General features: G+C 26.7%; 2 protein-coding genes across 4 annotated transcripts; both read right to left on the bottom strand.

Annotated features, from left to right (window-relative positions):
• Positions 1-14,332: 14,332 nt before the first annotated feature.
• On the bottom strand, positions 14,333-100,144 carry LOC145835368 (uncharacterized). Of its 3 annotated transcripts, XM_082942929.1 has the most exons (13): positions 100,091-100,144; positions 98,530-98,656; positions 80,390-80,531; positions 74,449-74,567; positions 70,380-70,476; positions 59,475-59,567; positions 50,403-50,537; positions 50,116-50,201; positions 49,463-49,551; positions 44,561-44,683; positions 34,204-34,452; positions 27,179-27,317; positions 14,333-14,681 (listed from the first exon to the last, which is right to left on the bottom strand). In XM_082942929.1, the coding sequence occupies exons 1-13, from the start codon at positions 100,104-100,106 to the stop codon at positions 14,546-14,548; spliced, it is 1,551 nt and encodes a 516-aa protein (XP_082799055.1). In that variant the 5' UTR covers positions 100,107-100,144; the 3' UTR covers positions 14,333-14,545. The 3 variants fall into 3 exon arrangements, with proteins under 3 accessions (XP_082799055.1, XP_082799056.1, XP_082799057.1); XM_082942930.1 differs by lacking the exon at positions 59,475-59,567; XM_082942931.1 differs by lacking the exons at positions 70,380-70,476; positions 74,449-74,567.
• An 8-nt stretch (positions 100,145-100,152) lies between these two features.
• On the bottom strand, positions 100,153-102,264 carry LOC145835367 (RWD domain-containing protein 1-like). The gene has a single exon (XM_082942928.1). It carries the CDS (start codon positions 102,139-102,141, stop codon positions 101,452-101,454), a length of 690 nt encoding a protein of 229 aa, XP_082799054.1. The 5' UTR covers positions 102,142-102,264; the 3' UTR covers positions 100,153-101,451.
• Between the last annotated feature and the right edge of the window lie 14,511 nt (positions 102,265-116,775).

The following is a 116,775-nucleotide window of genomic DNA, read 5'->3' as shown; positions in this document are numbered from 1 at the left end:
GTTAATTTTAAATCTACTCTAAAGTTAATGACTTTTTTGTTCCTGTTTATTGCACAAAACTTTCTGAAAACGTGGCATTTTGTTGCTGATGGCAATTCGCATGTCTGCCTGTGTATTCAAACTGTTTCTTGATTTAGTTTTTATTGGTAAAAGAGCTCAATCCAGACTCACACAAGTAAGTCGTTGCGAATAGAATGAGAGTACTTAGTGCTTTTTCACCAAGTTTTAGAAACATATTCATTGAACAACACCAATATTGTTCAATAGTTTTGCTTTCAAACTGCATTTTGAGAAAACGTTTCATGATCTATAAAATTAGTTTCACAGTAGCTAAAAACAAGTTTTCTTAAATGGTATAACATACAGTAATTGCTGTGAACTTTACAACTTACTGATGTTAAATCTTTAAGCATCACTTTCTGCACAACTAAGCTTAATAAAAAATTACATTATAAATGTAATAGATTTAACAGAACCCGTTCTTAACAGCTAATAAAAAACCTGCTGAAGATACTAATTTTTATCTAAGTATTTCTATCAAAATAGAAGCTAGTTAATAAACTGTTTTAAATAATTGATGGCCAGTTAAGAAAATAAAAAATTTAAAGAATAGATGATTAAAATTCGCAGGTGTAAAACTCTAAGAAAGCTTTACTCAAATTTTAATTCTAAACTAACAGCTATTAAATGAAATTAGTAAAACGAATTTACTTCTAGAAAAGCGCTCTTGCACTATGACGTATTAAAAAATTAATATATTAAGAAAATTAGCACCAACTTCTTTTTATAACAAAATTTACTTTTTACTTTATAAACTTTATCAAAGTGTGAAAATCTCCTTTTTTATCATACAAAAATAAAAAGCCTTCTCGCACCCCCAAGGGGTGCGAGCACCCCTGGTTGGGAACCCCTGCTATAGTAAAACTTAAATTTAATCATGTAGTTTTAAATAACTTTTTGTTTATTAAATACAAACAAAAAGTTTAAAAAAACTTAGAAAAATTTCAACAAAGGATCTGGGAACGGAAAGATCTCTCAGTCATCGAGACGCATAGTACTATCTGCATTAAGTTAATACTATAATGAGCCAAAAAACAAAAGCCTAAATAAAACGAAAAACTTAATGTAAAGACTTTTAAGTTAAACATCAAAAACTAAATGCAAAAACTAATTTATTTATAAACTACAGAAGTAAAACATTTCTAACTAAAAACAAATCAAAAACACAAAAGTCAGTCACATCAACTTTTAATGTGTTTTGCAAAAAGAGCTAAAGTATAAATTAAACAGTTGAAAACTGTACGCTCAGGAAAAAAATTTTGGAAATATATAAATATAAATTCTAATTATTTTTTGTTTTTAATTTGAGTAAGCATTAGACTTTTAAAAAACTTATCAAAACTAGCATGAGTCAGCTTGAATTTTTTAAGTTGTAATTAGCCTGATTTATTCAAAAAAGTTTTAACTAGTCTGATTTTTTTTACTAACCTGAGTCCTGACCAGAGTTTTTAAAAGCTTTGTCAGAGGCAATTTTCTTATAATTTTTTTAGGAGAAAAGTGAGCTACAAGCTTTTGATTAAAATAAAACAAACTAAATAAAGTCAGCAGCTACAACTAGTGAATTTATTTTTCTGACAAGCATGGTCCTGACCCTGAATTAGAATTAGTATGTGAAAAACTTAAAGATGATTAAACTTATCGGTAGAATAATGTGTAACACTGGTAATGAAAATAACACCAAAAGAAAAAGAAAAAAAATCTCAAACTTCAGACCAACATTTGTTTATCAGTAGAGAGAAAAATCGGTAACCGATTTTTAGAAATTTTAGCCAAAACTTTAGCTTAACGCACCTCTGCCATAAAATTTTTAACAGATAACTATTAAAATTTTGTATTAGTGTATGCCAAATATGAAGAGCTAGATAATATCTCATGAGTCATGATCGCAAAAAGATAGAGAATAAGGCAGATGAGCAAAAGCAATGCAATTGCAGAGATAAATTTATGGTGATTGGGAATTCTTTACTTACAATTTTCATCTATAGAGCGACGGTAATAAAATCGGAGAAAAGTAAACAGTATGACGGGTCATCAGGTTTATCGTTTAAAAGTAGGTAAACACTTCCTTTAACAGGAGTAAATACAGACTAAAAACTACGCTTTTAACATATATCTGGGACTTGAAAGATAGAAATGAAGATTTTAGCATTAACTGGGAAATTTTAGCACGAACAAAAAACAAATTCAATTTAAAACATGGCTGCACTCTCTGCAATATGGAAAAACACGAGATCTTTTATTTTAAATAATTTTGAATAATAATGTAAGTTTAGTTCCTTTTTTTTTTTAATGGTTCATTAAGTGACGTAGAAATCCTTTTAGTTTTTTGCTTAATTTCATGTAATCTTGACTTATTTTTTAAGATACTAATGTAATAAACTAGCCGAAGAGCTTTTCTGTCTAACAGACAGTCCTAGACAAGACGTTAACTGTACCCGTGGGGTATGACTCGATAACTGAAAGGTTTTTTCGTACACCAGGTTTAAGATCAAAATTTTGAGCGATTTTTTATCGTTAAAGAAAAAAATGTATTAGTAAAACATAGTGTTTATCTATAAAAAAACATGTGTATATATTATTTATTAAACGACAAAAAAGCGCTTAAAATAATTGTTCCTAGGACCTGTTTAACATAAAAAAAAAATTAATTTATCAAGTCGTAAACAACTTGGATACATTTTAACGTCTTTTCAAGGACAGAAAAGGATTTAAGATTAGAAAAGTAATTGAAATAGACAAGGTTAAGCAGTAAAGAAAGAACTCTATTAAACCTAAAAGCTATTTTTTATTTTTTATTATCATTATATTGCTTATTGTGCAACGTTGGACTCAGGACAATGAAAAAAAAAAAAATACATTTATACATAACAAAAAGTAAATATAAACAAAGTTAAACAAAGTTAAAACTATAAAAAACTCCTTAACAAATTTAAACTGATACAAAACAAAACACGTATAAAAGGCGATAACTTGGTGCATACAAAAACATTTGTACAAGATTAATAAAAGTAAATTAATAGTTTGGTAGGGGGGAGGTGTTGGAAAATAAAATTAATTAATACTACGTAAAGAAAAATCAAGAAAACACTAGTTTATCTAGATGGGATAGATATACTTAAAGTTTTATTTATTTATTTTTTTGTATTGTTTTGTGGAAAGTTACTGAATTTAAATGATATTTATGGTATTTAATTTAAATATTTTTAGTTTTAAGCATTTTAATAAGTTTAAATGTTCCACCCTCTCACACGATACCACATCCTGTGGTAACTTGCTCCACATAGTCTTTGCTCTGTGAAAAAATTAACCTTCCATTGACTCTTGTTAAAATTTTGTTTAAATTTTATCTATTTGATATTTCCTCTTAAATGATAATTATTATGGAAAAAAACTAAAAAAAAACTTTTGCAATTGGCATTAATAATGGTATAAAGCGTAAATAAATCAAATTTCAATCTTTTTTATTCCAGTGGTTTCAGTCCAAATCTAGTTTGCAAAATTAACTTTTTAGGATTTAAGATGTGCATTAAATAATAGAATAATTAAGAATAATAGTAACTTAATCTTTTTGGTAGGAAGAAAACTATTTTATAAAAAAATATCTGATGGTTTTACTATATTATTACTCTAAAATTTTGATAGAATTAAATAGTTAAAAAGTAGATTTTAGTCTGTTATTAAAAGCTTTATTTAAATAATAAGAAATTTACTTGAAGATAAATATTCAGATAAAAACAACTAACTTTTAATGACTCTACAAAGAATAAAATTTTTTAATATTTAATGTATTAAGTATTTTTTAAAGTATTTTTAAAATGACCTTTCAATTAAGCAATCTGAAAAAAATTGATTGATCACAAAAATAAACTGAAATTATTTGGTTTGATAGAAAAGTTATAAGTATAAATAGGTATAATTTATTTTATTTTTAACTTTTTCACGATTTACAATTAAAAAAGATATTAGAGAAAGTAAAAAAACATTAATATTTTACCCTAAAATTGCTTAGCTGTTACTCTATCTTACAATCTACATATGCAGCAGACCATTTCTATCCTCTAATTTAACTAACAAAATATACGCAAAGTATACTTGAAAATCAGTCTGAGCTGAAAAACAGCTGAGTCAGCATTTTTTTAAGTTTAATATTTATTTCTTTATTTATAAAACCTTTATCTCTAACCTACTTTACCCAAACATATTAAAAGTTGATTGAAAATTAAAGTTTTAATAATTAAAATTAAAAATTAAATGAAAAAGAGTTTTATCTGCTGACTCATCTAATTTTAAGCTCAGACTGACCTTTAAGTATACTAGCCGAAATTTACATACATTTAGTACTAAACTATTTTTTTTTAATACTTAATTTTACCTTCAATGCTTACATGAATGTTAAATATGTTTCGAAAACATAAATCAACATTATATAAGTATATAGTCTTTGAAAAAAGTGTTTTTGTTATAATTATACCTTATAGCAGTGCTTCTGAAACTTTTTCTAGTAGCGGAACCCTTTTCCAAAGTTCAACTTTTCCGCGGAACTCCTAATTTTAATTTTACATAAATGTTTAATTAAATAAATGTTCTTTTTTTAAATTTCGAAACCCCATTTCAGAAGCACTGCCTTATAGCTATATACCTAAGCATAGAGTAACTTAATATTGGAAAAAGGTAGAAAAATAATAAATAACTTAAAGTAAAGGAAATCTAAAAAGAATCTTACGTATTTTAATTGATTTCTAAGTTTTTGGGGATATTTCGCTATAACAGTTTATAATTTAGTTAATAATTTTTTTAATTTTTAACAATCTCATTAGTCTGCAGTTGAATTAGTATAGTAGCAATAATGTATAAATCTCATTAACGGTAACTATTGTTAATGAGCAATTAATAAATTAATAATTTAGTGTTGTAATTAATAGAAACTATAACAACTTTTTATAATTTTTAATATTTTAATTTTATTTAACTTTTCAGAAAACTTCAAAATATTAATATAAAACAACAAATACATTAAATAACTATTTAACTATAATTTTTTTATATCTATTGTGTAACTAATTAAGACTACAACTATAATTCATTAATAAATGTATAATTTTAAAGTTTATGTCTCAGAAATCTCATCAGTTTTTGAAACAAATGGTGATTTTTGTGTCAAAACAGTCTTTATTTTCACCATTTCGTTTTATCAAACCATTACAAACAAAGTAAGGTGGAAGAATTTGACAGAAAATTAGAAAAAGAAGCATATGTATAACATTTTATTAATAACTAGTTTGGTAATATTAATTAAGTAGTAAGAACCAGGGGCATCGCGTGGGGTTGATCGCTGGAGCTCCACCTAAAAAATTGAAATTTATGCTAATTTATTTTTTGTTTTTAGAGTTTAAGCCTTTAAACACGCTGCTTTAAATGGGCTCCTGATTTAGCTGTACAACCCCAAACTACGTCAAAGTAACTTTATTATAAAGCTAAAAAATTGAGCTTTAAAATGATGTAATTTTTTTTATATCAGCTAAAAAATTTAAGAAAGTTTTGTTGTAATGAAGTTGTACAAAAAATACAGCCAAATGTGGATATGAACGTCGTTAATTTCCCTGCTAGATTATTTTTAAAAAGTTTTTATGTTTAATGTTCAAAATGTTCGTAAAGTTGGAGCTGCAAGCTCAACCTGTGTCAGCTGCATTTTAAACGTGTACAAGTTTTCAATACAAAAAAAATGTTGAAAAGCTGAATTCTGGAGCTGCATGAATTTTTAGCACCATGTGAATTAGTTCATGACCGTTGTTGAAAATTTACTACAACGGGAGAACAATAAGACATGTTGAACTCGAGCAGGAAAAACACGAGCAGGAGCAAATCGAGCAGGGAAAACTTAAGCAAGGGTAACTCGAGCAGGAGCATCTTGAATAGGGACAACTTGAGAAGGAATAAACTCGAGCAGGTAAATCTCGAGCATGGAAAACTCGAGTAGGAGCAATTTAATTAGGGAAAACTCGAGCAATGGCAACTCGAGCAGGGAAAACTCGAGCAGGAAAAACTTGAGCAGGGAAATCTTGAGCAGGAGCAACTCCAGTAGAAAAAACTCGAGCAAGAAAAAATCGAGCAGGGGCAACTCGAGCAGGAACAACTCGAGCAGAAAAAACTCGAGTAGGGAAAACTCGACAGAGGCAACTAGAGCAGGAACAACTCGAGCAGGGGCAAGTCGAGCAGGAACAACTTGAGCAGTAAAAACTCGAGGAGGGAATATTAAGCAGAGGCAACTCGAGCAGGAAAAACTTGAGTAAGAGTAAGTCGAGCAGGAGCAATTCGAGTAGGGAAAACTTGAGCGAGCCAATTCAATCAGGGAAAACTCGAGCAGGGGCCATCTTGTTTTTTTAAGTTACTTGCATGTGTTTTTTTTGTTATTTTGCTTTGATTGTTTATTTTAAATTTGTTCAGTATAGTTTGCTTACATTTACAAAGTTTAACTACTTCAATCAAGTTTTAAGTAAAATATGTTTGAAATCCAATCTAAACTTGTCTAGTGAAAAAACGATTATTAAGCTAAAAATTTTTTCAATGAAAATACGACTAGTGTGGGTAAGCAAACAATAAAGATATAAAAAAAAATGTTTAGTTATAAAGTCTGAATTAGTATGCAACACTTTTTCTTTATGTGAAAAATATATCGTATAGTATATACTTTTAGATTGAGTATAAATGTTGCATAACTTTAATTTATAATTTAAATTTAATAAATTAATTTATTTGATCTAAATTAAATAAATTATATTTAATATAGATCAAATAAATGTAATATAACTTAATCCTCTTCTTACTTCTCAAGAAAATAAGTTTAAAATTTTAGGAAATTTTACTTGCATTATAACATTAAAATAAAATGTAATTTTATTGTTTTGTAATGTTTTGTAATTTTGTAAAAATTACAAAACATTTAAAAAATAAACATTTTATAACCAAATAGTAAAAAAGAATCGTATGGCTTTTTTTAACGAATTTACTCAATTTTTTTTAAGCCTAGAACAGGGCTTTTTATTGATAAATCAATTTTAGACTGAGAGTGTTTAAGAATGATTGCTTGAAAACTTTATGAGGACAAATATTATCAATGAAATTGTCTACTTTAGTTATTTTAGTTTGTGACACTGACTTTCATATGAACTGAATGAACTCTCTGATTTTGTTCCCTTAAATGTTAAATACTGATTTAAGCACAAAGTAACTGTAAAAACTAACTTCTAGCCAAATTGAAACCCTTGAATTTAAACTATTTGTTAAAAAAATATTATACTCCTCTTTGGCGTTAATTATTGTAAAAAGTAGCCTCTAACTACCTTAACTATTTTTTTCTTTGAAACTTGTTTAAGATTTAACTATACCTTTGTAAAATTTGATCTGCTTATTTTGTTTGATTATTCTCAATTATAAAATATAAGTTAAAATAAAAGTAAGTTTTTTTAAATACAACAGTCTTACAGTGTAAATACTTAAATAAATGCTTATGTTTGTTTTTTCATTTGATGGCACAAAATCTAAACACCGCTCCAAAACGAACAATTCTATGTAAGAACATTTAAAATTTTTGGGACATGTTGTTATACTTACGGTCAAGATTTCATTTGTTTTTTATTGCTCTTAATAATGTATAAGAATTTTACGACTTTCTGAGTTTAAATAAAAATATTACACATATTTGCTTTTACAAAGTGTAGGTCTTTGAATAGTTTGGTTTTGGTACTAGCTTCAACTAAAAAGTTTAAACATAAGTCACTCATTTAAAAAAATTAAAAAAGGTTTAAATTAATTTCGTTTAGCTTTTCATCAGAATAAACTTGCTAAAAATTTATACAAATATAGGGGTAGGTCTTTTTATGGGTAGTATTTTATGGGCCTTATTTTATTGGTAGAGTTACTTCAATCAAATCTGTCCTTAATTTTAGTTGATGTCATCAAAATTATGGGTAGTATTTGCTGCAATTAAGTGAAATAATTTTTTTTAAGTTTCATTTGTACACAAACAAAAACTGTCTAGGCCTCTGAAATGTTGAACTTAAATTTATATTTATGCAAGGTAAACAATACTTACTATAACAAAACATTGAAAATCTTACTTTAGTATTTTAAGTGTTAAACATTTGCTTATAGTTAAGTTTATGAATGTTTGTTTTTTTTTAAATAGACAAAAAATTGAAAAATTAGTGTTTCTTTTTTAATTTAGTAAAAAAAATTGATTAATATTTTTTTCTGTTTTTGTTTTTGATATTGGCAATTTTTATTTCTAACTATAAAAGTAAAAAATAATATGTTACAAAACATATTTTCTTCAAGAAAATATAATTTTCGCATTTTATATATTTTGTAATGTATGAAATATTTTGTATTTTTTTATAAGTTATAAAATTTTAAAAGAAGTAAAAGTGTCAGCAGCAAAATAGGAGACTATATAACAAAATTTGTCTTAACTTATTTTTGTAAAATATAGAAAATAAACATATATGAAGTAAAACAGTTGTTAAGTTGGTCTTTTTAGGTTAAAGTTTTTGTAATAATGCTCATTAAATGTTTTTTTATGTAATAGCAATATTATTTTCAGGGTCGCCACTTTACCTGGAAACATTGAAAAATCTGCAGTTTTTGAATATTAAATAAAAAAGATATCCATAATCTTTTAATAAGTCTAGCTTAGCCACTACTTCTGTTAGTTTACTATTTATTTAAATACTACCTATAATTTAAATAAATGTAAAAATAAATCAAATGATTGGTTTATGTGTATTGAAGTTGTTTTTTATTTGTTTTTTTTTATAAATTTTAAACTACAAAACTATTCATAATATTTATATAAGGCCTAGACAGTGTTTTTTTCATTTAATTGCAGCAACTTAATTACAGCAACATTTAAATACTACCCATTATTTAAATGAAATCACATCTAATTATGGGCATAATAGATTCAAGCAATTCTACACATAAAATAATGCCCATAAAATAGTACAAACAAGACCAAACAACTACTTTTACAAGTTTACTAAGTATAAATTACATATATACAACTATAAGTCAAACAATTGGGTTATGTATGTTCAATTTTAATTTTGTTTATGAAATCTTAAATAAAAAAATATCCATAATCTTTTAATAAGTCTAGCCACTACTTCTGTCATTACAATATATTATTTAAATAAATGTAAAAATAAATCAGACTATTTGTTTGTGTGTGTTCAAGTTATTTTTTATTTGTTTGTTTATAAATTTAAAACTACAAAACTGTTCATAATATTTGTATAAGGCCTAGACAGTGTTTTATTTTTCATTTAATTGCAGCAACTTAATTGCAGCAACATCTAAATACTACTCATAATTTTTATGACATCACATCCAATTATGGGCAGATATGATTGCAGCAATTCTACCCATAAAATAGTGCACATAAAATAGTACCCATAAAAAGACCTACCCCTAATATCGTGCAAATTTATTATAAACAGTAATTTTGAAATTCATAGCTGAAAATTGTTACGTCATAAAGCAAAAAAGTAATGTTTAAAATGTTTAAATTATAGTTAAATTATACTTAGCTGACTTGAAGTTGTTCGCAAAACAAAAATGTTAAAACAAAAACATTTAAGATAGTAGAAATTTTACCTGAAATAAAATTAAATAAAAAGTACATTACAAATATATGACAATAAACGACAACAATAATACTAAAACACGCTATTTATAAAGTTTTAAATAGTAAAAATCTCTTTGTTTGCAAATTTTCGGCTCACGAGTTCTAATAAACAATGATTCTAGAACTGAGAGATGGTAAGTTTTTATCGCTCTAGATAGAATTTTGAACCTACTTTCCAGGTAGTCCTCAGCACTATTTTACTATTTAGTGTTTTAGTATTATTGTTGTCGTTTAAAAAGTTAAGAATTAGTAGTTTTTCGATTATAGAAACTGGTATGTTTTATTAAACTTTAAAAATTTGTACCTTCAAAAAATGTTAAATATTTTAATTTTTATTAATAAGTTTTAAAAATATAGTTAAAAGCATATATATTTTAATGCTGTAATATACATGTTTTTCATTTATACGATAAGCAAAAACACATTGCAAAAGTTGGCAAAAAAAAGTAATTTTTAAAGCCTACTATTAATAGTTTTTGTTGGTTATTCTAAAAACTTAAGTTTTTAAACGTTGAACTGTTTATAAATTTTGCAGTTAAAACATTTTTTTTTGCTATCTCTGTGTCTCAAAGCTTCATTAACTTTTAAAAGTATAGTTTATTAAACTTTTTAACTTAATTTTTATACTTAAAAAGCGTCTTGCAGTTCAAAATAAAAATTTTAATCGTATTTTTATCGTATGTTTCTTAAAGTTATACTTCTTAATTAAGCTTACCAACAATTTTAATTATTTTTTTTAGACTGCTGAATAAGTTTAATTTTTATGATTTGGAATTATACTATATAACAGTTTGCTTTAAATAGAAATTTCTACATGTCTATTTGTGTTGTAGTCTACAAAATTTATTAAAAAATAAAATAGTTATAATTTGTATACATGTTTCACAAATAATTTAATCAAGTTAAAAAAAAGTTAATATATAATGAATTTTATATACTTTAAATTTATAGTTGTCAAGTAAATTTAAATAAATAAGTTAATTTATTAGATCACTGCTTAACAAGTCATTATTTGTTTATAAACACTTTTTGTCATCAAAAACTTGCAGTTTACAGGTAGCAAAAACTTCTATTGTATCAAGTTTTGTTGAGGCTAGCTTTATGTTACTACTTTCTCATTACTCAATTTACTCCAGTTACTGCTTTCTTCAAAGATGACGAGCTAATAGTACTTAAATTCTGGCAACATTGCTCGAAAGTACTTAAAAAAATAACAATGAAATGTGTTCTGTTTAAATTTTTGAATAAATGATAAGTATATAGCATTTCATAGTACTTTTATTTTTCCTAAATTCATTAGTCAATTAATTTATTGATTTAATCCCTTACTTAAAGTTTAAGACATTACATATCATCTCTACAGTAATTATGCTTACCTTTAGAAAATACAATTACTCACCTACTTTATCTTCTAATCTTGCAGTATTTATGTTTTACAGAACTCCGTTGAAGTGTGTAAACTTGTTTAATACACATAAATATATGTCAGTTTAATAAAAAAGAAATGTACTGCTCAAACTTTTTATATTAACGTCTTTTTAGCTGACGTAGCGTGTTAATTTTTGAACGAAAATCATTAAATATAGATGTTTTATGCGTATTATATTGAGAAGATTTATATATAAATGCAAAATAAGTCCAGGACACAGTCTATTTTTTGTTTGTGATTTTTCCACGGCACAAATAATTGGAGAAAATCAAATGATAGTTTTGAAAAACCTACAAATTTTTAGTGCATATGACAAAAGTTTAACACGTTTTCAGATTTACAATCCGTCATCAATAAACTTTAAATAAACTTACAGAACTAGAAAATAATAAACTAAAAAATAAAAAAAAAATCTGATCAATCTCACAACTTTCTGTCTTGAAAATATTGTAGTTAAAAACGGCGATTCCTTCTATAGACAATCTAAAGGAATTATAGTTAGTGACAACAACCCAGTGTCAATTGCAAATGTTTCACTGCACCACGTTATAATGCCGATTGCAACTACAATAAAAACAACAAAACTCTGTTAATGATACATTTATGATATTTTCTTTTGATCTGAAACATTAGAAGTTTCAGGGTTGACAAAGATCAAGCTCTTTAAAACTTAAGTTATTCTACCAAAAATTACAAATAAGTAATTTAAACCATGTCATATACCTCTCTTATAACTAATTTTTCAAGTATATAAAGAGGAGTATACACATAAACTTGCAACACAAAATACTAAAGTTAGTGCTCAAGTATAAAGAACTTAACTACTTGTTGACAAAAAACACTTTGATTCTAAAATTATCCAAGATAAACCTTTTTGTATTTATCAGAGTTTCACTATGGATTTGTCCTTGCCACAAACCATCAATACTGAAAAGTATACCAAAATTGCTTGTTAAAGTAGGGTAGTTGTTCAATATGTTAATAGAAAAGCTTTGCAGTTTTAAAAGGGACATTCTATTAATTTTTACCAGATGAAGGCATTGGAAATTAAGTAATTTTGTAAATTTGAACTGACAAATTCAGACGTTTTTTCAAATTTTATCAAACTTCCTGACTTTTTTACAAAAATACCGTTTTTTCCAGACTTTTGTAATCTTTTTAGCTTTTCTTGACCTTGTGGTAGCCCTAAACATTAAAAGACGATTGAAATGTGCGTTAGAATAAATCAGCTAAAAACTAGTTTTTAGAGAAATGTCAACAAAAAATTATGGCGACGATTTGGAACTTTTAGATGTCAAGTACATCATTGACATAACAGAAAAGGGTTTTTTTTTTGTGAAAAACTACATAAAACCAACAGCAGAAAATCGTGTACTATTTGTAAATGGTGTAACATCCACACTCAATTTACAAACCAATTGTATTTGGAGTGTCAATAAGACTAAGGAGATTATGCAAACGTGACTCTGATTATCTAGAAAAGCAATTCTCAACCTGGGGTAAATTCCCTTGTTTTGAGGGGTAAATTTTCTTTGTTACAAGTTATGTTAATTAATTTATATTGTTTGTCTTTTTAATTTATTATTAAACTGAATATTTTCAAGTTAGATATACTGTATAAATTTTACGAGTTTTTATACTTACAAGCTTATAGTTTAAGAAATCTGTTTTCTATCTTCAAAATTAAACACTATTTTGTAGATAGGGTAATTACTTTCCAAAAAGAAATAAAACATAAAAAAAAGCTTAAGAACCTCTGATATAGAAGCAATAAAGATTTGAAAGAAAATTTTGCTTCTGCAAAGCTTTGGTAGACGATATGGTTAAAATCACGGCAGAATGGAAGAATTGGTTTGAACCTTTAATAATGAAGGCCAGAGAACTGAAGACGAGAATGTAAGTGTTTGGCTGACAAACTTTTAAAGAAAAAGAATCAAACTCGAATGTTTTAGTGGCATAAAAACAGTTGCTACACTATTAACCAACTATAAAATCCAAGCCCATGAAGATAGTGTTGGATCCCACCCTTGTGGAAAATGTTTTTTATGCCGAGAGGAAAGAAGGCGGAATGGTAAAAATTCTAATTAATAAAATATATGATAAAATAAAATTGCAAACATTTTTGGAATTTATGCGGCAAAGTGCAGCCTGTGATGCATTAATTTTCTATTAAGATAGTTTTATTAAACACTGTCTTTGTTTCAGAAAATATTCTAATCGTTCGTTTATTTGATAAAAGTATTATTTTAAAAGCAATAGTTTAGGAAAAAAAGTTTGTTGTTAAGATATTTAATTTTTTTACTCAAGGTTTGTAAAAAAAAAGTTGTTTTTATTCATCGATAGTAATATTTCTTTAAGATGAGAAGTTTGTAAGTAACAGTTTGTTATTAAGATAGGTTTTTATACTTAATTAAAGTTTTGTTTTAAAAAAGTTTTTATCTTTACTTACCGATAACCTTATTATTTATTAACAATTATTTACATCAAAAAGTTCCTTACTAAAATAGTTTTTAATTTATGTTTTATTTGATAGAAAACTTTTTTTTTTTCATTTAAATTTATATAAAAAATATCATTAAAATGTACTAAAAATCTTCTATCCTCTACAAATTAATTAATACACAGTTTTGAACTATTACGTCATTATACATTTTTTCATTATTTTTTTACTTATGTGTGTTGAATAAATGTGTTAGTTCTATAATTTTTTGAGGACGGATTATAAACCTGTATACGTTTATAACTTATGTAATGTGCAATATAAATTTGTAGATTTATTAAAACTATTATTAAATTTTATAGAGAAGAAAATAAAACTATTTCTAAGCTATAGAGTTGTACATGTTTTAATACTTTCAGTTTGTAAGGTTACTATCTTAAAATTTAATTAGACCTGCATCTAAAATATTTTTACTATTATTTATAAAAGAGTACAATGTTCTAAAGTTGCTGCAATGTTATTACCTATACCGGGTCAAAAAAAATAAAAAACTATTAGGATGACTTTATATTAATTATAATGCTACATAAACGATTGAGACAATAGATAACTCAACCCAAAAGAATTAAAAAGTATTAATACCAAGTATATTATAAACTATTTCATACAATTCAGTGTTTAGTAAGCTACAAATATTGTACAGAATTCAACATAATCACCAAGTAAAAAATATTTATTTCCAGACAATAGAATTTCCAGAAAAGAATCGGATGATTAAATTATTTCTACTTCATAGCTAAAGTTAACACTGAACGAAAATATTTAATAATATAAATATAATAATAAAAACCTTTGAGATAGAAATATTAAGTTAATAATAAAAAGCAAATACTTTTTAAGAAGTATAAACAACTGTTTTGTACCAAAATTTAAATCATTTGGTAATTCCAAGCTTGATGAGGTGCTGCTGTATAATTTTTTCAGTCATTTCCAGTGTAGTGTAGTTCTTAGTAGTTTTAATTTGTCTCAGTGCATATTCGTATAGATCGTTTGAACGCATTATAAAGTCTCTAAAAAAATAGTTTATATGCATTAAGTAACATATAATAAATGTACTTTATAAATTCACTGAGTATTTTCTAGAAATAATAGCTTAATAAAACTTAAGTAGTTTAGCGATGTTCAACTTAAGATTTAACCTCTTTTTAGTTATGCTATTTTTATTAAAATGTACAAGTATCAGTTATGAGGTCATATCAAGTCTCATCTTTTTTTTTTAAATTCGGAAAGTATATAGACCAGGGTTTCCAAAACTTTTTATAAAAAGGCATCTTTTAAAGAAATTAAAAAGCTATGGCCCCCTCCTACAATATTTCTAAAAACTACTATTAAAACTTCCTAAGACCTTTTATTTGCTTTCTATGTTCAACTCCAGAAAATCTAGTGTAAATTTCAAATAATGGCATCGTGGTTCCCTATTTTTTAGCTAGTTGCCACCTAAATTTTACATTGTATCTAGTATAAGTTTTAAAACTACCATTGAAGACGCATAAGACCTTTTTATGCTTTTCGTTATTAACTCCAGAATATCTAGTGTAAGTTTCAATTTATGACCTCATGGCCCCCTAAGTTTTTGTAATGGCCCCAAGGGTGCCACTTGGCCCAGTTTGGCAAACCCTAATATAAACTAATAGTTTATTTTAGAATGCTAAGAAGCATTTAAATTACTTTTGTTAAGTAGTGAGTTTTTTATTTTATAGTAGTATGATTGCATTAGAAACTACTTTTTGATACTAATTTAGAGACATATTTTATTTTCTATCCAATTTCCATATACTTTTTCATTTTTAATATTAAGAATTAGAAAATTTTTTGTACTTGTTTAAGCTTGCAAAATAAAAGTAAAAACTAATAGAGCTTCACTTAATAAACAGTTGTTTTAATCAAACTTTTTATGTACTTGTAAAATATTTTCAAATTTAGATGAGATTTATATATAATTCTCAAATCGGTCCAGGACACAGTCAATTGTTTTTAATGTGATTTTTTTTCTGCATGAATAGTTACAAAAAATCAAACAATGGTTTAAAAACCTACAAGTTAATTGCATACTTTAGTTCAAACCGATTTCGGACAACAGTCCTTCTTCAGTGAATTTTAAACTAACAGAACATAAACACATTCATGCAACTAAGTAAATAAAAGTGAAAAAATATATTATGACGTAGTATTTTAAAACTGTGTATAAAACCAAATTTTTAGAGCTAGAAGATTTTTTACATTATAATGACATTTTTGTATGTAATAGTAAATCCAAATGAAATGATTATAAAAACAAACACTTTCCCGATATAAACTTTAAATAAAAAACTATATTTGTAAGGAATTGTATGATGTAAGTTACTAAACTACATCATACAGCTATCGGTGAACACAGCTATACTTAATAAACAATTACAGCTATCGGTGAAAAAAAAAAACTTTTCCCAAACAATAATTAAAGAAATTACAAAAACCTATATTAATAAGAAACTGTACCTAACAAACTTTTTATCATAAAGAAATAGTATAATTAATGAATAAAAATAACTATTTTGAGAAAAAACTTAAGTAAAACAATAATACAAAAATTAAATAAAGAATTAAACTAAATTGTTTTAACGGCAAATTATTTTTCCTAATATATTGTTTTTAAAGTAAACATTTTATAAAATAAACAAACGATTAAAAACTATTCTGAAACAAAAATTATTCTTAGTAAAACTATCCTATTAAAAATCGGTTGTTGTAAAACTATTGGTTTTATAAGTTTGCTATTATCTATAAAAATGCAGTAATGTTTTTTTATGTTTATACTTGCTTGTAATAAATTAACTCATTTACTATCTAAATCGGGGTCGGCAAACTGCGGCCCTCAAAGACAAAATATGTTGCCCGCGATGTACATTTCAAGCAAAAACATATTTTTTTAAAACCATAGAAAAAAAGTTTTTGTGATGAAAACTTGCAACTATGGTTTAATTGAAGTAATTACGTATTACTAGTGTTCTTTTTTAGCTTGTTTTGTCTTTTTTGGGTTTAAAATCGTGTTTTTGTATTAATTATCATAATAATATTCTAAAAACTGCGGCCCGCGAAGACTTTTTCCTGCACAGTGCGGCCCGCGAGCAAATTTTTGTAAAAAAAAATGAACCTCTACTTGTATAAGGCTGCCGACCCCTGCTCTAAATAATCTAAGTTCGTATGATTGCTTGATGAGTCTGTAAAAGTGATTGAATATGCTTCTTCATAGGTTTTGCTCGATGTTGGATGCTTGTGCGCATAGTGAAGTTTGAGTGCAGCTCGATCATTTGTCTCGCTGGTGATCATGTTCCTCCAATTATGTCTGTGAGAGCATCATCTTTGTGAAAATTACGTAATTGTCTTTCCCACATAGTGCTCATCACAGACATTGCACTTTGCTGCATAAATCCCAAATTGTTGCAATTCAAAATCTTTTTTAATTTAATTATTTTACCACATGTTGATTCTAAAGAGTTAGTTTTTTTACCGCCTACTCCCCCTCGGTTGCATAATAAGCATTATCCACAAGGGTGAGATCCATTAACTGCTACACTATTTTCATGGGCTTGGATCTTATAGCTTGTCGTCCAAACACTTATATTCTCGTTATTTTCTCTTGCCTTCTTCATTGGAGGTGCAAACCGATAATTCCATTCTGCTGTGATATAAATCATATTGTCAACAGAAGCAAGACTTTTAAACATTTATCTTTTAAAGACTTTATTGCTTCTAAATAATCACTTTCATGTTCGCACAATCTTCTTAGTCTTATTGACTTTTCGAATACAATTGATTTGTAAATGGAGTGTGGATGGTGTGACTTTCCATTTACAAATACGCGATTTTCTGCTGTTGGTTTTATGTAGTTTTTTACATAAAACACGCCTATTTCTGTCTTGTCCATGACGTGGTTAACATCTAAAAGCTCCAGTTCGTCTCCATAATTTTTTGTTGATATTTCTCTAAAAACTAGCTTAGATGCTGTTTTTCTAACGCACATTTCAATCGTCTTTTAACATTATCTGTTACATCTAATGTCTCAGATAAAAAGACAACATCATCAATGTAGCGTTTGAAGAGTTTTAGTTGTAGTTGCAATTGGCATTATAAATAACGTGGTGCAGTTCAATATTTGCAATTGACAGTGAATTGTTGTCACCTGTTATATTTCCGTTGGATTGTTTGTAGAAGGAATTGCTGTTTTTAACTACAATATTTTCAAGGCAGTATATGTGAAGTCTAGCAGAATTTTTCTGATTTCTTTGGTGTGATTTGTGAATTTTTGGAGAGCATTTGAAATACTTGCTTTAATTAATTGCAATTTTGTTCTCGTGCAATTTAGTAACCTCGTGAAATTTTGTTTTCGTACAATTTTGACCCGTTCCCAGGTAGTTTATATGCAAATTTGTTATTATTATAAGTATTTGATAATCACAATAATTTAAGTATATTGTGCGGCTTAAATAAGTTACTTAGAATTAACTACTAAATGTCCGAAATTCGTTATATCAGAGACTATTATAATGTCAGGTTTCAGTTAAGATTTCAGATGGGTAACAAACGGTCCAGATCCAGTAAAATTTCGGCCCGCTAAGTAACTTGAAAACTACTTGTGCAAAACAAATAAAATTTAGTTTTTTGATACTTAATATTTTGAAATACGCTTTCAATTTGGTTTTCAGTTCACGATAGCATTTCCTAGATCTCAATAATACTAGATAATTTATTACAATTTTGCTCGGGTTTTAAGGTTTCTTATATTTTAGTTTTTTAAATAACGCATCCCGCAATTACATTTTTTAGCAAGTCGACACGATAAATGATTTTTTAGTAAATATGACCTGCTGAAAAAAAAGTTGTCTTCCACTAACCTAAAGGGTTCTTAGTTTCAAAACAATTAATATTTGGACAGAGTTGATTACAGAAGGCATTTTAATAATTAAGTAATTTAAAACAATTTACCAGGCTTATAATAAAATAACACCAAATTATTTTCCCAAGTCCTGTAAACTACTTTCAACACAGCCCAAAAGTGCGTGCCTAAGAACTAGCAGTCTAAACTAAATTCAAACAAAAATTTTTTGGTTCAAAAGTGCGTACTCAAGAAGAAAACTACTGTACAAAATCACGGGGGGAAGGGGCGATTTTTTTCTAAATCTTCGAAAAGGGGGCGATTTAGTAAATGAGTTTGGGAAACCCTGGTTTAAAGTTTTATATTGGTCTTTGAATAGTTATTTTTTAGCGAAACGGAGTTACATAAATATAGTTTAACACAAGTAAATGTAAAGTTTTATTTAATTACCTAATTGTTTAGAGTAACAAACTGAAAAGTAAAACTATTAACAATTTATTAGTCAACATATCTTTACTTAATTTTTAACTGCTAAACTCTAAAAAAAATTGTATTTACTTAAAATTATTCATGTGTTATAATCTATACTCATATTTAAACTGTTTTACCAACTATCTTTTATTCAAGTTCATTTATCATTTACCACTTGAGAATAAAACTAGTATAGTTTTAAAAACGTTCGTGTAAAAAAAATGAAAAATAAAATGAGTTACCTCTACATACTTAGCTGCAAATGTTATATAAATACGTTCAAAAACATTATTATAATAGTAAATATTTACCGTCCTTTTTAAAGTCAAATATTTCCAATATACTATATAAAAGGTCTTCAGGTGGGCTCAGTGGAAGATTATTTAGTTTGTCTAATCATATTATTTTCTATATTTTGATTTTTATTGATATATACATATATAATTTTTAAAAGACATTTTTTATACGTCGAAAAGAAAATATGAATTTGCTCCTCTTGTTTAGCAACCATCTTTTTTCAACGCATAAATAACGGCAGTATATTCTTCTAAGCACAGCCTACAGATGGGGTTATTACCATCTACGACATTTGTCTTTTAGATTCCAAATATATTTGTTAGTTCTGATGTATGTCTTTTATTTATATTGTTAAATGAAGACTTATGGTTTTAAAGAATCATAATTCTCCATTTAACAATGTAAGTAAAAGATATACAACAGAACTGGCAAGCTATATAAAAAGAAAATAATACATATTTTATATATTTTGTTTAACAGTTTAATATCAACAAAACAGTGTTTCACAAATCATCAAAGAACAGTTTCTATTTGAATAAGATTTATTTGTAACAACTGAAGATCTCTTATACAATAGTATAAGAGTGAACATTGTTTTGTTGATAGTTAACTGTAAAATAAAACATAACTAATCTCTCTAAAACTACCTAAGCTGAGAACTATCTATTGTTTGATTTAGAGCAAACTACAATTATACAGATTTTAAGATAAAATGGGAAATACTTAAAAGAATAAAATCAAAACTACATAATAAACTTGGTTTCAGACTACGTGTAACCTAGAAAAAATTCAAACATATAAAGCAGATAAGATTAAGTCACTAAACAAGAAAAGCGAAAGGCAAAATATATGTAAACATTATTGAAAATTATTTTTCACCAAAATTTAACCCAAATAAATTAAAATAAAAGTAAAGTTCAGCCGCGCAAGAGACAAATTAAAAATATTTTTTTAATATCACTTATCTTTTACGTAATTCACTTATTCTTTTATAGCAATTAATAAAGTATTTTCAAAATACACAAGCTCTTAAATTAATAACAAAAGGAAAAGCAGCGTATATTCAAACTTAACATACTGAAAAAAATTATTCAATATCATTACTACGTCACAATGTTTATAACATTTGTAAATTTTAAAATTCTGTAAAACATGTAAAATAAACTAAAGGTTTTCTGATGATTATATGAGATAGAAATATCTTATATATGAAACTATTGTAAAATATTCTGCTCCAATTTTAAATGTAGAGCACTATTGATCGAAACTTTATAATAAAAAAAAAATTATACGTATAACAATAACAAATTATACAGTATCCTTCTTTCATTACACTTACATATGTTTCTGTGTGTTAAACGAGTCAACACACTTCAACTGAGCTCTATAAATAAACAGATACTGTAAGGAAAGAATAGACGCTAAAGTATATATACATGTGTCCATTAAAAATAAAAATAACTGCTATAGGTTTTATAGGTTACTAATCAGGTTGCCACTCGTTTTCCTTTTTTTTTCCAGGTTTTTCTAATTTCTTCCAGGCTTTTGAAAATACACATTTTGGGTCTATTTTTAGTTTAAAGTTAAGTTTAAGGTAAAAAACTGTGTTAGATAGTATAAAACTATTGAAAAGATATTGTAAAGCTACTTTAAACATGTTTTTTAATGAAAAAATTTTTGATGATGACAAATTTTTTGAATCAAATCGAAATTTTACTATTGAACATGTAAAAATTTTTAAAATTCCAGGTTTTTCCAGGTTGTTATTAAAATTTCCTAAATTCCAGGTTTTTTTGCCTAAACAGTCAAACTCTAGGTTTCTCCAGGATTCCAGGTAAAGTGGCAACCCTGACTTATAGATAAAAAATTTAACGTTAAATCAGGCTGTTATAAAACAGTATAATATTTGTAATTATTAAGTCTAACTGTTTAAATATAGTTTAAATCGTTTGCTAACAAAAGATCCTAGTGAAGTAACTTCACTGGAATATAAATAAAAACAAATTGTTCAGTATTCTTCCTTTATTGTACTAACATATGTTTCTGTGTGTTAACGAATCAACACACTTCAACTGGGTTCTGTAAAAAGAAAAATTGAATAATAATTAAAAATTAAAAGTAACCCAGTTGAAGTGTGTTGAATCGTTAACACACAGAAACACATGTTGGTACAATAAAGAAAAATTACTGTATAATTTGTTTTTATTAATTATAAAGTCTTAAATAAATTCAAGTAAAAATACAAAATAAGATAACAAACCATAATATAAACTGTTTTAAATATTTACTGGTTACAAATCATTGAAAAAATATCTAAAATTACGTCACGATATATATGAACATTAGTACATCCTTCAATTCCATGTAAGTAGTTTATATTATGATTTGTTATCTTATTTTGTATTTTTATTTTACTTTAATTTACTTAATTTAAACTTAATAATTACAAATATTATATAGTTTAATAACAGTCGGATTTAACATCAAGTATTTTATCTATTAGTAACATATAAAACCTATGGCAATAATTTTTATTTTTAATGGACACATGTATATGCCTACTTTAGCTTCTATTCTTTACTTACAGTATTTATTTTTTGACAGAGCTCAGTTAAAGTGTGTTGACTCGTTTAACACACAGAAACATATGTCAGTGTAATAAAAGAAGGATACTGTATAATTTGTTATTATTATATATTCCAGCGAACTTGTTTCGCTAGGGTCTTTAGTTAACAAACGCTTAAATTTATATTTGAATAGTTATATATACGTATATTAATACAACACTACATTTTAATAATATAAATGTTTCAATGTTCTGTTAGACAGAACAGCTCTTCACTTAGTTTAGTACAATAGTGTCTTAAAAAATAAATCGAAATGTACATGGAATAAAGCAAAAAACTAAATGGATTGTAACGTCATTAAACAGATCATTAAAATATATGAGACACACTAAGCTTGCATAAACGTTCAAAATTAGTTGGAACAAAAGCTAGAAAATTGTTAACAAAAGTTATACTAAAAATACTAAAAAGTTAGTTTCGTTTATTTAAAGCTCATCTTAAGTTTAATTTTAAGATCTCGTGTTTTTTCAAATTATATATATATAATATTCAAAATTAAAAGCTAATCGTTTGCTAAAAAAGATCCTATCGAATCTAGTTCACTGGAATAATTAATAACAAGTTTTCACAGTATTCTTTCTTTTTAAACTAACATATGTTTTATTGTGTAAACAAGTAAACACACTTCAACGGAGCTCTTATTCAAATAGAATCAATTACTTCAAATATAAATTCTATTTGAATAAGAGCTCCTTTGAAGTATGTTAAATTGTTAACACGCAAAAACATATGTTAGTTTAATAAAGAAAGAGTACTTAGAAAGTATTTTATTATATACAGGGTTGCCACTCGTTTTTTTAAATTTTTTTCGAGGTTTTCGAAGTTTTTTCAGGTTTTGAAAAGTACACATTTTTAGGTCTATTTTTGGTTTTAAGTCAACTTCTAATTAAAAAACTGTGTTAAATAGTATAAACATATTAAAAAGATACTGTAAAGTTACTTTAAATGTGTTTTTTAATAAAAACAATTTATGATGATGACAAAAAATATTAATTATATGATAGATTTTTTGTGTCAAATTAAAATTTTACAACTGAAAATGTTAAAATTATTAAAATTCCAGGTTTTTCCAGGTAAAGTGGTAAACCTGTATATATAAACATATTTTCTTTCGTATACAAAAAAGTTAATAGTTTCTATACATTAAGCGTTTCATCAGAACAGTAAAGTTAACATAATCTTTTTTTAAAGAATTACAAAAATACACATTATGACGTGTCAAAAAAACTTGAATAACTTTATCTAGCTCATGTTAAAAACAAATTCTGTATAAGTTAACTTAAGTTTTTTTTTGTCTTGTTTGTTCTTATTTATAATTTTCTTTTGTTGCTATTTTTGTTGTTGATTAATATTTTTTTGTTCTTTTAAAATAAATACTTTGGTTGTGAAGACAGGGTTGCTGTCTTTCTTTTTTTTTCAACTTAATACTTTTCTAGACTACATAAACTACATGTTTTGTTGTTTTTTGGTTTTGTTTTACTATTTGCAGAGTATATCCTATTTTAAATTATACTCTTTGTTTGCGGCTTTTAGTTCCCATATGCAGTTTGATAACTCAGTATCATTTTTTTTATAATTTATTATTAAAGCTTGACTTATGATTACTGTATCTATTTTTGAATGTTGTGCTTGAAACATAAAATTTTGTTATATTGTTTGTTCTTATAGTAGCTCAGTAAATTATACCGTTTGCAAGGCAGTTGTTGTCTAAAGAGCATGTTTCTTTCCTGCAGTTGCAGGTTTTTCTTGCTGTTTGGGGTTTAGGTTGTTTAATATTTGTCATCGTGTTTAAGAATTTTTGTTTTGAAATGATTTCTATGCAGAAATAAAAATTTTAAATGCATCCCTTTTAAAATTTTTGTGATATGTGTGATTTGCGTCAAAGTGTTTTTTTCCTAACTTTAAGAATTCCTTGCCTACAATTAGGGAAAAAGGTGGGTTGAAATAAACAATTTTTCTTTTTCTTTGTTTTTGTTTTATTTGCTTTTTAGTATGTTAAATTGAATTTGTGGTTGGCGGATTCGAGGGCTGATAGGTAATTATGTTTCATACGGTTAAATGATTCTTGGTTACTTGATAAATTGTTTAGTCTTTCGTTAATAGTTATAGGTAATTGTTTTAATATTTAATTAGAGTGTTTTGATTCGTTACTCACATATAGGATATCCGAATTCTGTATTCTTAATCAAATGTATGTTTTGTTGGTTAGGTTTATCTCTATGTCTAGATAATTTGTTTGGATTAGGCCCGAGTCTATCGTTATTTTGAAACCCCATTTATTAAAAACCTTATGTAGCTCTTTAGCTGTATTTTCTGCGCTTTTCGGCGATTTTGATTAAAAGTTTCAATTAAATGTTTTCAACTATTAGTCTTTCAGTTAAAATAAACACGAAAAACCGTTTAAACACCCTTAGTAGAACTCTTTTGTACATAATTAATATTAGTAATTGGTCGAGGCATTGCTTTATAAGCAATTTAAATGTACTTTTAAGGTTTAATAGACATAAAAACAAAGTTAAAGCATCCAAAACTTTAAAATATTGTTTTTGTACATAAATTAGACAGACAGTTTTAATAGTAAGTTAACAGTTTTAATAAAAAAATGAATAAATATACATTTTAGTAACAAAAAACATAAAAGCGCTTATAAAATCTCTAGTGTAAAGATTTATAGCACAAAAATTACATAAAATAGTAAAAATGTAGTTTAAGCAGGTATAGTATGTAAACTTACAATAAATAAACTTTTTTACAGAAACAAAAACACAATTAAAACGTCTTTAAAGTTATTTTAAACAGAGTTTTATGAAAAGAAATCAACCGCTGTATTTAATAAAGAAAACAATTTTTCATAAAAGTTTCTATCTACAATACTTATTGACAACATGTATAACAACTCAGATAGTTCCATAATCCGTTCGGCAGTTAAACTTCGTAACAGTTTGTATATGTAATATAATTTCCTATGACAATAAACAACTTAAAATTGTTTGGTAATCAGTTATAAATAAGATAATCAAAAAACTTTTAAAACATCTTAAGTAGAGGTTAAATCACATAAATTAGAAAAATAGTTGAAAAGTTTACAATAAACAAACTATTAGGCTTAAACAACCACAAAGGAACATTTAAAACGACTTTAAAGTTGTTGTAAACAAATTATATTAAAAATGTATAAGCCTGTATTTTATGTTTGTTTTATGAGTTAACTTTTTATTTTTTGTGATACTAGCAAAATAGATATATAGTTAATTGTTTTATGATATATTTCTTGAACTTACATTTAAGAATATAATTGCAAAGCAGAAATTTGTGAAAAGTTTCTAAACTTATAAAGTTTATAAAAGCTGAAATGAAAATCAGGGCAAGGCCCAATGGCTGAGCTGTTGAGGCGCCATGCATATAACCAATATAAGCTCACTGGTTTGGGTTCAAAACCCATCACGACTACGTTACGTGCCATTAATTGGTGATATTCTGGACCAACTTATATGATCCGACCCAATCCGGATCTTTTTTTAAGATCCAGCCGGAATTTTATGTTTCATGTAATTTAATAGAGAAGCAAAAATTAATAATAAATAATTATAGTAATTATTTTATATAAATGATATTATATAGTATATACTCTAAACTTTCAAAGAAGAGTTAATGTTATATTTTCTAAAAAATAAAATTCAAACTCCTTATAGCCTTAAAAATTAATAGTTTGGTAATAAGCTTGTTACTTTTTTTTCAAACTGTTGAAATAGGATTTTACTACTAATGCATGAATCAAAGTTCATGTTCATATAAAACTATTTAACTAATTACTATCAATAACTAAAGTTTACTATAATAAAAAAAACTTTTATGGTATACACCTTAAGCTTTTAAAATAAAATATATATTTATTAAATATCTTTTATAAATAATGTGAACTTCAACTAAACAAATGGACTTAAAATACTATAATATTCACATTATTATCACATTCTTAGATTAGGCTTACATCAAATTTAATTATCTATGTGCTGTTAACTGTGTCACCATTACTACTGTTTATAACTTCAAATTTTATAACATTTTATTGTTTCACTTAAAAATTTTATGTTGTGTTTTACTGTTTAGTTGCTAGCATCAATTTATACGGTTTAATGATTTTACCTCATTGTAAAAAGCTATCTTTCGTGCTCAGTAGAGCGAAGGATTTGGTGGCTAAACGCGAAGCCACCCAAATACATTCATTACATCTAATAATTACGTCACAATATAAGTGAGGTTATTTTAAGAAATAATTTGTATTGCAAAGTTATTTAAATAAGTTTTTATTTTTGTAATCTATTTTGAACAAAAATAAACCATTAACCATTAGTTAGTGTATCAATAAAATTTAATAAAACTTAACAACGGTAAAGAAAATAAAAGTCACAGAAACTCGATGTAACATGTATATTATATATTAAATGTTTGTAATGATTGAATCAAAGTTATATACAATTAGGAAGCAGATTTAGTTCAAACGTAAAGATCAAAAATGAAAAAAATTAAAATTTAAGAAAACAAAACACAAAAAACCAAACTCGTTATTGAGCTTACAAAGTACTGACCGATAATTAAGTTGCACCGACATACATAAAATCATAATGACTTAAATTGCATATATATCGTATTTAATAATTAGTAAAATAATTGATTGATAAAATAGCAGTCGGGTGTTTAAATTAAATATCCCATACATATATTTTAAATATTTAATAAGTAAATTGTGTTATATATGAAAGTTAAAATGTAAAACAACAAGGTGGTCATATGCTAAGTATAAACCTGCGTTATTCTTTCCATTAACGTGAGTTGTTTGTTTAAATTATGATTTGTTGTTTTGTTGTGTATTTTAGTTTACTTTACTTATTTCAGACTTAATAATCATAAATATTATATAGTTTTATAACAGTCGGATTTAATTTTTATTATTTTACCTATTATTAACTATTATCTGTAAAAGTATTTTATTACAATGAAAACATGACACCCACTTTATTCTATGCTTCTATTCTTTCATTACAGTAATTATTTTTTACAGAGCCCATATGAAGTGTGTTGATTCGTTAACACACAGAAACATATGTTGTTATAATAAAGGAAGATTACTGTACAACTTGTTTTTATTTATACTCCAGTGAAGTTACTTCACTAGGATCTTTTGTTAGCAAACGATTTAACCTATATTTTTGAACAGTTATTTCTATTATAGTTATTTAAAAACAAACAAAAAAACCTAGTCAAGAGCAACTGTTGTTTGAGGACATCATGAAGCGCTATTGCAGCAGGTGAATATGAAGTTATAGCTGTAAGATGTCTGTCTGGTATAACAGTAGGTGAAGGTGAGTTGAATTGTAATGATTCAGAAAGTTTCCCTGAAAACCATAAAAATTTATAACCAAACTAACTGTTTTTTTCAGTTGGAATTTATTTGGAAATTATAGTTGTAATCTTTTTTACTTTTATTGTATTTATAAAACAGTATTAATAAACTTAAATGCACTTTATCAAACTAAAAAAACGAATTATGTTTAGATTTTTTTATATTATTATATAATAATACTTGTTATACAAATCATATTTATTTTAAAACTACATACGGAACAACTGTTTTACTTTATGCTTTGGTACTTTTTACGTGATTTTAATTTATGTTTTGTAGTTTATTAAAATTTTACTTTAAATCTTTTTAAACATTAGAATATTAAATTACTCCAACTTCAGGGTTGCCACAGATCAAGCTGAGAAAAATTTCCTGACTTTTTACTAAAATTTTCCTGACTTTTCTAAATCAAACTCTTAATATAAACTTATTCAAAAATACATAATCTAACACTTGAAACTACATAAAGCTTTTAATCTAACTTTTATATAGGTTAATTTTTTTTTGTTGCATTAAATCATTTAATTTACATTACATCATTTGAACCATCTTTGTATGATTGATGTATTTGCAATAAACAGCTCTATCAGCAAAATAATTGTATTATTACCTTATAAACACAGCTTGTCTGAAAAAAGACACAATTTTATAGCATTTCCTAACATTAATGTATCTAAATAAACGAAACGACAAAAAAGGAAATTTTACAGTTAAAACCTTAAATTAATAACGAACTTACACAACTAAAACCTTAAAACAATAACGAACTTTTACAATAAAAACCTTAAAAAAATAAAGAACTTAATTAAACACTGTTTTTTTAATTATATGTACTATAACTTATTTTCTCTGTTTCTTTATTAGCACTTCAACCTCTTCATCTAGTGAAGATATGGTTTTCTTCACCTGGTCTGCATCCCGCTTCATTTTCTTGGCAGTTAAAACCAATTGCCTCATTTTATTTAAATCGTTCTCATCTGCTGCCCCTACACTTGTCAAAAAGAATATTTTCTCTAAATCTAGCCACAATTACATTTTACAATTTGTGAGAGTCAATTCTTTTCTTTTTGCACTAATTTATTTTTACCTCCAATTCTGCTGCCTCATTTATTTACTTAAACAAAAAACACTTTGATTCAAAAACTATGCTAGATAAAATTTTGAGTATGTATCACAGTTTCACTATAAAAGTGTCCTTGCTACAGATCATTAATACTAAAAAGTTTACAAAAACTTCTTGTTCAAATAGGGTAAGTGTTCAATATGTTAATCGAAAAATTTTGAAGTTTTATAAAGGGTATTATATTAATTTATACCAGATGAAGGCATTGGAAATTTTATAATTTTTAAATTTTCTAGGAACATTTTGCAATTCTAGTCTGATTCTAAAGGATTTTTTATTAATTTTTTTACCATTTGAAGGCATTGAAAAATAAGGAAATTTCTAAAGTTAAACTGACAAAATCTGACTTTTTTTATATTTTTGTCAAATTTCCTGACTTTTTTGAAAAACCCCTATCTTTTCCTGACTTTTGTCATTTTCTTTAGTTTTTCCTGACCTTGTGGCAACCCAGCAGCTTTGAATATTATATCCATTTACTTTGCGTTGTACTAAATAATAAACATGTAGTTTTTAGAAGCAATAGAGTTTAGATTAATTAAGTTGTATTAAATAGTCAACGTATAACTTGTCATAGTACTATAGTTAAAATTTATTAATTAATGCTAATTGGATGCACTCCTTTTACAATGTGAGTTATAAACATATATTGTAACTACAGCATCGTTTTAGCGGTAGATAACTTAGCAGCTCAACTCTTTTTTTACTCGTTCTGTTTTCTAAACAGTTTTTTATGTTTATTACCATGTGAATAGTAAAAATTGAAGCTTTTTATTTATAGCTTTAAGCCGTGCTTTTGAGTTTGGCTGCATTTCACAGTTGAAATTTATAGCAGTGGGCTTGTTCGATCGATGTTTAGTGAGCAATGCCGTGCATATTTTTTGACCGTGGGCATTTTTAGAATTTGTTGTGATTTGTTCTCTTAAATCAGCTTGATTTAATCATATTTTATGCATTAAGATTTTATCGTTACTTTCTTTCCGCGGTTCTTACTTGTAAAATAGACTTTTATTATCACAGACTCGAATTAAGTTTAAGCAGTAACATAAGCTATGTATTAAAACACTTGGCAAATAACTAGTAAACCTGCTAGATCAAATAACGAACGTAGCTTAGGAAGTTACTTTGGATTGTCTATTATATAAGATAAAGTGCACGTTGTGTTAGTAAACCAAGCCAATATACTAATACATATTTATAAATAACCACATTCCCTCCTTAGTTAGACTACTATAAGTTATTCATCTACAACATTTATGACTTATATTTAGCAAACACACATAGTGATCTACTTTATCTTCTTTTTAGTTTTGCAGTTCCTTTTTTACAGAATTCCTTGGAACTGATTAATTACTTAGCACAGCGAGAAGTACTGTGCAAGTTGTTGTCACTATCTTAAAACTATTGCATACTTAAAATTAGTATGATTAAACGGCAAACCTCTTATGGTCAAGAAAAAATAATTTAAGCAATAGTAAGGGTTGCTAACTGTTTTTGGAAAACTTTCTTCAGGTATTCAAAATTTCCCACAGGTTTCAAAAGTACACATTTTTGGGTCTATTTTTAGTTTAAAGTTAAGTTTAAAGTAAGAAACTGTGTTGAATAGTGTAAAGACATTGAAAAGATACTCTAAAGCTACTTTAAATGTGTTTTTAATAAAAAAATTTTTGATGATGACAACTTTTTTTTTCATCTATATGATAGATATTTTGAGTCAAATCGAAATTTTATCACTTAACATATAAAAATTGCTAAATATTCTATGGATTTTAGTGATTTTTATTCAAAATTCCAGTTTTTTTAAACTTCTCAAACTACAGGCTTTTCCAGGTTTTTTGGTAAGCGTGAATAGTTTATAAAATAATTAAAATATATATTTTTCCGATAACTTACAATTGAAAATCACAGTTTAAAAAACTAAGTTTATACAAAGGTTTATACGCTGACGAGCAAATAAAAGATACTTTTTAGAAAAGTTAAATATCATGGTGAGAAAATTACCCAAAAATGACAACCTTCTCATTTTGGGTGATTTTAATGCAAGGGTTGGATCTGATCAAGACTCTTCGGCTCCCTGTCTAGGACATTTTGGTTTTAGAAAAATGAATTCAAACGGTCAACGTCTTCTAGAGTTTTGTTATAAACAGAATATTTTGTGACCAATTTATTTTTAAAACTAAATTGCAGCATAAAATATCTTGGAGACACCCCTGTTCTAAAAACTGGCACCAACTAGACCTTATACTAGTGAGACGCAATCGTTTTAACGATATTCTTCTAAATAGATCGTATCAAAGCGCAGACTGCAACAGCGATCATTCTTTGGTTTGCTGTAAAATGCATTTAACAAAAAAGTTCATGCACAAATCAAATAATTTAGGTCGTAAATTTCGACTAAAAATTGAAAAAATGATGATAAAGAAAATATTAAAAGCTTCTCAGATATGATACCATCAGTCTCTTTGTCGGACACATCTGCTTCTGAGTCTCGGTCTAGGATCAAAAAAAATGTATACCAGAATGCCTTGAAATCTTTTGAAAAGAACAAACATACCAACAAAGACTGGATTGAAAATAATCAATGTGTTACTTCCTCCATTAAAGATAAACCGACAGGCTCATGTTGATAATCAACATGACCCAAGTTGTACGAGTCGAAAGAGACTTTCGTGAAGCCAGAAAAAACTTTCGAAGAACAGCTAGGAAATGCGCTACTGAGTTTTAGTCAAAAGCTAGTGCTTGTATTTAAGATGCTGCTGACAAGGGAGTTGCTAAATCAGTCTATGAAGGAATAAGAAAAGCAGTTGGACAAACAAAAAAAGTTAACATTACCTTTGCTATCAAAAACTGGAGAAATTTTACACATTAGGAATGAACAATTGGGTAAATGGGTTAAACTTTTTTACCTTCTGTATTCTACACAGAATATTATTACTGATGATGCACTTAAGAGCATGAATAGTCTACCAATGACGGATGGCCTGGATTGCGAACCAACTTCTGAAGAACTCAGTTAAGCCATTGGTATGATGGCTCTATGAAAAGCACCAGGCAGTGACAGCATACCAGCGAACTTGTTCCGCCATTGTAAGTCATGTGTATTACCTCATCTACATGACATTTTAGTCAAGTGTTGGAGGGAAGGTATGGTGCCACAAGACATGCGTGATGCTAAGAATATAACCTTATATAAGAAAAAAGGTTCAAAGGACTGCGATAATTACAGAGGAATTTCTCTTCTTGCTATTGCTGGTAAAGCTTTGACAAGACTAATTCTTCTTCGACTCCAAAAACTGGCTATAAGAGTAAACCCTGAGTGTCAATGTGGATTAAGATCTAAACGATCTACCTCTGACATGAAATTCTTTGTACGCTAGTTTCAAGAGATATGTAATGAACAGAACATGCACGTTTTTATTGACCTTACTAGAGCCTTTGACATAGTGAGTAGAGAAGGACTATTTTCTATACTGCTGAAGATTGGATGTCCTCCAAACTTTTGTTGTGAAGTCTTTCAACACAAACACAAGGGCAACCATCCAACATGATGATAGTGTTTCTGATTCATTTGAAATCAAAAGTGGGGTAAATCAAGGCTGCGTACTTGATCCAACTCTGTTTGGAATTTTCTACTAAAATATGCTTTTGGTTCCTCCACAACTGGTATTAAGCTCCATACAAGAACTGATGGACGACTTTTCAATCTTGCAAGTATAAGAGCAAAGCAAAATCTGAAGAGTGTCACAATACGTGATCTTCTCTTTGCTGATGATGTTGCACTCGTGGCTCACTCTGTTTAAGACCTGCAGACACTACTGAGTCAGTTTTCATCGGCATGCTCGGATTTCGGCCTTACTATAAGTATTAAGTTCACTGGAATATAAATAAAAGCAAATTATACAGAAATCTTCCTTTATTGTACCAACATATGTTTCTGTGTGTTAACGAATAAACACACTTCAACTGGGTTTTGTAAAAAAATAGTTAATGTAATGTAAGAACAGAAGCATTGAATAAAGTAGGTGTATATAAACGACCTACTTAGTTTTGTTAGCAAACGATTAAATCTATATTTTTGAACAAGTAAAAATAAAAGCTAAGTTTTAGGTTAAGGAAATTAATTTTTTTAAGGTAGAAAAACATCAGACTTACTAACCTTCTGCAACGATATACGTTATCTTGAGTGTGTTAAACTTATATAAGTTAAAAAAAAATATTTACAGTTTTGCACCTCATCTTAAACAAAAAGTGTTTGAATTAACAAGTTTTGTAATATTACTGTTGTACATTCATCATCTAAAAATCTTAGAATTTAATTACCTATATAAAAACTTAGAAAGTTTAAATTAAAAACTATAGGTTATGTTTCAAATAAAACTGTTTTAAAAATTTCTAAACTGACTAACTTTACATGCAAAGGTTTTTGATAACTAAACTAGTTTTGAACATAGAAATAATGTAATTTTTAGTAGTATTATTACGTCATAATAATGAACAAAATTGTAGAATTTATAAAATCATCTAAAATTTTCTTACAGCATGAAAGCTTAAATACTTGTATCATACAAATATGTTAATATTTAATATTGAATTTTTTTTGATTTTTCTTCTGTTCGAAATTGTCTGGATAAGTGAATAAGCACTGTACTCTGCTATAAGGTAGTGAAACACGAAAGTTGTTTAGTGTGCAAGAGAGAAAAATGAATACTTTTCACCTACGATACCTTAGTCGCATCCTTAGAATTGCATGGCAACAAAAAATAACTAATGAGGACGTGTTAAGACGTACTAGTCTTACCACCATGTACTTTACCCTCAGTTAGCGCAGGCTTCGCGGGCTCGGTCATATTCTGAGGATGGGTGCTGAGAGAATCCCAAAGTCTCTGTTGTATGGCGAGTTGGTCGTTGGCAAACGCAATTGAGGTCGTCCAAGATTACATATTAAGGACCTAAAAAGCTTGAATATAAGAACTGATAAGTTATGAATATAAAAACTAATGAGTTACTTGCAAATGACCGCGCCAAATGGAGATCTACTGTACACAAAAGACTAAAAGAAAGGGAAAAAGAATACTTTAAGAAACCGAAGAAGATGAAGAAATGAGAAGTAGAATGAATTTTATTTATTTTTATTAATTAACTGTTTGTTTTATTTATTGCATCACTGTGTTTTTTAAATTTGTTGTAATCAATTGATTTTATTCTCTATGCACAATTACACGGCCTTTTATAAAAAAGTTTATTATACGAAATAAAATCAACAATGCTTTTGTTTTTTACTCATTATTATTGCTTGAAGTTCTTTTAAATGCTTCATCAGCAAGCAAGTAGAAAATAACTCTATTATTACTACTATTATTTATACTACTAATTATTATTAACATTGTTATTATTAGTATAATAATTAGTAAAAGTTAGGTTACTGTATATTACTAGGTTATTATTCTACTTGCTTTCTGACGACGTATTTGAAAGTACATACTTCAAAACAATAACAACGAGTATAAAAATAAACTTTGTTGATTTTTTTGAAGTATAATAAATTTACATATATTCCAAAATCACAAATAACGATTGACATACAAAGAGAATAATTTGAGACACTTTATTATTATAACTTTACTACTGTAATAAAATTTAAAAAAGATAGTAAAAAAAAAACATACATAACTTTTCTTTTTTAAATAATTCAAGCCACTTTGACTTAATATCTAGCTTTTTAAATTGTAATTTGTATCTGCAATACTTTAAAACTTACAAGGGTAGTGTTTAGAAACTTTTATTGCATCTGTTTGTGTTTGGACTTCTCTTAAAACTTTATGCTTCAATTTTTCAAATAGTTTTCTGTTTTCTTTGTCATTTCTTATCTTTAAGTCTTTGTGTGAATCACTTAAGCCTTTAGTACTTGTAGCTGATTCAAAATCTCCAGAGTATGAATCATTAGATGTCACAGTGGTCGTTTGGGACATGAAACTAGAAAAAGAACTAGTTCTGCTTCTAGAGTGTTCTGTTATTTACAGTGTATTGAAAAAATATATGAATTATTCATAAAAACTACGAAGTATATATAAAACGACTTTTTAGTTCTAACTTATTTTGAATTTTTTATCTACAGTAACCTCTCGCGAATCTACGCACATTGGGTCCACAGCAAAAGTGCGTAATTGAACAAGAGAACGTAACTTAACGAGAGGTAACAAAGACTTTATTATAAATAATCAAAAACTAAGATGATTTTATTTTCAAAATGTTTAGAGTTTTATATAAAAAAATAAATGTATCTCTAATTTAATACATACAATAAATTCAACTTGTTCAACATTTAAATATTTTTAAAAATAATTTGTTCTTCTATTTTCTAAGAATTATAAAATGCGTAACTAAACGAGAATGAGAAAACAAACGAGTTCGTTGATTTAAGAGAAGTTACTGTAACTATGTCTATGAACTAAATTAAACAAAAAAACATTATAGTTTTTACTGTTCTAAATATTCTGAATTTTTAGAAATATTTATTAAAGTAAAAAAACATTGGTTAGGGTAAAATTTAACTACAACTTCTTGTTTCTGAATAGTATTCAATTTGGACACTAGTCTGAAAAACATCAATCAGTTTTAACTTAGAAAATAAATTTTATATCTTAAGAACACTTTTTCGGAACTAATTTAATCTAATTTAAATACATTTAAAAAAAGCTGATATAATAACCTGAATGAGTTTGCAACTAGTCTAGATAGCGAACTCGTATTCTTTAAGTCTAGGTTTCTAACATAGAATTTTGTAATTTTAGATTGTCATGCTTCATTTTAGATTGACATTTTCTTTAATCTTTGTTGGTCGGCACCCAGTTTAGCATATAACCAGATTACCCGACTTACAACAATAAATTATTTATAACTGCGTAACCTACTAATATCACCGTGCAAAACTGAACCGTCTCGCATAAATATATTTATCTCTTTGCAAATAATACTTGAATGTGTATATTGAAAAGTACAGTATTAGTAAGAATCTATTGAAAAATAAACTATCCTTAATTTGTTTTAAACTTCTAAATTTTCAAGCATTTGTACTTAAAAACCTTGACATTTTTCCTTAACTTCAGTAAAATTAAGGTTACCAAAAACCAAATGCTTATTTAAATCGAAACTAAAAATTTCATAACATAATAAAAAAAAACTAATTTTTAAATTATTGATAGAATTTTTTTAAATATTTGAATTAAAGAAAAACTGAAATTCGGCCAACTTCTCAAAAAACTAATTTAGCTTGACGTATATAAACCCTATTAGTCTTATTCTAAATAGGTAAATTTCAAAAATGCACGAAGTTCTTTTTGCGCGAAGTCAATGTAGCACGGCGTCACTTTGATTTTTATTAATAATGACCTAATTCAGGGTTGCATAAATTTCTTCCAGGTTTTAAAAGTACACGTTTTTGGGTCTATTCTAAGTTTAAAGCTATGTTTAAGGTTAAAAGCTGTGCTAAGTAGTATAAAAAATTGAAAAGATACTGTAAAGCGACTTTAAATGTGTTTTTTAATCAAAAATATTTTTGATGACGACAACTTTTTTTTAATCTATATGATAGATTTTTCATGTCAAACCAAAATTTTACTACTTAACATTGTTCAAAATTTCAGTTTTTTTAGTGATTTTTGTTCAAAATTCCTGTTTTTCTTTCACAATTTCTCAAATTCCAGTTCTTTTTTAGCCTAAATTGTCAAAGTCCAGGTTTTTCCAGGCAACCCGGCTAATTTTAAATTAGGTTTAACTAAGTTATATTACTATTTTCTAAATTAAAATTTAAAATGTAAAATGTAAAGTTAAATCCGTGAAAGTGAAGCGGCCCCATTCTTAGTGATCAGCCTTGTTTTAGGGATTGAAATATAAATAGGGTATAAACTTATAAGTTACCTTATTATTAAAGCTAATATATTTTTAATTATTTAGATCAAGTAACTCACAATATGTTGAAACTTATTTTAAAAAATATATTTTTAAGAATGAAACACTGATTTTAATTGTGATCTACCAGATCCAAGATCCAGAACCGCCGGGAACCAGCCATATTTTGCTTGGAACCCGGTCAAATTTCATATAGGATCCTCCCGGTTCCGGATCTTTTTATTTAAATAGGATCCGGTCGGATCCTATATGAAATTTGGCCGGGAAGACTTTGTTTTCTGCGATCAGCTTCTTTCAGTTTTATTTACTTAGATAATTGTGCTTTTAATATTTAATATATATAAAATTAGTCAAGCGAAACAGAATAATTTAATTTAAGTTTACCCATCATTTGTTGTAAATATTCAGGTACATACATCCATTTAAATAAACATAGTAAAGTGTTAATTAAAAGTTTTTTGCAGATTGGATTGTTCTACGAACTCTACAATTTCGTTCTATTAATTTATACATTATTGTTATTCATTTTTAATATATAACATATTTTTAAATTCTAATGTATTTCAATTTTTTAAAAGTCTTGATAACTTTTATTTAACTTTTTCATCTCATTTAAATATTTTAATATATTAAATGTAAAAACTTTATAAATACAGCTCATTTAACATTAATTTATTATAATTTTAAGAGGCAGCAATTGTTAAACAACATTTTTTATTTTATAATATTACAAACGTCTTGCACTGTTTTGTTTAATTACCAGATTTGGTGAGCGTGAGCTGACCTTGTCAAGTAACAACAAAACATTAACTACCAAACAAAAAAAAAACTTTAGAAAATAAACTACTTTTTAGCCATGATTTAGATGAAAATTAGTATATAGTAGTATAAAATATTTCTATGAAAAAATCAAAGTTTTGTTGAACAACTCCTGCCTCTTAAAGTTAAAGTAACATAAAATTTTTAATACTTTATTCTATATATACACATTATTCATGTATAGTATTTTCTTGAGGATAATTTTTATATTAAATTTAGAATGGCAGCCACAAACTCAGTATAGTAAGTACACTCAGGATAACTCTGGATGTTTTTTAAGTTTGTTAAATATTTTAGATAAGTCAAGACACTAATGCCTAGTTAAAAAAATTTTAAAACTAATGCTAACTGAATTTTTTTTAAAAACTCTGGGTAATTTTAAGATTTTTTAAACATTACAACTGTTTTTTTTAGATATTAAATGCAGGGTTAAAAAAAAAACTAGAATTTTAGAAATTTGAGATATTAAAAAAAAAACCTGGAATTTTCAACAAAATTTTTTTTAACCTTGAATTTTAAACAATTTCTAAATATTAAGTGGTAAAATTTTAGTCTGACACGAAAAATCTACCATATAGATAAACATTTTTAGCAGGGTTGCCACAGATCAAGCTGATAAAAATTTCCTGACTTTCTAAATCAAACTCTTAATTTAAACTTAATCTAATTTCTAATTCATTTGGGTGCTTTAAGAGTTCACTTCTATATATGGTCATTGGTGTCTCGCTCTACATATTCAGAAATCAAAACAAATGTAGCAATAAGTAAAATGCAGAAGATTCATTACAAGTCAATAACATAACCTGCTTTTACTTATTTTTCAAATTTGAACAATTTTGAAAAAATTATATAGCGGTAAAGTATACACATAAATTTGTTACATAAAATAGTAAACTTAGTGCTCAATTATAAAGAACTTAATTATTTACTTGAACAAAAATCACTTTGATTCAAAATTCTGGAACATGAATGTTTGTGTAAATATCGCAGTTTCACTATGTAAGTGTCCTTGCCACAGATCATTAATACTAAACAAGTATACAAAAACTGCTTGTTCAAGTAGGGTAGTAGTTCAATAAATTAAAAGAACAATTTTGCAGTTTAATGATATTTTATTAATTTATACCAGATGAAAGCATTAGAAATTTAATTATTTTGTAAATTTCTAGGAAAATTGGTAAGGATGACCCTTGTTATACAATTTTCAGTCTTTGCAATAAACCCATTATAAGAGGTAATGCTAACTCGTACATCATTTCTGCTTTACTAAAGCATTTGAATTCAAAACATCAAAGAGAAATTTTAGAGCAGGGGTCGGCAGGCAGTTGGTAGTCGCGGGCCAAATTTCAAGTTTCCAAAGTCTTCGCGGGCCGCAGGTTTAGTTTTAGTGACATTTGATAATATTTTGGTTTTAGTTTTAGTCACACTAAAGAAAGGTTTTACTTTTATTCACCTTATTATTTTAAATGACTTTAGCTATACAAAGAATGCCTATTTAATATTTATTAGAATAGAATTTACATTGACTAACTAATATACTTAAGTGTTAATAAACTATGTACTTTTATAAGCACTTAATAAGTTAAACTTAATACTTTTGTAAATTTACTTACAACCTAACTATCTATAAAAACCTAACTTGAAAGACAATTTATGGGTTACTTTTATACATTTGTCATATTATCAACCCTTTTTTTATAGTTCTAAGAATTTTTACTTCAAAAAATTTTTTGCGTGTTTTTAAACTCATTAGAAAACTTATTAATTAGTTACCTTAAAAAAATTAGTACCTGTTTGTATTCCAGAAAGCTAAAACTAATTCTTTAACATAATTTATTCTCGAAAATTTTAATAAAATATCTTATTAGTAATTAGTATTTTACATGGTTGCCACTTACTAAGCAAAAATGTCTGAGTAGTATCAAACTAGCCTAAATTTATTATAAGCTAAAAAAGCTAATAAATAGTTGTTAATCAAGCTTAAGTACCTAGTTAAAATATCATCATTATCAAAATGTACACAAATGTAAGAAAACAAGAAAAAATTACAATTAGTAAACTACACTAAAGTCATATAAACTATTCTGAGAATTAAAAAATTTCTTTGAAGTGTTTGAAATAAAAGTTTCACACACACCTGAGTGTTCAAGCTTTTAAAATAGCCTGTTTGTGTAGCAACCCAGTTAAAATAAAGTTCACAACATAAAGAAATAACGAAGATTATTAACAGTAAATAAATTACATGTCAAAAAGTATAAGTCAGTTGGAATCAGGGGTGTCGCGTGGGGTGTTGCACTGCCGCAATTGCACCACCTTAAAATTTTGTAAGAAAAAATTAAGTATCTATAACGTTTTCGTTATTTTTTAGACCAAAATCTCTTATTTAACTCCAATTTAGAAAACTACCATTTTGCTCACTTCACTGCCGCAAACTCTTTGCTGACTGCCGCAAATGAACTAAAAACAGCAAAATTTCTTCAAGAATTACCGCAAAATCAATATCTTGCGGTAAGTAAGCTAAGTTGAAAATTCCCTGAAGCAGTAGAGGTTTAGGTATCATTCCACAAGTTATTGTAAACAAAAAATGAAAACAAATCTAAGCAGAGCACAGGCGATTCAAGCAGAGGCAACTCGAGAAGAAGCAACTCGAGAAGAGGCAACTCGAGAAGAAGCAACTCGAGAAGAAGCAACTCGAGAAGAAGCAACTCGAGAAGAAGCAACTCGAGAAGAAGCAACTCGAGAAGAGGCAACTCGAGAAGAGGCAACTAGAGATGAAGCAACTCGAGAATAGGCAACTCGAGAAGAAGCAACTCGGGCAGAAGCAGCTCAAGAAGAGGCAACTCGAGCAGAAGCAACTCGAGCAGAAGCAACTCGAGAAGAGGCAACTCGAGCAGAAGCAGCTCAAGAAGAGGCAACTCGAGCAGAAGCAACTCGAGAAGAGGCAACTCAAGCAGAAGCAACTCGAGAAGAAACAACTCAAGTAGGGGCAAATCGATCACCTTCAACTCTGATTTTTTTTCTGCACCACCAAAGAAAAATACCACGCGACGCCACTGGTTGGAATGGACAATTAAGATTCTTAAACAAACTTAGTATAACATTCTATTGAGTCATTAGCGAAGTAGAAAAACTTATTTTTTATTAAGCATTTTAACAATTCTTTATCTGAAATAAGAATATTGCATTTAAAAATAATAATTGTAAAATATAAGACGAGCTACAAGAATAAAAAACGTTAGTTAGGAGTTATTGCGAGAAACGATAAAAAACAAATCACCAAAGTCAATTCTCCAACAAAGCACATGATTATCTTCAGTAACTACAGAATGATCAGAAAAAATGTTAAGGCAAGTTAAAAAGTAGCAAAATTTATTACTTAAAATGAAATACCGTTTATAATTGAAAACTTTTCTAAAGAATTTATGTTGGCGGTAATGAAAAGCTTTTGTTTATTTCTTCAATGACAACTAGAAGTCGTGTTTAGGAAATACAATAAGGTTACAGTCGCATAAATCAAACTAGGACTTCTGTTAACACGAGAGCACTGATTAAAAAAAACTGTTACTCATCTAAGAGTTTTTATTAGAGATGTTTTTACTAACTTTGACATTTTAGTAGAATTTCTTGGTTTAGTTTCAAAGCGTAGCACAACAACCGGTGAAATTTTACAAGTAAAGGTGCAATGCACCAAAAAAAAGTTTTTGAAAGTACAACTCCTTCCTTTATTTTTAGTATAAAGTTTAATAAAATATCTTAACAAATATATCAATAGTAAAAAATACTGTTAAACTACTTTAATATATTTTCTAACAGAAAAATTCATATTTGGTAAGTTTTTCTGTCAAATCGAAATTTTATTACTTTACATGTAAAAATTGTTTGAAATTCCAGATTTTTTCAATAATTCTCAAATTCAAGTTTTTTTCCAGAATTTTTAAGCATAAATCTTCAAGTTCAAAGCTTTTCCTGGATTTAAGTTTTTTGGCAACACTAATAGTTCACACTTAAATGTACACAATAATATAAATAACATTTTGAATTGTATTAGCTGCAAAACTTAAAATTTAACATATATTATAGCTCAAACTAACACTGTTGATTGAGGAAAACATACATCATAAGTTTAATTTGCCACTTTTTCAAGCAAAAAAGCCAGCCTGAATCAACAAAAACATTCCTGATATTTGTGTATACAAAAAGCAATTCTAGCCAAAAACTTTAAAAATGACTTAGTTGGCCTGATATTTAAAGTCTTCAAATAGTGATAGTCTGAGTGTGTGGTAATGTTTAGTTGTTTATTTGCTTGAATTTGAACTATTTTGATTAACAATGTACAAACTTAATAAACTTACTATCCCTAAATCTAGTTTATATTAAATAGGTAGCTCCAAATAATTGGTGTATTTTGTGTTAAGCAATTGTGTGTATTGTTATGCAAGGCATAAAAATTAAATAAGTTTGACAAAAAAAATGTTTGAAAAATGAAAATGTATACCTAACAAAACCTATATCAATTTATGTCATATATATTGTTTAAAATGTGTGTGTACAATTTAGATATTACATTTTTTTATTAGATTTTTCAGATAATTACTTGCTGTTGTAAAAAAGAAGTTATTATAAAACTGAGAAAAATATCCTGTTAGAATGCTAATCTGTCTTTTTCACAGTGTTAAACTAAAGCAGTAATTTCTTTTTAAATATTATACAGAGACTTAAAACCAAACTAATCAAATTAAATCGAATTACCGAAAAAATTTAACTTGAAATATATTTTTGCTTGGCGGGCCACATTTACATACTCGCGGGCCACAAAATTTTCTTTCGCGGGCCGCATTCCATTCAAAAAAATAACGTGCTCGCGGGCCGCAGATTTACCCTTCGCGGGCCGCAATTGGCCCGCGGGCCGCAGTTTGCCGACCCCTGTTTTAGAGACTAAGAAATCATTATCACCATCCAATAAAACAGTCAGCGATAGTTCGTCCCCAACTCCAAAACAAAGGAAGCTAACAGCAATGAACCAAGCTAGTATATTGAGAGTTATCGCCCTGTTAAACAGTGGAAAACAAATGATCCAAAAACAATCGAAATTCATAAAATCATCATTGCTACGAACAACCAACCATTTTCAATTACTAGCGATCAAGGTTTCATAGACCTATTGACTGTGTTACCTGCTGTATCTGTCCTGGTATCCATTTCTTCTTATTCGAACGAGTCGTGATTTGTTGTAATGACAATGTTTTAAATTTATTCTTATCCTTGTTATGAATTTTAGGCATAGATAGTTTTAATTAAAGTAAGGTTAAGCTAAAATATATTTCTTTTTTAGTTGTGAAATCTATTTACAAAACTATAAGAGAAATAAGTGCATGCAAAAACTACAACACGTGATTGAAAAGTACATACAATAGACTAACAGTTTTCTCGAATTTATACTAACTATCGCCCAACAATTGTAGTGAATTTCCGAACTCTTAGTTACTTAAGCGTCGATAGCAACTAATGATTTAATATCTTGAGTGATTGATTCTCCACGACGTTAATTCCCACAGTCTATAACAATGATCAGCGACGGATGGTTTTTAGAACTGCCTTTTTCTAAGAAAACGCGCTGATTTTATACTAATTCAAACGAAGTTTTACTTCTAATATAAAAATATGTTTGTTTTTTTAATACTGGAAGCACGTCACGAAATCTGCGTAAAACATTTACAACATCTGATTTTAAATAAATTTATCGAGTGTTCACCACGACAACTGCTTTAGAGCCAGGTTACTTAAAATCCGAGCACTAAGTACTTCACTGATACAATGCTTCCTCATTTTTTTGAAAGTTTGAAGATAAAAATACAAAATGAGTTATCAGAAGCTTCGCTTTTGTCATTTAAAAGTGACATATAGACAATTTCGAAGACAAAGACAAATATATCTTACTTTAAAAGCGAATCGGTCAAATGAAAGCTTTGAGTACAAAAACCGAGCTTTGCTATGTAAGGAATTAGAAAGTTCTCACTCTGGCTTTAATATTTGTAAAAATATAAAGTAGATCCTTGAAAAATGGGGTATTAATATGAATCGCATTCACGTTTTTCTGCGCGACAATGCATTTAACATGAAGGCTGGTATGTTGGGGTTAGAATCCTCTTCAGTACCCTGTTTCATTCACACCCTTCAACTGATAATTTAAGGATCACTGATTTCAGAAAGTAACATAAGTGTAGCCAATGCCTGTCAAACTGTTGGCCACTTTAATCATTCTTCTACAGCGTGCGAGAAACTAAAAAAAATCCCGGTTACTTTAGGCTCATCAGTGTCAATTTAAAAACCCTTGTTACTTGTGCAAGATGTTGAAAGTAGGTAAAACTCTACACACCTAATGCTTAAAAGACTAGAAAAGCTATAAAAAAAACAAGTGTTTAGAACTACGTGACTAACTACAAACTTAAACCCGAAATATTCTTACAGCTGATGAATGGAAACTTGTTAGCCTCCTTAATGAACTCCTCGAACCTTTTTACATAGTAACGCAGCAGTAAGAACAACGCATTGCTGTCAAGTGTAATCCCGCATGCAGCAGTACTAAAAGAGTCTTTTAATCATAAAGCTAATAGTCTTCTATGTCCAGATCAAAGTAGTTCTACAACCTTGGCAGAAAATATAGAAGAGGCCTTTGAAAGAAGGTTTTATGTTACTGATAACAGCAAAAGAATAAACCATTATGATAACGACTTGTTTTTACTCACAACAGCTGTTGATCCACGGTATCGACTTGACTTTTTCCCTGTTAATCTCAAACAGAAGGTTATAAGGTTATTGAAATCACAAGTAAAAAAACCATAGTTGTCGTGAGACTGGTCAAAGTAGTCAAGTTCCTCTAGTACCGCCTAAAAAGCCTAAAGCTAAAATACCTACCAATGATGTTCCCAAAACTTTTGTCGTTCTTTTCTATATAGTTGTCGTGCGGTGAAGTTCATTGTTTATTATTATTATACATTTAAATCGGAAAGAAATGCATTATTTTTAGCTTTTGGTGAAGTTTAAAGTAGGAAACTGTGTTAAATGATATAAAAACATTGAAAAAATAGTCTAAAGCTACTTTAATGTGTTTTTTAATAAAAAAAATTTTGAAGATAAAAAAAAATTTCATCTATATGATAGATTTTGAGTCGAATCGAAATTTTGATACTTAAAATGTTAAAATTGTTCAAAATTCCAGGTTTTTTGGCAACCCTGTGAATAACAAACTGTATACATTTGAAAAAATCTCTTAAAAAACATATACTAAAAAAACTACTTAAAAATATATTAAAATATCAAATATTTTTAATGTACTAGTAATTTTATGTATTTCATATTACTGTTTATCTTATAAAAAATCATACTACTTTCGGAAATTTCAGTGAAGATAGTGTCAGTATATTTCAATGTGTCACTTTTTGAAACATCTGTTTTAGAGTTAATGACATCACTATACGTTGATATAACCGATGCTGAGTTGCTTGTAGTTTCTAAAAAAAAATTACGTTTTTAGTTTTTTTTATTAATCAAATTAATATAAAACCGTACAATTTTGCTGACTGTGTGACATAAGTAAGCCGGCAACTGGAAAAAAGTATGTAAACATTTAAAATTTTTGTTGAAAAATGGTTGTCAGGAAGCATTAAATGATTTAAATGGACTAAGAGCTCATAACTAAATTAAAAATATAGTCTAGAACTAAAGTTATGCTATGCCGGTTTGCGTGAGGATATTTATAGTGTTTTTGCGAACCAAATTTAGAAAAATTAATAATCAAATGAGATAAAATAACCATTGAAAAATTAGTGTAACATAAAACATTCGATTTGCTTTTAATGGTTTTGAATTTTTTTTTAAAGTTTTGTTCTTTTAGTTAAATTGTAAACAATTGATTTGTTTTCAGTTCTATTTTGCAATATTAAATAAATGTTTTCATTTTTTAAAACCTAATAAACTTTAAATATGGTGAGAAAAAAAAAATAGCTCAGAAAAGCCATATAAATAATTATTTCAAAAAAACCTTACATTTTGTAGAGACGGGTCAGGTTTGCACAAAGACACATTTGTACGAAGGGTCAATTTTGCGCGAAAAACAATATTTCACAAAAAAAAAAGATTTAATAAAAAGATCAATGACAAGGGGGGAAATTTATAGTAAAAATAAAAAATTTAAAACATCTTTAGAAAAAATAAAACTTATCGACCAAGAGTAAGGGGTAACAATGATATTTTTTTTTCAAAACAAAAAAAAAAAAAAACCAAACAAAAAAAAATTAAACCCGTGCAAAAGTGTCTTTGTGCAAAAGCAGGGTTACCACTGGTTTTTGAGAAATTTCCTCCAGGTTTTTAAAAGTACACGTTTTTGCGTCTATTTTTAGTTAAAATTAATTTCAAGGTTAAAATTATGTTATATAGTATAACACCATTTAAAAGATACTGTAAAGCTATTTAAATGTGTTTTTAAATTTTTTTTTTTTGAGGATTACAAATTTTCTTTATCTATATGATAGAATTTTTGTGTCAAATCGAAATTTCATTACATGTAAAAATTGTTCAAAATTCAAGGTTTTTTTTTCAAAATTTCTCAAATTCCAGCTTTTTTAGCCTAAATTGTCAAATTCCAGGTTTTGTGGCAATCCTGAAAAGTGACCCTCGAGCAAAAGTTTCTTCGTACATCTTTGTCACCTACCTATACTTTGTATATCCTAAAAAACTAATTAAATATGGTGAACGTGTAACGTTGAGTCATTGAATACAGTAATTGTCGAAAACAGCCTATAAAACTTTAACTACAGTGATATATTTTTGATACGGGTTATGTTTATGTCTTAAATACGTGATCTTTAATTACTTATAAACTGACTGCTTTACTTACGAGTAGCTTACAGTACTAAAGATACAAGACTTATTCCTAATTTATGAATAAAACACACTTTGAATTAACGTTTATAACAAAATAGTTGTTATCAAAACTAAAGAAAGAAACTGTAATAGTTAATAAGCAAATATTATATTATATCACAACTCAAGTAAAATACCTACAACCTTGACAAAGTAGATTTATTCTTCACTAGACAACAAAAACTTTCTTCAATGTAGATTATACTTCATAGGCTCGAACTTAACTTGATATTGCGTTGATTATGCGAACTTCATCGTGACTAAAGACGGCATGCGCCTTGCAGCAGATATAACAACTAACGCGTATTTGTAAGACAAACGCCGATATATATGCATTTGAAAGAAATTAACTCCTTTAAATAAACAATGTTATCGTAGGAAACAGGGAAAATTGTTTTGAAAAAGCTTACCAAAAGTTTTTATTGTTACAAAAATTCTATATTTATTCACACTCTTTACAATTATAAAATGAAATGCTGATTTCATTACAAAACTTGATTTTTTTATTTCTATTTAATAAGTAAATAGAACGCGTTCATTGTAATTATAAAAACTTAACATTCCACATCTACATAAAACACAAAAACTATTAAAGTAACATTTAATTTTTTTTTTCTAAGGAGAAATCACATACGCAAAAAACTTTAGAAAGCTACTACACCAAGTCTGAAAATTTTTGTTCTAATATTTTTTATCTTACCTTAGTTTGTCAAATAATTTGCTATACTAAAACTTTAATTTTGAAAAGATTTGTAAATATTGACTTTATACATAATTTAATTTCTTATTTCTAGTTCATTGGGATTTTGGATTATTGCGTTTGGGCCAAAATCTTTTGAGATAGTTCATCAGGGTTCGTACGAAAAAAATCAAATCTCAGCATAACATTGCTCAGTTTAGAACGATTTAGACCTTTGATGGTTGGCTCCTAGTTCAGCTTATAAACATTTTAAACGAAATAATTTATTAGTGTGTTAGTAACTGTTTAGCCTACTAATTATAGAACTTCCAGTGTACTTTCCCTTAGTATTTAACAACTTAAAGTGACCCTTAAAAAATGAAATAAAAAATTTAGATTTAGAACATTAAATGTAAAATAATTGCCACATACAAATTTAACATATTATTTTCAAAGTGCTTGCTCTTTTGTTTTAAATTTTTTTAAACTTTAACTACATCAACACTAATACAATCATTTTATGGTACTTCCTTCTGAATATATACTCCTTGCAAATAATTCTTGAACGAGTGAATTGAAAATACAACACTGGTAAGAAAACTAATAGTATCTCCTCAAAACAAGACAATCTCAAATTAAGAAACTTTTAAGCATTTACACTTGACATGGTTACATGACAATTTAAATTCGGACATTTCGAATTCCGACAATTCAAACTCTTAAAAAATATTTGAAAGACTATATCTCAAAAAGTAGTATAATTTTTCAAAAAATAAAAAATACATACGCAGGTCCTATAAATATCTACAAACAATTTTTTCTTTTTCGAATTTTATAAAATATTACTGAGAAACTTAAATATTACTAAAAATAACTATGTTTTTTACTTTATTTAAGCCATATCTCATTAAATATTTAATGTTTTGTAAAAATAAAAAATGGCTTGTAGACATAGGACCGACATATTTATTTTTACTTTTGACAAATATACATTACTTTTTTAGTTGTGGCTCTATTTTTTTTTAAGAATTTGAACTGTCGGAATTTTAATTGTCCGAATTTGTTGAGTTGTGCACCCACTTGACATACTGCCTACAAAAAACAAATGCTTAAAAATAAATTTACAATTTACTGGTCTACTCAAAAAAAAAGCATATTTTCAAATTGTTTTTAGAAGTTTTAAAAAAAAGTTCAAACATTTGAACAAACAAAAACTGACATTTTGCAAAATTTTTCATAAAAAAACTGATTTTGCCTGACGTATATGAACCCTATAAATATGCATTTGAAACTTGTTTTCAGTACTCATATATATTATGAAAAAATATCTGTAAAAATATAAAGTTATTTAAATAGGGCTAAAACATAGCTAATATCTAATTATTCAATAAGATACAAATATACAACTGTTCTCAACAATTCATACGCTTTTTTAGTTTACTAGTTTAACAATTAAGCAATTTTGCAAAACTACAAAGGTGTCTCGGATACTGTTGTTCGTGTAGTGAAGTTCATTATTTATTATTGAAGGCGCGAAATATCTGAACTTTGTTGTTGACGGCCAAAATAAATACTGATTAATACTGAAGAACGAGCGTAGATCATAATATCACAATAAGCTGACGGTATCTTAGTCGTTGTGAACAATTTAGATGCGTTATTTTTTTCCAACTTTACACTTGAACAGTCGCTTCTATACTTAGCCTTACTTCTTAGCTTACTTAGCTACTAAATACTTCTATATTTAGCCCGCTTAAGTAGGTCTCAAAATCGGTTTCTCGTGATTGCTGATATTTTTTGTCGTGTGGTTAAATATATTATTGAAGGCGAAAACATCTTTTAACTTTGTTGATGATTGCCGAAATAAACACACATAACATAAAATTAAAGTAGATCAAACAACTTTCAAATAAAAACATTATCTTTAACTGAACTAGTTCAAAAGTTTTTTTTTTGTACAAAAACTCTTCAACACTTAGGTGATATGACGTTTTTGTATAACTAAAACTGTACTGGCATGTCGTTTTTTAAATGTTCAGACTTTAGAGCAGGCAGGGTGGTCACTGGTTTTCAGCAAATTTTCTCCTAGATTTTAAAAAATTTATACAGATTTTTTAAAGTACTTGTTTTTATTTCTATCTTAGTTTAAAATTAAAGTAAAAAATTGTGTTAAATAGTACAGTAACATTGGAAAAATACTGGATAGCTATTTTAAATCAGTTTTAAATAATAATAAAACTTTGATGATGACAATTTTTTTTATCTATGTAATATATTTATTGTGTCATATCGAAGTTTCACTACTTAACTTATAAAAACTGTATAAAATTTTAGTTTTTCCAGGCTTTTCAGTGATATTTTCTTAAAATTACAGATTTTTTAGCCTAGATTGTCAAATTCAGGTTTTTCCAGGATTCTAGGTTTAGTGGCCACCCTGCTGCAAAGTTTCTCAAACTCAGTACTATAATTGACTACTTGACAGAAACTTAAAAAAATATTTTTTCTTTAATAGCTATCTCCCCTTTACTAGTTAATTATTCATTGAACTTTTGCCTGTTTAAATAAGCCCTGCTTTAGTTTAATCGTTATAACAAAATCATTTTATTTGTTTCATGTTATGGTACAGTAGTCATAAATATTAATAAATACATAACTATTATAAATATTTCCGATATACTGTGTAATTAACCTAAAGTAGAAGAATCTCTAAAAGAAGTTGAAGTTTTACTGTTGTTGTTTTTAACTACTACCTTTTTTTCATCCATACTTACTTTTGTGCTGTAAAAACAGTTGTTTTAACTATTTTTATCATAGTTTCTAATTTAAGCAAGTTCTTAAAACTAAATTGTATTTAAAAGCTTACTTAGATTTGTTACACTTTTCTTGATCACTATCACAAAGAAAACTATTTAAAAAAACATTTAAAGTTTTTTTAATACTTTTATTTTAAAGTAACAGGGTTGCCACTCGTTTTTTCAAAAATTTTTCCAGGTTTCAAAAGTACACATTTTTGGACCTATTTTTAGTTTAAAGTTAAGTCTACATTAAAAATTGTGTTGTATAGTATAAAATATTGAAAGGATACTGTAAAGCTATTTTAAATGTGTTTTGAATAAAAAATTTTTGATGATGTCCAAAAAATTATCTAAATGATAAATTTTTTGTGTCATATCGAAAATTTTCTCCGTAAATGTAAAAATTAGTTAAAATTATAGGTCTTTCCAGGTTTTTAGTGAATTTTGTACAAAATTCCAGGTTTCTTTTGCCTAAATTGCCAAATTCCAGGGTTCCAAGTAAAGTGGCAACCCTGTAGTCATTAAAATCAATTTAATCAAAAATAACCTTGTAGAAAGTTTTTTCTTATCTGAAAAATTTAGTATTCTGCCATTAACATTGTTTTTTGTTGAAAACATCTTTGAAGTAGAATCCTGTAGAAATATATGCAAACAAAAAACATAAAATTAGTTTCATTTTATAGTTTTTCAATATTATATTATTCCTAATTTTAATAAGTTAGATAAAAACTATATTAGTTTAAAAATAAAACTATAGATTACAAGCACAAAACTTTGATAAGAATTTAGGGCACAGTTACATAAAAAAAAATTACAACTAATCAATTTACGTACTTTACAATCTTCTAAAGTTTGATCTATTTCTTCAGTAATAGATAAGGACTGTTTAGACGATACAGAATCTGACATAAAGCTGTCTAACGAGATATCTTCGTTCTTGTTGTTAAAATGCGAATCCAAATCAAATGACTAAAAAAGTTGAATAAGAACTCTAATATAAAATATAGTTCATCCTAAATGTTATAAAAAAATGTCTAGTTGTACCCATGGGCACAAAATTATTCTAAAAAACGAATTCTTTTTTAATCGATGCTTCACGCTACAAAAGATGATTAATAAAATAAACATATCTATTTAACTTTTGAGGTAAATTTTTATAGTCGGCGAACCAAAGTCTATTGCAATAAAAATTTGATGAACTTTCAAAACTTCACCATCTTTTAAACTAAATATATTCATTGATTTTTGTGTAACAGAAACATTTGATACACATCATTTAGTTTAGAAGTTTGTCTTAAGTAAATAATACGGTCACTTATTTTTAAACTGCAAAATTCTTGTTAAACCTCGTGGAAAAAAAAAACATTTTGTTTTATTTTTGTTTCGTAAAAATGTTTTACAAAACCAATTTATTTTTTACTAAATATTTTATTTTTATACCTAGAAAATCAATCAACTTTAAGTAATAACTTTGCATTTTTTAAATTAAAATACATTATCAAAATTTATCAATTTTCTTATCCTTTTTTTTTTTTGGAAACTTACTTTTTTTAAAATCTTTAAATATATATTATTTAAATCAAGATAAAATTATTCATTTAAATTTTTAAAACATGGTCTCAGCTGGAAATATCATAACAAACCTGACTTTGCTAAAAACTTAATATTTTATCAACTATCCGTTAGAAAAAAATTTTAAAACGCTGCTAGCCGTCTGTATAAAACATTAAAACTATTAATTATATCGTCCATTCGTTTTAGACCTAAATAATGTAAACTATTGTTCCATAATGTTTTAACAACAGCTTTCATTTTTATTTTTTACTTGCTCTCTTATCGAAGATATTGTGTTCACTTTCTTTACATTTAAGTCATTATTTAACAACTTTTGGTAAGATTTTACATGTATAAAGGTTAAAATTTTATATATCTAGCTAGTGCAGTGTTTTTTCAACCTTATCAAAAGCTGTGCATAATAAAAAACTGATAATTAAATAATGTGCACACTAGACCAGTGGTTTTCACGATGTGCACCTGTGCACACTAGTGTGTTTGGAAAATATTTATATAATTAAGCACGGTAAAATAAAATTCAATCACAGAACTTTTTATTTTTTTCAATTAGAAAAACAAATTCATTTAATAAGAAAATTTATTAGTTTTTAACACTCTATTTACAAATACTTGTCGTAACGAAAAAATATTGCTAAATTTACTGAAATGTATAGAGCATATTTAAGGGTATAGGTAAGTAAAACATTTTTTTTACAAAAATCAAGATAAGACCAAAATGAAAGCTCCAACTGTATACTTATAAGTTACTTTTAGAGTAAAATCTACTAACTTTTAAAATATTGTCAGTTGCGTAAAAATTTTCTGATATGATACAAACTTGTGGATGGAAAATTTTTCATTGCCGATTTTCTCTCAATTTTGAAAAAATTCACTAAAAATATATGTTCTCCTTCATTTTTGGTCAATTAACCTCAACTTTTTAGGAAATGTTCCTTGCATTGATAGAAAAAATCCTGATTTTAAGAACTAAACAAAATTGAATTTAAGAATTTAATAACAAAATAAAAAGTAATGAATTTTTTTTAAACATTTTTACTCAAAAAAAAAAAAACGTACAATAAAAATCGCTATCATTTAGTTAAGATTAGACTGAGAAAGTTTCAAAAAGATTGCTTAAAAACTGTAGGAGAAGATAGATTTTTAAAAAAATAGTTATTTTTAGTCTTTTTACTTTGGTCATTCCATAAGGAACTTATTGATCTTTTCGACATTGAACCCTCATATCCCAAAAACTAATTTGAATTTTACAAAACGGAAAAAGCAACTGTTAGCTCATTAAAAGATCTTCAAAATACGGTCAACATGTATAAAAAGTGCCTTACCCCCTATGCCCTTATATAAGACTTTATTTATAAATTTCGAAACTCAAACATAATAAAAGCGTTTTTTATTTATAGTTCAAAAATTTTATAGTCTAGTGTGCACAGTTTATAAAAATGCTGAATACCCTGCATTAAACTATAAAAAATATAATTTATTTGAATTTTTTTATACAGTTTTAAGTGCCCTTTTAGTTTATTAATAACGTGTTTAGAATTGCAAATAATTTTCGTTATAAATAGCTGCTTTTAATAAAAGAACAAACGTCATTTTATTTTTTTCACATTACTGACTTTCTGTGCATAGTAAAATAATTTCTATACCCACTACTGTGTACACTGTGAATACCACTACCGTGCAACTAGATTTTAAAATTAACTGTGTTTGTTATGGACTGGACACTGTTTACTGTTTAATCTGAACTTATTAGCAGAACTTTTGTAAATCAATAAATAAATATCTAACGTAATGTTCAAAAAATTGATTCCCGGGCCAATTTTACATGTTCACGAGCCGCAGGTTTTAATTTCCAAGGGCCAAATCCCATTTAAAATAAAAATTTGTTAGCGGATTGCATTTTTACGCTTAATATTAAAGTTGTTAATCACGTTAGGTTTGACTGATACAACTTTCATTTTGAAAATCTCTACCTAATGATGTCTAAGAGGACGAAACAAAGTCGCAGAATGGCATATTGACTGTTGTTGGTTATCGTGCCGTGTTGTTGGTCTAGTGCTTATTACAAGCTAATATATCATAGGTTTACAAATTATATTATTGTACTATTATAAAGCTATACCTAATGAAAAGCAATAAATAATCACTGTCAGTGTACTTAACTTTTTCACTTGGTTTATGATGCCATTAGTTTTTTGAAAAAAAAATCAAGGTTTTCTTAGTTTCTTTCAGGTTTTTGTAGGTATTTTTTTCGTCCAGTATAAAACTATATTTAAAGTAAAAACTGACTTATTAAAAAAAAAATTTAATTTTAGAACAGGGTTATTTGAAAAATAATTCTACGTTTTTGAAAGTTTTTTTGTCCTCTTTTAGTATAAATTTAAGTTTTAGGTAATGAACTGTCTCAATAAGTATAATAATGTTGACAAGATATTAAATGCTACTTTAAATATGTTTCTTAATAAATAAAACTGCTAATGATACAATATAATAAATTGTACCTTGTTATTTTAGATTTTGATTTCTACCACACTTATTTGTAATTTGGCGCTAAAGAGTATTTATGTTTGAATGTTGATTTAAAAAATATAACAAAACACATTTCATTTTTCTTAAATTTATTTGAGTACTTTCGTGGTAATGCTCATCAGAAATTGTATCTTACTAAGTTAAACTGAATTGAAATTAAATTTATACTGTAGAATAAAATTTTAAAATATAAAACTAAGTAATAATTGAATGTTAAAAATAACTAAAAACTTATACTAAAGAATTTTGCTGTACTAATATAAGCTTTTAGTTAGTTTTAACATTCGATTATTAAGTTATTTTATATTTTAAAATTTTATTCTACAGTATAATTTTATTTCAATTTCAATTCAGTTTAACTTAGTAAGATAAAATTTCTGATGAGCCTTACTACGAAAGTACAAAAATAAATTTAAGATAAATGAAATGTGTTTTATTATATTTTTTAAATAAGTTATGCACCGGAAAAAAGCTGTTGAAACATTATTGATTTGTGTCATCAGTAGTTTAAAAACTTAATTAGTGTATGTTGTATTGCTTTTGTTTAATAAAACACTTGATCACAGATATTGTTAGAACTTGTTACATAATTTTGGCAGTAAATAACTAACAATAATTTGTGATAATAGTTATAGTATGAGTGACTCAGATAGGTAAATTCAGAGCTAAACGCTCAAAACGTGTGGCTAAGAAAAGAAGCAAAGCTATTACCTATAAAGGTAACAACCCTAATCAGGCTGGGTCTGTTACAAATGGTGACCCGGATTCTAAAAGGGACATGGGACCTCCTGATACTACAGATGTAGGAAGACCAAACTCTTTAAGGTTAAGAAATGACACTAGTGCCATGATGGCAGGAAACTAACTTCTATATCAAGAAGTCTAACAAAAACTTTAAAGGATGAAGTAAAAGAGTTAAGGTTAGTGAACGAAGAACTGGAAAAACAAAAGGCAGCTAGAGCATTAGAAGATGAATTACAACACAGGGTTCGTGCGCAAAATATTTTTTCATTTAGCCTGACTGGGACCAATTTAGCCTGACATTTTTTCAAAGTAAGAAAAATCCCCTTTAGAAGTCATTTTAGATATTGAGGGGTCTTAATTAGTACTATTGTAGTCTCCGACTTCAACTAGCTTTATCTCAAAAACATTTTGAGCTTTAAAAATCTGCAAAAAGCAACTCATAGCTTAGTTACAACTTAATAAAATAAGAAAATTGTGAAAAAGGTGATTGACCCCCCCTATGCCCTTAACATAACAAATTCAGTGATAAGTTTTAAGACAAGTGTTATATCTAATACTAGTGTAAAAATTTAATATATATTACTAAACACAATTGTTCAATTTAATTAAACACTAAGTAAAAACATTATAAACAGAAGATTTTTAACAAAACGACGTGTGCATTGTCGTGTTTTATAAAAATCAAAAATGAAATGCTTGCACGAGTATTGAAATTCAAACAAACAGCTAAGTTGTTGAACTAAACTCTAACGTTTAAACTGTATTTTTTTATGAATTTTCATAATTATGACGTATATAATCTACTCAAAACAAAATAACGAAGATAGAGATTCAACAAAAGGTTTTAAGCATTTATTTTTACAAATACTGACTGATTTGGTCTCTAATAACTTAATCATTATTTAGAAATAAATTCACATCTAAATTTGATCTTAAAAAGATTTCTCAACTCTTTTTAATCAAAAATTTTGAAGCATTTGAACTGAGAAAAACTGAGATTCTCAAATTTTTAAATAAAAAAACTGATTTAGTCTGACGTTTTTCAACTTTTTTCACAAAAACTGATTTAGCCTGACGCGCACGAACCCTGTACAACAGCTGCGGCGCAGAAACCAATAACTAACCAGGTAGATGACTAAAGTTGACCAGAGTGGAGAAATAGATGAAAAAATAAAAACAAGTCATGAACAAAACAGTGTTGGCATCGGACAAATTCTTCCACAACTGTAGGAGAACCCTTGTACTACCGTAGATCGCCAAATTAGTAAGCCAGAGATACTAGCACAAATCATTCTGCTAGAGATACTAGACAAAATCTCCCTACAACTGTAAAAGAATCATTGCACTTTAGGGAAAAACCAAACTACAAAGAGGAATATGAAAGTGTGCAAAGCATGAACCATGACTCAATTAGACAGGGAGATCACAGACTCAAGTGGCTGAAGACCTTCAAATTTGACATTGAAGATGCAAAGGATCAGTTCTCGTAGTTCGAGGAGAGAATGGCCAACCATGGCATTACTGATAACGCAGAATAGTAATAGGTGATTCGCGAATTTTGGCCTAATAATGACATGTCAGCCTATTTACGATGCACAAAACCGAATAATAGGAACTTAAGCAGTTTACGTAGATATCTCATGGAAAAAGATGGAGTAGCACCAAGGGTCTTACTGCCAAAAAAAACAACATCACTCTATCAGTGGATGTGACCAGAACAACGAAGTCAGTAAGTGGTTGATGGCGTTAGAAGATAAGGAAGTTTTACACAAGTTCATTTTCTTAAATTTAATGCTTAGTCACTTAAAAAACAGAGTATCAAGTACGCTTTAACTTGGGTTGGTTGATTTTAAAAGATGCGTAATGGACATATGTGATGCTGATTTGAGAAAAACTAGGGATGCAGTTAATTATTTATGGAAGTTAATTATTTAACAAACCTTAACAGAAACAGCAATTTAAGTTTCAGAAGAGAAACGAACCACGAACTAGACAGGTCAACTATGGGTACGGACGTCCAAGAAACTCGTTTGGCAGCGCTCACTATCAAAACGACACTAACAGACGATATAGAAATCAGGTAAAATATGAGCCTTGTTATAGACACCGAACACAAGGATACAATGCTACTCGGTGCGATAGCCCTAACACATGACCAATGAGGGATATTATTGCGCCATTAACATAAAAAAAACGGCAACCCGTCCTCCTCACAGTTAGAGGATCAGAGGATGGGGGTAAGTGTCCTCTCTCAAAGACTGTTATGACTAGCAGAACCAACAAGCTAAAGTCAGTCATCGAAATTTCAACATCGTTGTCGTCTATGAAAGGCTGAATCAATAATTTATTTGATGAAGATAGTAATCAAAATATAGGATCAAGAGCTGTGAACAAAACCGGTCAAACTGCTACACCCTACTTACATCAAACTATATTATTAATGAGCACTGTACTGCAAACAAAAGGAAAACAAAGTCAACATATAGTTGTTGAAAATAAGAATGAACTAGATTTCAGAGATATTCAGGGTTGCCACTAGTTTTTTTTTTAATTTTTCCAGGTTTTTAAAAGTACAATTTTTTGGGTTTATATTTAGTTTAAAGATAAGTTTAAGGTAAGAAACTAAATAAGTTTTTTAATAATTTTTTTTGTCTATATTATAGCATTTAAGAGTCAAGTAGAAATTTTACGACTTAACATGTTAAAATTGCCAGGTATTTTAGCGATTTTTGTTCAAACTTCTAGTTTTTCCAGGTTTTTTTTTTTAATTTTTCAAATTCCAGGTTTTTCAAGGTAAAGTGGCAACCCTTGATATTGTGTCAGACAACATTGTACATGCCACAGAAGAAAAACAAAGCCAAAAAAAGGTTAGTTGAGAATCATAATAGAGAGAATTCTGACTTTGAAAATTCTAAGCGGCATGCAGAAAAATTTCTTCCAGTTACTTTATCAATGATAGAATACTAAAGCCAGTGCCTAATACAAAGAAGAGTTAAGAGGGCTCCAGCAATCGACCCAAAAGACCAACCACAAAATCTACAATTTGTAGTAGATACCAACAGCAATTTCATTCCCAAAATGGCAAAGATAACAGCACCATTGAACAAGATCTCAGGGGGCCCCAAAAAGAACATTGGACTCGGTTATGCGTGGAGTGTCAAGCTGTCAAAATAACCCGTCACAATAAACCTAAAACTGTTTTTTTTTCCGCAGCGAACTGAACGTTTCCAGTTTGTGCACATTGACACTGTAGGTCTAATGGATGTAGCCTCAAAGAACAATAAACATATTCTCACAATGAAAGATCGAGGCACATGTTTTTTAGTCACTGTTCCAATGCCAAACAAAAGGGCAGAAACAATACGAAACGCATTCATCCAACATTGGTGTGGGTACTTTTAAATTCTACAAGTTATCATTAGCAACAACGGAGATGAATTTAAGAACACCCTTTTTTGGTTTTTGATCTTATTTTATATAGTTGTTACTAAGCTAGAAGATGCTTTTTACAGATTAAAAAAATTCAAAATAATTTTTGAGATATAGCCGGTCAAAGTCGGAGGTAACAATAGGATCCTTATGGGAGGCGCAAACTAAAACGGCAAATAACTAGAAATTACTAAAATCTATCTCCTTCTAGGTTTTTTAAGATAACTACCTCAAATTTTCAGGAAATGTTCCTTGCAGTATTTAGAAAATTCTGTCGGAACAGAATTTAAAAAAAATTAAAAAATAAGAATTTTATAACAAAAAACAAACAAAAAAACTGTTTTTTTTTTATATAAAATTTTAATTTTTTTTTTTTTTTTAATTCCTTCCGACAGAATTTTCTAAATATATCAAGGAACATTTCCTGAAAGTTTGAAGTATTTATCTCAAAAAACGTAAGAGAAGATAGATTTTTAGTGAAATAGTCTATTTTTGCGGTTTTAGTTTGCGCCTCCAATAAGGAACCTATTGTTGGCTCCGACTTTGACCAGCTATATCTCAAAAACTATTTGGAAATTTTTAAATCTGTAAAAAGCATTTTTTAGCTTAGTAAAAACTATATAAAATAAGATCAAAAACCAAAAAAGGTTTTTAACCGCCCCCCTATGCCCTTATAAAGATACTGTAATGCTACTTTAAATGGCAATAAAACTAATAAATAAAGTTCTCAATGATAAAAAAACAAATTATTGTATACGAAGATTTTTCGTAGATAATTAAAATTTCATTATTTAATTGTAAAATTTGTTTAAAACTTCGGATTTTTCCTTTTTTTTTGTTATAAATTCCGGTTTTTTCAAGTTTTATGACAACCCTACATAATTTCATAGACAACGTATTAGAAAAATAGGGAACTGAAAAGGTCTAAACCTAAAGTTAAAGTGTAGATATATACTCAATGTACATTGCTAAATTATATATATATTCATATAATTACAAACTATCATAAAATAAACTGTTAATAAAATATCTTAAACTATTAATACTTATTGAAGATCGCTTTTTTAAGTATAGTAAGTAATTTTTAAGTAATAACTGTGTTTTTTTAAGATACGTTCAAAACACTAAAAAAACTAAAATTTCCAACTTTTTTATTAGTTTAGCCCTTAATCAACAGTTAAAAAAAAATTAATATATTATAACTTAGGAAAAATGACTAAATTAAATTGTACTGTATAAAATGTTTCTGTAGAAAAAAAAAAGGAAATACAAGTATTAGATAAAACAGATACGTGTTTTGCGGACTTAATGCTGTATGCACAGAGTATTCCTCAGAGTAATACGTGTAAGTAAGTGTCGGTTTTAACTAAAATATTATTTACTCAACTTGGTTTTTAGAATACAGAACACTACAAACTAACTTTAAAATAAAACAAAATATTTTCAATTAAGAAACACATATTTTTTTTAAGATCGTGAAGTTTATAAAAATCTGTCTAGTTTTTACTGCAATAAAATTATAGTCGTATATATATATTTTTAATTTTAATTAAGCTAATTGAACAATTTAAAGATTTAAAATGTATTTTCTTCAAAATAAAAATAAAACTGTATAATCTTTGAAAAACTTACTACAGACTTTTTAGACTCATTAGGTCTTCTCTTCATAACACTTGTTATCTTAGGCTTATTTTTCGACTTCATTGGTAGTGGAATCTTTTTTTTCTAAATATATAATAGTTTTTTAAGTTGAGAAAATTTAAACATTAATTTAAAACTTAATCAGCTAATAAAATCACTTTGTTACTAGATCTTAGTTGTAAACTCTACTCTTACATCTTTTTTTTCATTTAAGGCCATAAAACGTAGGTTTTGTTTTAATCTAAAAATTAGCTAGCAGTTGCTTTTTACCGTTTTGTAATGTTTTTAGATATAAGCTTACAAATAGAGCTCAATAGGTTGGTTATTGAAGGACCAAACTAAAAAGTCAAAAAATATATCGTTTCTTCAGTTTTAAAACTTTCTCAGTTTAATGTTAACATTATGGCAAAAAATTCTTTCTTATTTTTTTGAGTATTTTTTTTTATTGATATTATTTTTTATTGTCATAAAATTTATCAGGTTTTTTTAAAATCGTTGCCATAGAATTTTTCTAATGATGCAAGAACTATTATCTAAAAACTTGAGGCTAACTGAATTAAAACTGAAGGAGAAAGTAAATTTAAATAAATATTGCGAAATTCCGAAAGAGTCAACTAATTATTATTATGTTTTATTCTGTGAAAAGTAATTTATAATATACAATTTTAGCTTTCACATTAGGCCTAATGTTCATTTTAGTAAAAATTTTTGGACAACCCTATGGTCTTAATCTAAACAGCAGTTTATTAGCTGTATTCCTATCTCATATATTTTGTTTACTAGAAAGAAAAAAAATAAATTTCTGTTTGAATTTTTTTTGTATATAAGTTTGGAAAATCTGGCATACTTAGAATTAGTGATCTACCGAATTCAAGATCCGGTCATTTTTGCTCGGATCCGGCCGGATACTAGCTGAGATCCAGTTTATTTTGAAAGAGTTTGTTTTTCGTGATCAGCTTCTTTCGATTTTATATACTTAGATTATTGAGTTTTGAATATTAAATATATATATCTATATAGATTAGTCAAGCGGAAAAGTCTTACTAAAGTTTAGTTAATTCAATCATTTGTTGTAAACATACAAGAACATACATCCATTAGAGTAAAAATAGTGAATTTTTAATTTAATTTTTTTTGCAAATTAGATTTTTCTACTGACTCTATAATTAAGTTCTACTTATAAATTAAAAAAATTTTATTTTCTAATATAAAACTCATATTAAAATTTTAATGTGTTAAAAGCCTTTACAATTTTAATATTAATATTTTATTCTTATTAAAATATATTAAATAATGTAAAAACTCTACATATACAGTTCATTTAATACTTGGTTACTATTACTTTAAGAGGCAGCAATCGTTCAACAAAATTATCTGCGCGATTTTTCGTTATTTTTCAAAGTTGTTTTTCCTAGTGTTAAATAACATTATTAAGACAATAACATTGTACTTTTCAAAACAAAATATTTGTATTAAAATATTTTTACTAATTAATAGTTTTATAATATTTGAAATTTTAAAGTTTGTTCTCTAATGAAACTACATAAAACTTACAATATTTAGGATCCGGATCCGTCCGGATCATAAATAAAAAATAGATCCGGATCCGACCGGATCTTAATTTGAAAATAAGATTCGGATCCTGATGGATCCTAAATAGTGGATCCAGTAGATCACTACTTAAAATACAAAATAAAATAGATTTAATATCGATGTTTTCGTAAATCAATTGTTAGGTAAAAAAAATAGGTTTATTGAACCCTTTTAAGTAAATATTTCAAAAAAATATTTATGGGACACGACTATTTTTTTGTAAAATATAATCAGTTCTAAGTAATTTAAAAAGTATTTATTTTATGTTCTTTGTTTGAGCAAAAACTTGTCCATTGTCTTAAACTTATTATTTTGTAAGGAAAAGTATTCTTTTTAATAAGTATTATTAATTTATATAAACATAAAATGGAAACGTGTCTAATATGCACGAAGACATTTTTACAAAAAGAGTCAAATATGCACGAAAGGACACTTTTGCACGAAGGGTCATTTTAGCACGAGATTAAAAAAGTTTAATTAAATAAAATGAAAAAATTTGTAAAAAAAAAAACAAGGAAAAAAAGTAAAAATTTTAACTGGTCAAAAAAATTACCGACCAAGCGTAAGGGGTAACAATGATAGGTAGCTGTCTAAACTGCACGAGCGTACAAAATTGCACGAAGATACTTTTGCACGGAGACAATTTTGCACGGGTTAAATACTCTTTTATTCATTTTTTAATTTTTTTTCAAATTAATTTACCTTATTATTATATTTATTAACCCCTAACCCTTACCCTCGGTCGGTAGTTTTTTTTAAATTGATGTTTGTTTTTTTATATTTTCATTAGTTTTTTTTATAGTTATACTATCACTGTTACCCCTAACCCTTACCCTCGTTTAGTCTGTAACTTTTTTTTTATTGAAATAATTTTTAGTTTTTTTTCTGTTTATTTAATTTTTTTTTCTGAATTTTTTACTCTCTTGTAAAAGTGTAACTCCTGCAAAGCTGACCCTTGGTGCAATTTTGTTCTCTCGTGAAATTTTATGCCCTCGTGAAATTTGGCTTCGTGCAATTTTGTTCTGGTGTAATTTAGTAACCTCGTGTAATTTAGTCACCTCGTGCAATGTTGTATTCGTGCAATTTAGACGGGTTCCCAACAATGATAGTAAAAATTAAAAAAAAATCAAAATAAACAAATGAAAAACCAAAAAAAAAAAGTTACAGACCGAGGGCAAGGGTTAGGGGTAATAGTAAAAAAAAAGATAATAATTTTAAGTTAATAAGTAGAAATATTAAGAAAAAAATTAATTCGTGCAAAAGTGACCCCTCGTGCGAAATTGAGGCAGTGCAAAAGTGTCTTCGCGCAATAATGTCCCTTCGTGCAATAGTTTTCATTCGTGCATATCAGACTCCAACCCATATAAAATATATTACATTTTTACGATAAATTCCATTTTTTGTTCATGAACTTTTTTCACAATTATTTAACAACTGAAACTCTTATATTTTCCTATAAGAGTGAAACATTATTTTGTCTTTAATAAATTCAAAGTTTAAATATAATTGGTGTTCTTGCAAACTTTCTGTTGTTTAATTTAATGCAAATTACAAACATTTCCTAGTAATAATAGTACAAAGTGTTTATATTCAATTACAAATACTTTTCTTTATTTCAAATAGTAAATTTAAAGATCTGTGAGCAAAATAGTAAACATTTGTTTTAATTTTTTCTAAACTTATTATTTGCTGAACTCATTAAGATTATATAGTATAATTTTGGTTTCCAAAAGCTAGTGCATACTTAAAAAAATCATTACAATACTTGATATAGTTCTGACAAAATTTATAGCACATAAAAATTCTTAACTAATATAATTTCTTGCTAAAAAACAATTTGATTAAAAATCATAACTTGGTCGTTAATGTGACTGATTGATCAATCGCTTGTTTGGTTTGAAATCCAGCCTTCAAAAAAAGTTTTTTATAAGTTTAAAGAAGGTTGCAAAGTAAGGTAAGATGTTGTGGGAATTCATTATCCAGGTCACTTTAAGAAAATTTAATAATATATCTTAGTGCCAATAGATATTTGTGTCCCTAATTCTTAGTTTAGATTCTAACAAAGTATACACAATAATGCCCGGAATCCAAAAAAGACAAACAAACGTCTAAGAAAAATATCGATATGTTGCTACAACGCATTAAGGTAAAGCAAAAATCCATGTCAAGGTGAACCAAGTAGCACGAGTGTATTTAGACTACATAAAAGTTTTGCTTAGGAATGAAGAGAAATGAACAAACAATCTTTTTTGATAAAAATCAGCGCAGGTATTTAGGCTAACAAATCTATTTATGATTGAAAAAGAAAAATTTTAGGACTTACAAAAATGTTTATGCCATTTCTGTTTAATGCTACTAGATAATTTATCTATAGTGAGATGTTAAGTAAATGCGTCTAAGATTTTTATTTCAGCAAAATATTATGGCTGATATTGCACTTAAGCGCATTGTGCATAGTCTGGATTTAAACTAATTATTGATGAGCTGAATTCCATAACACAGATGTTTTTTAGAAAGCACCAGCTCTGTCAATGCATGTGGTTTTTACTACACTGATTACATGACATTCCAGCCAATTTTTTTAAGATGGTAAGGTGCCACAAATTATGCGTGATCCTAGAACTGTCATTTTTTAAATAAAAATACAAAATCATAATTTAATAATTATAGAAATAAAAATATACCTGGTTACCTGAGAAACTATTGCAAGTGAAATCCTTCATCGCCTAAAAAACTAGCCTAGATCTGATTTTAGCTGATAATGCTAATTTATAAATACTAAATTCCTCTAATACTACAGAATCATTTTTTGTCAGAATGCTCTATTTTTAGCCTTAAAAAAACTAGGAACAATTGTCAAAACAACAATCAAGATCGTTAAAAATTACACCAAAAATGTTGAGAGTTTAGGCTTAACGATTGCATCTAAAACACAAATGGAAGTTAGTAATAGTCGTTGGATTGACAAAGATATAGGCGTTTTTACTAGGCTACCTGCTACAGTTTGAAATAACTCCATGCTTAATATCCGCACAAAGTCGGATAACTATGTAGTACTTGTATAATGTAATATGTTGTACTGTAGAAACGTTGACCGATTCAAAGTTCAAAAGATATAAAATATTATTTTACACCACTGATTCCTCAGACGTATTCTCAAAACAAGCAGCAAAAAAGATTAGCACGTAGGATTGATTAGACGCACTGATCTACCCAAAATAGACATCGACCTCAGTAAGCGCAGACTTTGCTGGCTTGTCCATATTTTTAGAACGACCAACAAGCTTGTACAAAGGAGTTTCTTTTCTACAGCGAGTAAATTTTTAGTAAACATTGGTCGACGAAGACTAAGTTACGAAGACGTTTGCAAGCGGGATCTTAAAAGCTTATGTCAAAACTGATGAGTGGAAAAATTAAATTTTGGCCAAAATGACTGAAGCTCTCTCAGCAGCACTGGTCTGCATAAAATAAAAAAGCAACTTTTCAAAGGGACTGGTAAGATGTAAAATCAGAACGAAATTGTTCAAGTTTTTTTTTCTTTCCATACTCTTGTCTTTTATTTGTTCTGCTTTTTATTCATATTCTGTGGGCACGACACTAATAGCCAAGTTCGGTTTATAGCAAGCAAATAAAATTATTTCATACATAAGCTTATACATTAAACTATAGTTTTTTTTTAATATTAAACCTTAATCTTGATGTTACAAGTTTATAGCATTCATACTAGAACTAAGAACAATACGTTAATAATAATTGATAAATATTAAACTCTTAAACTAAAGCTTTTAAATATTATATAAATTTATAGCTCGATTTAAGAAAAAAATATTTTTAAAGTTTGAAAATAATTTGTATCAGTAGTTGGGATAAATGTTATGAAATTGATATAAATTAAGGGCATGGGGGGATCCACCTTGGTTTTTACAAGTTGATCTAATTTTAAAGAGTTTCATCTGAGCTATCAGACATTTTAAATCGCTTAGAAATGTATTAAGTAATTTATAGGTGATCAAAGTCGGTGACCTCAATAGGATCCTAATAGAAGGCGCAAACCAAAAACTCGAAAAAAGACTATTTCGTTAAAAGTCTATCTTCTTATTCTTTTTTTAACCAATCTTTTTCAAATTTTTACAGAAAGTCCATTATTAATTTCAAGAAGATTTAAAGCAGGAATTTTTAAATTTAAAAAATAAAACTTTTGTTGAAAAAAAAACTACCTTTTTTTTTGTTTTTTTATCTAGTTTTTTTTTTTTTTTTTAATAATTTTAAAAAATTCAAAGTCTTTTAAATTATAAAAAGAAACGTTTCCTGAATGATTGAGGTCTCTAGCTCTAAAAATGATGGAAAAGATAGATTTTTAGTGATTTTTGAAGTTTCCGAGAAAATTGACCCCGAAAAATTTTCGATCCATACGTTTGTATCGGAGACCTTTTACAAAAATTATAACATTTCAAACGTTAAATAATTTTTTTTAATTCTATAAAAACTGGCTTGTAGTATGTACTTTAAGCTTTCATATTAAGGCCAATACTATTTTTAGTAAAAAAATGCCCTTTTCTAATGCAATAATTTATTATCTTACTTAATATGTAATATATGGGTAGATGTAAAATTTGCACAAGCGGACAAAATTGCACGAGAGGACTAAATTGCACAAAAACACTTTTACACGAAGGGTCACTTTTGCACGGGCTTATTTTTTTATCTATTCTTATTTTTTAAGTTTTTTTCTTATTTAATTTTAAATTTTTGTCATTTTGGTTTTCTATTCATTTTATTTTAGTATCACTGTTACCCCTAACCCTTACCCTCGGTCAGTGACTTTTATTTTATCAATTAACTTTTTATTTAAGTATTATTTTTTTTTTTTACTATCACTATTACCCCTAACCCTTGCTTCGGTCGGTGGCTTTTTTTAAACTAGTTTGTTTTGATTTAATTATAAATTTTTCTTGGTTTTTTAAATAATAATTATTTAGTTATTTATATATTTTTATTTTTACTATAACTGTTTACCCTAACCCTTACCCTCAGTCAGTAACTTTTTTTTTCTTTTTATATTAATTTATTGGTTTTTTTTTTCTGTTTTTTTGTATATATTTTTTGTTTGTTTTTACTCTCGTGCGAAAATGACCCTTGGTGCAAAATTGCAACTCGTGCAAAATTGACTTCGTACAATTTTTTGCTCTCGTACAAACTAGTCTTCGTGTAAAATTGACCTTTCGTGCAACTTTTTCTTCGCGCAATTTAGTCCACTCGTGCAGTTTAGTCTCCTTAAGCAATTTTGACCCGTTCCCGTAAGATATATGCAGTTTAAGTTGTGGTGTTTTTATGTACCAAGGTGTAATTTAATTATTTGTTAGGGCTTTGAATGCTTAGTAACAATTTTAGTTTGTGCTTTGTTTTTAAAATTAAAATTTATTTTTTATTCAAAGTTGTACCTAACCTTACTTTTGTCATAATTCAGATTTAACCATTATAAAAATTTTATAAAAACTATATTATCCCAAGTTTCTATAGCTTTAATTACCTTAGAATTTGAAAACTTATTAATTCAGTAATTAATGTTTATTATTTTATAAAAAACAAATTACACAGTAATCTTCATTTATTGTACCAACATATGTTTCTGTATGTTAACGAATCTACACACTTCAACTGGGTTCTGTAGAAAAAATAAATACTGTAGTGAAAGAATAGAAGCTAAAGTAGGTGTATACATGTGTTCATTAAAATTAAAATAAAATAACTTCTACAGATTTTTAGAGGTTAATAGTTAATAATAGGTAAAATACTTAATGTTAAATCCGACTGTTATAAAACTATATAATACTTGTATAATTATTAAGTCTAAATTAAGTAAAGTAAACTAAAATACACAACAAAACAACAAATTATAATATAAACAAACCACTTACTTTAATGAAAAGAATAACTAATTCAAATTTATTTTACCGTTGCCAATGATTGAACAAAAATACATCCAATAATCATTTATTATTTATATATTTATTTCACACATGCCACTTTCTACCTCCGACATTCCATATATTGATTTTACCCTCCGACTATAATTCTTCACATCTTAATGTGTTAAGTTCCAAGTTTATTTGGAAGCCTGTATTCAAATCACAGATAAACCATGTTTTTTTACCTACTAAGCCCAATAGAGCTAGAGGTTTTTTACTACAGGTTTATACTTAGCATATGACCACCTTGTTCTTTTATGCTGTACAGTTTAACTTTCATATATAACACAGTTTAATTATTAAACATTTGCATGGGATCTATAATTTAAACACTCGACTGCTCCTTTATAAAACAACAATCAATTTATTTTATAATTATTACAAACAATATATATGTAGTTTAAGTCATTGTGATTTTGTGTGTGTCGCTGTAACTTAATTATCGGTCAGTGTTTTGTAAGCTTAATAACAAGTTTTTTTTGTGCGTAGTTTTTTAAATTTTAAAACTTTTATATTTTTAAATTTTACATTTAAACTAAACCTGCTTCCTAATTGTATTTAACTTTGATTTTGTTATAATTTATATTTAATCATTACAAACATTTAATATATAAAATATACCTTATATCAAGTTTTTGTGACTTTTATTGTCTTTACTGCTGTTAAATTTTATTGATTCACTAATTAATGGTGTTGTTTCACTTTTATTTAAAATAGATTAGATACTACTTTTAATATTAAAGCGCTTTACTGCTTATCTAAACATTAAGACTAAATTAACTAACTCTACAATACAAATAAAATAACTGTCTTAATGTTCATATATATTGTGACGTAATTATTGGATGTAATTTTGTTCAATCATTGGCAACGGTAAAATAAATTTGAATTAGTTATTCTTTTCATTAAAGTAAGTGGTTTGTTTATATTATAATTTGTTGTTTTGTTGTGTACTTTAGTTTACTTTACTTAATTTAGACTAATAATTACAAATATTATACAGCTTTAAAACAGTCGGATTTAACATTAAGTATTTTACCTATTATTAACTATTAACCTCTAAAAATCTGTAGAAGTTATTTTATTTTAATTTTAATGAAAACATGTATACACTTACTTTAGCTTCTATTCTTTCATTATTAACCATTAATCTAAAATAATCTTTAGTATTTTTTTTTGAATAAACACACTATATATACCTTATTTAGCATCTATTCTTTCCTTACAGTATTATTTTTTTTACAAATCTCCGTTGAAGTGTGTTAATCAGTTAACACACAGAAAAATATGTTAGTATAATAAAGAAAGAACATTGTTTAAATTTGTTATTATTATTCTATTTTTACATCACTAAGAGCAGAAACAAGTATAAACGCTTTCAAACTTTACATTTACCAAGTTAAATAAAAATGACCTTTCTTATACTGAGGATTCCCACTGATTTTTGTGAAATTTCTTCTAGATTTTCTAAAATTCTTCCAGGTTTTTAAAAAACAAGTTTTAGGTTCTATTTAAAGTTAAATTTTAGGTTAAAATATAACTTTAAAAGTTTTAACCTGTGTTAAGTAGTATAACAAAATAAAAAGGTACTGTAAAGCCTCTTAAGTGTTTCTTAATTCTATTGTCGGAAGGAGTTTTGTTGTATTTAAAAACTCTTGCAACTTAACAAGAATATATTTTACATTCAAATTAACTCGTTCATTCAAGTAGATTCGAAAGGCTTTTAGTTTTACAAATTTTTAAAAATGAAAATTATATTCTTGTTAAGTTGCAAGTCGTATTTTACTACTTTAAATGTGTTTTTCAATAGTATAAATTTTTGATGATGACAAATTTTTTTAATCTATATGATAGATTTTTCGTGTTAAGTCAAACTTTTTCTACTTGACATGTAAAAAATTGTTAAATATTCAAATTTTTTTAAGGTTTTTTAGTGAATTTTGTTTATAAATTCAGGTATTTTAAGCCTAAATTGTCAAATTCCAGGTTTTTCAAGAACTTGCGGCAACCCTTTATATTTAATTAGAGCTAGTCACAAGGAAGAGTTTTTTAACTATTAACTAAAACCAATACAATAACAAAAAATAAAATAAGTAATTTATCATAATACATTAAAAATTAATGAGTTAACAAAAAAAATTCAAAACTTAATCAGCTTATATTTATTCAAAAAATAACAAAAAAAAAAAGTCTAAATTTAACAAAAATTTTTAAGACCAGCCTTGAGTTAGCCAGAATTTTCATAAATTCTCAAATATTTTAAACTAGCTTAAGTTAACCTAAATGTGTGACAACCCTGTATGTTTCTGTACATAAAATACCACTGCTAAATTTCAATTTCAAAGACTAGCTATTCACCGGATAGAACTCATATTACAGTGCTTCCTCGCTAATCCGGTCCTCGCTAATCCGGCCGGTGTTAGTCGAGAAGTCGACTTATTTACTTTAGCGTTTTTAGCGTTTAATTTCATTTTACTTCGAAAAAGTATTCAATTTACTTTATATAAGTATGCAAGCAATATATTGTTACGTCATAATAAAGTATCATTTGTATAATCTTAAGTTTTTTTTTCATACCTTTCCCGCTCAGTTGTAACAAACTTGTTTATTATTCATTTGGAAGTTTTCTGTCTTTGCTAAGCAAGTTACACTTTAATATACTACAATCAAAATATCTGGTTAATAAATGGATAAGACAGCAAAGAAACGAAAACGCGTTCAACTAACAATTGAAAACAAGTTAAAAGTTTGCGAAATGGCAAACAATAATGTGCCTAAAGCTGTTATAATGACCCAGTTTAACATTGGTAAGTCAACTTTAAATGACATTTTGAGAGGCGAAGAAAAGTTCAAAAAGTTTAAAGCCGAAAAGGAGGAGCTGGGACTAATTGGAGCTGCTAAAACGGCAAAAAAAAAGTAGAGGGAGGCGTCTTTGACAAGCTAGACAGCGCCCTTTACATTTGGTTTCGTCAGGAACGTATTTTTGCAATATTTTGTTCTTATCCGGCCAAAGGCAAATCCGGCCGTATTTTCAAAAAAATCTTGCCCAACTTGGCCGGATTAGCAAGGAAACACTGTACTACTAATCTTGTAGTAAAAATAACGACTAGACACTAAATATTTTTTTTAATTTCACCGTAACTTTATGATTAGTTTTATAGAAAAGTATACGTTTAAAAGTTATATTTTTCTCGATAAAAAACTATTATTGAATTTATTCGGTAATTACTAAACTAACAAAATAAATAAATTTGTAACAAAATAATATGAAACTATTTGTTATTTGTGCTATTTGAAATATAAATTAAAAATCAATAATAATAACAAAGCAAACCTTAAGTTGTATTTTATCTGAATTGAAAATTTCAGTGACGCTAGGTATACTTGATGAAACAGTCAAGGTATGCTTACTTGATTCAAAGGCTTCAACTCTAAGATATACACACTTTTTGAATTTGAGATAGTTTTAAGTATTTTATTTAAGGCCATAGAGAACATGATCTTGTTTTTTACAAGTTTATCTTGTTCTGTGAAGTTTTATTTTTGCTATCTTGCACTTTTAACAGTTTAAGAAAACTCAAAATAACTTTCCAGATTTTAGCAGGGATGCCAAATGTTTTTGGCAAAGTTTCTCCAGGTTTTCAAAACTTCCTCCAGGTTTTTTAAAGTACACATTTTGGGTCTATTTTTTGTTTTAAGTTAAGTTTAAGGTAAGAAACTGTGTTACATAGTATAGAAACATTGATAAGATACTGTAAAGTTACTTTAATCTGTTTATTAATAAAACATTTTTTGTAGATGACAAAAAAAGTTTATCTATATGATAGATTTTTTGTTTCAAATCGAAATTTTACTACTTAAAATGTTAAAATTGTTTAAAATTTCAGGGCTTTCAAGGTTTTTTAGTGATTTTTGTTCAAAATTATAGGTTTTGCAAGGTTTTTTTTATTTCTCAAATTACAGGTTTTCTAGCCTAAATTGTCAAATTCCAGGTTTTCTTCAGTTTTTTTGGCAACCCTGTAAAAAATATAAAACTAAAAGAATTCAATAGATTCAATAGTCCTACTAACTATAAAAGGAAAAATAATAATTAAAAAATACTTTCTTATCAATTGTAAAACCAATACTTTTCAAACTTTTACATCAAGTTAATATTGTAACTTGTTTTAAATCAAACAATTTATAGTTTTCGACTTAAATGTCTTTAAAGAGATTTTTATCTATATATATTTTAACAGTTTATTACTAACAAAACAATGTTTCACTCCTATTTATATAAGAGATTCTCAGTTGTTGTAAACAAATCTGAAAAAATTTTTGAACAAAATAAATGGAAAAAAAAAATAAAAAAAAAATATTGAGCTAATGGTTTAGCAACAAAAATAAAACTAAAAGACGAAAACCTAATCAACAAAATAAACTCAGAATCTAAATCTATAATACATGAAAGAAAATACAAAAATAAAATAAAAACACCGAAGTTTACAGCTGCAGATGCTTTTACAACGGTTAAAGACCACAAAAAACACTTCCCCTTTAACACTGAGTATAGAGTTTTAAACCCAGAACAAAATGAGTTGGGCCGCATCAGTAAGATCATCCTAGAAATAGCGGTCAAAAATATAAGAACAAAAACACCCCTAATACAATGGAAAAACTCTCACGATGTAATTGCATGGTTTTAAAATATTGAACAGAAAAATAAAAAATGCTTTATAGCATTGGACATTGTAAACTTCTACCCGAGTATTAAACATCACCATTTAATGAAAGCCATAAATTTAGCAAAAAAGTATACAAATATAGAAGATAAAGACATTGAATTAATTGAACACACATGCAAAACAATTTTAACCTATGACAATAACATTTGGATCAAAAATGATGAAAATGGGTTATTTGATGTACCGATGGGCTCTTTTTTCGGCCTTGAGCTCTGCGACCTTGTGGGACTGTACGTCGTAAACCGCCTTAAATCTATTTATAACATCAACGAAATCGGCCTATACAGAGACGACGGCCTCGCAATTATAGAACGGAAAAGCAACCAATCGATATAAAATATCAAAAATTAAACATTTAATTAAACTATTTAACGATATTGGCTTCAAAATAACTATCGACGTTGGCACAACCGTATGTAAATTCTTAGATACAACTTTAAACCTGAATAACAATATATATAAACCATATCGTGAAGAAAATTCAGAAGTAAGATATATAATTAACAAATCAAACCATCCAAAAGTTATAAAAAGGAACCTCCCAGCTATGATTGAGAGGAGAATAAATAGACTTTCCAAAAATGAACAAATATTTAACAACCACGTAGCCACGTACCAAAACTGGACAATGCCAACTTAAAACATAAGCTAAAATATACAGAAAATATAAAGACCCAAACTAAAAAGAAAACAAACCGACCAAGGAAAATCATTTACTTAAATCCTCCGTTCTTCTAGTCCGTAACAACTAGAATCAACAAAGCATTCAATAAACACTGCAAGCAAAACGAAACATTGAATAAAATATTAAACAAAAATAACTGTAAACTGTCGTACAGCTGTAAGGTAATCATACAAAAACATAACGCGACTGTTCCTGCCTGATGAGTCCTAATTAGGACGAAACCGGTCGTAGGATTGTCTCGGATGCTGTTGTTGTTGATCGTGCGGTGAAGTTCATTGTTTATAAAAACATAACAAGAAAATTTTAAATAAAACCATCAAAACCGAAGAACAAAGCGTCACCACTAATACCCAATCCTGTAACTGCCGATGAAACAACTCATGCCCCCTGGATAGTAATTGTTTAATTTAAAATGTAATTTACAAAGCTACGATAACAACTGCAAAGGAAATAAAATATTATATTAATTCAACCGGAAACACTTTTAAAAATAGATGGTAAAACCACAATAACAGTTTCAGAAATTAAAAAGACAATGGAACCGAACAAGCAAAATATATTTGGCATTTGAAACATAACAAAATCACTTACTACATAAAATGGAGCATCTTCCACCACACCGGGGAAATTAAAAGCATATATAGCATCTGCAAAATCTGTATTTTAGAAAATATAGAGATAGCCAATGCTAACAAAAAAGTCAACTTAAATAAGAGGTATGAGCTGTTTGCAATCTATCTACATTTTCAAAAGCTCTGCTTTAAAACTTAAAATAGCACTAGTTAATAGGTAAGTTAAATTATTTGTAATTATAAGGAGTCTTTATCGCCCCTAGAATTTTTTTTCTACATCAAAATACGATGCCTAATTAAAACTGTTGATTAAATAAACTTTATCCAATAAGGCAATTTAACAAAATTTTCTAGATTTGTAGCAAAATTATATTACTTAAAATTGTACACTAATTTAAACAACAATATAGTTACAATTTAAATTTCAATAGTCTGTTTATAACATTTTCAATTACAAATGTTTTGTTTATTATTCTATTTCTATTTTTGGCAACTAATGTGAGTCATGTTTTATTACTATTTTAACGTATATAATATTATAACTTTTTTTAGTCTAAATTACCATCCAATTCTTAAAAGTGTAAAATAAGCATTAAATTTTTACTCAAGTTTAGTATCTTTAAGTTTTATTTTTGTTGCTAAACCATTAGCTCAATATTTTGTTTTAATTTTTGTATTACTTCCATTTATATTTTTGAAAAAAGTTTTCAGATTTGTTTACAACAACTGAAGATCTCCTATATACATAGGAGTGTTTTGTTAGTAATAAACTGTTAAAATAAAAATAGATCCATAAAGTTAATTACTAATACTTGAAAAATTAAAATGAGGAAAGTTTCTTAGTTTTCAGAAAATTACTGTCTATAATAAAAAATGTCGTTTTTGTCAACTATTCTATTTAAAATTCCGTTTTGATATTTCTAAAATTCAAACACAGAAAATGTTTTAAACTACTTAAATAATGTTTCTTGATTATTTGAAGTCTTCAACTCAAAAAAAAAAAGATAGAATTTTAGTGATTTATTTTTAGTGAAATAAATTAGATAAATATAAAATTAGAGTTCACATTGCGTTTGTGTTGAAGACTTTTAGAAAAAAAAATATACCTCTAAAGTCAATTAAATTTGTTTTATAAAATCTGACTTATAGTTTCTACATAAGACTTTCATATTAGGGCCAATGTTAATCTTGTAAAAAAAAGCCTTGACTCTCCTCCCTATGGCCTCAAACAACACAATAACTAGTTTACACATAACAACTAACTTCAAATAGCTGTAAACTAGATTTAACTAATAAAGTTGACTTAAAATTTATGAGCGCTTTAATAAAATATATTTAATTTCAATAAAACAACTGCAACCAAAAAAATCTTGCACAGCTACTTCTAATTTATTTTTGTTAAATTTTCTAGCAACTAATAACCTTTTATTAGAGTTTTCAGAACCTGTTTGATCAATGGGTCGCAGCTCTTTAATATTCATTAGCTCATGCTTAATTTCGTCATCAGTACTTATGTCTATATCAGAAATAGACTCCCAAACCTATAAAAATTAATCTATAAGCATACTGAAAAATGCTTTGCAGCTGTGGACTTTAATAATAGTTTTGTCTGTTTTATATATCTGCCCGGTGAAAAAACAATAATAACTAATTTATATTTACAAACTAGGTCAAACTTATTAAAACTTAATACATAGTTGAGTTTAGTTTTGATGGTAAAATGTATAAACAAATAGATGGGGTTGCAATGGGTTCACCTATAGGTCCTATCTTGGCTAATATTTTTGTTGGTTACCTAGAAAGTAAGTTATTTTTGAATAAAAGTCCTCTCATGTATCTTTGATACGTAGATGACACTTTTGTTATGTTTGAAAATAGACAAGAGAGCTCCAGTTTTCTTAATGATCTTAATAATCTTCACAAAAATCTCAGTTTTACAAAAGAAGAAGAACACAACAATTCGTTAAACTTTTTAGATGTTTGTGTCCAACGATCAGTTGAGGGGGAACTTTTAACTAAAATTCATCGTAAATTAAATTCAGAAGCATTATATGTTCCGTGGGCATCTTTTGGTCCAGTCAAACAGAAGTTAGGAGTTTTAACGGGTATGGTGAAGCGTTTCACCAGACTTTGTTCTCCTTGCTTTCTTGAAGGCGAGTTGAAAACACTTCAAAACACTTTCCTTTCGCTTGGTTAACCAGGTAACTTAGTTTCGAAAGTTATAACAAGAGCTAGAAGTTCAACAGCTTTAAAAATGATTGGCCCTCAGAAGTGTCCGGTATACTTAAAACTTCCTTACCTTGGAAATATTTCTGAGAGGTTTTCTAAGAAAATTTCAGAGGTAATAAGCCAAGTTTTCAGCTCTGTTCATTTAAGAACAGTTTTGTATACTGATCGACCTCTAAATGGAATTTACAAAGATGTTTCTCCTTCCATGAAAAAAGTAACATCATCTATAAATTTAGTTGTCACTGTGGTAGTGACTACGTGGGAAAAACATCTCAAAGGTTTCATGTAAGAATCGATCAACATGTTCCGAAAGTCTTGAAAAAGTGGTTTGATGGCCGTTCTGAGAAACCAACTAAAAAATACTTCTCAGCGATTGGGCAACATCTGTTGGACAATCCTGAGTGTGTTAAAAATTACAAAAAGGACAATTTTTCAGTCTTAGTGAGAGCGGAGAATTCTTTTCAATTGCATATTCTGAAAGCCTTATGTATTCAATCTTTAAGGCCCAGTTTATGTAAGCAGAAAAAGTTCGTTTACCAAACTAGACTTTTTAAATCTTTATATTAGTAATATAAAAGTAATTAGTGTCTTGTTAAACTTAATTTTTGAGCATAGTTCTAATTTAAAATTTTTATCGCTTCTTTATTTAGATTGTTTTAATTCTACCGAGTTTTATTAGTATACCAAATTTGTTTAGCATTAGCACTTATTTAATTTTTAACATTTGATTATTACGTCATTTTATATCTTAAAACTTTAAACTGCAGTATAATTTTATTTCAATTTGTTTACATTCTAATCCAGTAGGAAACAATTTCTGACGAGTCGTACTTGAAAGTACTTAAATAAATTTAAAGAAAATGAAATGCGTTCTGTTATATATTTTTAGTAACTTATGCACCAGAAAAAAGCTGTTTAATATTATTAATAATAAAACTAGATCTGATTTTTCAGTCTAATTTTGCTTGCATACACTACTGAAATCAAACTAACTTACACTTATTCAAAGGAATGTGAGCTTTATACTGATAACTATAGTTAGGATAAAAAAGAGTAACATACTACAGAGTTCAGGGTTCGTGAGCAAAATTTTTTTAATTTAGCCTGACTGAGACCAATTTAGCCTGACATTTTTTAAAAGTAAGGTAAATTCGTAAGTACCATTTAGAAGTCAATTTAGGTATTGGGGTGTCTTGATTAATACTATTGTAGTCTCTGACTTCAACAAGCTTTATCTCAAAAGTATTTTGAGCATTAAAATTCTGCAAAAAGCAACTCATAGCTTAGTTACAACTCAATAAAATAAGACTAAATTGTGAAAAAGGTGATTTACCCCCCTATGCCCTTATCATAACAAATTCAGTGATAAGTTTTAAAATAAGTGTTATATATAATCTATTACCAGTGAACAAATTTAAAATATATAACTAAACACAATTGTTCAATTTAATTAAGCACTAATTAAAAACATTATAACCAGAAAATTGAAAATAAATTGACGTGCATTGTCGTGTTTTAATAAAATTTAAAATGAAACGCTTACACGAGTATTAAGTATTAAAATAAGCAAAAATGTTTATTATAGTATTTTGACTAATACTTAAAATTGATACATAATTATAAATCCTAAACTATAAATACAGTGATTGTTGACGTCGTATCAGATTTTCTAAGCTTACATTTAAATAAAAAAGCCTTTAATATTTTGTTTTTGGAAAGAAAAACGAATTGTACCTAAAATTCATACTCCCAAAAAACTTAGTACTTATATCTTAAAGCTAAGTTTTAGTGTTGTGAATGTCTCTAATAACTTTAAACAAACAGTAAAATATATGAATAAACCGCTAAGAGTTTTAATCTAAAAAGTATTTGGTATAAAGCCTTTAAATTAGAAATTAAAACAGTTCAACTAACTACGCTCTGAAAAACATAGCTGACGTAAACAAATTCAAACAAACAGCAAAGTTGTTAAACTAAACGGTAATGTTTAAACTGTATTTTTTTATGAAGTTTCATAATTATGACGTATATAAAGCTAATCAAAACAAAATAATAGAGATTCTTAAATTTTTTTTAGAGATTCAACAAAACGTCTTAAGCATTTATATTTACAAATACTGACTGATTTTGTCTTTAATAACTAAATCTTTATTTAGAAATAAATTCATATTTCAATTTGATCTTAAAAAAATTTCTCAACTTTTTTTAATCAAAAATTTTGAAGGATTTGAACTGAGAAAAACTGAGATTCTAGAACTTTTAAATGAAAAAACTGATTTAGTCTGACGCGCACGAACCCTGAGAGTTGGCAAATGTTTTTGGCAAATTTTCTCCAGGTTTTAAAAGTACGCATTTTTGGATCTATTTTTAGTTTAAAGTAGTGATGTACCGGACTCACTATCCGGGTCCGGATCCGGCCGGATATTGCCATTTTTGTCTGATATCCGGATCCGGCCGGACTCTAATTTAAAAAAAGTCCGGATCCGGTTCCGGCCGGATTCTAATTTGAAAAAAAAGTCCGGATCCGGTTCCGGCCGGATTCTAATTTGAAAAAAAGTCCGGATCTGGGTCCGGCCGGATCCTAACAGAGATCCGGCCGGACCCGGATCTAGTTAGTAAAAAAGAGCATACTGAAAGATATTTTTTCAAAAACAAACCCTGTGTAAATTAATAAGAGTCATTTTCGTCACCTAAAATTAAACACCTACCGTGATTGGCTCATTTTGTACACGTGACTAATTTACATTTGTTTACATTTAAACTATGAAATAAACATTTCAGAAATGCAACTCTTTACATATGTTGTAAAATTGAAAACTTTTGAATGAATACTTGCATTGTTTGTTGTTTAAAGTTGAGCTCAGAGTTAATACGGTTGAATGTACGAGCCAATGAGAATCATATGACAAAATGTTTCAAACTAAATACTGATGCAACAAAACATCAAAACATAACATGCAGTTTATATGTAAGCAGTTAGTTAGTTTGGTGTGCAGCTTGAAGCAACAAAATATTTTGAACTTTTTGTAAATGCTTATTGTAAGTAGTGTTTTGTTTTAAAAGTGAATATTTCAACTGGTGTTTAATTGTTTAAATATTTAAGCCAGGTTTATAGTTTAATAGTTTATGAAAAATTTTACAGTTTCTTGTTTACTAAAAGTTTTATTTAATTTTTACTATATTGTTTTAAGTCTTTTGATATAGATTTAAATAGCTTCCAGTTTTTAAAGTGTTACCAAAATAATTAATAATTTTGTATATGCTAGTATTTCTTGTTGTGTTATATATAAAAGATTCATCACTCAAAACTGTCGTGTCTGATTATAGAAAGTAGTCTCAGTTTGAATTTAGTATTTGTTAGATATTAATTAAATAAGGTAGGATTTAATTTTGATGGGTAGTACTAATAAGTTAAGTGTACCACAATCAGTCAACAACTTTACTACCAAATTGTCAACCTTTGCTAGCTGTTATCTGATTATTAGATTAAAGTAATTTTTTCAGTTTTTAAAAACCTCATTCTGACTCAGGCTTGTTTATACTCACTCTAGCTAGTTTTATTGACTTAAACAGTGGCAACCCTGCTAGTTTGAAAATTTTTGGGAATTTTAGAAAATTTAGGACTGCCTCAAGCTAATTTAGTTTTTTATAAAAACTCAGGCTAGTTTTCTAATAGATTTTGAATGAGTTTGAGCTGATCCAGTTTTCAATATTTTGTATTTTTCTAGTGTATTTTGTTCAAGAACTTGATTTCAGATTTTTAATTGTAAATAACACCTAAATTTGTAAACCTTGTGGCTAGCTGTTCTACTTATTATTAGATTAAAGTTCTTTTTTCTTTAGTTTTTAAAAACCTCATTCTGACTTAGGCTAGTTTATACTAATGTTGTACCGGACTCACTATCCGGGTCCGGCCGGATATTGCCATTTTTGTCTGATATCCGGATCCGGCCGGACTCTAATTTGAAAAAAAAGTCCGGATCCGGTTCCGGCCGGATTCTAATTTGAAAAAAAGTCCGGATCCGGTTCCGGCCGGATTCTAATTTAAAAAAAAAGTCCGGATCCGGTTCCGGCCGGATTCTGATTTGAAAAAAAAGTCCGGATCCAGGTCCGGTACATCACTAGTTTAAAGTTAGTTGAGTTTTAGTTAAGAAACTGTGTTAAACAGTATAAAAATATTGAAAAGATATCGCAAGGCTTCTTTAAATGTGTTTTTAAACAAATAAATATTTTGATGAAGGCTAAAATTATTTATCTTTATGGTAGATTTTTTAGTCAAATGGAAAATTTACTACTTAACATGTTAAAATTGTTAAAAACTTTAGGTTTTTTTTTATTTCTCAAATTCCTGGTTTTTTTTCAGGTTTCTCAGCCTAAATTGTCAAATTATAGTTTTTTCTCAGTTTCAAAGTTTTTTGGCAACCCTGATATTAGCTTTATTAAATTGAAATTTAAAACTTTAAGTTTTTTTAATATTTCAGATAAAAAACTAAGAATAGTTTTATTATGTTAACTTTTAAAGAAAAATATTTTTTGTTAACTTTAAGTTAAATCAAAACTAAACTTATAAATAAGGTTAAATTGATTATAACTAAAAATAAACAATACTTCTGACACAAAATATGTTATAAACAAGCTTTTTAAAAGTATATTTGAATAAATAAATAAAAATTAAAGATCATCAGAAATTGATATCTTTTCAAAATAGAAACTATTTATAAATCAAAGTGCGTACTCAAGAGGAAGATAACTGTACTATAGTATTTTATAATAACTGATGTTTATTATTAATATTATCGTTTCAATAGTATTTTGCTTTTATTATTTTTAAATATGAATTTATTAAAAAAAAAAAACTCTTTAATAAAACAAATAAATCTAAAAAAAATTCTTTAACTAAATGTTTGTTATGTTTATAAGAAAACTTTGGTTATAAAAATTTTAAGTTTTGTTCGGTAAAAGTAACAACTTAAAAGTATAAAAATATATTTTTTTAAATCAATACTTTAGAGATCGATGACTTTAAAATATATTAACAATAAATCCTTTATTTTAACAGTAATTAGTTTGAATACAGAATTTTTAAATACACATGTATAAATTCAAAACAAAATAGATTGAATTTTTTTCATACCTTCGAGTGATTTTCTGATCTAAGCTTAATTTGATTTTCTAGCTGCTTAAATTTTCTCAAAGTGTCGAGAGGCTTTGTCGTGAAAACATCAAAACATGATTTCTCCTTCGAAGAGGCTTGTAGTGACTTAAAATTCTGAGATCTAAATAATATTTTGAGTTAAAGCTATAGTAATTAACTTTTAATCATTTCTTTAGACTCTGAACTAAGTTGTTAGTTTTTCTTTTCCAAACATTTTATTCCAATTGCTTTTTTAGCTTTAGGCAAGCAAAGTTAGTGTAGACTGTAAAACAACTACTTGTTTTAGTACACTTTGTAAACTTACTGAATATTACTGTGTGTGAAAAACATAATAAAAGATTATATAGAATTAAGTTGACTAACTTAATAAATTAAATTTTTCAAAACAGAGCCCAACACAGAGATTGTGCTTGACTCAGTTCAGATTCAGGTATGTCAATCATAAAAAAACTTTTAAAGGCGGCAGATATAAAAATGACACTGAGCTTTTAAAGTATGTTTGTGGCTTAAAGCGCAGCGGCGTTGACTTTGAAATATCCTAATAATTTATAAAAAGAGCACAGCCTATAGCTGACGGCAATAGCCCGATATGTAGGCTGTGTCTCAAAGAAGCAACAGCCGTTGTATATGCACTAAAAGACAAGAGATGCCTAAATAAAAGAAGAGACATTGTCTTGTAGACATATAAAAAAATCGCATTTGAAGTTTAATAAGTTTTAATTTCATCTTTTAATAATTTAAATTTCAATTTTTATTTATCTTTTTATCTTATTTTCATCACATTCAATTTTCTGTCCAAATATGTATTCACTCACTGAAGTTTTATGAATTTTTACCAGTTTATTGTCGCTTGATAAATTAATTTTTTCACAAGCCGTTTTGCATGATTTTAACATTTTCAAAATTACGTCACAATCTATTTATGCTTAAATTTTAAACTTTCATTCTAGTGTTTTGTGTTGTGCTTTATTTTAAACTTGTTTTGCAGTTGAGGAGTGCGTAGGCACGAAAGTCGAGTTCTGCAAGTTTTACATCTTGTAAAAATATATATAATAAAAGTTTATTTACAAGATGTAAAAACTTGCAGAACTCAAGTTTCGTGCCTACGCACTCAACTGCAAAATAAAGCACAAAACGAAATACTCAAATTAAAATTTAAAACTTAGGTATCAATACGTTATGGGGTGTCTTGCCAAACGTGAACTTTTTATTTAATTATACACCATTTTTCACTGGTTCACTAAGCACAAAATATGCTGTTAAGTACTATTTTTCAAAGTTAAACTTAAACTAATTAAAGACAATATGTAAGTTAATAAACCAATTGAGCAACAAAAAAAAAAGTTAATTATTAAAGATCGTTAATTTTTGAATTAACAAAAGAAGGTATGCAAAAAAAATAAATAAGCTACTAAATTGAAAAAGATAACAACTATAAAAAATACTAAATTTTTTAGTATAAAATTTAAACTAAAAAAACGATTATGTTTAATGTATATTTTTTACAAAATAATTAGTTTACTTAATTTTCTATTTATTTTTTCCATGTTGTTTTCAATAAAACTTTACTTTTTTTAACTAATGGAAGAAGATACTGTAAAACAGGTAATAATTTTTTGAATCTTTATACTTTTTTAATTAGTTTTTAATAAAAACACTGTAATTTGATTTATTTAAAAACTAGTTTCATTTATAAATAAACATTTTAGTTATTTATAATAGTTTCACATAGTAAACAAGGAAAACTGAACCGAACCTATAATTTATTTTGTAAAAAGTTACTCGAATGATTAAAAAAAACACAATTTAATTTATTTAAAAAGCATATACTTTAAATTTTTTACGATTATTTGTAAATGAGATATTATATAAAAGAAAATTTGTGTTAGATACAAGGTTGCCACTTGTTTTCCAAAAATTTTTCCAAGTTTTCAAAATTTCTTCCAGGTTTTTAAAGTACACATTTTTGGGTCTATTTTTGGTTTAAAGTTAAGTCTTTAGGAAAGAAACTGTGTATATATAGTAATGTACCGGATCTACTATCCGGGTCCAGATCCGGCCGGATATTACCATTTTTTTCTGATACCCGGATCCGGCCAGATCTAGAAATGAAAAAAAAATCTGGATCCGGTTCCGGCCGGATTCTAATTTGAAAAAAAAAGTTCGGATCCGGTTCCGGCCGGATCTCTGTTAGTAAAAAAGGGCATACAGAAAAGTATTATTTCAAAAACAAACCCTGTGTAAAGTAAAAAGAGTCATTTTCGTCAGAAAATACGTTCGAAAATTAAACACCTACCGTGATTGGCTCATTTTGTACACGTGACTAATTTACATTTGTTTACCTTTAAACTAAGAAACAAACATTTCAGAAATGCAACTCTTTACCTATGTTGTAAAATTATAAACTTTACTACCAAATTGTCAACCTTATGTTCTACTGATTATTAGATTAAAGTAATTTTAGACTCAGGCTAGTTTATACTCACTCTAGCTAGTTTTTTTTTTGATATAAACATTGGCAACCCTGCAAGCTTGAAATTTTTTGGGAATTTTTGAAAATCTATGGCTGCCTCAGGCTAGTTTAGTTTTTTATAAAAACTCAGGCTAGTTTTAAGATTTTTTTAAAAAACTCAGGCTTGTTTTCTTTTAGATTTTGAATGAGTTTGAATTGATCCAGTTTTCAATATTTTGTGATTTTATAGTTATTTTTGTTCAAGAACTTGATTTTAATCGATTTTAGATTGGTAAGGCTATAGGGGGTCCACCATGATGTTTACAAGTTGATCTTATTTGATAGATTTTAATCTTAGCTACCAGATACTTTTTACAGCTTAACAAAATTCAAAGTAGTTTTCGAGATACAAGGGGTCAAAGCCGGCCAGCTCAATAGCTTCCTTACAGAAGGTGCAAACTAAAAAGGCGAAAAAAAAACATTTCATTAAAAATCTATCTCCTCCTACAGTTTTTAAGCAATCTTATTAAAGTTTTCACAGTTTACTCTTTACTAAACTTTAAATCATATGAGTGTTGGAATTTTTTTTATTTTAAGAAAAAGTGATTTTTTTTGAATTTTAGACCTTAAATTTGTAAATTTCAAATATTTAAAGTTCCAACCCTCAAAAGCTTTTAAACTGTGTAAGGAATATTGTTTTGAAAATTTGAGGTACCTAGCTTTAAAAACCTAGGAGGAAATAGATTTTTAGTTAAATGGATATTTCCGCGTTTTTAGCTTCCGCCTTCCATTAGGTCCCTATGGAACTCTCTGGCTTGAACGCTTATATCTCAAAAACTACTTTGAATTTTGTAAAGCTATAAAAAGCATCTGGTAGCCAAGATAGTATTGTATTATTAAGATCAACCTGTAAAAAAAGTGTAACCCCCCTATAGCCTTAATTATAAACATTACTTAAAATGTTTAACCTTGTGGCTAGCTGTTCTACTGATTATTAGCTTAAAGTAATTATTTTTTTAGTACTCCAAAACCTTATTCTGACTCAAGAAAGTTTATAATCACTCAGATTAGATTTTTTGAATCAAAGAGTGGCAACCCTGATATTAGCTAAAATTAGGTGATAAAATCATGGAAAGTTTATAAGTTTAGCAAAAAAGTTATTTTAGTGTTTTTTTATTGTTCTTTCAATTTGAAGTTCTTTTTACTGTTCTTTCAATTTCAAGTTTTTCTTTTGTTCTTTCAATTTTAATAAAATTTAAATGTAAATATTGTTCAGAAAATTAGCAAACATACCAGCTACTATTTTTAACTGTTAATCTTAACTAGACCTTAATAGCACATCATAAACTTTCTTATTATTTAATTATTTTAGCAGCATATTAATATTTTTTAGTCTAAATTATTTTTTAACTATAACTTATATAAAATTGCAATATCTTACATAGTAGTTTTTATACTACAGTGCTTATTCACTTATCCGGACACGTTGGGCAAGATTTTTCTGTAAACGTGTCTGGATAATTAAAAATCCGGATAACTACAAATTTTTTTTTTCCATTTAGTAATATAACTGCTGCATATACTGCAATGCATAATAAAAGTGTTATGGTAAAAACAAATACATAGTAATTGTAAGTAATATATAATAAATTGATAAATAATAAAAGCTAAACTTAAGGTTAATATTATTTTTTTTTTTGGTAGAAAAACATCAGACTTACTAACGCTCTGCAACCATATACATTTTTTATGGGTTAAGCAAGTAAAATTCATCATTTGTAATTCCGGCTGCCCTAACTATTAATTTTAAAAAAATATTAGTTTTTGTTTAGGAGAAAACATAAATTAAATTTACCTATAAAAACAAAAAATAATGTAAACCTATCTCTTTAAATAAAATGAAAGACTTTTTTTTTAATTAAAAAACAGACAGAAAAAAAACGGGAAACTTTCACTAAGTTTAAAGTCAATTTAACGGAAACATATCACTCCTAACAAACTAGTTTTAATTGAAAGTTTTACTAAAATTAGAAATAATATACGTTTGTTTTATAGTTTTTCCACATTTTTAAGCAGACAACTTATGGAATTTTAAAAGTTGCGAAATTTTTTGAATGATCTTTTGTGATTACTAATTAACATTTTTTGAATTTTTTCTAACCAAAACTGTCTGGATAAGTGAGCGTCCGGATAAGTGAAGTCCGGATAAGTGAATAAGCACTGTACTTACATTACAAATAACTTAGAGTGTTAAGAATCCGGTTCCGTATCCGGCCGGATCCTAATTTGAAAAAAAGTCCGGATCCGGGTCCGGTACATCACTAGTTATATAGTAGAAAAACATTGAAAAAATAATATAAAACTATTTTAAATATGTTTTTTATAAAAAAAATTAATTAAGACAACTTTTTTTTATTTATATGATAGATATTTTGGGTCAGATCGAAATTTTACTACTGAACATCTGAAAATTTTTAAAATTCTAGGTTTTTCCAGGTTATTTTTGCCTAAATTGTCGAATTCCAGGTTTTTCAAGGTTTTCAGGTAAAGTGGCAACCCTGTAGATAGTAAACTTTTAAATTTTTGTTCAGTTTTTACTTAACTTAAAACTACCTAACTAATAGAAACATTCATCTAATTATATACTTATAATTAATATTTCAAAGAAAAAACTCTTAAACATAAATACTTGAAATAATAAACAAATTTAGTATCTAAAAGGCTAGATAGATACAAAGAATTGTTCAGACTTTAGTAGTTTTTATTTAAATTGTATGTTATTAGAAATATCTTCATAATAAAAGAATCAACACCTAATTTAATCGGTGATTAATAATTATTTGATACATATAATAAGTAGTTAGATTAAATGCTAAAAACTTCTTATTTTTGAACACGGTAATATCATTTGATACATACTACTAGTACTACAACACATAGCTTAATTTAAATAAATACAATCCAGGGTTGCCACTAGTTTTTTCAAAAAATTTTTTAAGTTTTCCAAATTTCTTCCAGATCTTTAATAAAACATTAAAAGTAAACATTTTTGGGTCTATTTTTAGTTTTAAGTTAATTTCTAATTAAGAAACTGTGTTAAGTAGTACAAAAACATTTAAAAGATGCTGTAAAGTTACTTTAAATGTGTTTTTTAATGAAAAAAAATTTATGATGACAAAAAAATCTTATTTATATGATAAATTTTTTGTGTCAAATTAAAAATTATAGTACTGAAAATGTTAAAATTATTAAAAATTTTAGGTTTTTTTCAAAATTTCTCAAATTCTAGGTTTTTCCAGGTTATTTTTGCCTAAATTGTGGAATTTCAGGTTTTTCAAGGTTTTTCCAAGTTTCCAGGTAAAGTGGCAACCCTGACAATCTTACGAAAAACTTAAATATTATGTTTTAGTTTATTACATTAACGAAATTGCATTTAACAGAACTTAATTCATTTTTTCCTTTCATTATTTCATTAAAACCTTTTATTTACTTATATAATAGACAATTAAACATTTAACCCAAAAGAGTAATCAAATGTATAGCTTTATTAAGTAATTTAAGTAACAAAAACAAACTTAACTTTATTTGTGGTTATCAAACATCAAATGTATTTTTTAATTTTTTGGTTTACTAAACAGTTTCTTAATTTGCGGATGTTTAAGTTTGATGACAATAAAATAAAAAGAACACACTCAATGTCTTTAGACTTGTATTTGTTTAAGTACTAGCAATAATTCACAAGGAGAAAAGTCCACTCTGCAGCATATAGCCCTTACAATGAAGTTCCCTAACTAATTATACCAATCGCAGAAACCAGTTTTTATTCAAAATCAAGCCATCCTAAAAAAATATTTAAAAAAATCCGAACTTAACTAATCAACGCTTAAACAAACGATCCAGGAAAGAAGAAAAAATGTTTAAGATAAATGATTAATATTAAACAATAATAAAAAATGCGGCTACGATAATAAACTTTAATCAAAAAAACCTGAACATCAACCTAAAACTAATTAAAAGCATAAAAGAAAAAGAAACATAATCTGGTACAATCCTCCTTTTAGCAATTCAGTAAAAACTAATATTGGAAGAAAATTTATATATCTAGTCAAAAAACTTTAATAAACAAAAATTTTCAACAAACATAACGTGCAAATAAACTATTCATGCACGGCAAATTTAGAGAATATCATTATGGCACACAACTAGAAAATTTTAAATCAAAACTCAGGAATTCGGAGTCAATGTTGTTGCGCTGGTAGCTGTAAATATGCTCTGAAAGGGGGCAATTATCGTTCAGATAACATCGTTTACAGGGTCACAGTTAACTCTGGCGTTAAGACAAGGTTCTATATCGGCTTATGCTCGACTCAGTTTAGATTCAGGTACGCCAATCATAAAAAACAGGGTTGCCACAGATCAAGCTGATAAAAACTAGTGACTGAAGTCAAACTCTTAATTAAAACTTATTCTTTGAATACATAATCTAACACTTGAAACTATATAAAGCTTTCAATCTAAAATTAAAAAAAGAGTTTTTTAAAGAATATTTTATTAATTTATACCAGATGAAGGCATTGGAAATTAAATAATTTTGTAAATTTCCAGGAAAACTTTGCAACTTAAGTCTGACTTTAAAGGAAATTTAATTAATTTTTACCATTTGAAGGCATCGGAAAATAAGGTATTTTTTAAATTTAAACTGACAAAATCTGACTTTTTTTTTTAATTTTGTCAAATTTCCTGACATTTTCTGACTTTTTTTTCAAAAACCACCATTTTTTCTAGACTTACCCTGACTTTTGTCAATTTTTTTTAGTTTTTCCTGACCTTGTGGCAACCCTGAAAAAATCTTTTAAAGGCGGCAAATATAAAAATAACACAGAGCTTTCAAAGTAAGTTTGTGGCTTAAAGCGTAGCAGCATTGACTTTGAAATATCCTGGAAAGTTATAAAAAAAGCACAGCCTATACATGACGGCAATAGCCCGATATGAAGAATGTGTCTCAAAGAAGCAACAGCCGTTGTGTATGCACTGAAAGATAACACCTGCCTAAACAAAAGAAGCAAGTTTGTATTGTCTTGTAGACCAGGGGTCGGCAGGTCAAAAAAGGAACGTTTTTTTATGTGCTTTAAAATACATATTTATAGATATTTTTTTAACACAAAAAACTTAGGCGATAGATTTTCTTCTACAAATAACACTAAAATTTTATTTTTGTTTTTTGAGAATTTTAATTTATTAAACTACATGAAAAAATAAAAAATAAAGTGGCCCGCAGGCCGCAGTTTGCCGACCCTTGTTGTAGACATATATAAAATCGCATTTGAAGTTTAATAAGTTTTAATTTCACCTCATATTAATTCAAATTTCAATTTTTTTTAACTTTTTACCTTATTTATATCATATTCAATATTCTCTATAAGTTTGTAGTCACTCACTGAAGTTTTATGAATTTTAGCCAGTGTATTGTCGATTGGGAAGTTAATTTTTGCACAAGCCGTTTTGCATGATTTTTAACAGTTTCAAAATTACGTCACAAAGTATTTATGTTTAAGTTTTAAATTTTTATTTGAGTTTTTTGTTTTGTGCTTTATTTTAAACTCGTTTTGCAGTTGAGGAGTATGCAGGCACGAAACTTGAGTTCTGCAAGTTTTTACATCTTTAAATTAACTTTTTATTTAAAAAAGCTTTTAAGATGGGCTTTGTGTTGAAAAATTTAATTCATTAAGTTAATCAACTTTATATATATTTTTATACGGGTAGGTGTTATAAAAGCACAGTGTCACTTTAGCATGGAATGACACTTTAGAACAGAGTGACACTTTAGCACGGTGTGTCAGTTTAGCACTGAGTGACACTTTAGCACGGCGTCACTTTAGCACGGAATTACTTCTGTATGTAGCTTCACTTAAGCACGATCAATACTTTTAATTTAATATTTTAAAAAACAATTACGATTATATTGAATAAAATTCTCAAATTGAATTTAATACAGTCAGTACCTTGTTGAGTACGCATTTTTGGCTTTTCAAAGTCTAAATTTAAGAGGTAGAATATTTACTTAACTTATTTTTATTTAATTTGAGGAAATTGTAAGACAAAGACAAGCAGCCTATTTAAGTAAATTATTATAAATACTCAATTAAATCAAACGTAGGTAGTGACAACTTAGAAAACACTCTTAGTAGGCTCTACTTTTAGAGAAGAACTATACTTAAAATTAAAACAAGTAATATAAAGCAAGAACTTAAATTAAATGGTTAGAACTAAATACTATCTATAAATATATTTTAAACTTACGAAGAATGTATTTTCATTACATGATGATTACAATTTTAAACTCAACAAAATCAAATGAGTTTTTACAACTGTGAGTATGCTAAAAAGATAAAGCACAATTATCACAACATGTTTCAAACTTGTAATTAAGAGTTAAGAGTTGAATGTACTTGCATACAAGAAAAAGTCGCGATTGTCAAAGCTGACAGAAGGGATAACTTAAATAAACGATACGAACTCTTCTATTCATGTCCCCACTTTAAAACTTAAGTCTTAAATTGTCCGTAATATTAGTTTTATGTATGCTTTTGAAAAGTTTTTATGTAGCTACTGTTTTCATTAAATTAATAGTTCTTATAAAACTCAAGCCAAAACTCAAATTTTCACACAGGGTTGCCACTTGTATGTTCAATTTTTTTTCCAGGTTTTGCTAATTTCTTCAACGTTTTTAAAAGTACACATTTTCGGGTCTATTTTTAGTTTTAAGTTGATTTCTATTTAAGAAACCGTGTTAAATAGTATGAAAATATTGAAAAGATACTGTTAACTATGGAGTATATAACTTTTTTTTTTTGGAAACAGGTGTTTTTGAGAAAAGTATTTTATAGAAACATATGGATTGCAATTTTATAATCTGAATTTTCTCAGAAATTTAAAATATATCTTATCTTTCATTTTTTGAGCTAAAAACCTCAAATTTTTATGAAATATTCTTTATTAATTTATTTATGAAGACTTTGAATGTTGTAATTTGAAAAAAAAAAGTATGTGTTGTTTTTAATAAGATTTTTGAACAGCTTTTTTCCGGTGCAAAACTTATTTAAAAAATATAACAGAATACATTTAATTTTCCTTAAGTTTATTTAAGTACTTTCGTAGTAAGGCTCATCAGAAATTTACTAAATTGGAATGAATACAAGTTGAAATAAAATCATACTGAAATTTAAAGTTTTAAAATATAAAATGACGTAATATTCAAATGTTAAAAATTAACTAAGTGCTTATGCTATATACGAGTTGCCATTTTACCTGGAAAAACCTGGAATTTTAACAGTTTTCGTATGTTCAGTAATAAAATTTCGATTTGACTCAAAAAATCTATCTAACAAATAAAAAAAATTTGTCATCATCAAAAATTTTTTTAATGAAAAAACATATTTAAAGTAGCTTTTCAGTATCTTTTCAATGATTTTATACTATTAAACCCAGTTTACTACCTTAAGCTTAATTTGAAACTAAAAGTAGACCCAAAAATGTGTACTTTTAAAAACCTGGAAAATTTTTTGAAAAAATGAGTGGCAACCCTGTATATACATTTCGTATACTAATAAAACTCGTTAGAATTAAAACAAACTAAAATAAATAAGCGATAAAAATAAAAAATAATTTTACAAACCTAGCAAAATATACGAGTTCTGGGTTTCTTAAAACTTTTTTAATAAGGTTAAATTAACTTTAATGAAGTTTAGTTTTATGCGTAAATTTTACATAAAACGTATAAAATATAAATTTCAATAAATGTTCATAAATGATTTGCAATTGTATTTTAAAAGCTCTGATAACTTGATAGACTACTAAAAATTTACTTAGTTCATGTTTAAAATACATATAGCTATAAATATCGTAATACAGTAACCTGCCAACTAGGTACGCAATTTGAAAACAGCGCAAAAGTGCGTACCTAGGAAATTATGATCATTAATTACCTACATTAAGTTTAATAAAAGAATTATATAAGTATGCATACTTATGTTAATGTTCCACCCACAAAGTTTTTTACATTAAGAAATAGTTCTAATATGACTGTATTTTTAACTTATTTAATTCTTATAAAAAAGCTTATTTTAAATACATTTTTATTCATACACACTTATAACTATAAAAATTAGACCGTTTTATAAAAAAAATAATTAAAGTTATTTATACTTATTTTCAAATTTGTTTTTATTTATTTATTTTTCCTGAAAAATATCAACAAAAACTATACAGTAATTTTCTATTAGGTCAGATAAAAATCCAGATAAAATTGCATTAATAAAGCATAATAGAAGTAAAATAGTCTATATAAGTATGCAAAACCTAAAGTTTTATGAGCCAAAAAAATTTAAACACAGCTTTTTTCGGCTAATAAATGCCTACCGTACCGGTAGTTCGTACTTAAGAAGTGCGTTCCTAGTTGGCAGATGTTAAATTTATCTTATTTTACATGCATGCGTATCTAACTTTTTAATATTTATATTCGGATTAAAAACTTATACTTAGACTACTACAAGGGTAAATAAACTTCATTTAAAAAATTCATTACTGTTTACTTAAGCTTTTTATTTTACTGTTTTCAAACTTTAAGAAGTAACCTAAATAAATTTATAATATTGTGTATTTTGTTTTTTTGAAAACGAATAAAAAGATCTCAACTTACAGAGAAGAAATAACAAATATTTTATTCTTTCAAGACTTTATTATGCAAACTAAGTTTCTGTCAAAGACCTCGTCAGTGCTTATATAAAAAATCTAGAAAACTATATACTAGTCTTAAAAATAGTACTTAAACAAATGAATAAAACCAAATATTTACTTAAAAGAAATCTTACTTAAAAAACAAAACAAATTAAATTTTAATTCTAACGTTAAATGTATAGTAAAGTTTAAATTTTAGTTAAGTTTTAAAATTAAAACAATAATAAAAATAATAATAAGAACCTAGATGTAGGATTCTTTTTTTTCTTTTTGTGAGTTTTCAAATTAAATATTGTTTAAATAAAATTGTAGTTATTAGTAGTAAAAGAGCTTTAAGATAAAATACAATCTAATGTGACTAGTTTAAATTGTGACATAGCTATTGAAAATTTAAAGAAATATATGCTTTTAATGACTGTGAACAGGGTTGCCACTTTACCTAGAAAAAGCTGGAATTTGACAATTTAGGCTAAAGTAACCTGGAAAATCTGGAATTTGAAATATTTTGAAAAAAACTTTGAAAAACCAGGAATTTTTGATAATTTTAACATTTTCAGTTGTAAAATTTTGATTTGACACAAAAAATCTATCATATATTATGATTTTTTGCCATCATCTAAATATTTTTTATTAAAAAACACATTTTAAGTAATTTAACAGTAGTGATGTACCGGACCCGGATCCAGACTTTTTTTTCAAATCAGAATCCGGCCGGAACCAGATCCGGACTTTTTTTTCAAATTCGAGTCCAGCTGGATCCGGATATCAGACAAAAATGGCAATATCCGGCAGGACCCGGATAGTGAGTCCGGTACAACATTAGTATAAACTAGCCTAAGTCAGAATGAGGTTTTTAAAAACTAAAAAAAAAGAACTTTAATCTAATAATAAGTAGAACAGCTAGCCACAAGGTTTACAAATTTAGGTGTTTATTTACAATTAAAAATCTGAAATCAAGTTCTTGAACAAAATACACTAGAAAATTACAAAATATTGAAAACTGGATCAGCTCAAACTCTTTCAAAATCTATTAGAAAACTAGCCTGAGTTTTTATAAAAAAACTAAACTAGCTTGAGGCAGTCCAAAATTTTCTAAAATTCCCAAAAATTTTCAAACTAGCAGGGTTGCCACTGTTTAAGTCAATAAAACTAGCTAGAGTGAGTATAAACAAGCCTGAGTCAGAATGAAGTTTTTGAAAACTGAAAAAATTACTTTAATCTAATAATCAGATAACAGCTAGCAAAGGTTGACAATTTGGTAGTAAAGTTGTTGACTGATTGTGGTACACTTAACTTATTAGTACTACCCATCATAATTAAACCCTACCTTATTTAATTAATATCTAACAAAGACTAAATTCAAACTGAGACTACTTTCTATAATTAGACACGACAGTTTTGAGTGATGAATCTTTTATATAAAACACAACAAGAAATACTAGCATATACAAAATTATTAATTACTTTGGTAACACTTTAAAAACTGGAAGCTATTTAAATCTATATCAAAAGACTTAAAACAATATAGTAAAAATTAAATAAAACTTTTAGTAAACAAGAAACTGTAAAATTTTTCATAAACTATTAAACTATAAACCTGGCTTAAATATTTAAACAATTAAACACCAGTTGAAATATTCACTTTTAAAACAAAACACTACTTACAATAAGCATTTACAAAAAGTTCAAGATTTTTTGTTGCTTCAAGCTGCACACCAAACTAACTAACTGCTTACATATAAACTGCATGTCATGTTCTGATGTTTTGTTGCATCAGTATTTAGTTTGAAACATTTTGTCATATGATTCTCATTAGCTCGTACATTCAACCGTATTAACTCTAAATATTCTCTGAGCTCAACTTTAAACAACAAACAATGCAAGTATTCATTCAAAAGTTTTCAATTTTACAACATATGTAAAGAGTTGCATTTCTGAAATGTTTATTTTATAGTTTAAATGTAAACAAATGTAAATTAGTCACGTGTACAAAATGAGCCAATCACGGTAGGTGTTTAATTTTAGGTGACGAAAATGACTCTTATTAATTTACACAGGGTTTGTTTTTGAAAAAATATCTTTCAGTATGCTCTTTTTTACTAACTAGATCCGGGTCCGGCCGGATCTCTGTTAGGATCCGGCCGGACCCAGATCCGGACTTTTTTTCAAATTAGAATCCGGCCGGAACCGGATCCGGACTTTTTTTAAATTAGAGTCCGGCCGGATCCGGACCCGGATAGTGAGTCCGGTACATCACTAATAAAAACTGACTTGTAGTTCATACTTTTAGCTTTAATATAAGAACAGGGTTGTCACAGATCGAGCTGAAAAAACTTCTGACTTTTCTAAATCAAATTCTTAATCAAAACCGTTCTGAAAATACATAATGATTTAATTGAAATACTCTAATTTTTTCCAAAAACTCAATTAGACCCTGAAAAAAGGTGAATTGCAAAAGCAAAATTATTAAGAAAATTTTATTAGCAAAAAGCAGTTTATAGTGATGATTACTTTTTTATTAAAAGCATGTTTATATTAAATCTTTTGACTTTTTTTTCGAAAACCCCAATTCTTTTAGGGGTAGGGGGTACTTAGGTGATGTTTTCTGGACTTATGAGTCCATATGATTTGGATAGGTTTTTGCTTCATTAATAAGAATCTAAAAAAAAATTAAAAAAAAAAGTTTGCCGCCCAAAAAACTAATTTCACCCCCAAGAATCACATACTTTTTGATTTTTTGACTTAAACAGTAATAAAATCACTTATACATGTCCTAGACTTAAAATTTATGTCTTGAATGAAAGTTTATACTTATTAACATATATTTAAAGACATATTAACTGCTTTTGATGTATTATGACGTCATAACCACCCTAAATGTGCAAAATTTGTTTATAAAATGTAGGGACAGGGAGAACAGCACATTTTTTTGGTCATATTATAAAAATCAAATAAGTATATATGATTTAGATGTGTTTTTGTTTAGTTAAAAAAAAACTAAAAACAACAATTATAATTTTGCAAAAAAAATAATTTGCTGCCCAAAAAACTGATTTCAACCCCAAAAATCACATACTTTTTGAATTTCGACTTAAAAAGTAATAAAATTACTTATACATGTCCTAGACTTATAATTTATATTATAAATAAGAAGCTTATAATTATAGGCGTAAATTAAAGACATTTTAACTGCTTTTGTTGTATTATGACGTCATTATTACACTTATTATGCAAATTTGTCTGTAAAATTGTACTTTTTTTTTCTTATATCAAAAAGCAACTTCTTCGGCTGTTTTATTTTAAACTTTTTGATATAGGATATAACTCAATAACCATAATTTCTAATAACGGAAAGTGATTTAAAATGTACTTTATATATACATCAACATGCAATTGAAATGACATTACATCAGTAACATCTTTCTGCCTAGCTGACTCTACACATTTTATACTCTAAATCAAAAAACTAAAAGTAAAACGGCAGAAGGTTTTGCATTTTTATATTAGAAAAAAAAATACGATTTTACTGACAAATTTTGCACATTTAGGGTGATTATGACGTCATAATAAATCAAAATCAGTTAATATGTCATTAAATATATGTTAATAAGTATAAATTTTCATTCAAGACATAAATTATAAGTCTAGAACATGTATAAGTGATTTTATTACTGTTTAAGTCAAAAAATCGAAAAGTATGTGATTCTTGGGGGTTAAATTAGTTTTTTGGGCGGAAAACTTTTTTTTGGAAGTTTTTTTTCAGATTCTTCTTAATGAAGCAAAAACACATCCAAATTATATGGACTCGAATGAATGTTACATTATGACCAAAAAAATGTGCTGTTTTCCCTACCCCTATTTTTTACTGACTTTTGTCATTTTACATTTCCTGACTTTCCTGACTATGTGGCAACCTTGTAAGAACTAATGTTAAGTTTTGTGAAAAAAAGGTTTGACCTCCCCCCCGCCCTTATATATTCTAAAAAGTTAATACAATCAAACATGTAGTAATTAATTTTAATTTAAGTATAGTAAGCTACAATAGTTTTAATTATATACTTTTAAATTTGTTATATTTAATTTGTAAAAATAATTGTTTATATAATCATCATAATTATTATGCTTACTACTTAAATTCTAAAAGTGTCGATTTTAAGCAAGGCAAAAAGTTCTACCTAAAAGTTGAGATCAACATTCAACACTTTAAAATTAACATAAATTTATGTTAGTAAAAGTTAAATTAAAATAAAAAACCATTGAATTATGTATCAACTAAACGAAGTTTAAAAAACAAGCCTAAGTTTACCAAAAGTAGTTCAAAATAGTCTTAGTTTCTCGAAAATAAGTAATTGTATATAAAATATTCAACATACCTTTTATTTTGCACTCATTATTATTGAAAATAAAATACAGGAGGTGATGTTGGAACTTTTAAATACTAATTTAGAGAGATAGACATTGTATATTTATAGTTTATTAAATAATTTTGACACTGTTTCGACTTTTCATTAGTCATTATCAAATAAAAAGCTGTGCAAAGTAACTAAAAGTTAGTGTTAAAACAACTAAATGTACAAGAAAACTAAAATAATAAGCTATATATCAATCAGTTATATAACAAAATTAAAAATTACAATACAATTACCGTTTACATAAGTTTTTATTATGTTAATGTTAAATACACCGTCATACAACCTAGCAAAATATTTGGATATAATGATTAAACCACATATTCCTAACAATATTGTGTAGAAAACAACAAAGAATTTTTAGAAAAACTCTCCAAATACGAACGTAAAGATGGTGACTACTGCATCAGCTTTGACGTAACTTCATTATTCACTTACGATCCATTAAATAAAAAACTAAAGATAATTGCAGACCATACCAATGAGTACCATACAAATCAAACATGATTAATCTTTTAAAATCTGTTACTGGAGGTCTGTTCCAGTATAATAATAAATTATTCACACAAACTGATGGTGTAAGTATGGGAAACCCATTAGCCCCTACTATAGAAAATTATTTTATGGGAACTTTGGAAAAAAATCTGTTCAACACCAAAGAGGAAAAAAATCCAGTGCTATACCTCCGATATGTGGATGACATATTCTGTATTTTCAGAAAAGATGTTCCATTTGAAAATTTCCACAAAAAATTAAACAAACTGCATAAATCAATAAAGTTCATCTATGAATTAGCAAGTAACGAACTCCCATTTTGGACATTAAAATCAAACTAACAGCAGAAAAATTATAACAAAGGTATACAATAAAGAAATTGATACAGATGTTATCCTTAATTTTAGTTCAATAACACCAATTAAATGGGAAAAAGCTTTGATACTATAGTTTTTGAACAGAGAAAAAATTATAGCTTCTACTGATGCAATTTACAAGCAAGAAATTACAAACTTAAAAGAAAAGTTCATAAAAAAATGGTTATCGAAGAAATTCGTCGATGACGTAATTGAAAGATCTATTAACAACAGTAAAGAGTGCACTAATGAGAAACTTGATAGTTCAAACTTCAAAAACATCCTGAAAGTACCTTACATTGGAAACCAAGAAGTGACTATAAAAAGAAACTAGAAAAACTATTAAACAATTATATAAAAGACTTCAAATTTATTTTTACCACATTCAAAATAGGTAACTACTTCAGTAACAAAGACAAAACACCTGACGAATTGAAATCCAACGTGGTCTATGAATATAAATGCTCTAAGGACAAGAGCATCCGATACATTGGATTTACATTAAGACCACTGATAGAAAGAGTCAAAGAACATCTAAAAGGTAAAACAGCTGTATCTGACCACATTAGTAATTGTAACATTTGTAAAGATGAAAGAATAACTGTTTAAAACTATGATATTTTAAAAGAATGCAGAAACAAATTTGAGACTATGATTAGCAAAGCTATTTTAATTAAACGTCATAATCCAATTTTGAACAAACAACTAACTAAACCGGGTTTACGCACACACTAAGAGTTTTTGACTAGTTATATATATATACATTCCCTTTTAACAATTTATAAAAACTTATGTAAACGGTAATTGTACTGAAATTTTTAATCTTGTTATATAATTGATAGATATATATCTTATTATATAAGATTTCTTGTACATTTAGTTGTTTGAACACTAATTTTTAGTTACTTTGCACAGCTTTTTATTTGATAGTAACTATTAAAAAGTCGAAACAGTGTCAAAATTATTTACTAAATCATTATTATTGCTTGAAATACATTCAAAACTTCGGTAGCAAGCAGGTAGAATACAACTTATTCAATTAGAAGAAAATTATAATTTAATCAATAATTATAAAATAATAAATTTCATATAAAATAATTACCATAATAATTACAAAATAATTATCTTTTTATATGTAGCAGTTAGGATAAAGACAAAATATTCACAAAGAATAATTAACTTACCAAACGGACAATTTGAGAAGCCTTATTATTTTAATATTATTACTGTCAAAATTTAAAATAACAGGCTGAACTACTTTAAAAAACTAAATTATTTATCTTGAGTTTTCGAAAATTTCAAACTTTAGAATATGAAAATTTCAAACCTTAGATAATGTCTACATGTAACTATTTTAATATCTATTTCTTTTAGGAAGAATAATTCTCCATAAATTTTGTGCTAAACAACCATAAACATTTGATTCAAAGTATCACTGTAATATAATTTTTTAGTATAATTACATTTTGATACAACTTAATTTTTTAAATTCTACTATTTATTTTGAAAATTCATGACTTTATTATTAATTAATCACAATAAGATTTATTTTTCAGTTAGTACTTGAATTCAAAGAAAGTTTTTTTAAACGCGATAAATTTATTTTTAATATATTTCAGCTCAAGAAAAATTACAAAAGATAAAACTTAAAACTATCAAATAAAAACTTACTTTATCGCAGGCTTTTCTTTGTACTCAGCACTATTTTTAGTTTTATCTTTTTTTAGAAAAAAAGAAGCAGAAATTATGCTAGAATCATCGCTGAACGAATTTTCAATAAAATGATTCTTATTTGTTTCTAAAAAAATTTATTAAGAGATAAACAATAAATATTACGAAAACACAGGGTTCCTTTTAAAAATTCCATGTCAGAAATTAAAATCAAGTGTGTTTTGAATAAATGTTATCCGCAAGCAGACACTGATATGTGTAAACTGTAAACTAATAAAACTGGTAATTAAAGTTGTTTAATCAATCTGTGTCTTTAGCCAGTGTTCTTCTATTAATAGAACTTAAAACTAAATATATTTCCAATGATTTTTAAGATAGTTTTTAAAACTTTTTAAACTTTATGTTGTCACAAATACATAAAAAAAATAATACAGATTGGTTAAAGAAAAGGTATTTACTTAAGGCCATAAGAAGGCTCACCCTGATGTTTACAAATTGGTCTTAAATAATAGAGTTTTATCTTTAATATCAGACATTTCGAACCGCTTAAGAAAATTTAAAGTAACATATCAGAAAAAGCGATCAAAGTCGGTGAATTCAAAAGATTTCTTATATAAGGAGCAAACAAAAAACGCAAAAAATAGAGTATTTCATTAAAAATATGTCTTCTTCATATAAAACCAATTTTCTTTCATATTTTACATAAGTCCACTACTAATATTTAAATCGAGTCAATCCACAAGTATTTTAATTTTTTTTAATAAAAATTTGATTAAAAACTCTACTTTTTTTTTTTAATTTCCAACATTCAATGTCTTTTAAACTAGTAAAGAAATGTTTCTTGAAAGTTCTAAGTCTTTTACTCAAAAAATATAAGAGAAAATAGATTTTTAGTAAACTTTTTATTTCCTAGGAAAGTTGACAATCGAAAAAATTGTAGTCCATACATTTGTAGCTGAAACTTTTTTTAAATATCAGAATAACTTTACAGGGTTGTCACTGGTTTTGATAATTTTTTTCAAGATTTTTGAAAGTACATGTTTTTGGATCCATTTTTAGTTTAAAGTTAAGTTCAAGGTTAAAAACTGTGCTAAGTTAAATAGTATAAAAACATTGAAAAGATAATGTAAAGCTATTTTAAATATGTTTTATAATAAATAAAAAGTATGACGATGACAACAGATTTTTATCTTTATGATATATTTGTCAAGTCAAATGAAATTTATATTACTTAAGATGTAAAATTTTTTTTTAATTCCTGTGTTTTTAGTGATTTCTGTTAAAAATTCCAGGATTTTAGCTTAAATTGACAAACTCAGGTTTTTTCAGGATTCCTAGTTTTGTGGCAACCTTGACTTTAAAAACTTTATAAATAACTGGCTTGTATTTTATACTTAAAACTTTCATAAAAAATTCAATGTTATTTTTGTGTGCACAGATTTTGTTCTTCAGGAGTTTAGCTTTTTTTAAATTATGAAAACTAGTTATCAATAGTATAAAATAAAGTTTAAGGTTTAAAACTATTATAAACGTGTAAAAGACTAAATAAAAACTAACTTACCATTATTAAAATTCATATTTTTTATTAGAATTAAAAACTATTTCTAAATAGTTCACTGTTAAAATATTCATTCAATTAGAAGTACTTTTCAGTTTACTTTTAGCTAAAGGTATTTTTAAGAAAATATTAATAAAAAGAACATAAATTTAATTAAATGGAAAGTAACATGGAGTTTAATAAAAAAACAATAAATTAATAGTCAAAATGAGAACTTTTTTAATATGCTTTCATTACATCTAAAGTCATTAAAATTTTCTTTTAAAAATTAAACTGTTTAAAGAGCATAGGGGGTGAGGGGTCCAACTTGATTTTTACTAATTGATCTTATTATGTAGAGTTTTATCTGAGCTTTAAGACATTTTTAATCGCTTTAAAAAATTAAATTTATTTTCGAGATATAAGCAATTGAAGATGATGACCTCAATAGGTTACTAATGGAAGGCACAATACAAAATCGCAAAAAAAAGACTAATTCATTAAAAATCTATATTCTCTTTCTTTTTTTAACCAATCTTATCAAACTTTCACAGAAAGTTCATTATTGAATTTAAAAGATTAAATGCAGGATTTTTCTTTTTTGAAAAATAATTTTTTTTTAAAAAAACAACCTTTTTTTTTTTTTTTATTTAATTTTTTTATATTTTAATATTTTTTTAATCGCAACACTCAAGGTCTTTTAAACTACAAAAGGAACATTTCCTGAAAGTTTGAGGTCTCTAGCTCATAAAATGAAGAGAAGATAGATTTTTATTGTTTTTTTTATTTTTTGAGAATAATGATTCCAAAAAAAATGCGATCCATACGTTTATATCAGAAACTTTTTACAAAAATATCAGTATCCCAAAATTTTAATAATACTTTTTAATTCTATAAAAACAGGCTAGTAATTTGTACTTTAAGCTTTCATATGGGAGCTAATTTTATTTTTAGTAAAAAAAATGTTGGACCTCTCCCCCTATGCCATTCAATGAAACTTATGAAAGACAATTTATACCTATCATAGTAAAACAACTTATAGCAATTATTATCTTAAAGTATAAAGAAATTAGAAGTAAGTCCCTAAATTTCTTACAAATAATTCAGTATTCCCTAACCTAAAATAAAACTACATAAAAAAACTCATTTAACTTCAAGTTAACTTAAACTCAAATACACTATAAACATAGCAAAAGTTTGTTATTACTTTAAGTACTAATTTATACGTATAATTATAATATAAGTTCACAACTTGTAAAAATTTTCTTTTGACAGATTTTAATTACAAACTTTTTAAAATAATCAATCAGTCAATAAGTTAATAAACAAACTGTTTATATACATTCTAAAATGGAAAACAATGGATACAATCTTTCAAACATAAGCTATATTTCTTCTAAGTTTAAGTCATCAAGATCTTCAAACAGACTCTCGTCAATATCAATTTTCTCCTCTCCCTCAAGTAACTCATCAGAAAAATCATCATCTTCTTTAAGCAAAAATATTTCCTTTCCAGTTGGTTTTTTGTTTTTCTTTAAGTTTTTCTGTTTCTGCTCCTCAAGTAATCTCATTTCTTTAAGAAACTTTTCTCTCCACTCTAAAAAGCTAGCAACAGTTACTTTAGTACCATGACATTTTTTCTCAAGTGCCTCTTTTTCTTCACGCTCTTTTCTTTCCTTTTCCTCTTCTATATTTTTGATAATTGTATCTTTTTTAATATTTAACAACTCCTGTATCTCCGAAACAATTGTAAAAACAACAACTTCACCAATGTTTTCTTCTAACAACTCTTCAATGTTTTCCTGCAATTCTGAAATAATATCCTCATTAATAAATTTGCTGTTTTTTCCTTCAATTTCAGCTGGCTGAACACTGTATTCTAGCTTCTCTTTAGGGTACTTTTCTGTATAAGTAAACATAAGAGATACTCCAAATGTTTCAATCTCATCATCTTCTTCCGATAAAACGGTCACTGTAAATTTTTTTGAACTTACAGAAATCATCTTGAAACTATCAGAGTATATAGACTCTAATGCTTCCAATTCCATTTCTTGTTCTTCTTTATAGGTAGACATTTTAATTAACTATTATTTAGTTCTAAAAAAATTGTTTTTCAAAATCCATAAGTACAGAATTTACATAAATAAAATACACACATTGAAACAGAAAAAGTACTGACTTAACATGAATTGTGTACCTTACATGTTTGAAAAAAAGTTTACCCTTTTCACATAAAATATAGCATATATCATACTATTGCTTTTAACAAAATTATAATATTTACGTTTATTAATAAATGACTTAGTTTTTAATAATAAGTAATACTATTTTATTTCAAATTATCACATTTAGATCCTGTTTTGTTTGTTTAACTTCTTTCATTAAAAAATCAGACTTATATTTTAATGAAGTCTAAACCTTAAGGGTGCAGACCTCTTTAAATAAATACTTTTTTTATGTCCCTTTTGTAACAGGTATTTTTAACTAATGAAGTTTACCTATTTAATTTATAAAAACATAGTTAAATAACTAGTATAAACACTAGGATAACTGTAAAACAATATTTCAATTAAGTAGCATATAAAAGGAATACAAACAATAATTACAGGAAAGTTTCAATAAAAGTACAACAGTGTTTTTTATTTAAATTTAGACACTATTTTTTATTATCAGTGTTAGTACTCAATTTTTGTAATTTTAGACTGACATTTTCTTAAAACTTGATTATTTGGCATCCAATTAGGCTTATAACTATATGAAACTACATACTTTTGTTGTAATTGTGAAGCCTTTTAAGTAATAATAAAAACTTTTAATTGTTTTTCTTTGCAACTTTAAAATACTTTATCAGATATCGGCCCTTGAAAACAATATAAGAATTTGACTTGCCTGAACTTCAATTGTCATGTAAATGCTACAGCAGGGAGCCACTCTTTTAAGAAAAAAGGACAGCCTGAGTTTATAAAAACAAAGAAATAAAAAAAATACTAGGAGACAAAACTTCAAAAAAAAACTTATTTAGGCATCTAGAAATAACATTATACAGGCTTACCACTCTTTGAGTCAAAAAGAAACTGTCCTGAGTCATTGTGTGTTTCTTTAAATCCTGAAAAAAAAACTTTTTGCCTCTGGCACAAACTACTAGCCTCATGTTCATTTTTCTTCATAATAATTAAAATGAAGGTTATATGTTTATACATATGCATAAATGTTAACTATAATTATGATAAATACTGTTTTCAAAGATTTAAATTTTAAATTTTAAATCAATTGAGATTAAAAAACAAAATTTCTGGACAATTTTATGTTAGTTTAACTTTATATATAACATAATAATAATAATAAAATTATACAGTATCCTTATTTTACTTTATTTTTTATAATTAATTAATTCAGCGAACTTGTTTTGCAAGGATCTTTTGTTAACAAACGATAAAATTTATATTTTGATTTAGTTAAATAATAGAATGTATACGTTATATTTTTTGCATTTTAGTAGACAAACTTTAATCTTACCACATTTAGCATAAAGCATATCATATTGTATGCATATTTATTAACTTAAAATTTAATCAAAGAGTTTAATATAAATTCAATTCAGAACAAATATTATTTTAAGATGTAAAACAAAAACTACAGTATTATTTCTAAGAACATTAAAGAACAAACCGCAGTGTAAAAATCTTTTAAACAAGAACTTTTAAACCATATCCTTGAACAAAATTGGTAGTTTAAAATAACATAATATTGAAACTGGAACAACTAAATCTCATTCTAGATCTGGAAAAGTATGTCCTTATATTTTTATAAAATATTAAAAATATCTTGAGACTTCAATTAGAAATCAAAACTGTTTTATGTCATCCTGAGTTTTGAAAAAAAGTCAAAGTATCCTGAGATTTTCTACAACTTCAAAATATCCAGAGATTTCCAGAGTGTGTGGCAACCCTGTTAATATACAAATATTACTTTATTTTTATCAATAAAGATAAAAAGTTTCAGTTTCTATATCTATTTTAAACAGTTTATGGCATATAATGAAAACTTAATGCTATGGAACAGGGTTGCTACTCGTTTTTTTTTCCAAATTTTTCCAGGTTTTTAAAATTTCTTCCAGGTTTATAAAAGTACACATTTTTGGATATATTTTAAGTTTAAAATAAAGTTTAAGGTAATAAGCTGTGATAATAGTATAAAAACATTGAAAAGCTACTTTAAATATGTTCTTTGATAAAAAAAAATTGATGATGAAAAAATTTTATTTATAAGATAGATTTTTTAAGTCAAATTGAAATTTAATTACTGAACATGTGAAAATTGTCAAAATTCAAGGTTTTTCTAGGTTTTTTTGCCTAAATTGTCAAATTCCAGGTTCTTCTAGGACTCTAGGTAAAGTAGCAACCTTGTTTTTTCTAGGGAATTATTGAAAAATTGCAAATTTTTAAAGAATTTTAGTGAAGTGAAAAACCTGATTATGGTAACCAACTTAAAATTAGTAGGATATTTGAAATTGACTAATATAAAAATATGTAATAAACAAGTGAAAATTCAATAAAAAATTGGTTCATCCCTAGGCAAAAAAGGCTGTTAAGAGCTTGTAAGAATAAAAAAGTTAACTTTTGTTTCTACACAAAAAAAAAGTATAAACTATAAGCTACTTTGGTTACTCAAATTTTAGAGGGCAGCAGTTGTTTAACAAAGTTTTGAACTTTTTTAATAATTTTTTAAGTTTTTTATTACTTTTCTTCTATACCAGGGCTAAAAAATAAAATTAGTTTTATTTGTTATTCATGATGTCTATTTAACTTTCACTAATAATGTTATGTCTACTGATATTGAAAAAATTTAAATGCTACAAATAACTTAAAGCAGGGTTGCCACAGATCAAGCTGAGAAAAATTTCTTGACTATTCCTGATTTTTCTAAATCAAACTCTTAATTTAAACTTGTTCTAATTTATAATTCATTTGGGTTCTTTAAAAGTTCACTTCAATATATGGTAATTGTTGTCTTGCTCTAAATATTCAGAGTTCAAAAAAATACAACAAGTAAAATGCAGCAGATTCATAACAAGTTAATAACATTATCTCATTTTACTTATTTTTCAGATTTAAATAACTTTGAAAAAATTATACAGAGGTAAAGTATACACATAAACTTGTTACATAAAACACTAAACTTAATGCTTGATTATAAAGAGCTTTATTATTTATTTAAACTAAATACACTTTTAATAAGTAATGAACATTCAAATTGTTTCTTTCCAATATATTTCGTCAAATTCTCTTCAAGGAAATTACATTTGAAACAATACAATAAGACACAACAAGTATATGTACAAAAATTTAACAAATTAATTAACTAATCAATTAAGTAAACGTAAATGTAATCAACAAAAATGTAATCAACAAAAACTAAAAAAAATCAACACAAAATGGTCTTAACTAAATAAGGCTAAGGTGTAGTCAAATTCTTTCTTTTTACATAAATTTGGTTTATTTAAATGTATTAAAATGGCTTCAAGTTTAATTAATTCTAATGTGTTTGAACATTGTTGCATTACACTGAAATTAAATAATGCAAACTTTTTTCCACAACTTGGATTATTCACAAGGTGTTCTGCTATCGCAGATTTTTTTATTGCATTTTTTACTGCAACACTCTTTTCAACTTTTTTGTCTTTAATATACAAAGTGATACACTTGGGAACATGTTCCTTTATTATAGCTATGAGGTGTCAAGAAGTTTGACCAAAGTAGCTGCTGTCGCAGCAGCATTTAAACTTGTAAATTACAAGACTTTTTTCTTGAGGTGTCATTAGGTCTTTTCCCAAACGTTGAAGTATTGGCTTAAACATGAATAGAACCCTAGGATTCACCGCATGATATGTTTTACTTGTTATATCTACTATTTTCTTCTCAATTAATTTAGATTCAACACCAATATATGGAAGTTTTAATAATATTTGGCATTTATCTGGTCCATAAGGTTTAACTATATTTGAGTTGGTAGATTGTGACTTAATTACTCGGTTTACTAGCATTTCAGGATACCCATTGAGTTTAAGAATTGACTTTATATTGTTAATTTCATCAGCCAAGTATTCTGGTGAGCAGATTTTTTGTACTCTACTGTATAAAGTCTTAATCAGACTTTTTTGTTTTTTTATTATAAATTTTTTTTTAAATAATTATTTTGAAATTCCTTCCGACAGAATTTTTTAAATACTGCAAGGAACATTTCCTGAAAATTTGAGGTAGTTATCTCAAAAAAATGTAGGAGGAGATAGATTTTTAGTGATTTCTAGTTATTTGCCGTTTTAGTTTGCGCCTCCCATAAGGATCCTATTGTTGCCTCTGACTTTGACTGACTATATCTCAAAAATTATTTTGAATTTTTTAAATCTGTAAAAAGCATCTTGTAGCTTAGTAAAAACTATATAAAATAAGATCAAAAACCAAAAAAGGGTGTTTACCCCCCCCCCCCCCCCCTATGCCCTTAACTATTCATTGAAAAGTTCTAATAAACTTTTTATTTTTAGTTACTTATGTAGTTTAAAAAACACTATGTTGTACTATTAGTTCTTATTTTTTAAATAATAAAGTTATTTGTTATTTGTTTACAACTACTTGTTTTCAGTAAAAAAAATTAAAATAAATACAGATTAGTGTTGTATTAATTTTGTTAAAAAAATAGAGGTTAAATTTTTGTTTATAAATAATAATTTCAAAAGTAGTAGCAGTAATGGTAATTAATTTTTTAGTGTGAATGTTTTAATATACTTTACAACTTTTTTGCAGATTTAATTTAAAAGCTTTTTAAGTATTATGAGTAAAGTACAGTTTAAAACCTTATTTAAAAAAAGTTGGCTTAACCATGAAGACTTCAAAGATATGGTCGTTTTAATGCTGGACAAAATCTGACTGGAAAAAAATTTTCAGCTTGATATTCGACTGAAATTACAAACTTGCTAAAACTTAAACTGGACAATTTCTAACTTAGTAAAAGCTGACTTTTAAAAAATTTAACTTCCAAAAATATCCTTTTAAACTTATACAGTATTATAAATATAATTAAATATATATAATAAAATACATTTTTAACGTATAATACTAATATATAATAAAGAATATAAAAATATTCTTTTAAACTTATAAAAGTAAGTATAATACTTAACAATATTATAAATATAACTAAATATATATAATTAAATATTTTTATAACGTACTAAAATAATACTAATATAAAATGAAGAATACAAAAATAAAAATATTCTTTTAAACTTATAAAAATAATTAACAATGTTATAAAAAAAAATAGTAATAAAGCTTTCTTTTAAACTTATAAAAATAATTAACAACAATATAACAAAAAATAATAATAACACTGTATAAAATAAATACTAACTAATACTATAACAAAAAATTGATAACACTATATAAATATACAAATTAACATTTGTATACAATTAAAAGTTTTTTTATAAAACATAATGAGTAAAAAATAATTTTCTCGAAAAAAAATATAAAATCAATTGTGAAAAAAAATATTAAAAACTAGAAAATATAAAACAAAATATTAAAAAAGTTAACAAAAATAAATTATTTGATACAGAGTGATATAAAAGTTTGTCACCATTCTATTATGAGTTGAGGTTATAGACCTCTTTTTATCAAACTATAATTTGTTTACTATTTCTTAGAAATAAAAATTTAAATCAAAAACTTTAAATAGTAAGTAATTGTTTTAGTTATATTTAAATAAAACAAAGTTTAAATTATTAAAACGCCTGTTTTTACTTTTAAAACTAACAATTTTAGGTATTGCATTAAAATTTTTACGATCTTCTAAACTTTACCTTAAAAAACACCTAAATTCGCCTTTTTAAACTATATGCCATTACAAAAAACATTTTAACACAAAAAGTTGTTTACAAAATTTGTTGAAAATTTGTACAACTGTTGTTAAATGCATAGTCTAGTAGTTAATTTTTTTTAATGTTTTAACTACTGTATTAAAAGTTTTACAATCTTCTGAACTTCACCTCTAAATAACACCTAATTTTATTTTTTTCGAATATAAGCCATCACTAAAAGCATTTTTAACCAAAAAAATCTTTACAAAAATCGTTCAAATTTCGCACAAATTAATTTAAAGGAATATTCTAGTGTACAAATGATTTTTGTTGTTTTTATCAATGTAGTAAAAATTTTACCATCGTCTAAACTTAATCTTCAAAAAAAAACCTTTACTTTATAAACACCTACATTCGCCTTTTCAAACTATATGCCATTACAAAAAACATTTTAACACAAAAATTTGTTTACAAAATTTGTTGAAAATTTGTACAACTGTTGTTAAATGCATAGTCTAGTAGTTAATTTTTTTTTTATGTTTTAAATAATGTATTAAAAGTTTTACGATCTTCTGACCTTCACCTCAAAAAAACCCTTATTTTGCTTTTTTCGAATATAAGCCATCACTAAAAGCATTTTGAACCAGAAAAATCTTTACAAAAATCGTTCAAATTTCGCAAAAACTAGTTTAAAGGAATATTCTAGTATATAAATTATTTTTGTTGTTTTTATCAATGTTACAAAAATCTTACCATTGTCTAAACTTAATCTTCAAAAAAACACCTTTACTACTTTTTAAACATTTACATTCGCCTTTTCAAACTATATGCCATTACAAAAAACATTTTAACACAAAAAGTTGTTTACAAAATTTGTTGAAAATTTGTACAACTGTTGTTAAATGCATAGTCTAGTAGTTATTTTTTTTTTAGTGCTTTCAATTAATGTATTAAAAGTTTTACGATCTTCTGAACTTCACCTTTAAAAAACACCTACTTTTGCTTTTTTCGAACATAAGCATTCACTAAAAACATTTTTAACCAAAAGAATCTTTACAAAAATCGTTCAATTTTCGCACAAATTAATTTAAAGGAATAGTCTAGTAGATAAATGATTTTTGTTGTTTTTATCAATGTAATAAAAATTTTACTGTCGTCTAAACTTAATCTTCAAAAAAACACCTTTACTACTTTTTAAACACCTACATTCGCCTTTTCAAACTATATGCCATTACAAAAAACATTTTAACACAAAATGTTGTTTACAAAATTTCTTCAAAATTTGTACAATTGTTGTTTAATGCATAGTCTAGTAGTTAATTTTTTTTAATTGTTTTAACTAAAGTACTAAAAGTTTTACGATCTTCTGAACTTAACCTCTAAAAACACCTAAATTTTTAATACATTGGTAAAAACAACAAAAATCATTTATCTACTAGACTATTCCTTTAAATTAATTTGTGCAAAGTTCAAATGATTTTTGTAAAAATACTTTAGGTTAAAAATGCTCAGTTCAAGTCCAGTTCAAGTTTTAGCAAGTTTGTAATTTCAGTCAAATATCAAGCTGAAAATTTTTGTCCAGTCAGATTTTGTCCAGCATTAAAACGACCATCTTTAAAGATTGGTTACTTGAGGATGTAGACAAAGAGAAGTTTAAATGTAAGTGGTGTGGTGATGATACACCAATGGCCTTATCCAACATGGGTATAAGGGCATTGAAATCGCACAGTATGTCGAAAAAACATCTTAAATTGAAAGCCTCTAAGAGTAAAAATAATGCAATTACTTGTTATTTTGGTGGCCCTAATAGTTCTACTAGTATATCAGCTGCAACTTCTTCAACAGCTGCTGAAATTTATTGGGCTCTCAAGTGTACCAAAGAAAACTGGTCAGGAAACTCTTGCGATAATAATAACACTTTATTACTACCATGTTTCCTGATAGTGAAATTGTAAAAAAGTTCTGCATGAATAGAACCAAATATTCATATATGACACACTTTGGTATAGCCCCTTTTTTTAAAGATGTCTTAAAAAAACAGTTTTGTGCTCGTCTTTTTATTCCATTTCATTTGATGAGTGTTTCAATAAAGTCTTGCAAAAAACTCAACTAGATTTGGTGGTGAGATGCATGAAGAAAAAAAAAGTACCCTGTCAATATTTTATTTCAGCATTTTTAGGTCACTGTACTGCAGATAATTAAAAAAAAAGCCCTATTGACCGAAATACAAAAGTTAAACCTAAAAAATTTGATCCAAATTTCAATGGATGGACTAAATGTGAACGTTGCTCTTGCAAAAAAAGTTGACTTTGATAGAGAGGCTTCAGGTCTACCTCAACTTATTAACACAGGGTCCTGCAGCTTGCACATTATTCATGGTGCATTCAAGTCCGGTGTTGAAGCTAAACCTTGGAAAATAAAAAAAGTTTTAAAACATCTCCATTGCTTATTTCCTTTTATTATTAATGAAGAAAAATGAGAATGAGGTATTAATAATTTGTGTTAGAAGAGAATTTTTTTTTTAAGATTTGAAAAACACTCAGGGAAACTCAGGGAAATTTAAGGTTACTCAAGGAAATTTTTGGTCACTCAGGGAAGATTTTTTGGCTCAAAGAGTGGCAACCCTGATAAAAGTTTCAATCCATTTTAGCTTCTAACATAAGAATAATATACTATTCTTGTAATCTGGTTTATAAAGACTTTAAACTAAGCTATTTATACAGTAATAATTTTTTTGATATGAGTATATGAAACTAATAGAAACTTAAAATAGATACACAAACAAAAAGAAATTTCTTTATACAAGAAAATTAGTAGTCCCAGTATAAAGTTTAAAGTGTGTTGAACAATTGCTGTCCCTGAAAGTTATAGTATCCTTTATGTTCTTGATTTAAAAACAACTTGCAACAACATTGTAAACATACGCTTACACTCTTTATGTTTACAAAAATCTAAGAAAAACAAAGTAAGACCCTAGTTAACAAATTTGTTTGGTTTTTCATTGAAATTGATACTTTAAATATTTCTTAAAATAAAAAAGTGTTGGTCATTTGAAAACATTGGCATTGTCTATTTTACTAAAGTGTTCAGTTTTTTTTAATTTTTTCTAGTGTTTTAGTATAGCAACTTTATTGTGATTTCAATTATCATCATGTTTATTTTTTATTCCAAAAAGATTTCGTTTGAAAAAATCCCCCATTAAAGAATGCAGCATATCAATGCAAACTAATTTTACTAGTTTATAATAGAGAACAATTAGAATAAAGGAGAAGACATTTAAAAGTGTACTATAGACAAAATCAAAGTTTGTTTTAAACAATATAAACAGAATTTTGTGTTAATAAACTCGAGTCTAAAGTTTTCACCTGTTATAATTAAAAAAAAACTATTTAATAAATAGTTTAATAAAGGTAAAATCGAGATATAAATATTAATAAGGTGTAAGGATTAAGGAAAGATTTAGAATTTTAGGATTTTTGACACTAAAATTAGTTGCAAGCTTTTATTAACTTTAAAAGACGGAATTTCGATTAAAACTGTCTTTGTAGAAAATTTTGTGAAAATTCGACAAAGTTTTATAAAATTGTAATAACATTTCAAAAATATAAAAACATTAATAAAGCTGCATAAACAGTTTGGTTGTATGAAGATCGGTAATAATTTTATATGTAACTAAAAGAACGTATTAAGAAATTTATCATTAAGACAAATCTAACTAACTATTTTTAAATTTTAAAAGCTGGGACCTATAAAAAACATAAAAAGTAACTTAGCTTTAGTTTAAAACTTACTGGTTTAAAAGCAAAACACTCTAATTTTTTTCAGTTAAAGAATTTATAAGTTTAATCAAAAATGTTTATTGAAACGTTATTATTGACAAAATAATATTAAAAAGTAAAAATTTAAAATTTTAGTAATAAATATTACCTAGTTTTTTTTAATATAGTTATTAAATATTACTGAGTTGAGTACTTTTAAATGATAGATAGTTATAAGTTAGTAGTTAAATTAAATATTCTTTACATATTTCTTCATCTAGCTTTGGTATTTTGAAAAATGGTAAGTGTCAATTACAGTAATGTTTTTTTTTTTACTTTTATTGCATTATGCCGTTACCCTGTAGAGCAGTTCATCAGATACAAAAAATCAGTAAAACAAAATACAGAGCGATACACTAAAATAAAAATAAAAGTAAAAATAAAACTAAAGTATGACTAATCAATACTTTGTTGGTAAAAATTAAATTGAACAAATGCATGTAAGTAAAGTATTTGTATAAGTATTCTGTTACTTGACTCATTGTTAAAGTAGTGTAATTGTTATATACATTATCGTAAATAAAATGAAAAATAAAATAAAATTAGTCTGTAAAATACCAAACCATTGTCTTTTTATACTAAGCTTTGAAAAATGTAATACTAAGATTTTATGGTGGATTAGGTGTCAATTATGCACAAAGAGACGCTTTTGTATGAATGGTCACTTTTGCACGGTATGAAATCTTTTATTTAATTATTATTTTTATATATTTTTCTTTTTTTATTACTGTTACCTGAACCCTTACCTTTTTTCTATAACCTTTTTTACTTCTTCTTAGTTTTTTTACCAATAAGTTATAAGCATTTTATAAACTATCACTGTTACTATTTTTTTAATTACTTTTTTTTCTAACTATCTTTGTTACCCCTAACCTTTAGTCAGAATGTTTTATTGTTTTTATTTTTATTTTTGCTTAATTTACTAATTTTTTTACTCCCATATAAAAACGATGCTTCTTGCAAAAGTTTTTTCGTGCATAATTGACCCGCCTCCCTTGAATTTTTTTTATACTTTCTGTAAGTCTTTTCTAGATGAAATGAAAAAATTACTTGTAACATTTATTAATCAGCTAATAATACTTATAACTGCAATCTGCAGACATTCTTACAACGACCATGGTTGCGTCAGCCAGTGACTAACTCGCTAATAAACAGAAAATTTATCCTTAAAATTTGATGGTAACAAAATATCACCAAGAAGGAAAAGTTAAAACGTACTGTACAGGTCTTACCATTATGTACTTTAACCTCGGCCAACGCAAGGTTGGTCACGACCTGAGAGTGGATGCCGAGCAAAGTCTTTACAGTGCAGCATAGGAGTTGTTAGGCTCAAGTTTTGGAGTCAAGTTTATTTATGAATGAAAGTTATTTAACACAGGAAATTTCAGAAATTGGCATTGAAAAAACTTGAGAGTGCAAATAAAAAACAAATACAAAAACTAAAAAATACATGCAAAATCTGCTTAAAATTTTAGCTTATTTTCATATGTTATTTAATTTAAGTTATATTTTATTATCTACTTAATAAACTGAATGAGGATTTTTCTGTTTAGCAGAAAAGTGAAACAATAGTTTTAGAAAATATTGTAGTACTTATTGTAATAAAATTTACGAAAGAGCCTCTCTATTTTAACCTTTACTTAATATTAGAAACATTAAAACTATACATATAAACATTAATACTAAAACATTAAAATTAGAAGATGAAGCCAGCAAAATTTATCTTCTTATAACAGTGTAATTTTGCTAAAATGTGAGTTTAGAAGAATGCTTTAACTAAATAACAATATTTAAAAAGTTTCTAAACTTTTGTAAGACCTATAAATTTTATTATAGTATATGAAACTTTTTTAGTTGTTGTTTTTCATTACGAAATAAAGTGAGCATATGGTTTTAACAATCAAATTCCATTAAAATTTGTTTAAATAGTTTACACAGCTTAAACACCTTGAGTTTTTTTCTGTTTTAGCTCTTATATAAGACAACTTTTAATAGTTTTATGAAGGACAAAAAAAAATGCGCTCAAGAATTAAGTCCAAGAACCTGGTTTACGAAAAAACCGTTCGGATACCTTTAAACTTGTTTTTTACAAGTATTTTATACTTTTTTATATTTGTATTGTGTGTTAAGTAATTGTATCATATGTATTATACGTTTTTACTAATACAAACTAGGTTTTGACTTTTTCATTGATTTTTGAGTTTTGTTGATATTTGGTTTAAATTCAGTTTTTGGATAATTTATTACAGATAGTTTTCAATTCCATTCAAACATTGACTCGTTAATTTAATTCAATTCAGTTTAAATATAGTACAAATTTTACCTAGTTATACTCTTATAAGTTTGAAAATTTTGAATATGCAACATTTTAGTTTTGTGTATACTTTCATACATGAATAAGTTTTAGATAACATAAGATATAAGCAAAGTTTATAAGGGCAGTTTACTACTTATTTTATTTGACATGGTCAGACTTTTTCCCACTGAAACTTGGTAGTGAATAAAATAGTTAATTTCAACTATTATTTTTGTTTATTTTACTAAAGAATATAAACATAATGACGGTTGAATGTTATTAAACATATTATCAGAAATTATACCAAGTTTAAAAATAATATAATTACTAAAACTGATTACTTGAATGTTTTTCAAGCTTTTCCAAGACTAATTATACTGTAAGACGACTATTACTTTTGAAAACAACAACTTTTTATTAACGTTTTTTTGTAATATTTAGTAAAAAAAATCAACTATGAAAACAGACAAAACTTTTATAATGTTCTTTTAAGTTTTTTACGAAGTTGCATAAAAACTTAACAATTAAGATAATAGGGATAAGGGCATTTTTCTCAAAATAAGGGCCATAGAGGTTTAAGTCATGATATTACTTTTATTAAATTGTGGCATAACATTTAAAAAACTATTTTTTGAATTTTAAACTTATTTTAAGTCATTGTTGGTAATACTTAATATATTTAATACAATTTTTTAATTGTTTGTATTTGTTAAGTTATATTTTGTCCTTTTTAATTTTTTCCTTCTGTCGGAACTTATTGAGTTATTTTACTTTGTTCCCTTAAATGTTAAAAACTAATTTGAGTTTTAAAATCTGTAAAATGCAACTGCTATCTAAGTTTGAAATCTATTACACTATAAATTTTGTTAATAAGATTTGAACATCTATGGCCCTTATTTTGTGAAAAAGCCCTTAACCCTATTATCTTAATTGTAAGGTTTTTATGCAATTTTGTTAAAAATTTAAGTTGTATATATTTTATTTATTTAGTTCATTATTTATTGCTGATAGCGCGAACATCTCAACTTTGTTGATGATGGCCGAACAAAGTATTTATTTTAAATAAGTATATATAAATTAAATTCCTGTATTAATAATTTTAACTTCAAACGTTTTGATAGCCGATTTTTATTTATGTTTATATAATTTTAAACATCTGCTACTTTATCAACCAATTATTTTTATAATTAATAAATACAATATATATATTCAATTTAAGTCATTGTGATTTTATGTATGTCGCTGTAACTTAATTACCAGTCAGTACTTTGTAAGCTCAATAATAAGTTTGGTTTTTTTTTGTGTTTTGTTTTATTAAATTTTAAGTTTTTTGATTTTTACATTTGAACTAAACCTGCTTCCTAACTGTATATAACTTTGATTTAATTATTACAAGCATTTAATATATAATACACATGTTACGTCGAGTTTTTGTGACTTTTATTGTCTTCACTGTTGTTAAGTTTTATTAAATTTTATTGATTCACTAACTTATGGTTGATGTTTTATTTTTGTTCAAAATAGATCACAAACATAAAAACTAAATTAACAAACTTTGTAATACAAATTAAATAGTTTAAATAACCTCATTTATATTGTGACGTAATTATAAGATGTAATGAATGTATTTTTTTCATTCATTGACAACAGTAAAATTTGAATCAGTATTTCTTTCCATTAAAGTGAGTGGTTTGTTTATATTATGATTTATTTTTTTGTTGTGTGTTTTAGTTTACTTTACTTATTTTAGACTTAATAATTACAAATATTATATAGTTTTATAACAGTCGGATTTAATATTAAGTATTTTACCTATTATTAACTATTATCTGTAAAAATTACTATATTTTAATGAAAACATATATACACCTACTTTATTCTATGCTTCTATTCTTTTATTACAGTAATTGTTTTTTTACAGAACCCAGTTAAAGTGTGTTGATTTGTTAATACACAGAAACATATTTTGGTGCAATAAAGGAAGATTACTGTAGAGTTTATTTTATTTATAATTTTAAACATGCATTTATATATTTTTATATCCTTTTAATATCTTAAATTTATTTTTACTTATTGATGCTTAAAAAGTTTTGTTTACTTAATGTTAGCAGCTTCTTAGTTGAAAATATTCAATTTCAAATAGTTAAATTAAACTCATTATGACTTTTCTTTTGTCAAGCTTTCATAAACGATAATACTATATTCTTTATCTCAACTTTATACAATGGTACACTAACAACTTCCACCTGCGCACAATTTCCACCCAATTTATTTTTCCTATTTTACTTTTGCTGTTAACCCCAACCCTTACCCTTGGTCGATAAGCGGTTCTCATATTTGATTGGTTGGGGGTTGTGCGCTGGTTGGAATTGAAAAGTTTCCTTATACAATAGTTTTCTACTGAATTTTAATGAAAATTCAAAGCATTTTTCATTATTTTTTTACATTTTAAATTAATTTATGTTAAAATATGTCCGAACTATAAAAAAAAATAATTTAACTATTACTAAAGGTAAAAATAAATTACTTTTAATTTGAAATTATTAGGTTTTTTAAATATAATTAGGGTTTTAATTTTATTTTATGTTCACATTTTTTTCAAATTTATTATATATTGAAACTTTGTATTTAAGCTAATTATAAAACGTGTACCTTAATATTTTGCCTCATTATATCTAGCTTTGCAACAGCTTTTATATTAATAAGTAATAGCATCAAGTTAAAAACTTTTTAAACAAAA

The sequence above is a fragment of the Thalia democratica genome, chromosome 5, assembly GCF_965202585.1.
Source record: "Thalia democratica chromosome 5, ktThaDemo2.hap1.1, whole genome shotgun sequence".
NCBI lineage: Eukaryota > Metazoa > Chordata > Thaliacea > Salpida > Salpidae > Thalia > Thalia democratica.
This window is presented reverse-complemented; position numbering and strand designations above follow the sequence as displayed.

Excerpts from the sequence above, each read along its gene's own strand:
- LOC145835368 (XM_082942929.1), bottom strand. Across the intron at positions 50,202-50,402 it reads AAACTTTAGAAGATTGTAAA|GATTCTACTTCAAAGATGTT; the intron begins GTACGTAAATTG and ends ATATTTCTACAG. Across the intron at positions 34,453-44,560 it reads CTTCACTGAAATTTCCGAAA|AACACTCTAGAAGCAGAACT; the intron begins GTAGTATGATTT and ends TGTAAATAACAG.
- LOC145835367 (XM_082942928.1), bottom strand. The coding sequence starts at position 102,141 with ATGTCTACCTATAAAGAAGAACAAGAAATGGAATTGGAAGCATTAGAG.